Source organism: Enoplosus armatus, chromosome 15 (genome assembly GCF_043641665.1).
Source record: "Enoplosus armatus isolate fEnoArm2 chromosome 15, fEnoArm2.hap1, whole genome shotgun sequence".
In the NCBI taxonomy this organism is placed as follows: domain Eukaryota; kingdom Metazoa; phylum Chordata; class Actinopteri; order Centrarchiformes; family Enoplosidae; genus Enoplosus; species Enoplosus armatus.
This window is the reverse complement of record NC_092194.1, coordinates 16,149,594-16,293,772: the sequence shown is the minus strand read 5'-3', so window position 1 is coordinate 16,293,772 and position 144,179 is coordinate 16,149,594. Positions and strand designations below refer to the sequence as shown.

General features: G+C 42.9%; 4 protein-coding genes across 4 annotated transcripts in view; 1 reads left to right on the top strand and 3 right to left on the bottom strand.

Moving 5' to 3' along the window:
- Window positions 1-11,948: 11,948 nt before the first annotated feature.
- Window positions 11,949-23,282, bottom strand: LOC139297809 (phospholipid phosphatase-related protein type 3-like). Its single transcript, XM_070920611.1, has 8 exons — window positions 23,202-23,282; window positions 22,630-22,815; window positions 20,941-21,070; window positions 19,706-19,901; window positions 17,951-18,008; window positions 15,438-15,611; window positions 13,685-14,518; window positions 11,949-13,004 (listed from the first exon to the last, which is right to left on the bottom strand). Exons 1-8 carry the CDS (start codon window positions 23,280-23,282, stop codon window positions 11,949-11,951), a joined length of 2,715 nt encoding a protein of 904 aa, XP_070776712.1.
- An 11,227-nt stretch (window positions 23,283-34,509) lies between these two features.
- LOC139297581 (glutamate receptor ionotropic, NMDA 3B-like) lies at window positions 34,510-96,205 on the bottom strand. Its single transcript, XM_070920322.1, has 12 exons — window positions 95,660-96,205; window positions 62,638-63,338; window positions 57,093-57,589; window positions 55,884-56,155; window positions 54,919-55,155; window positions 51,747-51,893; window positions 51,283-51,428; window positions 47,295-47,410; window positions 39,076-39,227; window positions 37,761-37,925; window positions 36,321-36,388; window positions 34,510-35,485 (listed from the first exon to the last, which is right to left on the bottom strand). Exons 1-12 carry the CDS (start codon window positions 96,191-96,193, stop codon window positions 34,510-34,512), a joined length of 4,011 nt encoding a protein of 1,336 aa, XP_070776423.1. The 5' UTR covers window positions 96,194-96,205.
- A 32,641-nt stretch (window positions 96,206-128,846) lies between these two features.
- On the top strand, window positions 128,847-131,749 carry cldn11a (claudin 11a). The gene is made up of 3 exons (XM_070920820.1): window positions 128,847-129,072; window positions 129,290-129,454; window positions 131,281-131,749. The coding sequence occupies exons 1-3, from the start codon at window positions 128,847-128,849 to the stop codon at window positions 131,544-131,546; spliced, it is 657 nt and encodes a 218-aa protein (XP_070776921.1). The 3' UTR covers window positions 131,547-131,749.
- A 7,965-nt stretch (window positions 131,750-139,714) lies between these two features.
- slc7a14a (solute carrier family 7 member 14a) overlaps window positions 139,715-144,179 on the bottom strand; it is a 7,641-nt gene continuing 3,176 nt past the window's right edge. The window contains exons 5-9 of the mRNA XM_070919990.1: window positions 142,346-142,554; window positions 142,106-142,253; window positions 141,015-141,510; window positions 140,684-140,920; window positions 139,715-140,013 (exon numbers count right to left, since the gene is read on the bottom strand). Coding sequence (XP_070776091.1) covers window positions 139,715-140,013; window positions 140,684-140,920; window positions 141,015-141,510; window positions 142,106-142,253; window positions 142,346-142,554 — 1,389 coding nt within the window. The remainder of the gene's footprint in view (window positions 140,014-140,683; window positions 140,921-141,014; window positions 141,511-142,105; window positions 142,254-142,345; window positions 142,555-144,179) is intronic.

Here is a 144,179-nt window from a genome sequence, read left to right as displayed (position 1 = left end):
CAGCTATTTCCCCCCGTTATCCTTCAAACCAGTGCCTGACTTCATTGGGAGCTTGTTTTGTTAAATTTGCGTTTATGTCCCTTGCAGGATGCTGCGCCTCCCGTGATTACTAGTTGTAACCTCATATTAATGCAACGACCGTGTTTACAGTCAGGGATCTCACTAGTACAGATATTTAACGCCAATATTTTCCTTATTTTGTTTTATTTTATTCCTTGTCTCCATCCCTCTGTCCCGCTCTGTCATCCCTCCTGTCCGAGTCAGATGATGCTGCCGGGCTGGAGGCTTAAATATTGCGCCGCTGCACAACCAGCCGCTGGACAAATCACCAAAAGCAGGTCAGCCACAGGAAAACACGGGCGCAGCCGCCGCACACTGTAAATCACGACTTACTCAGTTGCAGATCCCTGTCGCTTCCCGCCACAGACGTCTTCCAAACAGGGTGTCTCCTTGTTTATTTTCTGAGCGTCAATTCGGAATACGCGAACACTCCTTCCTCTCCTCCTCCTCTTCCTCCTCCTCCTCTTCTTCTTCTGGCTGGCACCCCTTCTGTTATTGCCGAGGTGATGCCGTGGGCAGTCTGAGCGCGCAGGCCGACGGTAACGAGACCCCAATGGTTTCCGCGAAAAAGACGCACGACGGCGGGTTTGGTGGGAATCTCATGGGCGACGGGGCGTCGTCTGAAGCAGGTTGGAGTCTAGTTAGTGTATGGGTGAGAGGGAGAGTGAGAGAGTCAGAGTGGTATGTGAAGGGGAGTGGGAGAGGGGGAAAGGATACGCCTCCCTGCCTTGTAGAGATAAAGGGGGCCCTGGCTGTGCGCGTTGACTGAGATATGGGTCCTCCTCTCCAAACGGGGGCCCTGCTGGCTCTCCTCCAGCCTTATCATATGACGTCCAAGGAACCAGGCTATCAGCTCCAGGGCTGCAGAAGAGCGGTGTACGTGCAGCCGAAAATTGGGATGAAATCCAATCCTCCTATTAGAGGAGAAAGGGCCATTCTTTCAGTGTTTTCTGTCCCACTTCTCCATCTAGCGGCGGAAAGGCTCAATGTCAAGACTTCTCAAGATGTGTTTTCACTCTGTTACATAAATAACCTCAGGCTCGGAGGCTGAATGGCTTCACAGCCTGAAGCATGCGATTTTGAGTTGGGCTTGTTCCATTATCTATTTTTTTTTTTTATGTTGTCAAAAAATACACTAAATTAACCACAGTGATATATTTTAACATACTTAAACAATTTCGGAGTCGCCTGTTGTTCTCTGACCCAAATGATTCGTTCACATCTGCATCCTCAGATCAACCAAAACATGTTGCACCTGCACCTACTATCCAGCAGGTGGTGCACGTGTTCCAGACATGCTACCTCTGATGCCTAACCTGGAAATCTGCATCTGCCAATTCAGTGGTGATGGTTAAGACCAAGAAATCCCTTTTATTTTTTAACCTCTGAGAGGATTTAATTACATGTATAAAATGACATGAGTCGTGTCTGTTAACCACATCACTGTATTCTGTTTTAATCAGTCGACCTGTATTTAGGGAGATTGATAGATACACTTATTCACACCTGAGGAGAAGAGACACAAACTCATCCACATGTCCCTGATAGATTTCATGTCCTACAGAATTTGTTAATGCGGTTGATGCAGGACGTTCGTTTCTGCAAAGATAGCAAATGTATTCATACATTGTGCAGTAACTGTCTCAGGCACATATTCCTGTGAGTCAATGATAACCTGTGAAATCCTGGGTTTAAATCTTGAGAATGTCTCTATAACATTTAATTTGGTTAAGTAAGCAAAGTTTTAAAAGAACAAACATTCTTACGTGTTATTCATTACGAGTTTAACGCTCAAAAACGCAGCTGATCTGCTTCAACAGGACTGTGTGAGTGTGGTCGATCAGATTTTCAGATCAGATCAAATGTTGCTGAGTTCTGTTAGTGTGCACACAAAGCTTTTTCCAACCGAGCCTAACCTGCTTCAATGAGAAGAGCACAGACAACACTACTCTTTCTAACAGAAAATTGTATGTTCACGCAGGACCCCATCTCTCATAGCAGGAAGATGAGAGAGGAAATAGGTTTTCAGGGCCTTTGAAAATTGTTTACAGAGGTCCTATTTTATGGTGATTTGCAGGTCAAAACACATCTAGACATATCGGTTAAAACTGGACTAAATATGATTGAAAGATAACGTTTTTTAGGCATCCAGGTTACATATAACTGTTTCAACAGCATTTCAGTGACTAGACATCGAAAAAAAACTCACCTTTCAATTAAATTCAACTCAGTTCAGACGTCTTTTCACCTGCAAATCACCAAATCAATGCACGCTGGGTTATTAGAACTCAATATAGTGTGGTCTAAGCTGTTAACATGGGGTGTGGTTTTGTCCTTTAACATATCCCACGGCCTGTGGAACTCTATGAAACTCTACGGAACCCGTTATTCCATCACTGTGATCCAACTGGCAGGCACCCCTCCATGCCAAACACAAGCCCAGACTCAGTCCCTGGCTTCTCAGAGTTAGGAAAGGTGGAAAAGGTGCAGAAGAGAGACGCAGAAAGGGATCAGATTGGTGTGTATTGTCAGGGGACGTAGAAAGGTGTTGAAATAGGAAAGTGGCTCAGCAGATTTGGGAGCCAGTGAGGGAGAATAAGAAGGATTTGAACCCACTCGGAGAGACAAACGGCTCATTCTCTCTGTGTCTCTCGCTCACTTTCTGCACATCGTGTCTCTCCCTCTCCCTCTGGCCATTTTAACTGCAAATCTGTCACTTGCATACACAGAAGTATCAAGCAGGCAACATACAAATACACACGTAGGAGGGTGGTTTTGGAGAAGAAACACAGCCTCCCTTGTGGTGTGTATTTGTGTGTGTGTGTGTGTGTGTGTGTGTCTATCATGACATCATGATAAACACTGCTGACAGATGAGGGTCAGGCATCTTTTGGTGCTGACATCCTACCAAAAAAACAAAAAGATTTTCTCCTTGACAAACAAAAACCAGCGAAGGGAGGCTGCCTCAATCTGATAACGATGGTGGTGTTTCAGGGACAAAACGCCTCAGTTTGCACGTGATGAGAAACCGTTATCGTGTGTGTGTGTGTGTGTGTGTCTTCATGTGAACATGTATGCAAACATGTGCTCCACTAGGTGCATTTTCTTTTATGTGTTTATGTGTGTGTGCACAGACTGACTTGGAGCCCTCGCAGCCCTCGGGGCCAGCTCAGCACTTGGCTTCTTATCTCTCTCTCAGAACCTCAGTCATGAATAAACATCGCCGGAATAAAAATTACCCAAAATGAAAATAACTTAGTGGAATTTGAAGGAGGCGGGTGTAAATCCACAGCAAGGGGAGGGGGGTGTTAAGAAAGTGAATGGATAAGAGGGAGAGAGAGAGGGAGAGAGAGAGGGAGGGAGGGAGCTGAAAGGCAGATTGAGGCCTCGGGGAGAAGGAGTATAAAGAGTTTCCTCCACCCTGGAATACCCTCGGTGCACTGGGCCAGAAAAATGCCAACATGTTTCACTTCTCTTTAGTATTTCTCTTTTTGCTTTCTCTGTCTACCTGCCTCAGTCTCTCACTGTATGTTTTCAAATGTCAGCTGTGCCTCTGTAGGCTACTGTAGATTGTTTTGTATTCTCCTCAGTCGTATGCTGTCGTGCCTGCGTATGTGGGTGTGTGTGGGAGTTGGAGATTTTGTTTTGTACTTTCTTTTGTTGCTCTGGTTTGTAATGAGCTGTTTCACTGGATCAGAAGATAATGTTTCTCTCTAACCCCTTTTGACGTCGTCTCTGTCTAATTCGCCTTTTCCCCCAATTTTCATTTTGTCATTTTTCCTCTCTTCTCTCTTTCTTCCCGTGTCACTCTTTGCTTCTCTTTGTACTTCTCTCCATGGCGGCAGAATACCGCCAGTAAACCAGACATGAATAATGAAAGAGGAGCCTTTGGTCTGCGTCTGACTCAGTTTTTAATACCGTTCTCTTAATCTGGCTGTCCTTTTGAATATGCACACAAATGCACATCAGTCTGCTGCCGCACATCCACAGGGGAATAATGAGGGTCATGCAATGGAAATGTGCGAGTATGAACGGATGTGTCGGCCTCATTATAAAGCACCATCATTAGTTACACACCTACTGTCACTGTCCCGTCACTGCATCTGCCCACACACACACACACACACACACACACGCACACGTTTGGCTCATGCTACTGGAGCTGTATTCCTATTTTCTTTATTTCTCTCTTTCTCAATATCTGTCTTTCTGTCTGTCTCTCACACACACCATCACTATGACCCCCCCCCTCCCTTTGGTGCTGGATCAAGTTGGCATCAGATGTGACAATGTGTTAATCGGTGGCTGTTATGCAGGTCAGCGAGTATCGTGGTGAAGCCAGTGATGCATTCATAGGCCCAACTGGGAGTCACAGTGGAGTGACAGCTCTTTTATTTCTGTCTTTTGCCCACAAAACCACTTGAAACTTGAAGGACTGTTTTGTCATTTCTCTGTTTTTGCCTCCTTTTGCCTTTTCTTTTTTTTAGTTTTCCCGCCTTCATTAATTTCTTCCCTATTTGTTTCATGCATTTTTTTGTTTGTTCATTTCTTTTTGTTCCTCCTCCTTCTTCCTTCTGGCCTTCTTTGCCTCCTTTTCAGCCTTCCTGTTTCTCTCTTTTTATATATTTTCTTGATCCCTCTTTAGTTCTTTTCTCTTCCCTCCTTGTGCCAAACTTTTGATTATTTATTCTGTCCTTCCTTCCTCTTTCCCTCCATTTGTTCTTGTTTCTCTTAACCGTTGATTCCTTCTATTATCCCTCTGTAAGTCTCCACTCTCCATTCCTTTAATCCCTCCTCACATCACATTTTATTAGTTTATTTATTCATTCCACCTATCATCGTCTCTGTCTGTCCTACTTCCCTCTCTCTGCTTCCCTTTCTTCTGTCTTCTTCCTCCCTCCTTCTGTTGTTAGTGTCTTTAGTGTGTTCCTTCTCTTATTCCTTCTTTGCATGTGTGTAGCTGATCCATGTTTATCAATCAATGCATATTCCCATTCAGATCTTCAACCTCTGATCATCGCTCACCACGAATGATACAATAACAAGACGCAGGAGGACGACCAGGTTAGAAATGACTCAGTCAGACAGACTTAGACCCACTCGGCTACATTTAGATGCAGTCTTTGTCTCTGCTCCCCTGCTTGTAGCTGATACGAAATAGGACGGTATCACAGGCACGAGTACAGATGAGTGTAGTGCCGCAGCGCTTTAATTTACTCATTAAATTTAAACTGGATTAATGATGGAACTGTCTTTTTTTAATTTGATACTGGATTATTTGCGCTGGTGAAACACATACGCGCAGATTTAATCAAGTGTACTATTTGATTGTGGCATGGCGACTGTGTAGTAATGCGCAGAGCTGGCTAAATGTTTTGTGTTTGTGAGCGTGTTTTTGTGTATAATGCATAATATCCCTCAGCATCTTAACTGTGGTGATGTGAGGACTGAATCTGGGTCAGACGGTTGCAAGAGTGCGTGATCCTCTGCCAGGAGCTTCCACAGAAAACTCTGATACATCTGACAGTTTTTCCTGGCAGGAGAGGTATTTATGAATTTGAGAAGACGTACGGGAGTAGAGGTAAGACGGCGCGGAGGCTCATGTGACATATGCAGTCGTTACAGATGCATGGGTGGACACGTGCAAGCAGATTGACGTATACATACAAGCACTTTCTTGATTTCTTACGTCCATATTCGAGAGGGTTTAGAGCTGAGAGGGCAGTGAAGGAGAACAGACATATTGTCTATAGGGTTAGACACAAATGCACAAAAGGGTCACACATACATCAAGGCATGCATATACCAGGGTTCTCCGACACACATGTACACATACACAGTCTCAGAACCAATTAGTCTGGTCTGATAACTGTGTCAGTGTGTTACTACCCATTGCGAGGCCTGTGGGGTATTGAAGCCATGTACTGTAAAGTCTTACTCATGCATGTAAGGCCACAGCCACATCATGCCCACTCATGCTTAAATACACTGCACTGTTCCCCCTCTTCTGCATCTACATGTAGACAAATAGCACGAGGGCAAAAGCAGTGTGTATGTGAATTCTTATGTGTCTTTCTGGATGTTCGCCTCATCGCATAAATCTGGGCTTTAGCGAGTGAGTTGCTGTGTGTGTTCATGGGAATGCATAAGTGTATTTATGTGTTTCTGCGTGCGCCCATGCATGTGGGGCAAAAGGGGGGTACAGGAGAATGTTGTTTCCATCTCTCTATCTTCTTTATCGCCTCAAGTCTCCGAGGGAAGCATGAGGAAGACAGCCAAGCAGACATATCAAGTATAATTGGAGAAGCAGAGAGAGGGGGACAGAAAGACTTGCATACTTTCTCTGCTTAGTAGTGTGTATCTTTAAGCTGTCACATGAAAGCCTTGCATCTTTGCAAAGTCAACTTTTGAGGAATTTTTAGAAACAGTCTTATTTACAGACTGTCAGCCATGTACTTATTTTTTTTTTTTTACTCTACTTTGGATGAGTTTCAGCCATGCTAGCAGCGTGGCTCTAGTGATGGCGATGTCGGTCCACCACTTCGGCCCAAACAAATATCTCAACAACTATCACATGGATTTCCATGGAATTTTGCACAGATATTCATTGTCTCCAGAGGATGAATCATACTGACATTGATTATCCTCTGACTTTTCCTCTAGCGCCACCAGTAGGTGGACATTTGTGGTTTTGAGTGAAATGTCTTAACAATATTTGGGTGATATTTGGTTCAGACATCCACGTCCCCATTAGGATGAATTGTAATCACTTTGGTGATCCCTTAACTTTTCATCTGGCGCCGTCATCCGGTCAAAATGTAAATTTGTCCAATACTTTGGTTTATGACCAAATACCTGCAAAACGAATGACACACTGAACAAAGATGGTGAACATGGTAAATATTATACCTGCTTAACAACAGCTGTTGACGTTGGGATTTAGCTCAAAGCAACGCTGTGCCAAGGTACAGCAACACAAGCTGCATGGCTGTGGACTCTTAGTCTTGTTTCGTCTATGTAGACCTTCAGTTCAGTTGAGAGAATAAAAAATGGTCCGTAATGGTCGGTAATATCTAAAGAATCAGTGTGTTTGAAAATCAAGCTCCTGTAAGGCAGCAGTTGCCTTGAGAGGTGAGGACAACGCTATAAAAATGTCAGACTCCCAGCTGGGCTGAAACTGGTTGCCTGGTAGGACATTTATCACCCTCTATAGCCTGCGGGTTAAAGAGCGAGCGAGCTAGCATATATCCTCAACACCACAGCTATATCCATGGAGGGAAATAATTCTCCCCACCAGCAAAATGTTGGGAAATTATATGGCTGTGGGTGTTATGTTACATTACCAGCTGCTTTGGCAGGTGGTCAGTCATGATTTTATTGTTGTCTTTTGTTTGCTCACGTAGAAAAAAAAACTGATGAAATGTAGCTTTAAAAAAAGTACCCTGTCTTGGACCCCTAGGTAGGAACAAGCTTTGGAAACACAGCTACTGACTCAGTGAAGCCAGCCTCCTAGAAATGTCAGTCTTAGCCCCCAGCTGTGGTGGTAGACGTCTGACTGGCACATTAAGGCTGGTTATCATTTGAGATCCAAAAGAGCTCGCTACAAGGTCTGTGTCTGTTGGGTCGGCAAATGACAGGATTTCTAACATGCTTTAATAAGCCCATCTGAGACTAAATGTAATTTACTGGGGACGCAAGGCTGAAAATTTTAACAACCGTTACGCCCTGGGAATATGAAACCATCACTTTCCTTTCCCTTTCATAATTGGTGAAGCCCTTCAAGAGGGCTGTTAAACAGGAGTTCTTCAACCATTTCAGCAATGAACCCTGATAAAGAATAACTCTTTAAGGGCTGGAATCCCTGTAGATCCTCACCAGAAAGCAATATTTTGGATATGACAATCTTTTCATGCTAAAAATGGATCAATATTTGATTTGTTAAAGAAAAATGACCCCCTATATTGATTGGACTGAAAGTAAAATGATCCCTGTGACCCTTTAGAATCCTAATCCGTCATTCAAGAAACTGAGAGCTGGAGGAAAATCAGGATATAAGCCCCAAAGCTCTAAATCCCCTTTCTCCATGTGTAAAGGTTCACGAGGAGCCGGGTGAGATGGCGGTAGGTAGAATGATAGTGACAAAGTGAGTAAGATAAAAGTGGAGCTGTGGACAAAAGGCTTTTGTGCTGTTCTGCAGTGGTAAATCAGTCCTGAAAAGAATGTCAGCAGCTTCCCCTGAACAGCGACTCTCACTGTCACACACACACACACACACACACACACACAAAGATATAAGCATACACACAGGCACACAGTCACAAAAATAGACACATGCATGCAGACAGCTCAGTCCGCATTTTTTGTTGCCTCCCGCAGTCACACACACATACACAACTTGTTGTGTTGTGCTTTCTGGGCCACCAAGGAGAGCGAGAGAGAGCGAGAGAGAGAGAGCGCGAGCTGCTGGCTTGCTGAGTGTGAGTCATGGACAGACTGACTGTCCTCAGGACTCAGTACACCATCTGCACCCCCACTGCCTGTACGGCCTCATCACACAGCTCAATGCTTCAAAGCACTGGGCACGCACACACACACACACACACACACGCACACACATACATGCCGAAACACTCAAACGTGCATACAGAGAGAAAAATGCACAAAGCTGAAACATATCTGAATGGACACATAACCTCACTACACCTGGACCATATGCTAATTTTATACGCACACACACACACACACACACACACACACACACACACAAACACCAACTCATATCTGCATAATCATTCACCTAAATCATGCTATAATTTCTACCAGAATAAACTAAGGGGCACATTTTTATTTACCAGAAACCACAGCCTGTTCACATACTCAAACACACATTTTCCACAATTCTTTCCACACACACACACACACACACACACACACACACACACACAGGCCTCAGCCAATGCTTGCTCCGTCCCCGGGTCATTTGGGATTGACCAACATTCTAGCAGAATTCATTATGGAAACCTGACACTAGCCCACAGGAAAAGAGGCAAATGTTGCATTGCAAATGTGCATGTGCTGTATCCGTCTGGCGGTGTGTATTTTGTGTGTGAGTGTACAGTATGAATGAGCATGAAACCACTCACAACCCAAGAATCAATGGAGAAGATCCTTTTCATTAGAGTGGCGGTAAGAGCTGCTCCGACATTGACCCTGTCTCTATTTTGGGCCGTACTATATGCACCTGCCGCTGTGCTGCCAAGTATCACAAGATGAAACCTCAGTTAAGAAGTCTTCATTTTTTATTCAATCAGGTTATTAATGTTACACATCACCACAGATAGAAAACATTAGCCCATAAAAGAGGACTGCAGAATAACAATAGTATTAATAATATTAGGTAATATCAAGTATTTTTACAGTCAAAATGAGGGGAAAGTAGTACGATAATCACCAGCACTGAAAAATGCAGCATGTCTGTCTGTCAAAGGTAACGGCGCAGACTTGAAGCACTTAAGTTAAAAAAAAACACGCTCGTACACACATGCAGCACAAACGGACGAGTAACATCTACCAGCTCCTCGTCTGAGGAGCTCCACTACGAAATACAACTTGTTCCATTTAACTCGCCCCTCCCCAGCACAACTTTACAAAATCAGTTCATGAACCCTTCAGATGTTGTGGTGCACGGACGACTTTTCTTTCATCTGTGTGTGTGTGTGAGTCTGTATTTTTCATTAAAATATGATCAAAGTATGATGTAAAATAAAGCACTTGTAATCCGACGAAATATCTTCTGAAAGTTAGAAAAAACGTGGATGTATGAAATGATCGGTACCAGAAAACAACTTTATACAACATAGTATAAATACACAAGAGGCAGGGGTGAGCGGGACGAACACGCACTTCCTCTCAACTTGGAGATGTCGATTCAAAGCTTATTTCTTAGGGCAGCAACTAATGATTATTCTCATTATCGATTAATAACTAGATTATTTCTACGATTAAATCATTACCTTTAGATGGACAGCTGAATCTTCACCTTTCAAACAGCAGTTTGTACTTACTCGCTGTGTACTAATTCGCCCACAGTTTGTTTGAACATCAACAGTTTTGTGGCGACTGCTTCTTCTGATGAAGACTGTGTGACGTGGGTCAGAAGCTGAGTGGAGATTGTTTTGTCAATATTTTTTGAAAGTTTTGCTGGCCTGTCATGGTTGTCTGTTTACGCTGTCATCGGCTCAACAAATGAGGAATTTATTTCATAGAAAAAAAAGAAGAAAAAATCACTTTCTAATAAGGCATACTTAAATAAGGGCAGTCCTGTGATGGATTGGGGATATCTTGTGACCCTTCAAAGGATAAACAGGTCGAGATAATGGATGGACAGATGGATGAATAAAGTCTGGAGTTAATATGGCAGTGCAGTGCTCTTCCTGAATGGAATAGCTAGATAAAAAGACAGATGTACACCACTTAAAGATGTTTTACAGCCTGACAATCCAAAAGTTGCTCTTAAGAGTGTCTTATTACTCATCTGTAAAGCAGAAATAAATCATCATTAATAAAGCAACTACTTATAAACCCTGTATAAAGTATGCATTGTTAGAAAGTGGTATCAAAACCTTTGAAATGCAAACAGGTATAAACAGAGACTGCCAGCAACACGAGCCAGTTAGCTGCGCCCAAGCAACACCTGCTTCAGCCAGTGCATGCCGGTGGTGATGGCGGGCCGAACTCCACATTAACATTCCCGTCACCATTGTCATTTGCCAGAGGGCCAAATGTGAACAGGGATGTGGAGGGAAGAGTGTGCTAACATGGTTTGATAAACAAACGTTAATCTCCTCGGTGCCGCTTCAGGCTCCGTGGCAGGTTTTTTTTGCACACAGCAAAGACAGACCGGCTGCCTGGCCAGCCACCCTCTTCACTTTAGGAACAATTCTCTTTCCATTCCACCGCCTCTCATGTTTACAACAGTAATCCATTCAGTGGTGTCTGTATAGGGGAGCCCAATTGTGCGTGATCCTCCTTATACGAACCCCTCCTCCTCCTCCTCCTCCTTCTCACACACCATCCAGGAGCAATGCGTCCTAAGCTGGCTCTCTCTGGTGGATACTGACAGATTTGCTTGGCGTCAAACATGAAATTCCCCCTTTGGTTTGTTTATTCAGAGGGGTAAAAAAGACTCTCATGCTTTTGTGGGTTGTGGCTAATACTCTTGAACCTGTGGCTGAACGTCCTTTCTTTATTCATAGATTTTGGGTGCGTTGAAGTTGAGTTTTTCAGCTGGTTACAACGGCACATTCTCTCTGTGTGTAATGGTTGGCAACCGCAAACAGCTGCGCTAGTTTAAGGAGAGCTAGTATTGCCTGTAGTTGTTTTGTTTTCTCAGTCTTATCCCTCCTCTCACAGGAAACTTGATTTAGCAAATCCCAGACCGTTCATTATGATATCTCTCTTTCAGCTGCAGCCTCTTCCATTCCTTCTTTGAATGCGTCTTAAAGAAACGCAGAGGATGTGCGCGCTGAAACTAGGGTTTTTAATTCTTCACCCAGCTCTCTTTGACTCCCCTTTCTTCCCTTGTCTGTTCTTTTCCCACTCAGGGCCGTCGAGCCGGCGCTGTGGGCAGTACGTTTGAGCAAGGAAAAACCAGATCCCCTGCTGAGTGTGTGTGAGCTGCCAGACCGCCCCATGGTCCTCCACCCCTCTTCGTTTATAGCATTTTGACTGAAGCTGCTGTTGAGTCTCTAAACCTTTTTGTCATTTTTCAAAAGTCGTAAATCTCTATTCACCTGCCACAACCTATTTTGTTTCACTGTCTCTTTCAGCTTAGTCTTTTGAAGTACAATCACTGATATGACAATGATGTCTGTCTTCTTTCCCCTTCACTATAACATCCTCTCATTCTGCATGGCCTTGTAGTAGTGCTCCTGCTCAGCATGGCTGCGGGCGGAGACAGAGGGCCGACGAGGCAGGGTGGAGGAGCGGGACAGCGCTTGGCTGTGGCTGTCCATCAGCAAGTCGGGATGGGGAGGAGGGGGAAGCATGCTGGAGCAGGACGGGTGAGGAGGTAGATGCATGGAGGATGAGGGGTGCGGAGGAGGTGGTAAAGGGGAAGAAGATGGATGTGGAGGTGGGGGCATTTGGCAGGAGGATGGGTGAGGTGGTGGGGGCATTTGGCAGGAGGATGGGTGAGGTGGTGGGGGCATTTGGCAGGAAGATGGGTGAGGAGGTGGGGGCATTTGGGAGGAAGATGGGTGAGGAGGTGGGGGCATTTGAGAGGATGACGGGAGAGGTGGTGGGGACATCTGAGAGGACAGGTGAGGAGGGGGAGGCATGTGAGAGGAGGCAGGGTGAGGGAGAGGAGGAGGCATTGGAGAGGAGCTTGGGTGTGGAGGGGGAGGCAAGGGGGAAGAAGACGAGTGAGGAGGAGGTGGCGGCAGAGGGGATGACAACAGTTGAGGAGGGGGAGGCAGAGGGGAGGAGGATGTGGGGAGAGGTGGGGGAGGTAGCTCTGCTCCTCCCTCAGCGCTGCCGCTGGCCGAGGAGGAGCAGAGCGAGTCTGTTTTCACTGGGAGTGTCCGGTAATCCCGGTAGTGACTAACATTGTCCTGTCGCTGCAGTGCTACGCGATGTTTGTCCCCTGCTGTGTCGGCGGCCAGCATGTTACCGCTGATGGTGTTTCTCCACTCCCACGGCTTCCCGTTATTGGTCGATACACGCACCACCGGGTGATGGGGGGCATGAGCGTCGATTGTGACGATGCTCCCGCTTCCGGCGATGCTCCCTGGGTTGCTCCCAGTGCAGCTGTCTCGATCAGATGGGATCCGGTAATAGGGCGACTCGGAGCAGTTGGACCCACCACCGGAGGAGGAGCCACCTTCTGATGTCTTGGTGGATGAAGTGACGGGTCCATGACCCTGCTGCTTAGACATGGCTATCACCTGGAGGACAGATGAAAATCTCATCACAAATGTACAAAGGAAAGATGCCACAAGTGCCTAGAGGAGTGCCACATAGCTGCTCCAGATCAGCTACCAAATGGACCCTGCTTTGCAACATCCATGACAACCGGGCAACTCCATCTGCTGAGGAAGATCATGTGATACGATTGAATGCTCCATAACAGCTACTGAATGGACCTTGTGGTGAGAGTGTCTTGCCAACTGCTTTCCAAGGTCAAGAAAGAGCTTTCAATCTCAAGAAAAGCAGCTACTACAGAAATCAGCAATTTGTACTTTGTTCCACAATAAACCCAGAATTCAGGGACTTTTATCACAGTAAATGTTGTAAAGGGTAACATATTCAATATCCCTCAGAGACATTTTAATAAGATTTAACTCCAACTACAATTAGTGTTTGAACCCTTGTGAGAGTATTTTTTATTGGAAACTAATCAGTGAAATTGCCTCCACTCATGTTCTGTTTTGATTTTACCAACAAAATAAATCATCAGGTGTGCAGCTCACACAGCGTTTGGCAGCTATTAAATCTCTTCGCCTGTCTAAACTATATTTTTCAGAACTGGCTGCATGCCACTCGAAATTAAAGAATGAAAGATTACTGCTCAAAATAAAGTAGTTATTTTGATTTGCAGACACTCACTTCCTAATTTCTTCCTTACCTGGGTGACTCTTTGCTGGCTGGGCGGCTGGTTGGGCTGCGTGTTGGGCACACGGGGAGTCGACACCGCAATGGGACCCGTTCCCGGCTCTTTCACCACTCCCCCCTCGGTGAGCGACAGCCACTTGGCGCGGGTCTTTGCGCTCTTGGGGGAGACAGGTGGCGGCCGAGAGGCCTCCTCAGGGATGTGAACTAGTGGGGGTGCCACCACCATCCTGGCTCCAGTCGGCGTGGCAATGCCCTTATTGGCTTGCACTGTGGGATACAGAGAGGAAGGCATCTCCTGATCCCCTCCCTCTCCCGCTGCTGCTCCTACTTCATCTCCTCCATCCCTCCCGTCCATTCCCTCATCCTCGTCTCGTGAGCTCTGGCTGCGGATCTCCAGCGAGCGCTGCTTCCACTCTGACACCAGCTGCCGAGACCTCTGGGGGTCAAAGGGCACATGGAAGGTCATGTGACGCTGCGTGGTAGCAGGCTCATCTGAGGGGGAGATGGGGCTGTTGCCGTTTGCGACTCGGGGCAAGGTGTTGCTGAAGGTTACCATGGTTTCCTTGCCCATGGGACCCCGGGTTGCCAGGAGCTCCACATCAGCACTCGCTCGTTTGAGGGAGGCCAAGGATGCCTTCTCCCTCCTCACCTTACTGCGAGCCCCGGACCCCAGTCCCACCCCCAGCTCCTCTCTGCTCTCAGACACCCTGGGAGTCTTTCTGTACAGGGAGTCATGACTCCGCTGACTCAGCACCCTCAGGCCGTCCTTTTGCTGAGCTGGGGTCAGTCTCTGTAAAGAGTGAGCATCCTCTTCTGATGCTTTGAAGTTTCCCACTGCGTACACAGCCTGATAGAGGACAGAGGGATACAGGGAGGGAGGGAGGGAGGTGGGGAGGAGAAATAAATGAGGAGACGGAAGCACCCAGCATGTTAAATAAAGACTTAAACGTGGAAATGTGTTTTCTTTAATCTTTGGGAGAATTAGATTCCCATTAGTAGGGAGAAAGTGCATGAATAGCATCTCTCCTTCTCCCTCCTGTTTAGTCTGAGGTCAGCATGAATCACACTCTTCCCCCTCTCTCAGAATTCATCCTTCAATGACAGCTGGGAAACGCTCCCCCTCTTAAAAACTGAAAGACGAGAGAGAAAGAGACTGAGAGGAGGAGAGAAGCGTGGAAAATGGCAACGACAAGTTTCCTTAAAATTAAGTGTGAAATTGTTCCAGAGAATTTTTATCCAATTACTCATTCTCTCTCCTTTTCCTCCGTAATAGAAAAAAGCTAAATATAGAGCCTGTCAAAAAAAACGGCTGGGAGAGAAAAGTACGGAAGCCACACGGAGAGGTGATGAAAAGATTTGCGCATTAGCACATGCTGTGATAGTTTTAGAATAATACAATGGGACAATTCAGTCACAGCAAAACAACTAAAGCACTTTATTAAAAAAGAAAAATCTATTTATGTGTATTCGGTCATTCTCACCATGCTGCACGCTGACTGTTAACTACTCCCTGGGGACAAAACAAATCCCTAAATACATACAAACATATGCTCGCACTCATTTCACAAGCTAAATCTTGAAATAGGACATCCACAAGACAATTTCACTTGTTTCAGCGAGTCACATCATCATAAAAGGAGTAATTATCTTGACACCAGCAAAATAAATTCCTTCAAAATAGATTTTGCCTACAGAGAGCTTGACAAGTCTGATAGATCTTTAGCTATGCTTGCCGTGCACACTCTCGCGCGCTTTGTTGAACTAACCAGGTAGACTCCGATGCCGGCTCCTATGAGGTATCCCACGTAGACGTCTATCGGGTGACTGCGGTGCTGAGTTATCTGCGTCAGCCCAGCGAGGCCCGCCGCCATGCAGAAAGCAAACACCAGCAACGGCTTCAGCAGCTTTGTCGTGCTGTTGATGCTGGCATTGAAATACATCTGTGGAGAGAGAGGCACTAATCAATATGCAAAAAGACACGTATGGAGATGTCATTAAAAGGCTTAACAACACGTTTGACCTCAACAGTAGAAAGATTTACAGTTTAGAGGAATGAAGGAAAGATTTTGCAATATCCTGTAAACTCATTTCACATTTTGGAATATACATATAATATATTAATGGGAAGATTGATACCACTCTCATATCTGTACATTAAATATGAGACTACAGCTAGCGACTGATTAGCTTAGCTTAAAGGAAAGAAGGGGTAAAAAGCTAGCCTGGCTACGTTCAAAAGAAAAATCCACCTACCAGCACCTCTACAGCTCACTACTAATATGTTATGACTCAATAATATAATCTGTAAAAACACTGAAGGGTAAAAACGAAGTTTGGTTTTACAGGGTTGCTGGTCCTGGATAACTTCTTGGCTAGAAGCAGTGACTCCCAGTAAAACCACAACTTGTTGTTTATAGCTACACTTCAGTTTTTGTATGGATTAAACAAAAACGATATAGCGCGTCACTGAGTAAGCTTTTTTTTTTACCTTTGGACTGAGCCATGCTAGCTGCATCTACTCGTGTCACACCGTGTCCTTTCCCAAAATGTTTATTTATTCCTGTAAAGATGGAAACCTTTATCCAACTGGGTGACAATATTTTACTTGTCTCCAATGTAACTCCACTGATTTAAAGAATTCTCTTTAGGTGACATTATGTTGAAAAGGTTCAAAGAACTGTCTCACATTGTTTTTGTTCCATGACAAATGTAAATGATACCACCTTGATTGTTGATTGTTAACTGGGTCATTAAGATGAATATTCTTTGGTAGTAAAACAGAGTGAGCAGGAGGGACGCATGAGGGGAGAGAGAATATCTTTACAGTCACATTCAAATTCTCTGCATGCACTCTATATGTCGATTACATAGAGCGGAGGACAGCTGAGTGACAGAAAAGCAGGCTTTGCAAAAATATCCATTTTAACAAGCTTGTCCATCTAGCATTGAGCACAAAAATCCTACTTTTCTTAAAGCAAGAGGGAGCAAAGAAAATCTTATGTCAACATGGTGTCAACATTTCAGTTATTTCCAATGCAATTAAAATTGTGTCTGCCTTGTGAAGTGCTCTGCTTTATCTGTCGGGTTTCAGCAAATTAAAAAATGTGTGGAGAGGAGGAAGAGTGGAATTATTTCACATTATAATTTTCCACATAGGTTTTTTGAGACTGCATACAAGAAAGACACGTCTTAATTTGGCGGGCAGCGAAGAACAATATGTGTGTGTTTGGGCTGCTTCTCAACTTTGCAGAGATCAGACAACATGTTGTAACTCTAGCAACCAAAACAGCTGCTTACCTCCTCCTCTCCTGCCTTTTCTCTCTCATCAGAAATCTGTCTGGTGAGCTTTAATGAGCACGCTCTGGACTCAGTGAGGCAGCAGTGATATGGCCAGTAGCTCGCAATAGCCATTGGTGGGCGACGGTATGTGTGCGTCTGTGTGTAGGAGGGTGTTACCTCATGGAGAAATGACAGTGCTACTTTGCTGTACAGTTCACATTACTGCTGCAGTCAGCACCGGACTGCAGAAACGCAACAAGCAACCCAACATGCACTAGGATGTCCTGTCTGCTTTTATTGTTTTTATTTTTTATGCGCCTTTGCTTGCTTGCTTGCTTTTATTGTTTTTATCATTTGTTTCTCGTGCTTTTGTCCGTGTACCCTGTAAAGCACTTTGGGTATGAAATGTGCTATATAAATAAATGTACCTTTACCTTTCGGATGTAACAATGAACACTGATATAGGACCTTAAAAGACAGTCCTGTTATTCTTTTAATGTGTTGTAATTTGAATGGCTCTTTGGCCTGAGGGTACTGCAGTCTGAAATCCGTAAATCTCTCAGTGAGTAAACACTATAATGCAACTTGTGACTTGTATGATTTCATTCCAGCTAGAAGTCCTCGGATATGCCGGAACTCATTTTATGTTGCCGACAGCAATGTTTGTTAAGAATAAGTAGAAGAACATCTGGATAATTATAATGAGCACAGATAATTGAACAGATAAAGAAATTATTGTCGTCTGCACAAACTCGTGAAAATCTATGAAAGAAAAAAACTGCAGTAATATTAATGTATCATCAAAAGGGTTAACTAGTTATTATTAAGTATTATTATTAAGTTACGCTGAATGAACTGTTCATAAGAGAGGTACAATAAATCCCACACACATTCAGAAACACATGCAAGTAGTATGTGTGTAGTATGCAGTATATGATGCAAATGCATCATACTCAAGGTGCACAAACACAGAAGGCAAGTGAGACACGGAAGTGCTTACGGAGATATAGACAGCAGCGAAGCCAGAGAGCGTTGAATGCTGGGATGGAAATGTTTTCCTGAGGGGAGAAACAGGGAGAATTAGGTGTGAAGGAGTGAAGGCTGAGAGAGAAGAAGAGATTCATGTTTCAACTCAAAAAAAGCTGTGTGGATTCTGAGTGTGTTTACTGCCTCTTGAATAAAACCTGAATAAAACTGTCATGGCGGCTCATGTTATTTGTGATGTCGGGATTGTGTTTGACATTAAAACCCGAGTGCCTGCCCAACTGCGTTTGTCAAACTGAGTGTGCGTCCTTGGATGCGAGCATTAATAAACACAAACAGAGTACCATGGGGCATTAGTGGGAACATAAGGGGAGAGTGAATGAGCTGCGGTCAAAGTCTCTAATTTAGACTTTAGAACTGAATCACTAATCTCATTTCATTTGCCTTGTTAAGGCACTCTTTGTGTGAGTGTATTTATCCTTGTGTCTTGCACTATTGTTTACCTTCTCCTACTAAACCTGTGTGTGTGTATGTGTTGGTTAGGTAAGTGTTTTGGTACATCTATCTTTGTGAGGACTAAGAGAGTCTTAGACCTTATAATGAGGAAATTTTTTAAAAGCCGGTATATTTCAGCTGGTTTTAGGCTTCAGGCTTCAAGCTAGAATTACATTAGGTTAAGTTTACTTGTTTTGTTAAAGCAATAGTTCAACATATTTGTCTCATATTTGTCCATTCAATATATAGCTACAGCTAGCAGCAGGTTAACCAACCAACCAGGTTTTCAACCCGTACCAAAGCTGAAGTGTATAAACAACACGTTGCGTGTGCTCCCGGCAAAGACAGTCATTTTTACATATCGGTTTAAGCTAACAAACCACTGACTATACAGTATATATATATATATATATTTCTTCTCATCTAACTCTCTGACAAAAAATGAATAAGCGTATTATCCAAAATGTCGAACTATTCCTTCAAGGTTAGGAGCTAGGAAATGCATTTGTCATTGTCAATATGGGTCCTCACAAGTATAGAGTACAAACATTTATGTTTGTACTACTGGGATTATCCCTATATCAGCTATATTTAGCAGTAATCTTTTCTGTCTGTATGCACTTATTATGCCTGTCTAATACCCATATGCTGTAGCTCGCTTGTCTGACCTGTGCCTGTTGACCTACTGCACTGATAAAGAGCATCAGCCAAAATGTAGTCACAGCATCTGCACGCGAGATGCTACAGCTGGGCACAATGATAATTTATAAGGGCTTCATTAAAAAGCAAATCTTAAATCTGCATTACTTTAAAAATCCAACTGTAACAACAATTTCACTCCTTTGCCACTTTAATCTCCTGTAATCCTCTTCAAATGCAAATTGGTTTTGTTGACTCCTCACCTTGAAGTTTGCATATACACTCCTGCAAGATAGTGATGCCTAGCAATATACTGTAAACTGTGCAACTACTGTAAATCCTTGTAAGTCAATGTGTTCAGAAGCATTTTCAGACAGAGCATCAAGCAAAGGCATCTAACATTGCTGAATTCTCATTTAATGGCATGAGAGCAGCCCGCCAGGGAGCTAAGAAGCATAAAACCAATATCCTGTTCGAATCAACTGACGCTTCATAGTGATGAATGCACAGTAAATCTGTGAGTCTTCATATGCTTTCTATTCTTTTGGATATGGGGATTTTGAATTCAGGCAGATGGAGGTTTTCTGTGTGTCCATGGACGCTGTTTTAAATCTCTCTACATATGTGTGCGTCTTACCTAGCTGACATGATGGCATACTGGTCTTTCCCCATGCAGATGTCACGTGTGATGTAGGCATTGTTGTCACATGATACTCCCGCAGCAGTGTAATTGGGCTGGCAGACGGTGAGGAAGAACGGGGCGTGGTAACCAGTAGCTAACTGGATGACATCTGTCACCAGGGCTGTTGCCAGGAGACCGAACACATGAACACCTGAGGGAGAGAGAGGTAAGAGACAGACATAGAGATGGCAAGGTAGCCTTGGTAAATGAACTAAAAGCCCCTGGTGGTTTCTTCTCTTTGAGCTGTTCATTTATGAACACCTGCAGTGGAAAACAACGTTGAATTTGCTCCAACAACCTGAAGTGACACCACAAGCCTTCAGTTTGTTTCGTTATGTAGCTTTTCCACAGACAGCGAATTTTGGTATAGTGAATTAATTACTCTTTTCACTTCAAAGCTCAGTCTGCCTCAAGATATTTCCCGTGGAGCATTATATCATGCCTATTTCATTTTAAGTCACCCTTCATTTAATGCATGTAATTAGCTTATTTCCCTACTCTAAAAAGTGGAATCAGGTTGGGGGCTCAGCCGGTAAGTGGAATAATTTGTCTGAGCCAAAACTGATATTCATCTTCGAAACAGCATTTTGTTAACCAACTACTGACAGCAGACCACTATTTACAAAGTTAACGCTGTTGGTAACCTACAACCAAATGTAAAATATATCTAGGGACATGTTAATCTTCCACAACCTTATTTTGAAAGATTAACCGTCCGTCTGGTGGCCATATGCATAATTAATTTCATTTATTTGGACAGCGATTACATGAAGAAAAGCAGAAACAGTGCAACGTACAACTCCAAAAGAGAAAAATGTACTGAACACTGCTTCTGAAATGCTGTCACACTTATGCAGCTACCAATTTACTTGAGTGAGGTATTTGTTTTGGATCATGTGATAAAAATGCGTTTTTATAGGCCCCATCACTAACAGAATAAGCAGAATAAGCATATATGGAAAAATAATGCTGTTAGACCAACCATGCTGTTAATGAGACCCTCTGAAAGATGGCCTCTGGGGCAAGCTACACCACAACTATTGTTATGTCCACAGCCATGTAACCAAGTTTTCTTGAACAAACCCTAAACCCTCTTCACTAACCGTTGCTGCTGTTGTGGATTAGAATGTGACCTAAATTCCTAAAACTCCCACCAAAAGAACCCCAAAAGAATTGGCGGTTGGACGTACCGACGAAGCGCACGGTTCTGCGTAGGAAGGAGTTGAAGCTGCAGCCTCCAGCGTTGATGCTGCTCTCCGACTTGGGACACGTCTTCAGTTTGGATTGCATACAGTACATCAGGCCCTCACCCATCATAATCTACAGATAGAGGGAGAGAAGTAGGTAAAAGATGAGAAAGAAATACATAGATAAACCACCACATTTCTGTCATATAGTACACACTGCAAGGCACAGAGAGAAAAATATAACAAAGAACAATAAAAGAAAGAGACAAAAAGAGAAACGAAACAAAGAGGAAAATGGGTGAAAGTGCTATTAATGTCAAATATCCATTTCTGTGATTGTGATCTACGGTGAGAGAGAGAGAATGAAGGCAGGATGCTATCGAATAGTGATCACTTCCAATCAGAGTGATAGATGAGTGTTGGAGAGGTCTGCTCGTTTCCATGCTGCTGATGGATTAGCAGTGTGAGTGTGTGTGTATTGATTGTGTGTGTGTGGGGGGGCCCGTGGCGTGTTTGATGGTGTGTATTGGAATGTCAGGTGTGTATTTATCAATGTCCATTGATTACGCGTTTCTGAGGGGAGATTGAATTTGCTTTGCGAGTGTTCGAGAAGCTGTACGTTTGCATATTTGTGTGATCTATGTATTTGTCTGTACACAAGCGCCTCTGCGTGATGTACATGTGTAAGCACTCACAAACAAACCCCAAGACACACATTACATCACTGATCCTCTGTGATAAGATGTTATCCTTGTGACTCCAATATGGGAAGATTTTTCTTCCTGCAAAGCGTCACTAGTCAACAATGGATAAATGTCGCTGAGAGAAAAACCCACAAGAAATTATTACTCAACAAGCTTTTTACGCTGTCTTTAGCTCATTGTATTGGTGGTACAGACTACAAATTCTGCTCTCATCAGTCCAGTTTCCAGCAGTGGCATCTGTTTTCACATGATAAAGAGACTGACTGCCAAAACAACTTTAAAAGGGCAATAATATGTCTGAGGTATGTGTTTATTGTGGAGTTCTTCTATCCTCAAGTGGACAAAAATTACTCAGGTTTAAATTATTGTGTATGCTGATAAAACTATAGATTAGTCATTAATACTTTATTAAGTGGAATAATTTCTTCTAAAATCATACAATAGTGAAATGGAAAGGTCAGATAAAGCTAGGGATGCCTTTTGTTTCTCTGAAAGTGGAGTTAGTGCTTATCTCTATGGGATCAAGAACCCATCAATTAAACACAAGCTGGAACTACAGTGTTTAAAATATGCATATACTATGGAAATGTATTCAATATGGCTATGCTGTGGCTGTGTATGCATTTATACAGGAAGTCGATTGGTTTGATGTAATCCTATTCCTTTAATAGGAACATTTGTGAATATGTAAATTACCATGTAAAAATCCATTATATCAACCATCCATCTTTGAGGAATCTGTCTACTTTTGAGGGAATTTGGTACTTGGTTCCGAAGATATCCGTGAATTGAACTAAGCTAGTCTAGCATCACCATTCACATGCCTTAAAACTGCATGCAAAGACATAAGAGAGTCTAGGTAGCAAGGAAAATAACAATTGCCCCAAAATGTAAGTATTCCTTAAACCTCCCCTTTTATCCCCAACAACAATCCTGTGAGTGTGTGTGTGTGTGAGTGTGTGTGTGTGTGTGTGTGTGATGGACTTACGGACGCTGCAGGACCAGCGAAGGCCAAACTCAGCAGCATCAACAGAGGGATGAGCTCATCACCCGTCTCCACGTAGGGCATGGAGAGGTCGCGGTCATGGCAACGGAAGCCCACCATCGCCGGGGACAGCACATCTGTCAACTCCAGGAAGTACAGGGACACCAAGGAGGACAGGACGATGGGGAGCTAGACAGGTATGTGCACACACACACACACACAAGCCCGCCACACGGACAAGGACAAGGACAAAGCAAAGAGTGACTAGCATTTAATATTTGCTTGGAAAGAGGTGATTCATCCAATGTTTTATCTCAACTCTTGCCACAACAACACCTTCACACACACACACAAGGGAAAAGAAGAAAGTGATGACACCATAATATTTGCTTGTGGACATCAAACTCTGCTTTCAATAGAGGTCACACGCATCCAGGTGCAATCAACATAAAAAAACTTCACGGTTAGCATGACGCCATCCGGCAGAAAGAGTGACTCAGCGTGTGATCGAGTCACATTGGCCGAACACATAATAAAAGGTAATTCATCAATACATCCAATCTATCTACACATACCTCTACAAAATAAAAGCATGGCAGCAGCGTCATACTGTCTTTGGGCTGTTTCTTCTTGGCTTTGTTTTTGGGGGACGTCATCTTGGGGTGGGACCAGTCACAGCCTGTTGGGATAACAGATTGCGAAGAGATGTCAAGAGAGGAGTTTCAGAGCGCTTTCATGGATCTCCACCATCAATATTTCCAAAAGCATCAAAAAAGACGTTCAAACTTCTGCCAGGCCTGGACTTGTCTGATGAATGAAACATAAGTTCAAAAAAGTTTTCCAAGGCTGGTTAAGGCGGAAAGGTTTTATATTGCACAAATTTAAATGCATTAGTTTGCGGAATGAGACCTTGAGTTAGTAAAAAGAGCCATTTTGCTGTAGTGTTGTTTGGTAATGAGGTGCATTATTCGTTTTTTAGCACACCCATACACATTCAATAATTAGACCTATAACTCTGCACATGCACATTTAATGACCACACAGTGATTTTCACTCGTGTGTGTGCAAATACACACACAGTGAGAAACACACACACAAGGTTATAAAAGTTGTGGTGGAGTTTAGAAACAGAAAAAGATTAAATTATTCAAAATGAAGTTTCTAACTTCCAAATGGTTGTTATACACTAAACTCATCTTCCTCACAAACTCACAGACAAACACATATGCAGACATCTCCTGCCATCAGTAACCTGTAGGCGACTAGAAGGCCTCAGAGAGAAGTCAGAGCCACGGGCCCACATGGAAAACTACACAGAGTTAAATATTCACAGCTCTCCCTACAGCGCCATATTTCTGTCTTTCTATCTCTGCATCTTGGTCCTCTTCCTCATTTCCCTCCTTCTCTCCCTCAATCTCACCCTCTTTACCTCTCCCATCTTTTCTGTGTAATATTCCTTATCACTTTTCAATCACCTCCCATCATCCCCCTCCTCCTCCTACCAATCTGCCTTCATTTCACCAACACTTTTCTCTTTTTCTTTCTTTTCCTTTTCCTCTTTTTCTGATAATCTCGGTTTGCTTTTGCTTGGTCAATATTGACTTTTTAATATAAATTGCATACCAGCCTATATGGTCTGTGTGAGGATCTGGTTTTGCTCAAAAGCCTCAAGCGTGTCACTTTGTGACAGACTTGCTGATCCAACTAAATTTAGAATGGGTTTAAGTGGAGGGTTTTGGTCTCCAATGATTGAGTGAATGCCATTTTCTACTCGCAGTTTCCCTTTTTTTTGGCACACAAATGGTCAAATCTAATATTGAATATGAGCACAGAATCAGCTGATCTGAGACTTCAATCCAAAAATACTATCCTTCAGGAAACTCATATTGGGTAGAAGCTGTCTAAGCATCTCTACCTCTTTCTGCCTCTGTCATCTTCTCCCTCTCTGTACTTCTGTCTCTCTATTTTATTGTCTTTTGCTCAGTTTTTGTTTGGCTTTGCTTAATTCTCTCTCACTGGCCTTTTCTCTTGTCTTTCTTTCTCCTCCCTGTTTTGTCTTTTTGTGGTATATCCGTCTACAAATCCCTGTCTCTCTGCTTTTTCTACCTTTCTACACCTTCCTGTCTCTTACTATCTGTCCTTCTGTCGTAACACCTCTCTCTCTCTCTACCTCTTCCCCCTTCTTTTTTATCTTCATCCTCTTTTCTCTGTTTCTGTCTGTTTCTGTCTTTCTCTCCAAGATAAGAGGGCCTGACCCTGAGGCGGTGTGAGGCAAAGAAAATCAAAGACTTCTACAGTCTAATTTCCATGACCGCTAGAAATGAAGAGGAGAGGAGAGGAGAGGAGAGGAGAGGAAAGGAGAGGAAAGGAGAGGAGAGGATGGGAAAGGAAAGGAGAGGAGAGGAGAGGAGAGGATGGGAGAGGAAAGGAGAGGAGAGGATGGGAGAGGAAAGGAGAGGAAAGGAGAGGAGAGAAGAGGATGGGAGAGGAAAGGAGAGGAGAGGAGAGGAGAGGATGGGAGAGGAGAGGAGAGGATGGGAGAGGAAAGGAGAGGAGAGGATGGGAGAGGATGGGAGAGGAGAAGAGAATAGGAGAGAACTGGGGACCAGCTAAGCGGAGATCAAAGACATACAGAAGAAGAATGATAAAAAAAACGAAAAGCAGAAGAGTTTGTGTATGTCTGGTAGTGCTGGTGGGGGAGAAGGGGGGGTTGGTGGCGGATGAGGATCAGAGACAGGGAGGATATTGGGATGGATAGATTCCAGTGTAGCTGAAAGCAGCTTAGGAAGAAGCTGGGTCCTGGGTCTCACTCTCCTAGCCGCTTGGTCTCCGTGACCTACTCCAGTCAGCATTTAAACCTCACCCCAACTCTCTCACACACACACACACACACACACACACACACACACACACACACACACACAGAATGAGCCTCTTTACTGAAGAAAAGGGGGCTCGTTTATCTGTCACACCAGCATTTGTCCTCTGGGGCACGCCATATGTGTGTGTGACTGCAAAAATGTGTGAAGTCTGAGCTGCTGTGTGCCTCTGCTTGCAAACATCATGGTGGTGTTTTTGCATGCGCGTATAGTCAAAGCAATTTGTTCGCATCTCGCCTGTGTGCATGTATGTATGTGTGTGAAGGAGGTGGGTTGTATAGCCCGCGTTGGACAGAAACAGTGTGTCAGTCTGTCAGCGAGGGAGATACAAGACTCAGTGACCACCAACGCAGGAGTGGGAGGGGGGACTAGTATAGATTTGTAGTGTGGTGTGTTATTACGAAGTACAGTGTAATGCAATGAGTTTTCTGTATGTCAGGCTACTGTTATTGACTTTAGAGTATGGTGATATTGTGTAATATACTGTATATTTACAGTACGTAAGTCTGCCATAACATACAGATGGATGACACATTTAAGAAAAACACAATATGTGTTTGTGTCTTAGTAAGAAAAAGCTTCAGTGCTACTTGGCACAGATTCTCCAAGTCTGTGAAACTGAAACAGAGAGAATAACATCCTTCTTCCAAAGGTTACACCCTTATTTGGTGTTTTTATGATGTTGTTGGAGAAAGCTGTCTAACACGGCAATCCAAAATCTCCCATAGGTGTTGCGCTGATTCCAGATCTGGTGACTGTGAAGGCCATGAGACATGATTCACATCATGTTCGTACTCAAACCATTCTGTGACCCTCATGCCCTGTTGAGAAGCATCTCCCCTCATTTATTCTGGTTTTTCCTTGTGTTTGTTGCCAATCTATATATCATAGTATATATACTAATATACTGTATATATAATAATATATCATAACACATTTGATCATTATATCGCACTGCATGGAGTTGAAACGATCAACCAATTAATCAATCAATCAGTAGAGAGACAGAAAGTTAATCTGCAGCTATTTTGCTCAGTATTTAATTTTGGTCAACACTGTGTAGTTTCAGCTTCTCAAATGTGAGGATTTGCTGCTTTTCTTTGTGTTGTGTGATAGTAAACTTGATGTCTTTGGGTTTTTGGATGAACCAAGACACTTGAAGACGTCACCACGAGTTTTAGCAGATTGTGATCTACATTTTTCATTATTTTATGAGATTCTAAAAACAACTGAATAATGCATTAATCGAGAAAATCATTAGCATACGAATTTTTATCTAATCATGCCAAATTAAAAGTAACAATTCTATTTTCATCATCAACATCAATATGAATTTGAATTTTGTCAAATTAGAACAAAAAGAAAATCACCAAATTTGTTTTGGTTGATTCCACAAAGGTCTGCTTCTTTATAAGCAGAAATGTCTGTATCGTGTTTAAGATATTACCATATAGTAGCCTTGAATATTGTATAGTGCAGTGTAGCACTGACATGGATCCATGGTGTCTCCCTACAGGCCACTGACTAATCATTAAAATCACAGGAATCACAGTGAAAAGGCTCATGGCTCACAAACATGAACTTGAAAATGAAAGAATGAGGTGTAACATAAAGTGTTAACAGCACAGTTTATCAATTTTCCATTCACCGTGCACCCATCCATCAAGAAAGTTACAGTGCTAGCTGCAGAGCCATGTCCACTGCAGGGCCCTGAACAGCCACAGAGACATAAAGGGCCATATGCTCCACTTGATGTGGAGGAGGAGGGTTTACTCAACTTACCCCACCTTCCTTTATATTGAAGAAAACAGTGCAACCGTCGTTTTAAGCTGGTATTCATCTTAATAATATAAATTCAATAAGATGTATAAAAAAAATGGTCGTGATGGTTGCATCTTTGCCTGGACATGCAATTTGCTTTCATTGTTGTTTTGTTAAGGTAATCCTAGTTCAGATATTTAGTAGCTTCTATGTCAAAAGGAGCCGCAATAAAGGAGCATAACGGTGTACAGGCTACTGATAACATAGCTGCTACTCCACCACAAGCACAAACCAGCAGATTGCGTATGAGATCATCAATTATGGAAACGTGAAAACCATGTGCTGAGGAGCGGTGGGGCTGCTGGGGGATGCATGCGGGGTAAGAGAGCCACAATACTACCGGACAGCCTGAGCACTCACCTCTGTCCCGGGGGCTCCGCGAATTCACCGAGTCCCTTCGCCCCCTTCCCCCCCGGCGTGGTCGTGCGTGCTGCTCCAGTTTTGCGGTGCACAGCCCCTTTAATCCATCTCCGGCGTCTCCCAAGTCACCCCGAAATCCAAAACCCCCCCACTATTATTTTAGAGAGCGCTCCGGTGTGAGGCTATTCTGGGAGCACTGAAGGAGAGTGGGAGAATGAGGCTGGATGGGAGTAAGTGGGGAGACCTACAGAGGAGGAGCAGGGATGGCGAGAGAGAGGAGAGAGGAGAGAGAGGAGGGTTGCTGATGGTGGAAAGTCCAACGCGTCCCGCTCCTTTCTATTTCCTGGCTGGATAAGTGGGAGATTCACGTGCGTCCAGCCCGGTTCCTCCCCTTCACTTGCACCTGCAGGTTTTCCTCTTTCCCACAGAATATATAACACGGATACATTTGAAATTCCAAAAAAGCTTATTTTTTCCATGCAAGGCATCCGTCACACGGTTTTCGGGTACGCAGTCAGCTTCACCGCGCGCACACACACACACACACACTCACACTCACACACACAAACACACACACACAATAGGCACGGGGGCCGAGCAGGGCTGTGGAGGAGGGGAGGGGAGGGGAGGGGGGGTACACAGGGGGAGGAGAGTGTGGTGTGTGCGCTGATGGTGGGGGGAGGAGACAGTCTGGTCCACACATACACACTTCTCTCTTCCTTTCCTTGCTGAATTCCTCTTTCGGGGCTACCGCCGAGAGGCGAGCAAGACAAAGGGCTAGATTTGGAATGTGTGTGTGTGTGTGTGTGTGTGTGAGAAGTAAACGCGGCCTGCGCATGTGTGCGTAAAAGCGAGGGGGCGGGTTTGGAGATAACCTCACGCCTAAAAGCAAGAGCCAATTTCACTGTAATTATAATATTAGGCTCGCCATCTGATGCGCCTCGTGCTTCTGTAAACACCAGCAGAGCCTCCAACTACTTCATCAGGTCCGGGGGTGACGGCGCACATGTCTCGGCCTTTGTTTACTCTAGAAGGGTGTGGCAGGCGTCCCCCCGGAGGATCCGGTGCGGAGCTCGAGGACACGCGCGCACCCACTGGTTAATTCACGTTGAAAGTCACAGACACCTCTGCGATCAACTGACTCATCATGAATGACATTGCGGCAATTAACATCAAAGCACAGAGTCGGCTGCGTGTGCACGTGTGCAGTGCGTGTGTCGTGTTTGTACACGTGCACGGTGAAGATGCTCTCTCTAAGAGATCTGTATGTTTTCCTCCCACGATGATCAATTCTTAATGGCTCTTAAAACTGAACGTAAACATCCGTTTAGCACACGCATGTTTCCCCCTCCTGTCAATCATTGTTAGTAACTGAGCGTTGTGACACATTCAGGGACACTTGCAGCCTGTATGTTAATATCTGTGCAGACTGCTGACCGGCCTCCAATGGTTTTACTTTCATTCAGATATTTGCACACAGGAGCAACCCCCCCCCCTCCCCTCTCCCCTCTCTCAATCTCTGTCATTTGGCTCTGTGTCGCTGCTTGGTGCTAGATGAATGGGGGCGCCCCATTTAGTGTTGATCCTGTCTTCGGTTGCCAGGGAGTTTCTCTGGTTCTCATGGGGTACTCCCTCGTCTCCGACTCCCTCCCCATGCGCCCCTCCTCATTCCCTGCACAGAGCCCCCATCCCGACAACAGCACAGGCATACCGCCACCGCGTCAATAATACCCAAGGGTTGGCCACAGCTGGCAGGAGCTAATAAACTCATCACTCACAGTGCCTGGCTCCTATTTACCTAGACAAAGCATTATAGAGAGGGAGGGAGAGGTACATGTGAGGTGGAGGTGGATGAACACTCTCTTCAGCTTCCCACACACTACTCATAGTCCTCTCAACACGGTGAATTTGGTCACAGTTACAGAACCTCCGAGATGCAGAAATCACCACAATTGTATTTTCTTTATTACAGAGTCAGTGCATCATCAGCGCTCTTTACAATTAACCCCAGTTGGATGGTGATTGATCGCCGGAGGGGTGTAGGCCTACATTGGGGATTCTTAAGTTTGATTAAAATTCTTCTTGACTGCTGTTCACACATGTGACCCAATTACTTTGTCTGAGCAAAAGGCCGGCCATCTCCACACAGATATACGAGCGCAAGGACATGTGGGGTATCGGCATGTGCATGTTTGCACGGCTAAGGCAGGTGTTAGGCATGCATGCAGGGACATCCTACATACATGTGCAGACTTCCAGGTGGAGGCAGTGTAACGTGTTAAAGAAAGCATTAGGTAGCTCTCTGCACGTGGACACAATCACCCAACCATCTATCTATCTATGAGAGCCCGCACAATCCTGCGAATGGAGTCTGATTGATTTTTCTACGACCCATTCAGTGCACCCCGACACCTGACAAAGAGCCCATTGTTTACTTTATTACAAGCAGAATCCAAACCATGTGCGAGGGCACAGGACATGTGATTGATTGGCTTTATCACTGTGCGATTATCTTCACTTTATACAGTCTGGTCGATGCACCGGCACTAAATCATCAGCATGCTACTCCATCGCCATCTCTCTCTCGCTCTCTCATCCTCTTCAAACATCCCACACGCTGTTAGAGCTCATCTGTACTGAAGAATTATATAATTGTGGTATCAATTTCAATTGAAAAGTGTCAGGTTTCATATAAGAACTCTACTTTAAAAAGAGTATTACTGTTACTATGGTTATGTGGTTAAGAAAACATTGCCCTGTAATACGAAATACAAGACTGTAAATCAATACAGATGAAATGTGTAACAATGATTTGCTCTGCCATGTTATCTAGGCCACAGCTTCATGGGGTGACTGAAGTGTGACTGACTAGAGAGGGACAGACACACAGACACACACACACACACACACACACACACAGATAATACATGCCTCGCATCCAGAGTTGGCTATCTTTTAGATAAAATGATTGGACATGGGTGCATGTCTCCATCACACTCTCACTAAAACATCCATAATGTGAAGTCATTCTCTGCAGGTATCTCCACTCTACATCCTCGTGCCTGGGGACAGGTTCAAGTACTTCTGTGTGGTTGAAAGCTGTCATTACATGACAAGTTAAACGATAGCATTACACCTCCGGGTGGAGTAGTGCTCAAACCTCAGGAACACAGGCATAAGAGGAGTCTGACACTTTACTTTGACTGGACTCGTGTCTAATATAGAATACAGTGGATGTCACTTTTTAAGACTTCAATTAGTTACAATGTGATAAAATAATTGATTAAGTGCTTATAGAGTATTTGTTTTCTGGCATAGATCAATTGATCCATGTTAACACTTTGTTATAGTGGGTGTAGATTTACTAATTTAAGAGAGATAACTGATAAACGAATGCAGTCTGCACCTGTCATTTCATTGTGCAGCAGTATTTGACTGTATCGTCCTATTTAGTCAAAATGTTCACATCTTTCTCTCTTTTTACCTAAAACAGCAACTGATAATCACAGGTCTTTAAAGCTGAGTTAGCTTTAGAGCTGCTACAACGTCTCAATGCTACATGTTTACCGTGCAACACAATATATACTTAAGCATTAGTGTGGTGGAGCAGAGGCCTTCTGAAGCCGCATTATACAGGTTCTTGAGCTCGTAAACAACAATTTGCTCATACAGTGATTCAGTACTAGTTTTTCTGCTGGAGACTCAAGTGATGTGGTGCGACCAGCGTTCTTGCAATACTCTCTTGTGAGACCAGACAGTTGTTATCTTAAAATGTAAGCTACATAGATATGGACAATACCAGATATAGAATAACATTTACCAGAATGCTGGAGAAATTATATTACACAAAAGACATACAGGTGTTTTACTCTCTCGCACTATTCCCTAATGATATGAATGTGTTTTTCTGTGATATTTTGCTTAATAATGTATTGTGGTATATTCGTCCCAGGTAACCATATTTGATGTTTTTTTTTTAAAGCTGTTTACTTATTATTACAATTTATTTTAAATCATTTTGTCAGCAAAAGGTATCATGTTCCTTTAAGAACCTGCCAGCACTTCACTGCTGCTCTCACACCTGTTACTTGTTACCAATTAAAGCTCCTCCAAAGTAAAAGCTAGTGTTGAGGTAGCTGCTCTGTTTTGGACTCTTTCTGACAACAAATTTTATATTGGAGGTTTTGGTTTCTGACTTTTTTTATGCTAGTGTCATTTGTGGGAAAATTTGTGTTTTTGTAGTCATGCAGAAAGTGCCCTGTAACCCTATCTGCAAAAAACATTTGATTTAATGACCATACGCATATGCAATGAAATTAGTGGATTAATGGATTTTAAATGGGTTTGATGGAGGCCATATTCATCAAAGTGGCTCGGACAGTGTATTATCCTTAAATTATCCCAGGAGGTCAAAGCGTTGGCACAGTATCGCCATTGCTTTCTACTGTCCTTTTGAAAAATAAGTTTACACTCAAAATATGAGATAATGCAAGTAAATAAGTATATAAATGTTTATTTCAAAACATGAGAATGGTCATTATGATAAAATTCAATAATATGCTGATACAATTTCTATAAGGGGTAAATTTAAAAGTATTTGTTTAAATATTCAGTACCACAAGCTCTTTCTCATTAAAGACCTAAAATATATATTTTTTTCCTTTATAGACACCATGGCATGTGAACACAACCACTTCACACCACAGTAAAGTTTGAAACGTTTAAATGTAGTATCAGTACCATCATAAAGTTCTGTTTCAGTAACATCAGTGTGTCTCAGACCTGTGGGCCAGTGAAATTTCCACCACCTGTTTGAAAGTGTTGAGAGACTCACACAAGACTGAGTATCACAATACTTTTAGGTGACGTTGCATTGGATAGTGCTGGAGCGATTTCATAAAGGCCTTTCTTCCCACAGGTCCTCTACTGCTGCACGAGAACAACAGAACAAAACGCAGCTTCCATCTGTCACTGTGTCTTCATAAGTCAAACGCTTGAATTTATTTATTTCTGTGGTTTTGCTGGAATAAAACCTCAATCCATAAACTCTCCATTGTCCATAGCCGCGGGAAGCAGGGATGCAGCTCCCTCTGGTGGTCGACTGAATAACTGAATGAGAATCCCATTCCCAGTCAGCCTCTGAAGAGCCCTCCCTCTTCATCACTCCAGATTATTGACATGAGGCATGAGATTTACTTCACTTTGTTTTAGTAGAAAGCAACAAATATGCTTCATCCGAGTGGAAACAGTGTAAGTTTTGTTTACATCTATTTTAACGATTAACAATGATAAGAAAACAAAAAGAACATGAGGTCTCACTTATCGGCGCGCACTTAGATCTGCAGATCATGCGCAATACAGTCACTGAGCACGAAATTGTTGCCAGACTCATGATAAGTTCCTTCAGTAATTAATATGGTGAACAAATTCATTCCAAATGGATGGCACTTGTTAACAGGCGAAAGCCACAACCCAAGAAGATATCCAACTGTTGTGAGCTGTTTGGGGATTTGGGTTGATCAGATAATTAAAAGGTTCTGTGACACGACTTTGAGATTGTAATTTTGTTCAGTAGTTTTGTATGTCTCCATATAAACACGATGTTGGACTGTTAAATTATTATCAACAGTCTGAAGGAGATAGAAAGGACCACCCTGTTTAAAATGATGCCACCTAGACATCAACGGCAGCACTTTGGAAAAGTGCACTGACACCCAAATACACAACTTTGACCTATGTTTAGCCCATATCACCAGTGACACAAGGTCAAAATTATTTAAATGGCATGGTACCTTGAGTTAACCTAGCAGCCATAAAATGGACCGGAGGTGTGTATTTGTGTCCAAATGTCTCCATTCTGCTCCAGCCCCGTGTGAATTTTCGTGCCTTAGCATCCTTTTGTTTATGTGAAACCTATAAAATCAGAGGAAAATTACCATCTCAAAGTGTCTGTTTAGGAATGGCTCAGTTTGCAAGACCCCTTTTCTTAGTTTTGACATATTTCACAAGGGTGGGATTTTGCTAAAAATGTGTTTTTGACATCACGGTATTAGCGTTGTAACGATGGCGGGACGATACACACAAGAAATTTGGGTACATTGATTTAGGGCTGTACCACTCTTTCTTCACAGTTTTCTAACGTTATCATTCACATTTTTGGGAAATTATTACTTGATTTACGTAAAATAATATATTGTTTTTTTTGCATCTTCATCTCCCGCCACGTGCACTCAGTTAACAGAGAGGTTTGCGTGTGCATTTTCAAATTGCTTTGTTTGCTGTTTCTTCACATTGGGCTAACTTTGATTTTTCTGTGCTCTTGTCGCAGATGTCTCTATGTGCTTGAAGGCCTCTTCAGTCAATGCAACAGGCTGTACGTTTACTCAGCTGATAGGCTTGTGTTTGTTAGACAGCTGTGATTGATGGTTCCTCATGTGAACCACAATAAGTCTCTTCAAGTTGCCGGATTGCCTGATCTTGTTCTTGTGAAGGTATACTGGGATTTTACTGAAATTAGACTGGCTTTCATTCCACAAGATTACATTGCTTATTTATGATTTCATGGATAATGTAGACACATTACTTCTTCTTAAATTGCAGTTAAAGGTTTTTTAGATGTAATTTTAAGCGAGTGTGGAAATAATTAGGTTGAAAATTATTAGGTTGCAGTAAGTAATGGTGTGAGTTAACATATACTGTAATTTTTCAGCAAGCGTCCCCTAAACATAACCCACTCCAACAAAGCCATCTTCCCACGGCTATGCAAGTACCAACCGCTCTGCTCCCTCTGCAATCCTACACATCAGGGGCTTCAGAAAGACAATCAAGTCCCACTGCTTACACTTGATTGGTTGGCTTTTGTCCTCTCCAAAGTGTTCAGAGTGCTTGATAGGTTAGCCTTCTGTCTGTCCAGGCTAGAAGTGTTCCGTGATTGGACAGTTATGTTTCCAGCACCTGGTTGGTTGACTCGACTTCGCTCCAAACTGGTGGAAGTGCGTGATTGGACAGTCCTTTCTCCCGTCAAAGTATTAACGGAGCGTAATTGGTTGGCTCTCCCTCTGTCCAAACTGTTGACTGTGTTTAACTGGCTGCTTCTCAAATGCTCCAGAGTCCCAAGACCACCTGATTGGTTAGCCCTCCCTGTCTGTTGATTATTCAGGGTTTGCAGTTGGCTGGTCCTGTCTCTCTCAGGGAGTTTGGACTGCGTGGAGCTACTTCTGTCTGTGTTTATAGTTTGTATCCTCTGTCTGTCCCGTTCTCTCTCCAGACTGGTATCCCTGCGCACAAGTCCACTCCTCTCCCTCTCCAGGCTGCTCTGGATCTCAGCTCTCCTGGCCAGAGCCTCTCTCAGCTGGGTACGGAACGTCTCTATCTTCCCCTGCAGGTCCTGGAGCTCCCCCTCCCACATGCTGGTCTGAGCAGCCCTGCTTCCCAGGGGGGAGAGCACCAAGCCTGTTGAGGCCAGTGTAGAGACGGGGCCCCCGTTGACATGGAGGCTGATCTGTTGGGGGGAGGTAAAACTCCCCAGGTTGCTCAGCCCAAACCCGCCTAAGCCGAGCCCGGGACGGCCGACCATACCCGGCCGTCCGCGCACTGAGGCGGTGTGTGTGCGCAGGCGGTAGCTGTGGAGGGTTTCCAGGTCAAAGTGCACACGTTTCTCCTTGGGCTCATGGGATGGCGAGGAGTTGCAGGTGTCTCCGGCTGTTGTGGAAGCATTGAGGGATGTGGGAGGAGACGGGGGAGGAGGCTGATGCTGTTTCCTGTGTAGGGTGCAGTTCTCTGAGATACAAGAGGAGGGGCTAGTGAAAGAGGGGAAGATCACAGCAAAGGGCATATATCCAGTGAGATACTGTACAGCAGTATACATGGATACATTTTCCTATAAGCAAGCAAGTACAAAGTATATAATGTATATGTAAGTGGGGATGTGCAGATTTAGCAATAGTATCAGACCTAAATTATGTTCATGTCACTTTGTCTTCATTAGAATTTTTAACTCATGTCTCATGTCTGTTTAAAATCTACCAAATCTCCTTTTTAACAAGTCATTTTGTCTGTTTCTAAGTCACAAAAGCTGCAAGTGTGGTTAGTGTGGCTAGAGTTAGATGAGGACATTGATAACAGTCTGTAAGGTAAACATAAGCCTTCAGCAGCTGCTGAGAACAGATTAAACAAACCGAGTTAATAACATGTTAATCAGTGAGCTTTAGAGGTGTTGGTAGGCAGATTTTGCTACCTTTGGACAGAGCCAGGCTAGCTGTTCCCCTGTTTCCAGTCTTTATGCTAAGCTAAGCTAGCCGGCTACTGGTGTAGCGTCACAGTCACTGTACAGACATGAGCTGTCTGTAGGTAGTGGCTTCTCATCTACCTTTCAGCATGAAAGCGAATGAGTGTGTTTCCCAAAACTATTCTTTTAATAATTTTGATAAATTAGAGGTAATTTCTTGAAAGATGTTTGCACTGGCAACAAGAAAGTGACATTTACTTCTAGAAAACTATTAAAACAACTTCTTGCCAGACGTAAATAGTGTAACAAGTTTAAATGTAATAATTCTGAACAAGGTATTGATGCATTGTGGATGGAAGGTGACAATGAAGTGTGTCGATGCACAAGTCAGTTAGTGACTTCATTACTTTTCGTCGAGGCCGGTCAGCTCCTTCCCAACATCCTCATATGTGGTGTGGAGGGCTCGGTGAATTTTCTGCAAGTGGAGAAGAAAGGTAAAAGAAAAGGAAAAACACAAGAGAACTACTCATTAGTAATGTGAAATTTGTTATCAATTCATCCGCTCTGAAATAAATCAGGAGAGATGATTAATTTGAATTTCTAAGACTCATTATTCTACCGAGCTGTACAGACCATCTGTGACAGCTATTCCTCACAAATGCTGCTGTGGTGCTCCTATGAATAATTTAATCAAGTGATTGTAATTCAGTGAGAGACAGTTCCTTTTTGCTTCTGAGAGAGGTCAAGGTGTCAGTTGCTTAAGCCCTTTTTGATTTAGGTACCCAAGTGTTTTGGTTAGACTGAAAAACCCCCCATCTCCAAACCCACCTTAAGCAATAAGGTGACTATGGTTTAATTATCCCTGATATATATACGTCTGAAGACATCTGAGGCAAAGGGAGACATTCACCCTAGATTCCCTCGATAGGGATTATCTTGAGGAACTAACTCTGATGTCGTAGTCTCAGATAGCTGAGCTGGTTTTGTGATGAATGCTCGAGGCTGCCCGGGAGTCGTTGCCCTTTTAGAGGGACGCCAACAAATGTGAGCAGTCTTGATATTCACACTGCTCGTTCCATTATTCACTCAAAAACATTGCCTCAGGCACCTCATTTGGTAATGGCTAGAGTTGCATAAAATACAAAATATGACCTTTAAGTCCCAAATTTGTGGTTCTTTTTGGTGTACATCGTCATAAACACACACAAAAAACAGTATGATTGTGAAAAAAAAAACTTTGTCTGTAAAAAATAACAGGTTTGGATAATTGGAATTGTATGTTAAACAAGCCATTTCAATTTTTATTTTGTAAAAAGTGATAAAAGTCATTGTCTGTATAAGATGTTTATAAATCAACTGCCTCAGAATAGGAAAAAACTAAACAAAACAAAGGCATAGATGCAACCAATAATGAAGTGCTGCCAATAGAAACTGTTTAATAACTTTTTACTTAATTAACTAATTAATTTAAAATAGTAGTACACGTTAATTTATGGAGCACAATTAAAGCACTAATTAGTTAATTAACAAAGTGCTTACTAGTTAATTAATACATTTAGCTTTAAGTTAAAACAGTTTAATTGAAATCTGTCCTTTAAGACGTGATATTATTCAGTTTTAAAGAAAATATTAGTCTTATTCTTGACTGTTATTACGAGTTTCCAACAGTAGAGGGCGATGGTTAGCTGCAAAATAAGAGTTGTGTGTGAGTGTGTATGTGTGACTGTATGTGCACGTTCACATGAGAGTAATGTGAAGATTACAGTTGTATCTTTTCGGTGTGTGTGTGCATAAGAGACTTTGCAAGTGTGCACGTATCCACGTCACCACAGTATGTATTCACTCACCTGGCTGGTGTGCAGCCAGTACTGCAGTGTGTGCGTGCGCCGGAGACGAGGGATGACTAGGTGATAGAAGGTGTGTTCACCTGCCAAGGTCAGCAAGGCTCCACCCACCCCCATACACAGAAGCACAAACAGGCCTGAAAAATGCTGGATCCCCATCTGTAGAGTCTGAGGGGGCGATGACAGAAACAGAGAAAGAGGTAGGGGGAGTGACACAGATTAGTCAAGACTTAAGCCAACAGAGAGGGAAAAACAGAGATTGATGATTTGTATTTACATAATTACTATTTAGGCCACTTTTTGTGAACATGCAATTGATATTCTGCTGTTGTATACAGAGTTTGGCTGTGTAAGCTCACAAGAATAGAAACAAAAGAGGAGAGGGCAACAGCGTAAAAGACATGTTTGGAAAGAAAGGGATGCGGAGAAGCAAAGGCAGGGGAGAGAACGACCATAAAGAGGGGTGGGGGGGGGGGGTGGGGGGGGCAGCAGTTAGCAGGGGGACGATGGTTAATTGAAGAGCAGTTTGTTCCTATTTGGTTCGCCCATTTTCTCCCTGACATCATGTCTATCTCTTATGAGGGTTTCATCGGCCTGGAGGAAGTGGAAGAGACAGTGGCGAGCTCTAATCATGTTTCCTTCACCCGGCTCATTTCCGCACTGCCTCTGATGGCAATTAGCCCCATCAGCGACAACACTGACCTGCTTTTGCTCCCAATCCAGACGGCAAGATCCCACAGACGCCCACATTGTTTGAGAGTAGGCCCACTCTCTTGGCTTCAATAGTAATAACTTCCTGATGCAGGGTGAAGTTAAGGCTTTCATCTCATTGGAGAAACCTATGACTGTGTAATTGCGTTTGTTGCTATAATGCGATTCAACTTTGAAGTGGGATTTAAAAGGGATGGCCAAAGGGAGTTGAATAGCTCACAAACAAGAGATATAGATATATGTGATCTGTCTAGAGATTCCCAGTTCTTTAAAAAAAAAAAGAGCGAAAAGAAAAAGGAGGACGAGAACTGAGAGTTCTCTGCTGTAGCACACACAAGACACAAATAAGTATCGACAATCAGACAGTACGTGCCTGTAACTCTGGTTAAGGTCAGTAAATAGGCCTGAGTTTATGTGATTGAATGTCTTTGTCTGTGTGTGTGTGTTTGTCTGTGTGTCTTGTGACGGTCAGTGTGCTTAGCTGGCAGGCAATCCTGCCCGTGTCCCAAAGGGAGACTCATTTATGGGAGTACAGCCACAGAAGGCTTTGCTTTACACACCAAACACGTACACAATACATGAACACACTCTCCCACCAATGACTTACCTCAGTGACTGCAAAGACTCGCTTCCCGCAGGGCACAACCTTATACCATTTGTCATGAAGCATGTCCATGAAGCCGTCAGACTTGTAGCGACTCACGAACTCTGACACGTTACGGGTTAGAGGAGAGCCCTGGGGCAGGCCAATACCGTAGCCTGAAAGAGGAGACGCACACAGATGTAAATACATATGCTATAGGTGACAGAATCCAGAAACAGCCATGCCCGAGGAAGACACTAGAGACTAGTGTCTAATTTGGTGTCTTTGTGTGGGAAACCACAGTCAGCCAGTTGCAGTTAGCCAAAGGGCAGATGCCCTCCGGAAAAGGGAGATTTATAGGCTTCAGTTGGAATCAGAATCAACACTGGCAGGTATAGTGCATATACAGTGCAAATACACAGCTTTTTCTGGTATAGTATTTGTGTAAGGAAACAAAGCACAAAGCCACTAAAGCTGGTGGAGGGGTCCCCTGTGGTACAGAATACTGTAGTGGATCAAATTCTGGTATTGAGTTGTCTGTTTCTCTCTTTGCCACTTTCAATACTTACAGCTTTGAGAAGCTTCTCACTACAAGAAAGTAGGTAAATCTAAAGCCAGGATGAGACTAGGGGACAATTATTAGTTGGTTACTTGTCAGAGCAGGTGATTATGGTCCTGAGACACATGTCAGACTACACACTGAACCCCAACAACTATTAGCCTGCTGTCTCTCATGACATGCAAGACTTTCAAAGGTGATAGAACAGGAGGGGGTTAGAGTAAGGATGCACAGATCTCTTACGCCTGATTTGTATCGCATATTGGCCAGATGTAATTTCTTTTACTATGTCATTATAAAAATTCAGCGTTTCCGCTATCAGTTACATTTATTTAGTAACAGCAGGCTGCCGCCTCAGTTTTTAGTGCCACAGCAGTCCCTGGCCTCATGTTACCTCACATCAAAATGACTCCAAAGAGTTCCATGCAGTGAGGTTTACACATTTTTAAAGGTGGGGAAAATAGAGCGCTGGTATCTGATTGCTACCTTGAGTTGAGTTATTGGAATTGGTATCAGTAGAGAAAAAGATGGATTAGTGCATGCCTCGGCTAGAGATAGACTTCTGGGATCAGTGTCAACATCTGAAGCATCATGGCGGATGCTGTAGACGTTGTCAAACTGGTAGTGTGTCTGTCGGAGCCTTGTGAGTTGTCCTATACTTGTCTTCTAAGATAAAATGACAAATTGTCGTGCCCGATGCTCATTGCCATTCCCAGCACCCCATGTCTGTCAGATCGGGCCATTTTTGGGGCTGACATCAAGTCGTCTGATCCGGGGTTGGAGTGGGATCAAGTGTGCCCCAACCTCTAGACTCACCTCACCGAACAAGGTGCGAATATACTCATATTTTACCTGACTGTGCTCCTTACAGGCAGCTTTGTTCCCTTGGGCTGTGGCAACCCTGCGGTGATTTACTTGTGTAATATAAATTACTTCTGTGTAAATGAAAACACTATGGGGGAGGAGCTGGTCCAACATCACCATGTGATGTGAGAAATGACTCAAAACAAAAGGGGAAGAACGTGTCACTCATGTATTTTTTATATTATGATCCCTTTTATAAAGAACAACGTTTTTTCTGAGATGTTTTTCTCACCTGTGCACTACACTCTGGTCAGCCTCAACTAATGTTATTAGTTCCTTTTTTTTTTCTTTCCCGTGTGCTTGATTGTTTTTATTTCACTTTTCCATTAGTGTTTTCAGACAGGGTCCCCTGAGCGCTGCCTGAAGAACATTAAGAGGTACATGACACTTCGTACAAGTTCAGTCATCAGCCTGTAATATATGTTTTATTCTATTTATACTGGCAAATTAAAATCTGAATACCATCCTTCTTCAGCTATGGAATCTGTTTTGTCGCCACACTTCCAGGTTCCACAAAAATCACCCACACAGCATCAGAAATAATCGGACCTCCTACCACTCACCCACCTTAACCTCATCACCAGAGGCCGTTGGTTCGCAAAACACTTATCGTAGTCTGTGACGCAGATCATCCACTCCATGCTCACATCACACTCATCTCCTCCGGCTACAGATACAAGACCCACTCTTGTACTACGGCCAGTTTTCACTCCATTTGCACGGGAGCTTGATAACATCCTGACTTTAGAGCTCTTTTGGAGATCTTTTTGTTTTGTTCCTCTGTTGATGATGTTCCTCTGTAATGAAGTTGAGCTGTTGATTGTTGTTGAATGTTGCTGGTGTTGCTGTTTCCTGACACGATTCAGTAACACATTTACTCTAGTTTTACAGTAGTTTAGTTTACATTTATATAGACAACAAGCCTGGTTTTGAGGTATTGTTGAAGTACTGTATTGAGTACAAATTCTAATTGTTTTGGGACTTTCCTTCAAATAGGGAAATATTATACTATTTACACATGCAACTGGCAGCTGCTGATTACTTGCAGAGTGATGGTTTACATGCAAAACATATGATGTGTTAATAAAATATTATGTGCAATTAGAGTTCAAACCCGCCGCTGCCACATGTATGGATTTTACAGCTTCAAAGCTATTTAAATTATGCAGTCAGTAATGCAAGTAATTGCTACATTAAGTATTCATCTGTGCTTAATTTGTAGAAATTGTTTCATCGCCACTTGATTAGTATTGCCTTGGACTTCCTTATTTCCATTTTGTTAAAAGGTAAAACACTATCAGTAATGAGACCAGGCACGGCAATAAAATATACAGTAGTTACAGCAATAAAATTATATAACTATGATATTTTTAATTAACAGATTTAAGTATTTCCCCCCCCTCCACTGTTCATTGCTTTAACTTCAAAAGCGGCACATTCATGTATCATTACACAACTTGAAATGTTGCTTGTTTTGCGTTACAGAACTGATTTCTGCAGGTGCGAAATGAGAGAAATCTGTCCCTCAGCTTAGAATCAAAAGACCCTCTCGGAAATGTATTGCCATACAAGTTTTCATTTCCTCTGTACTGCAGTAAAAGACACAGTCATGCCAACAGCGTTCGTGTGTGTGTGTGTGTGATTGACTTGGACCTGGCAGCTGTTTGTGAGTGCGTTTATGTGTGTGTGTGTGTGTGTGTGTGTGTGTGTGTGTCGGCTGTCAAGGTGTATGAGCCTGATGGGGGTTGTGGACAGAAGCAGAGAATAGCTAAGGTTCACGTAACTGTCACACTCTGCTTCCTACATGACAAAGACTGTCTAAGCTTCCCTCCCTTTGCTCGTACCCTCCTTTACCTTCCCCTCTGTTCTTTTCCATTTTCGTCCTCTCTCCCCTCTCCCCTCAGTTCTCCTTCTCATCCCTCCTCTTTCCCTGTCCGAGGTCATTTCTTTCCCACCATTGCCGCTAGTCTCTTCCTCTGTTAGTCCACTCCTTATCTCTGTCATCCCTTCAATTTCGTTCAATTTCTGCTTCACTCCATTCTTCAGTTTATCTTTCGGCTCCTCTCCCGAGTCCATTGCTTTGTCTCAGTACGTCTCCCTCGTCTTTGCAGCAGACAGACAGCATTTTTCTGTCATCAGCCTATCTCCATCCGCATTTCTTTAGAGCGCTCAGTCAAATAGTGAAATACAAGTGGGCAGCCACTTGTCATTTGTTTTGATTCTTTCCCCCAGACATCCGCATATTCCATCACAAGCCTCAAGTCCCAGAGCTGTCACTCAAATCCCCCACACACCTACTCACTCACAGACACACCCGGGCACATCAAGTTTTATTCCAAAGCACTTGGCTTGTAAAAAAAAAATGTTCTACCTTATTTTTAAAATACCGATCGAGAATGTAACTGTTCTGCAAGCAAAGATCTGTCATAACTTTAAAATCATACATCTTTGTTCCTAAGCACTGCTCTCTTTTGTGTTTTTGCACTGTAGTTCCAGAAGATTATTTCATAATCAAACACTGGCTGGTATTATTGTATAACTATAAGTCTTTTTGTTTGATTTCTGTTAATGAGGTTTGACTTTCTGTATGTTCCTTAATTGCTTGTTTAGTTCAAATATAGCAAATGTTAAAGCTTCTACGAACGTATTATTTGTTGTGATTCAATCAGTGATAGAGACTTTATATAGTAGGTATTAGGGTTGGAGGATGTAGCCAAAGATCTGTATCAAGATGAATTTCCAGATCAAACTACAAATGTAACAATTCTTTATGCATCAGTGCATGCATTTGTTTCTAATGTGTGTGTCCTGTTTAATTACAGTATGCAGTTACAGATACTGAGCTGTTGGTTGGAAGTGCTACGGATGGATAACAGCCACAATTTTATTTTCATTATCAATTAATATTTGGATTATTTTCTCCATTAATCACTTGGTCTAAAATGCCAGAAAATAGGAAAAAATACTCATTACAGTTTCCCAGAGCCCAAGGTGACATCTTCATGATGCTTGTTTCCTCCGACCACCAATCCCAAACCAAAAGATGTGCAGTTTACTATTTTTTAAGACAGAGAAATGCAGCAATTCCCCACAACTGGGAAGCAGTTGGATGTTGAAAAATGGCTTTAATGATAAATTGCATATCAAAATAGTTGCAGATTATTTTTTTTGCCGATCCACTAATCGATTCAGCTCCATATAATTTGATTTACTTCAACCAGTGTATTCTGCAAGGCATATCGTTTGACTGGGTCTTACTTTAGAATTAAACTCTTCTACCCACATTTCAACACACACACACACACACACACACACACACACACACACACACACACACACACACACGTAATCAGACAAAGGTACGTCGTTCCTGCCAGACGTGATCTGTGCGACCAAAGACAGTTTCACCCCGGCAACAAAATCTTCTGCCAGCCTCATTTTGATCTTCAGACACGCTCTGTCCTGCTTGACTGAGCTTATGTAGACCACTTATGCACACAGGGACACACGCGCCACACACACACACACACACACACACACACATACAAACAAGCAGTGAGCGGCTGCGTGTTCAGTGGCAATATTATTAATGGGGTGTGTCTAGGCTGTCGTAAACATCTCCCAACAGCACTCAGTGAAAACGGGCTCAGAGCGACACCCACGCGTCTCTCTCCACTTAAGTAGCCTGAAGATTTCAGCAGAGCACCTTGCCTGCAGCGACTCCACAGTCCCAAATTCCTATGTGTCCCTGTATCTCTTGTCCACAAACCGCTCTATAAATCCTGCCTGCATCCTCATGTGGACCAAATAGCACTTCTTCTCTTTTTTTCCCCTCCATCCATTCTCTCTCTCTCTCTCTCTCTCTCTCTCTCTCTCGCCCTCCCTCACTCCATCTGCTTGGGGTGAAGGTTTGTCTTGATTAGGGGACTCTGTTGGCTGGCTCTTTTATCACTCGCTGTGCAGAAAGGCGCAAACTGGCAGTGGGCAAATGAAAGCCCTCTATCTCCTTCTTGTGCTCAACTCCCACCTCGCTTACCCCCTCCTACTGGCCCTCCCTTTCTTTACCTTTGTTGTTCTTTCCCTTACTTACTTTTTTCATCTGATATTCACTCTTTTCTTTTTGCCTCTCAATCTCCTCTCCTCCTCCTCCTGTGTTTTTCCTCTTACACTTCCTGTCTGGGCTATTTCCTGCTCTTTCTTCCTCTACCATTCAGACTTATTGAGTTATTCACTCCCATCCCATTCTTCCTCACGCAGGCTGCTGTGGATTCTTCGCCTGCCTTTTCATGTAGACAATAAAACGAGTAGTCATCAAAGTGACCCAGTCCACATACCAATGAGACCTGCTTTCTCATCCTCACAATCGTGAGTAATGCCAGAGTGATGTCTCTTGGCTCATTTTGTCTTATGCAGTAAAGAAAGCAGTAGATAATCTCCAGTGAACAAGTGATGTACAGTGAGTAGTAGGAACGTGGGAGTGGGGTCTTTCTGAGGCTATGGCTTGACTGACAGAGAAATGGTTTCAAAGTTAGTATCTGGCCTCATGTGGCACCCTTTCTAGTATCTATTTACTGTCTCTATATCTGTGCGTGCATGTCTCGGAGATGGGAGGAGAAAAGAAAAGGCTGAACTGAAACACACACACACACACACACACACACACACACACACACACACACACACACACACACACACACACACACACACACACACACCAGGCATGAGCACACACACTAATTCTATACCTGTAAAAACCTTCTAGTGACTCAGCCGAGTTTGGGTTCGAGGTTAAATGCTTGATACATCCAATAAATGTGTTCTGCCAGAGAAAATTTTCACTTCAAAGTCACCTTCAGAAGGCGTATATGTGCAGATGACATGTGACTGGAATGCAGTAACACTTGCAATAATGGCTGGAGCCTTTATTTACCTCAATGAAAAGGGGGCACCAGACTTTTATTAGAGCTAGGACATAATTTCTTTTGACAGGTCGTCAGCAGCCTTTATTTATAAAAGCGATGCAATTTACTCTCGTTCTGCAAAACAATCCCACGGCTCATATGTATTCATATGATTTTATAGCATACATACTTAAGGAAACTACTACTTCTACTACTACTATTACTGCAGTCATAATAATGAACATAAGAGTTGTGCAAAGCGATTAATTACTTGATCAAAAAACGTGATTTATTGCTGGTAATTTATCATCAGCTATCGAACACAATGGCAATTAGTCTTGTAACCAAAGCATCCATACCTCAAAACAGAAAGAAACCTTATTGACTTACAGACTCATTGACTAACAAAGCAATGCTGCGGTGATGCATGTTGCAGTTACTTTTGCTTTGTAAGTTAAAGATTTCATGTCAGTGCTTGCAGGATATTGTGACTGTACCCAGCACATACAGTATAGGTGATATGTTCCACCACATGCAGCAGAACGTCTTCAACAGGCTATGCCATTAATAATGTATGAATTTAGACTTTTTTTCGAAATCGTTTTAGTTTGGACGATACACAAGTTATAGGCGTAGAAGAGGGAGGATGGAAAATACAACTTTGTTAAACATGAAAACATGACAGTGTAAAATGATTTTTTTGCGTGGCTTTTCTTTTTTCCTTGATTGCTGTGGTTCATATGGTGATTTTCAGACAGAAGAAGAAGCAAAGACTTTACATTGGAAAAAAATGTCCTCCCTCTGAAAGTCTAAAATGAAAACAATTTCCTTCAAGAATACCACCAGAACACACACACACACACACACACACACACACAGACACACACACACACACACACACACACACACACACACACACACACACACACACACACACACACATTAAACACACCACTATGTAAGCAACCATCAGTGCTCTCACACACGTCACTGGCTGTTTTTCGACTGGACTTCACGCTTGCAGGTCAAACTAATTGCAACACGGTTGTGAAGCATATAGACAAAGTGCTCTGACTGGGCATTGTTGTTAATAATAGATGGCTGAGTACTTTTTCCCTGCAGCATTATAAGTTCATCCAGTGAATCACTGTGTTACTCTGTCAGTCATGTAGCTAACTACAGGATTTGAGCTCCTTTCTGAATGTGTGTGTGAGTGCGTACTACATGTTTCCTTACACGTGTGTGTATGTGTTGGTGTTTGTAAGTCTGCATGCTTTAAGGTGCGTGTGTGTGTGTGTATTTGTCTGTGTTGCATGAGGGAGAGAGCCTGAGGTCTTATGCAGTATATGTCATGTGTGTACAAGTACTGCATTTCTACACGTGTGTGAGTGCATGCGCCACTTTTGGTTTGTGTGTGTGAGTACTTAATCACATTATGGGGACAAAGATTTTCATATAGTCACATTATGGGGACTCACCTGCAATCTGGGGACAAAAGGCAGGTTCACACTAGGTCAATTTATGTTTATGTTCTAGATTTATATATACGATTTATCTATATGATACAGAGTTAAGAATACTACCGTTATTAGGTTAGTGTAAAGGCTGGAGTCAGACATTTTTTTAGTTAAAGTAAAGTGGTTAAAACAAATTTATATGATTTATATGGTACGTTTCAGAAGAGTGTTACAAAGTGCTTTGCTGAGAAGAAAAAGACAAAGAGCAAATAGAAACAGACTGGACAGTAGATCAAAACAAGGACACAAAATGTAACAACTACATAAAATGTTATAATATGTGTTATAAGATCAGGAAAAAGCCAAAAATGCTTTTTTTAAAATATCATCAGGTCAATACAATGTCCTCACAAGTGATGAAAACAAGTGTGTCTTTGTGTGTGTGAGAGTCTGCGTGTGCACCTTCAATGGCGAAAGGCTTCCCCACAGTGAGCAGTTTGCATTCTGCGTCGATGGAGACCTCAAAGTCCAACAGGGCTTTGTCCATGATGAACGCATCCAGGGCAGGAGGATCTGTCCTTCACCACCGACACACACACACACACACACACACACACACATCAAAAGAGTGAGGGAGAAACATTAATTGAAAACAGCTAACCTCAAACTTTTGAAGACCTGTAAATCAGATTAACTTCCCAAGCTTCCTCAGACCGGCGCAGGAACCCTGTATGTGGGGCTGTCATCCCACTTTGTCATTTAAACAGAGGATAAGATTAACTGTATTCTAATACACTGTGTAAACATATACATCATTACCTAAACCAACAGCCTCTGTGGCGGGCTGATAAGGCATTATACACACTGCTGAAGACTCTTCTACTCCGGCAATATCGATCTAATTGACCCTGATTGACCCCTAATTATAGACCGCTCCTCTGGGTGCAGCCTCTGCCGCTGACCACGGCTGGCAGGAGATAAGTTCCAGGCTACGAAGCACAACACACTGGATTTGAATAATACACCTACACACAAACACACTGATAAAAAAGAAAAGATGCACATTTCCTGACACACACACACCGACACAGACATCCAGATGTGCGCACAAACTCACAATAACACAAACAGATTTGTACGCACACCATTACACCAAATTTGGATGGCAGACAGATAAACAAGCATAAATTGTATTGTAATGGAAAAGACATGCGTACACACACACGCAGACAGTCTAACGAAAAAAAAAATAGACCAGACTGATCAAATTACCTGAAACTTCTTGTTATTCAGGATGTTTACTGCGAAACAAAAGGTTGACTTTACAAAGTCTTTGCTGTGCTGGCAAAGCAGAAAAGTCTGTTTTCCTCTGCCTAGACCTGTCAAATCCGAGGCACAGGGAGAAGAGAGGATAGAGACTTCTTTTGGGACTAAAGAGGGTCGGAAGTTATCCGATGCCTGGCCTCGGAATGAGAGAGTGTGTGTGTGTGTGTGCGCAGGCGCGACTGTAAGTTGTAAGCCTGTGTGTAGGTATGTGCTTGCATTACATTTCTGTTCATGTGCAGCTGCATGTGTAGCCCTCGGCGTTCTGTCTCTCCAGGAGAAGCCTTGTGAGGTTTTTTTTTTTTTTTCCTCTAAGATTTGAGTGCAGTATTGGGGTCAGTAGTTCTGCCAACACAGTATTTTACTGCCTCACTCCGGTTCTCTGCACTGCTGTGACTTCCACTTCTGCTTCGCTTCGTACGCAAACAAACGCCGCCTTCATCTTCCCCCCGTTCTCATCCTCTTTCTCTGAACAAGCGCTTTGTATCACAAAGTCAGCACATGCACTATCTCAGCATCTCTGCTGGCGCTCGATGGAGAGGGCCTTGTGTCTGAGAAGCGTATGTGGTTGTAGCTGCGAGTGTGTTTGCTGTGTGTGGTACAGTACGTCTGTGTATCTGTAAGCCAGGATAAACATATTTTTGTCATTTTAGCACGTCTGAATTCCAGTGGTGGAATGTAACTTATTACGTTTACTCAAGTGCCGTGTTTAAGTACATATTTTTAGAAGGAAATCATGTCGTTTTTACACCTCTACATCTGTTTGACAACTTTGGTAACTAGTTTAATCCAGTAATATAATATATAATAGTATAACATACACAGCAGCCATTGTTTTTTGCATTACGAGTACTTTTACTTTTGATACTTACATTTTCATTACATGACTTTTACTTGCTATGTAACTTCCTCCACTGCTGCTAAATTCATATATTCTGTTTATCCAGATATGAGTTCATATGACCTCCGTGTGTGTTTAATTGAAGTTATCAAAGCTAGTTATTAAAGTTATTAGAACAAATGGTATTAAAACAAACAAAAAATTAAAATAATTGCCTAAAACAAAATTTCCTTTACCAGTCTATAAGGTGTGCTGCCTAACTTTTTCTTTCTCTGGGGTATAAATGGAGCCATGAGACGCCACATTAGTGAGTGTGCTTTCTTGGACACCAGTATCCCCAGTTGCGATTAGGCTTTTGAAGTATCCTGGTCATGTGTTTAAACATTATATCCTGGTTGCAGATACCTGGATAAGCACTTCTGAGAAACCCAAATATGCTAGCTGGTGTACTCCAGTAGAAACTGGGACACTGTGGTATGGTTTCTGATCACTCCTCCTCTTGAGATCCATAATGGTTACAGAGCTAAAAAATATGATAACAAAGGATTTAATGATAATTCACACGCACAAATGAAATTGAAAGTTTGACACTGGCAATGTGAACGATAAATGTATTGTTGCTCCTGTCTTCCATTACTCGTGATAACCCAGATGGAGAGAATAAATCCAGCAAGCCATTAAAGGCAGCAGAGTTCAGGCAGCCAGAGACAAAAAAAGGGGTTCATCCTCAACTGCTGAGGTAACTCCGTTGTGTGTCAGCTGGATGTGGAGCTAAGGACATGTCTTCACTGATGCATACAAAACCTGAATGTTATAATCAAGTATACAGGGAGCTGAAAAAACGGGTTACATGTTCCAAGTCAACAAGAAGCAGCATTTAGAGCGAACTTCCACAAGATTTGAGACTTGAACTTGGACTACCTTTGAATGAACCTTAACCACTCGCTATCATCCAGAACTACTGTGTTGTATCTCATATTCAATGTTTTAATGCGCTATGTAAAGTACTTTAAACCGCCTTTGTGAATTAAATGTGTTGTATAAATAAACTTGCCTTGCCTTCCTGCTTTCATCTGCTCACAGTCCTCATTCGACACCCGATTCATCCAGTCATCCTCGGCCCGCATTTCATCAATTTGTCCTTGACCCTCATTCATCTCTACATTACATATACAACACTTTTAATGAACAAAAATATTTTCCCTCAAACAGGGAGGACTTTGTTAATACAAATTATATAATTCATAGGCGTTCACCTCACTGAGACTTTGTGCTAAAATGTAGGATCTCTGGAAAAGCTCATGCTAATGCAGGGTGGAAATATATGCAGCTCACAAAGTGATGAGTATTTGATCGTATCTCTGTCAGACGCAAAAGCAAACAGCGTGTTCACTATAATAAGAAAACATCCACCTATGGGTTAGACACACTGCAACACTGCAGGTAGAAAAAGAAAATCAGGTCAAAATCAAATCAAAAAGCTAAATGAACCCTGACACACAACCTGGATTGATCTATTGCATTGATTTTAGATAGAAAAGTCAGTGGGTACAAAAGTCTTATCATTCCACTCTTGCCATTTCACATTTTGAAATGTATTTTATCCTCTGGTGTTTTATGATCCCTTTGTTTTCATTTTGCTTTTGTTTTTATCTCCTTTTTTGTGTAAAGCAGTTTGTGACCTTGTTAAGAAATGTTCTATACAAATAAAATACATAAATGAATAAGCTGGAAATCAAAGCATCCAAATTTTTAATCGATGGCATTTTGTTGTTGGTACACTGACAACTGATTAACGACTGACTTTGTGAGCTTGTAGACGTTTTCAGATCCAAATCAGATTGAAGGGTGTACAACTGGTGATTCAGACAATGTGCAGTTGGAGTTGTTCCATAATTCACTGGATGATATCCAGAATGTCTCCAGGTGACATCTTGCACTGTTCTGACTCTTCGCTGTTCGCCTTAAAATTCAAAATTAATCTGTAGGATATTAGAGCAACAGCACGTCTGGATTCTAGTCTAAGGGATGCTTTTCCTAAGTAGGTTCTGTGTTAAAATTGTCTCTGATGGCTGTAAGTCTGCCATGTTTGCTCTTGTTGTCTGTAGACAGAATTGTTATGCACAGTGCGCATGTAAAATAAATGTGCAGAATACTGAAAACCACAGATAACAGATGTAAACGTGACTGGATTGTTAAGGTCTCGATTGCATTTTGGTGTAAATTAGGTCTTTTTTTTTTTTTAAACAAATGTACATTGTGTGCATGTATGCGTTCGTGCCTTACTTCAACATATGTACGCCTTCTGGGGTGGTGGGCTGGTTGAAGCGTCTCATGTAGTCGTGCATCTCTGGGAAGCTCTTCTTCATGTAATCCTCAGCGCTGCTCTCTCTCACCGTCCCAAAGCGGAAGCCCAGGGAGGGATGGTGCAGCTGAGGAAGTGACACAGGAAGCCATGGGTGGAGGAGAGGATGGAGATGGTGGTAGAGGTGATAAAGAGAGAGACAGAGAGAGAGAGAGGGGGATGGATATCATGATGGCTCACATCAAATTCTTTCTAGCCCTGAACTCCCCACAGGGTTTAGGGATATGGAAAGCGATAATCCTTCACAAATAATTCCACTCTTTACTCATTAGCCTGTCCTTGTGCAAGATTAGCTTGTGTGTACATGTAGATGTGGGTCTGCATGTGTGTGAGGCATGCTGACATGCATGCAGCTGCAAGTTTGCATCCTTTTATGCAGTCTAACCTTGTCGTCATGAATTCCTGAGACCTGCTCGAAGGTCTTCTCCCCCACCATGACTGCAGCTAGGTTAGCGGTGTAGCTGGACAGCACCAGCAAGCAGAAGATGGCCCATAGGTTCATCAGGAAGCGCCCGGTCCAGCATTTAGGAGTCTGCAGAGTGGAGATTGTTTTGTTTGGGTTTGTTTTGGCGAATGACAACAAACAACATGGAGGAAACTGAGATAACAAATTGTACATGTGAAAACAAAAGGGCAGGGATTAAAACAATTAAAAATACAAATGTGTGAGAGGTGCTTTCAGGTGTTGACATAAACGCAGAGCTCCCCTGAGGCTCTCAACCTCATCCCCCTCATTCTCCTCCTCCTTAAAAAAATAAAAAAATAATAATTTAACCCCCGAGTGAGAGTAATCAAAACAGACCAGGAGAGCTAATGCAGAAGTGAAAATCTAACAAAGTGTGACTGTTTGTGAGACACATCAGAAATATCTTTCCATGAAATTGCCTGCCTAGGGGAATGAATCCACCTGAACACTGTGATCATTTATTTATTCCACCAATTAAAATCCACTTAACAGAAGAAAAGAGATAGATTTCTAGTTTTTAAAAGGTTTGAGATTAATGAGACATTAATTATACAAACAAGGTTGTAACCCATTATTATGTTCCGAATGTTTTGAGCTCTTAGCATAATTAGTTGGTGAATTGAAAGGGGAGGATGGCATGCACAACATAAGAATAAATTCTTCATTAACATTGTTTTTGGGAAACACTATGGTGCTTAGTTGAAAATATAATGATCAGGGTGCCTTCAGTGCTCCCATGTGTGGGTTTTCCTCACAAGGTGTTTCATTTCACACTGTGCGTACAAGCCATCCATTTAAGGGAAAATGTGGTAAATAACACATCTGCTAACACATGAAATGTAATTGAAGCTCTGTCCCCCTCAGTTACTGTTGTTACGCCTGTCAAGCTTTCCTTTCAATTTCCAGTTTACAATGAGTAGCCGGGGCAGACTAACCACTTCAATTTGTGAATAATTTAAGAAATGATAAGTCCTTGATTTCAGACAGCGGTAGACAAAAACAGGATTCTAATTTCTAGCCTGTAACTGTCAATTTTGCTAGCTGAAATGACAACTGTTGCTGGCAGATTTTAATAGCGGTAGCTACCTTGCTAATTAAGCTTAACGTTGGCCCCGTGAGTTGGTTGAAGACTGACATTTTAATGTTTCCAGCAGACTTTTAAAACGAAAGGGTTCTTAATAGTACGCTTGCTGGACGTACTGTACATGATATGCTTAAATAGTGCGACTAAAGCTGCATGTCCCGGGCTAAAAGTCAGAATCCAGTTTATCATCCATGTAAAAGCATTGTTCTTATACTGCAGTGTAGACATAGTTTTCAGTACAAAGAAAATGTAAGCTCAGACTGTTATTTCATTCTTACACAACCCTGTTTGGCAGCTTAGCTTACATACTTCACATTTAACTTTACGTTACAAGAGAAGAGGCGTTGAGGACGAGAACTAAATGTGTCTGGTAAACGTAACACTATTTTGGGTAACATTGGTTACAGAGCTGCTACATTACCCTCTGCTAATATCCAGGGAAACGCTCGACTCCTTGTACTTTTGCTCGTATTTTTGGTTTAGGAAAGAACAAAGAAGTGTCAATTTTACTTTTTTGTTTTGAAGACTTTTTTTATCCAAATCTTATTAAAACTGAATACTAAAATAAAGGTGACTCCAGGGTAATAAGCCATTATTAGCAGTTTAGCAACTCGCCCCCTGTCTTCCCAAAAGCCTAAATAAACATGACTGTTTGGCTCTGACCCAGCACACAGAGGTTCAGAGTGTTGCTCAAGGACATTTTAACAGGTCACAAGGCTGCTAATGGACACAACCTGTTAATTGACACATTGCCAGTTGCGAGGATCAAACCTGTGACCTTTCAATTAGGGGAAGGTCTCTCTAATCACTTGGCCTCCGGTCCACCCAAGTCATTTGCACTTGCTTTAGGGACAAAGTGTGATTATGCGTTTAAAGAAATATCATGATGGGGTTCAAACTCACTAAGAGGAGTGGGATGGACAGGAATAATTTAAGCTAATGATGTTTCAGATATTTATCTGCTGCATGAACATTTAAAGAGCAAGCATACGTTGTCATAATGATGATTTTGCACAGTATGTTGTTGTTTAAAAAACAAAGAATGAGGAGGACAGTTGTTTTTCATTAGTGTTGGGTATGTGCTGCAGTGTGACTATGAATGGGACACAATCAGTCAAATCTGACAGGTTTCTGAAGAATGCCATTACTACAAAAGGTACATTTAATATCTTTTACATTTTTATACCAAACAAATGACATGACATTTTTATTTATTTTTATCTTTGAAGGAAAAGAGATTGTTTTCATCTTTCTACATGTTTTTCAATGGACAGGTTTGCATAAGTCTGAGGATTTGACTTCCACTTGTCTTCTGCAATCACTTGTCACACACACTTCTCTCTCATTCTTCGTACTTTCATCGCCTGGCTCTCCAAATTTGCCCACCCACTTGCCCTGTCCCCTTTACATCATCCTGTCTGCCCACCTCCGTGTCACCCTCATTGTGTTGCTTTTCTCGTCTCTGCTTACCCACTTAACCTTTCAACCCCGTCTCACCATCTTTCTGTCAAACTCCTTATTACCTTCTTTTTGAAGCCCATTTCCTGATTTGCACTCTCACCTTTCCACCCCCTGTTGGCCCTCTTCCACCTGCCTTCTTGTTTTCAACTTTGTGTCTGACTTCTTTGGGGAGTTAACCTCTACTCGCTCCCTCTTTTTCCACCTTCATCCATCCCCATCATCCTCGCCATAACTCCTTCAATCTCTGTCGGCTCACTTACCCTTTCCCCTCTCCCTCCCTGTATGTGCATTATCCTCCCTGTACCTCTCTACTTCATCACTGCCTACCTTCTTAACCTCTCCCCTATCCATCTTTTCCCTCCCTAGCCATCTCTTTCATCTTTCTCCATTCCCCTTTCCCCTCTAACTTCCTCTTTTTCGACTTGCCCTCACTGTTTGCATACTCTTTCCCATAATGCACATCCCCTCCTCCCTTTCTCTGCAATTTCTATTCCCTGTCCCACCCTGCATGATGCCTATTTATCACACAGAGGAGAGCTACTTTACCTTGGTGGCGACAGTGCGTCCAAACAGTATGGCGTAGCAGAGATTGAGGGCGGAGGAGTAGGAGAACACACGCAGCCTGTTTCTGCCATGGGGTGTCATGCCGAAGGGGCTGTTCCACTCGTACAAGGTGAGGAAGAGCGCGGTGAGATGCAGTGTGACAAAAATACCCACCCACATGGACCAGTGGAGAGGCCACATGAAGGCTCCAATGGGGGCTGCAGTGTCCCGGCTACGAACCTGGTGGGTCAAAAACAAAGAATTGTGCAAGAAACTGGCTTGATGCAGTTGATATCGCTCTGCAAGTGTTACATGTATTGTATTTGTGCAAAATTGTGATTATAATTCAACCCCCAGTTTGTAGGATCTCGTCAGTAAACCTAAACACTCCTAGGCATAATTAGTTTTAAAAAATTGCATACATTGTTTTTATTTTTAGCTATCCATCATTTTGTAAGGGCAAGAAATAACTTCTTCAAATAATGGAGTTCTCATTTTCAAATGGAACCATATTGTCAGATCATATTATGCAGAGGGAGATGTTAACAAATCAAAGACTAACTGCAGCATGTTTGAGGACTCTTGCTAAGACGGCTTCTCAAAAAGGATTCTCACACTCATTATGCTGCCGTTCATTTTGAACTTTCATAATTAACATGTCCACCGAAAACTCACCAAACTAATTACACACAAATAATGATCTCCTGTTCTTCACCAGGAGACCGGGCGAGCGGGGCATAACAGCAAAATGAAGTATTTGCAGACCATATCATCAAATCATACTGAAATAGTGTCAGCCACAGAGCGAGAGAGAGAGAGACTAACAAATCAAAGTAACACTGAAGATTGCGATGCTGCCACTGACTCCCAGTGCAGTATATTTTCAGGACATGCCCCGTGTCTTCTATAATCGTTAAAATATAAACTCAAAACTCCAACAAACTAATGATGACTTCAAGCATTTGTACCAGAATGCCCAGGCTGGTGGAGTAGAAGGGCGAGGTGAAATCGATGACTCTGCTCCTGGCAGAGTTGATGGAGAAAGAGGTGACAGCCATATCAGCGGTTCCGCTCAGCAAGTCCCCGACCAGCCCCGTCCAGCGCCCTGTCCCGCTCGACGCTCCGTACTTCCCGTCTCCCACGATATAAAGGTCAAAGGTGAAACCCATGTCCTCCGCCAGTTTCTCCAACAAGTCGATGCAGTACCCGTAGCAGCACTTCCTCAGGTCCTCCGGTAGGTCTGACAGGAAAGAAGCGATGATGATGTGAAATTTATCCATTCGGATATTCAAATGCATTTGGAAGTGCAGTGGCTTGCACTTTTGGGAATTTGTCTACAATTTTTGGACTTTTTTTGAATCATGGAATATGTTTATGGACCCTCAACGGACACTTGTGCTTGAGTGTTTTTAATGACCTCTGCGCCCAGGCTAGGAATACATTTAGTCACATTAAACCTGGGCTGGAAAAAAATGCAACAACTCTTGAACTACATGTAGGAAAATTCAGTAGTACGCCAACTGCTCTTGAAACTTGACACAAATCTCTGCGCTAGTTCTTGCACCAGCACATGGAATTGGCCTTGTTACTGTATATTAAATGGGATACCACTGCCATGTATTTTACAATTAGGCCTATAGCTCTTGATACACTGGCAACTTGTCCTCAATCCCTACGTCATCCTCAATACAAATGTCAGTTCCTATTAGCTGTCTTCTGTTTGCCATCTGCTGAATCAAGTCAAAGAAAGTTTGGATGCCTTATATTTTACTGCCAGAGATATAGTACCTGTATTTCTTTTGACACTAGGTCTTATTGATTTAATGCCTTTAATCCTCTTCATTTTATGAAAAGGAGATGTAGCTGTCGAGCTGAGCCCCTGACATCGCACCTGGTATATTTTTGAACTGGACAGAGCAGCCATGATCCCTTATTGATTTAACTTCTAAAATCCACTTCAATCTGGAGGAGAAGCAGTACAGATGTGGCCAGTGACATAGCAATGAGATCTAAGCCAAGAGATCTGAGAGCTTACATAAGAGAAGTCTAGAGTTTTAATAAATTACAACTCATGCATGTCCTCTCATAAGTTAAAATGTTTTTTGACAGGAGTACCAAGACATACCGCTACTTCAACATTTCAGTATTCAAAGGACAAATGCCAAAACAAAACTCACCATTTCCCTCCCATTCTGTAGCTGTAGCGTTTGGGTTGTGCAGCTGGTTGAAGAGGCTCTGGATTATGTCTGACCTGTTGGTTCTGGGGTCTAGACAGAGCTGACCGGCTGGACACAATCCATCCTCATCCACCTCCCGGGTGAAGACAAATGGGTGTTCCACCAGTGTCACCACCTTCAGGCGGTGTCCCTCAACGGAAAGTCCCGGCCTCCAGCGTCCTCCAACGTTACTGTCCCCCTGGCCGTCCCCTCCCCTCACCCCAGCTCCAAGACCATGTCCCTGGCTGCTCCTGAACCCTCCCACCAGTCCCAGGATCCCCCCTTCTAACTCTAGCCTGCCTCGGGTCCACTGGCCTACAGTCACCCAGGCCGGCTGGCCAAGAGCGCCCCTCTTCAGGCTCCATACGTGGAACAGCTGTGAGGAGAAGACCCGCGAGAGGCCAGCATCCACCTGGATCAGGCCTGTGGCCCCGGTGAAGGAAGTGTTGGAGAGAAACCTCAAGGGACAGAGAGAGACAAACAGACAATAAGCGAGAGGCGACAACATTGAGAAAAGAAATTCAAGATCCATGTTGGATTATTGCAGTTTAGAAATCTAGCCTGCAATAATACACAACAGTAAGCTAGCCAGAGGAAAAAAAAAAAAAGAGAGAAATTGGGAAAAAGCAAGGAAAAAGTTGCAAACCAGGGTGCAGAGGGGCATGGTCTGGTTGTAGAGCTTTTGCAAGTCTGGTCTCAGATGGGTAATTGCATCTCCCAGAAAGTCATAATTAAAAGTTAATGCAGTGCAGTGAGGGTCTCCTCCTATCTGCCAGTCCATACAGAAAGTCATTGCTATTCGTCTCACTCGCCTGGTGGCCCCACATTGGTCTTTACGGCGGAATACATTAGGAAGAGCAATCCCCATTCGCACATAAATCTGCCCTGGCCTCTTGAACCATGCAGGGATTGTTACCTCATGTCTTATTATTCGATCATGTGGACATTGTCAGGTGATGTCTCAATGTGAAGCCATACAAGTACTGTTTGATCATGTCTTGATTAGTGGGGGATTGTACGGAGGTCATTGGAAATCGTAGGAGTGGTTGTTTAAATGTTAAAGTATGCAGGGATCACTGCATCGGTAGGGTGTTGAACCGTGCAGTGACTGTTGATTATGTCTGGGTCAAGGCTAGAAATGGCAAGTTTTCCTTCCTGTTAATGGAAAAGGTTGGTAAAGCCATAGCCCTTTCTCAGAGCAGGAAAATACCCTTTCCCTCTTGCTCTTTGTTTCATTCTCTTTTCTTTTTCTCCCTCTCTCTCATCTCCAAGTTGAATTGATGAGCATAGAAGGTAGCTGCTGCTGGAGAACTTCCTCCATTAAATATGGGATATGCGAAGTAAAATGAAAAGACTAAATTGATCATGAGGGTCATTAACCTAACCTCCAAGACTAAAGCCCGTCTACACCACACACAGAATGATACAACATGTGAATCTGTGTAAGGCTTTGTGCGTTCTGCTGAGTGCTTTTGTTCATAGCCCTCTTTCGTCGCATTGTGATTTACTTCAACAGCACAATATCAATTTATAAACCCATTCCTGGCTCCATAATTCTCAAGAGTCTGATTAAATATGCCTCTGATTTGAAAGTCATCCCGTCCCACGTTAACTTATGTTTCCTCATCAGCAGCTCCCTCTGTCTCTGCGACCATAAAGCGGAAGTGCTAGCCTTGCCTTGAGCTGAAATCACTCATGGTAATAGCGCGGCTGAATCATCATATCCCATAGACAGCAGATTCATCAAGCCAACCCACTTCAGACTCATATACTATACCGTGGCTGCGGCTGGCCACAAAAAAAATTAACCATGAGCTTCACTTTACATCTCTTATCTGAGCAGAGAAGTGCTAAGCCCCCTTTTCCACACTTTTTTGGATCCATGCCCAGAGATAAAAACGTGAGATAGCAGTGTGAGATAATACAGAGATAAGAGCAGGGGTGTGAAAAGTGCACCACACTTTCAAGCAGCGTCACATTTTAGTTATGGGTTCTGTGGGTTGTTGTGTTGCATTGGGCCAGAGGCTGCATTTAAAGAATGACTGTAGATGCCAAAGCAGGTTGATAAGTCAGCCAGTGGTGTCAGAGAGGGATGGCTTCCTCTCACTAACACCTGGCCCTGGTTTGCACACTCAGAGAGTAAATGTCAGCAGAGTGGCCGGTAAATGATGACTCTATAAGAGAGTCCCAGGCATGTGTCTGACTCCCTTATCACTCCATCTCCTTTTAGTTTGGAGGAAAGTTTACTCCCTCTGTCTTTGTCTGTCTGGGACGATATGAGGCTTGCTTGTTTCAGTGGTTTTAATCTCTTCAGGGGAGATGGAATCAGCGTGGCAGCTGTGTCGAGTGAGATGGCACTGACTGGCAGATCTCACTCTGATAACAACAGCCCTCTATCAATTTCCCTCCTTTCTCTCCTTTTTTCTCCTCCCTCACAAGTTTCTCCTTCCTTTTCTTTGACTTTACTCCTATTTTCCTTTAGCTGTTTCCTACTTCCCCTGTCTTTTATCTATTTGTTTGTCTTTGACTACTTTCCCCTTTCTCTCTAATGTATTTTTGGGGAATAAGCACCCCTGGGATTTTTTGATTCTGGACATTCGGAAGAACTACATCAAAAGTGGCTAGTTTCTCATATCTTTACTCTGGCTTTATCCTCATTGCTCCACTGCTTTGAATCAGAAAAAGTAATATTGTGCAGTTTTTTTTGCTCTGGTCCTCCCTCACACCTTCCTCTCTTGCTTATATCTCCAGACATCCTCCCTCCCTCCCTGCCTTCCTCGCTCTGTCCCTTGGGCATTGAGCTGTTAATTGCCTTTTCCATGTGGAAGTCTCTCACTTCCTTCAGCTTTGTTAGAGCTCTCCAGAGCAATGGCATGTCTGGCTGTTGCAGGGGATGGATAAGAATCAGGGAGTACACTGGAGGGCATGGAGTCTACCTGGACCGGTTTGAATAGTGCGATAGAACGACCTCTTTTATCAGTCTCTCACAGGCCAGGAACAAAGGTCACTGACACTATATTGTGGAGGACTCTATTATAAATAGTCTATTCTGATAGGCCAAAGTATGTCCTAATTGGCCCTTCACAGAAAGATTGTGACTTTCCCTGGTGTCCTGGTGAAGTTTGAGTCAGTTTAAAAGCATTACTTATTGTTTTCTTTATTTTTCGAAGTATAACAAGACTAAGAGTGTACAGCTACAGTCACAGCTCTGTAAGGCTGTACTTAGGCACAGTGGTGTGCACTCTAATATGCTCACAATGACAATGTTAACGTGCTGATGTTTAGCAGGTATAATATTTACCATAGCTACTGTCTTAGTTTAGCTAATTATCCCTAAACATAAAGTGCAATTAAGACTAACTGGGGGCATTTAGTCATACACTAAAGTATTAGACAAATTACATTTTCGACCTGGTGACAGCACGAGATAGAAAGTTAAGGGATCACCAAAGTTGTTACAATTCATCCAGAGTAGTATGTGAACAGTAGTTGTCGAGACAATTTCCTTAAAAACCGCAAATGCCAACCTCATGGTAGCACTAGAGGAAAAGTCAGGGTATTACCAATTAGTGCTTTATTGTGTACTGGGGACCATGAATGTCTGTACAAAATCTTTTATCAATTCATCCAATAGTTTTTGAATTACAAAGTGGTGGACTGACTGACAGAAAGACATTGCAAACGGCTGTGCTAGCAGCACGGCTCCACTGACAGCAATTTAATCACATTAAACCTAATAAACTTGTTTTAACTCTAATAATGAATGTCCAATAATATTGCTCTATAACCCAACTCCCACTCCACTTGTTTTAGCCTCTGGCCCTCCATGCCAAATTGTTCTGGCATCCCAGTGCTCAACTAAACTGCAGAAGGATGGAACGCTGTGAGAATCCAGCTTGTGATTATGTGGGTGTTGTTGATGATCACTCTCAGCTGGCAGGCACCGCGTGTGTTCAGTATTTGCTGTGGGCCCGGCACAAACTACAAATCCTTCCCTCACTCGAACCACGTGACCACAGAAGTTGGATACATGCTGTTTTTATCCAGTGCACCATTTATAAAAACATAAATATCAACTGGAAGAGCAGGGATATTTAACTTTGGAGTGAGTTTATGGCATGAGGCTTCAGCGCATCACTCAGTATCAGCCACATATGGCTTAAGAGGGGTTGTAGTGTATGTGAGTACGAGTATTTCTCTGTGTACAAACGTGAGGATTTAGTTTTTTCTGCTTTAAGTGAAAGCATTTATGGTTTGATATGTATTTCAATATGCTTTTTTTTTTCTGTGTATGTGTGTGTTATCACAGGCCGCACCTTGACGGAGCCTGTGAAAGCTGTCAGAGGCCCTTTTAATAGCTGAGGGAATGGAAGCAGCGGCAACAGCAAAGAGAAACAGACAAAACTCTCTGGTGTCAGTCTGTGAATCTGTATGCCATAACGACCTCCTCCCCACCCCCGGTGTGACAGCGCTGTTCAGAAGGCGCCACCCCCGTGGTGCAGAGGACAGACAAGGGCAGCAACCGGAGCGTATATATCACCACAAGTAGAGCCAGAAACTCCTCACAAAAAATGCCAAAGTGTCACTCAGAAAGCTAACGAGCTTTCAGACATTTATTGGTGTGACCAGAGGAATTTAATTGCAGTTTGTCAGTGTCTTCCATATATCACTTGGTGATTTAAATGTGTACACTTTTAGAACCAGGAGCCATTAAAAAAAGCCTAATGGCTGCAGGGGTTATAGAGACTATTTGAGGTCCAGCCCTGACCAGACCACTACTAATCCTATGTCGCCTAAAGCAATATATTACATTTTTGGAAAAAGTAAAAGTTTCTCTATCTTCCACTCTGCTGAAGTTTTCTTGAACAAATCTCTACCAGCTGCAGGGTACTGCTCTGGAACTGACCTTGCGCCTGACCTTAAGCACAGTGCCACAAAGTTAATATTGTTCTGTGTTTATTTGTCTTGAATAAAAAACTATTTAAAAACTACATTAAATCAAATAAAAAGTCCATACTTACAGTGTTGACAATAAGATCTGTGGATTATCTGGGGCTGACTACTACTGGAGAGAGATGACTCTGAATATTTTAAATGTACATTTTCAATATTCACTTCCACTGTACTGGGAGGCAGAAATCTGTTTCCCCAGCACTTTGTACGTTAGTCATGTAAATCACAATAATAATAATAATAATAAATCACACGTTGGGGCCAATAATTCACGCCCCTTAGAGAACACTAATGTAGGGGGCAGTCTCTCGTCAGAAAAATAAATACAATTTAATGTTCGTCTTCATGCTAATTATAGTTTTGACTAAATAACTACACATATGAACCAAACACCAAGGAGATACATTGACTTTTTAGCGAACATGAATTTTAATGTCACTTTAAACCAAAACTATCTGCATAACTAGATACTGCGAGAGGTAAATGTGTTTCATTGTAATTTGGGTGAACTGACTTTAAATAGTGTGTATATACAGTATATGTGTGCATCTACCTGGCCAGATATTGTCCCGAAGAGGGCAGCTCATGTCGGTTTGGTTTGTCGTAACAATTCACCATGTTCTGAATCAGCGCCAAGTCCGGCCTCACCATGGTCGCCGCAGTGACCGCACGGCCGATCAACTGCAAAGCATCCCGGATGTAGAAGCTGATTGGCTTACGGCCAACCTCCCCGTAGGCTAACAGTCCAAGGGGACCTCCTAGAGTGTGGAGCGAATCCGGAGACAAGGGATATCCCATGATCCACTGCAGTGCTGGTACTGATGGAGCGAGGCGCTGAGCGGCCCTCAGGACTGAGGAGAGACACTCGGGGTCAGAGCCCAAGAGGAGAACAGAGGAGATGGGAGAGGGGGAGCGCAGGAAACGGGTGGAAAGGATCTTCAAAGCCTCCTCTTCCCTCTGATCCTCTCTCCTCTCCTCGCTGGCCTCACCTCTTCTATCACCACCCCCGGAGATGCGAGTCAGGTTGATGATGTCCCACAAATGCCAGGTTGAACCGCTGTGTGTCTGCAGGTGAGACAGTAACCCATCACCTCCTTCCTCCCACCCGGGGCAGATCACAGCTGCTCCTCCCCAGGTGCCTTCCCCCCGGCTTCCTCTGTCCCTCTCCCCTTCTTTCCCCTGCAGGACCGCCAGCAGCAGGCTGCCCAGGGTTGATGGAGGCACACGGGCTGACATCTGCAGGTGGAATCGGTTCTATCAGAGAGGACGGGAAAAAGAAGGTGGAAGAGTTGAAAGAACACAAAATAAGACGGTAAAGAAAGACAAAAGCGAAGTGAGAAAGTTAGAGGAAAAACATAAAAGTAAAATGACGGGGGAGCAAACAAAAAGGGCGCAGAGAAAAGGGAAAACAAGATCAAAACAGAGATAAATAGCCAAAGCCCAACACCTCGGGGCTGAATAACATACAATCACATTAAAAGCAGCTTTTTATGGGTGCCAGAGTACTGCAAAACAATCCTTGTTGCTGCAGTAATTCACCACCACACTGATCAGAAACAATCAGTCACATTTGTTCATTATCTCTCACTCTGAGTGAGAGGAGTCGCGCTGATACAAACAAGGAGTCAATGATTCGCATCTAATCTGCAACATCACAGTTGGCTTGGCAAGACAACACTAGCATCCACAGTTCATCCAGAAGCCTGCATTTCCAAACCCCACTGAAAACACTGGCTTGTTTCATACTGTTCCAAAATGGATAACACTGTTGTCCTTGAATGCAGCTCACAGATGGACCTTCCCCCTCCTTCCTCTGGGGCTTCCATCCATTTTTCATCCTATCAGTGCTGCAGGCAAGGTTGAGGGGGGAGCCTGCTTTTGTATTGCGAGCCCAAAGTTTATCTTAACATGACTTAAGATTTGCACCGTCTCATTGAACTGAGATAATAGGTATGCACTTCACACTATGCTGATAAACACCCTCTGGCACAAATGCATACACATTTTCAGCATCTTTACAACATATGCAGACGTGCATGTGCGCACGCACACACACACACCAAATACACACACATACAAAACTTAATTAAATCTGTACACACACTGTAAATCAATGCAGGTATATATATAGTATGCGTGTAGAGAAACTTGTGGAATACACACTCACACACATGTGCGTCTGAAGATGAAATGTCTAAACCCACACACATCCATTCAAATGGAAACATCCCACCCGGGAGTACAAAGTAAACAGAGCGACCCTCTGCTGAAAGTCCTTGAGTCCCATAAGAGAGACAGAAAAAAAATATTTGACTGAAGTCTGTAAAGACATGGATGAATTAATGTAGCGTATGCATTTATTCTCCTGGGAGAGGCTAGGAGTGTGTGTGTGAGGGGACAAGTGAAGTTAGGCCTCTTCGTTTGAACTCAATGGGGGGCCAGAAAGTTGGTGGAGGTGGCGGTGGTGGGTGGGTGGATTGGGGGTTGTTGGAGAGACGGCAGCAGGTGGCACAGAGGAATACAGATAGGAAGGAGGTGCCTACTACAGGTGGTAGCATTATTCAGCGTATTATCGTCAGGAATGAAACTAACAGCATGCATATTTTGTCAAAGGACTCAGAGAGCCCAAAATGTGACGATAAAAGATCAAAACAGAGCCGCAAAGCAGCTGGAGGAATGTAAATCTGCTCTCTTTCTAAGTTGCTCTGGGAAAGATCCATCTATGCCATCTATCTAATGTTAATGTGTCGCTATGTTATGTTGCTGAATAAAGTACACATAAAAAAATGGGAAAAGCTACAAAAAGTCCAACCAGAAGATGAGTGTACATCAAAAAGCTCCAAATTATGCTCCTAGTGAATACAGCTTGTTAGAAAACCAGAGAAGGAATCTTACTAAATATATCATTGTCAAATTAATTATAATAATGATCATCTGCAGTACATCCCACAGCTGTGTCAGCTGTTTTGTACCAGCATTATTTTATTATTTCTCTTGCACTGACAATTATGGCTAACTTCTAATTTGAGAGAGATTCTTTTACAATTTCATTTACATTTCAGGCGTTTAGCCGGCGCTCTTATCCAGAGTGACTCACAATGAGCACAACAGTAGAATTGAGACGTGAGAATAATAATAAGAGCCAACTGGAGCATTGTAGGAGTTGTATTTGTAGTTGCTGCCGTTCGGAGAGAAAGCAAATTAGAGTGAATGGAGGAGGCGGATGTGGGAGCCGTGATGTGATTCTGAAGAGATAAGGCCATATGAGCTCTTCGGTGGAGACGTGAGTTTCAGCCCGTAAGATGGGGAAGCACTCTGCTGTTCCGACACTTATTCAAAAAATCTGCGGGCAATCAAATGCGACAAGCACCAAAGTGGACCCAATGAAACTTTAAAAAAAAAAAGCACATCATTGGAGTTATTGCCTGTTACAACTGCAGTCGCTTCTTGCTTGCATTTGAGTGTTTTGGCACGACTAATTCCAGTGATGTATTAGAGCGACTCTCAAGAGAACATTTTCTGCTGTGCTTATAGGTATAAATGTGATGTAAAGTACTTCCTAAAAAAAAAAAAAGGTTTGCTCAAAGTAATGTACATTAATAATAACTCAAACCAATAATCAAGTAGGAAAGATCATTAAAAAGTACTAAACACAGACAGACAGACACTGAAAAAATGCATCCACGTCATTAATTTGCCACATAGGTGATACAGGGGGGGCTCTAGCAAAACAAATGCAGGGTTGTCCGTCAAAAAAGTTGAACTTGCCTGAAGATTTGCTGGAAAGCGTACATCCCTGATAGATTACTTTGTCGCAGTGAGCAGGGTCATTCTGTTGTTTACTTTGCAAAAGTTACAATGAAAGATAAAATGATTGCTGCTGTGATAACTTTCCAGAGTCAACTTCTGTCTCAAAGTGCTGTGCCATGTTTGGGCATCTGATAAGCCTTCAAACACATTAATCTGTTACTCAAACTGGACTTCCTGGTCTTATTTCATTGTCTCACCAGTACCCTCAGCGACACATCAACGCAGCCCATGTTTCTGGACTGCTCGTCTGCTTAACCCGACTATCTATACAAACAACAAAACTTGAAAAGGACGTCTTCGACTGAACAGTGGCCGCTCAGTGGGCCAACAAGGTAAGCCCCAAACAGCCTACTGCCAGTCAGAATCTCTCTCTTTCCCTTAGTCGTCACTCTTTCCTTTTACACACTTTTCTTTATGGACACCAATAAAGAGCTGTTTGCCACTCATTCTCAAAACAGGCTGAAATGATCTTTAATCAAACAATGACGAAAATCCTACATGTAGCATCTTAACGTATTCCAGTGTATCAAGAACAATGAAATCCCTGCCACTCATCACTCCAGCTTAATCCGGCACGTCTTAAAAACAAGCCGGCAGGATCAGCGTTTATCCCTGTGACACACCAGATATAATGTATGCGTGTGTAGTGTATTTATATATGTCTGCATACTTGTGATTGCTTATGACAGACCTTCAGGTCCACTGGGCCTGTCCGCATGAATTTGTGTTTGTTTTTGATATCCTGTGCTTTTGCCTTGGGTCGGGGCCAACTTTGTTGTCGCAGTTATCGGACATTTGAATTTAAAATGTCATTTTTTCAGCAGACCTTAGGGAACCTGAGACGAGTTTTGATCTCCAGAGGAATGCAGGCAGTATTTTTTTATGATGTCACAGTCTAGACAAGATAAAAAGGCGGCTGTATTGTGTGTTGCAGACTATTGGCAGTTTCCTCTGAAATACAGAAGCATGTCTATGTGTGCTGTGGGACCAGCTAGACACGAACAGGCTCGATCCTGTCAGCCATGGTGCTGTCTGAGTCCAGCTTTGCTGCTCAGGTCAATCCAGACCCAGGTTGATATTTTTCTAAAGTACACAGGTCTTTTTCAGGCTTGGTTAGGAATGTAATGGATGTTTTCCCTAAGCAGCTACACATTTTCAACCTGTATGGACCTCCAGTGTGTGTACTTTTGTGTGCATGCTCATATCTTTTTTTCTATTCTCAGGTAAAAGCTCCTTCCGCAAGCATGAGGTTATAAAGACGCTGAACTAGGGATGCAAGATAAGCACAGCTAAAAGGAATGTCAGCATTATTCCAGTATGGAATATAAAATCCATACCCCTTCTCACACATCTGCAAATTAGGAGCCTTGAACTGAACCTCTGCCTGTACTAAACAAATCCAGAGTGCTGTTTGATGCGCTGGCCCGAAGATTTTCAGGTCTTCAAACAAACTGCATGTGCACAAATACATGCAGTAGGCACAAACAAACAAGCACACACACACACACACACACACGCACACACACACAGGCACCGGTGCAAGAACACACAGATACAGTACAAACACACCGTGGTGTGAATACTCGAGCATAAATCCAGAGGGATCTTTGGGCAATGTGGAGTAAGCAAACCGACAGGAGTGCGTTGAATCAGAACAGGAGGGAGCAGCTCCCAGTTACTAAGCTCATTCCTTATTTAGACCTCCATGAGAAAAGCATCAACACTTGGAAGGTGTGCAACCGAATGCACAATGCCAAAAAGAAACAAAAAAAAAAAAAAAAAGGGGGGGGGGGCACAGAAGAAACAGCAGCACCTGCAGTTTCAGGGCTTATTAAAAGCAAGTTGGAGTAGAAAACAACAAAGTGGGGCTTTGGAGCATGTGTGTGTGTTGGAGGGTTTTGGTGGTTGAGGGAGGCTAAAGAGGCCTAAGATGTAAGCAGAAGCTCTGAAAAAACGGGTATCTCCTCTTGTCCTTCCTCCACAGCTTCAGGCTAGGGATCTCTTTAACTCGCTGCAGCTTGACTTATTGGGAAAGCTCACTGTAGCCCCGGTCGGACTTAACATCGCTCTCATGAATCATTTGCATCGAGCCAAGCACCGGTGGAAAAAAGTGAGGGCTTTCTTCGAGTTGCTCTTGCTGTTACATCCAGCGTTGTGGACCTCTGCCTGAGTCTCTCAATGGCTGCTTAGCTTCCTATTCAGTCCAGGGACAAAGCTCATGGTCAGGGCAGCACTCCAAACAACGACACTTCACTGAACACATTCATATTCCACCAGCACTGACACCAGGTGAGTTGGCTGTATGCAGGGAGGACGGGAGATAAGAAGTGAGACAGAGGGAGGGAGATCGGTGTGTGAATGTGGATATGTGTTTGAGATGGAGGAGAAATTGATAGGTGGTTTAATATCCGCATTTGTGAAAGGAGGTAAAAGGTGCTGGTTTGCATCTGAATGTGTGTCTGTGTGTGCAAGAGAGACAGAGATGCTAGTGTGCTCGTCTGAGGAAGACAGAGAAAGATTTTCTCAGCAGGGTGCAAGTCTCATATTTCAAACACCTGAGAGGAAAACTGAGCGTATCGTAACCTGAATGTCAGACTAAAATGTCACAGCAGATGTGGGCTCACATACACGCATAAAATAATCTAAATCCAACCCAAGCAATTTGATTTGACCTGCAGTGCAGAACTGGTTTCCTGTCAAAGGAGTAAAACAGGAGCTACTAGCTTGCATTAGCACATCAATAATAAATAAAGAAACTGTTGAATGTGTGTAATTTTTTCTGACTTTTTCCTCACAGCCCAAATAAACAGCCGTGATTGAATAAGGCCAGCCAGAGCTGTTTGCATAGTTAATGAAGCGACACTGAGCAGCGCTCTTTAGGTGACCAGACGGTGGCTAACCGAGCTGTTTGTCGTGCTGTTGTGTAATTGTATGCAAATAGCATTGTTTAATTTTCTCCTAATTTCCTTATGTCTCCCGGCGTTAAGTGTAATATGGGTGACTTTAATCTTACTCAGCCATGCTGCTGGGGACTGGAGCTAAGCTTGGTGGGGGAAAAGAGGCTGGCGCTGTTAGACACATATGCATCACAGGCGCACGCGCAAATGCACACACACATGCACACACACACCAAAACGCAATAAACACGCAGGCAAGGGCAGCAAATTACATTTACGTGCTTACACATGCATGAAAGTATGCCACACACTCACACATGCACGCAAAACACAACTGTGAAGCAATCAGCCACTTAACACAGCAAATGACTATGGTTATCTAAGCATAACAGCCTGTTGGCTCAGAGAAAAGAGTGATAAGCAGTGAGATACACACTATTAGGCGCCACCATAGGACTAGCCACAGATTGAAAGAGGGGCTAAAGCTTGTTTCACAGTTACCAGTTGATAGAGATGGAGCCATGTCCTTCTGATTGTCACCGCTAAATTACATATGCAAATACCTTCACTCGATCCAATTCCGCCCACCATCTCAGTTACAGTGATCGAGCTGAAAAGTATGCAGGAGATTGTGGCCCATGGGGGAGCGCGATGAAACAGCGGGCGAAAAGTGCAAAGCACACTTTGAATTAAGTTTGATTAGAGGGAAACGCTCGTCGCTTAGGCTGCTCACAGCTGTGACAATTTGGTGAGTGCTGGAGGTACGAGTGTGTTGAGTCCATTAAACATAAGGACCTTGTTAGTTTCCTTGGTGGTGTGGCGCGTCGGGAGAGGAGGGGGTTATACAGTAACATCGTAAAAACACCATTGTAGTCCTGAGCGATTGTGGGAAAAGCCATAAAAGTCACATCCTCTTTTTCTCCAGGCTCTGAGTTTATGGGGATCATTCCGAATGGGAGAAAAAGCTCAGAGAAAATGGGATGCGCTCGTTTTTGTAGCGCGTCAAACCAACTGTCGCGAGGTGGATGTGTTTTTGCAGTTGTGTGAGTAAGAAAGTGTATATAAAGTATTTGCTTGTCCATGAGTGTAGGAGTGTCTGCAAGAGCATTTGTGTGTGTTTTGTTTTGTGTGATTGTGTCAGTGTATATGAGTGTGTGTGAGTGTGACTGCCTGTGATTTACAAACCATTTAAATGGAATATTGTTCTCCGCATGGCTCCAAATTAATTTGAATGATCAAGACACAGAGCACACCAGCTTTTCTTTACCCTGGAGCATTGCAAGCCACGGCAGAACTGAGAGAACCCGACGACTGCTGCTCCTGCACACACACATATTACAACACACAGACCCTGACAGACTGATCACATACTAAAACCAGCCATGTGCTTTGGGCTTTGTACATTACCCATGAAGATGTTTTTGCTACACGGTTTCAAGTCACACAGTTCAATGAAACAGCGATCCAGAGGGAATTAATAAAATGCAAGAGCATATCAAAGTATGCAAACGCTTCCCTGCTAGTCTGTAGTGTTTAGTAAATGAAGTAATCCTGTGCAGAGTGTTCACTTTCATTATCAGTTGACTTCTGATTTAATGAGCCTCTGCGGGCCCGCGAATGTCCTGATGTCATCAATAATAATCAGATAGAGGAAGCAGCGGGGGGGACTGAATGTGCTGTTCTGGACTGGTTAGTCAGGTCTCTAGTCAGCCAATGTTAGTGCTGAGTGCACTGCTAGCACTGGTGAAGGCTGTCATCTCAGCACGCTGCATCGGCGCCTCTTTTGTCAGGAGCTCCTTTGATCCCCCTCAGTTGCAGAGATACAAGCCCACAGCAGAAATATGCTGAATGGATTCATGTATCATCCTTCCCCCCTACAAACAGCCTCTGGCCCCCTCACTATTTATGATCATAATAGCTGCTGTTATTTATTAAAGAGAGCGATTGTTGTCCTTGCTCTATAGACAATGTTGTTTTCTCTGCCAGAGAGAATAATATTTGTCCTTTTGGTGCGGCCCTGTGTGTGATATGAGGCGGCGTACTGAATGTGATGGTGATTGATTCCTGTGTTGAACAGTGGAGAGGTACAGAGGAAGGCTAATCTGAGTTATGATTGCCACAGTAATCGCATTTTCTCCCTTGACTCATCCATCCGCTCTACAGTAGCACATAGACGCCATGTTCTGATTATGCCGCACATCTGTCAATAACAAATACTGCGCGACGGAGCCGCAACGTGTGCCTGTTCCTTCTTGATCACCTTCCGCTGGTTTTCCATCACCACGATTTTCTAGATCATAACTCTCTCTCACTTCCCGCAGCCCAATTTTATCTTCCTCTCTCGCTGACATGCTAACCTGCTGGAGGTGGCGTCAAGCATTTGCAGTAATCATGCCATCATGTTGGGGGTAAAATAAGCTGTTTTGGGTGTTCCGGGGCTGGCGCAGAGGCTGTCAGGGTGGAAAATAGCCTCTTGCCGGGTTGTAATTCGACCAGCAGGCAGCTGGACCAATGAGACGGCAACATTATTTAGTTACCGGGAGAATGATACCAACAGTTCTCCAAGTACAGATGCAGAGTGGCGTGATGTCATTAACAGTCAGCCCACGGGGAGTATAGCCGCAAACAGCAAAAACTTCAGGGGGGACACATTTATTCACAACACCCCAGCGGTGAAAGCACGCCATGCCAGTAATGAGGTGTCTAGAGCTTTGGGCACTGGGTGCGTGTCTGAATATGTGTGATATTTCTTAGTCTTAGGGTGTGTGTGTTTGTTTTGGTGAGTGTGTGTGCTTGGATGTGTGACCGAACAACCTCCTAATGGAAAAGATCCCTTTGCTCCGATCGTGTTGAATACTGAAACTCAGACTTCCCAGGAGTGAAATAATACACCAAGAGAGATGGAAGTCATTTAGGGGCAGTGTGTTTGTGCGAGAGTGTGTTGTGTCAAGGGTGTGTGTGGGTGTGTGTGAGAGGGGGGTATATGTGGGTTCCAGGATGGATGGGCTTGCGGTGAGCAAATGACCTGCCTTGATTCAGCCTATCAGCTGAGCTCTCCACCCAGACTCCCTGATATCCCCTTTCATCCATCTCTATAAGAGAGAGATGACGGAGAGATGGAGAGGCAGAAGGGAGAGAGACTGAGGAGACGAATATGCACAGAATAGAGTGAACGATTTCAAGTGCAAGAGCGAGCATAAAGGGGCTAATTAGAGGAGAGGGAAACGTTTGGGAGCCAGAGCGACGGAGACAGAAGAAGTGAACAAAAAGACTATTAGACTCCAATCTGAATCTGGGGTAATATGTATGACAAACGGCACCCTGTTCATGCCAGAAGTGCCTCTCTAAATGTGACTGTGAGTTCCAGTCGATTGAGGGGCCATTTGGGGTGAGTTGATTTGGGCCGCAGATGAGCATGTTGTTTGGCCTCAGCCCACTTCTGTGTGCTACATGATCAAATATGCAGTGCTGAACCTGCAGAAGTAGCTTCTGCAGAAATGAGCAGAATGTGTAGAAATGAAGAGTTTAATTCCAAAGTGGAGTATCAACCATTCGAAAAAGAAAATGATCGCAGGCACATTTTAGATTAGTATCATTATAAACATGAGTCATTTGAATCATTTTTTTGGTAAATTGTTTTGCTTGCTAGATGAATATATGGCATTTTGCAGAAATTAAATCCAGCAGTAAAATGTCTTTGTGGCGTCCTTTTGCTATACCAACCCCATTCACCGTCCCCATTATCCCCACCCACCCTCAGGGGAATCGTTTTGAGATTTCTGATTTGTTCTCAGCGTCAACTTTTTCTTTTACTTTTTTCTGTAAAAAGGCTCGAGAAAATGACACAGAAAGTAATTTCAAAGGACATGAGCTCTGTATTGGAAAACCAGGGGACAAGGACATGGATACAGATGCAGATAGAAACAAATGTAAGCAGTGTGGCTGCACTGAAACCCCGGCAACTGGGGCACGGCAGAAAGAAACCTTAAAGGAAAACTCGGACTTGTTTTTGTAGCTTTGGCCAGTTACGACACCATTGCACTCACCAAAGTAATTACTAAGGAACATGCAGACGTTTTTACTACAAAGTCGGATGAGGACAGGTTGTTAATTGGAAAGAGAGTGCACTTGAAATGTAATGCAATGCAATATCATTGCAACGAAATACTATGTGACTGCATAAAAGTAGGTCAAAGTAAACTCATGAAGTTTGTCTGTAAACTATTGATGGATAGTTTCGGCTCTTTGGGTAATAATTTGCTTCTGTTATCTCCTCCAAATAAGTTTGGATACCCTTCTGGTTTGTTTAAAACATATATGATCATCTGACTTATGTTTCATGCTCCATCGGATTTCTTTCCATGTTCCCAAATCTTAGAAATGAACTTGGCAAATACAATGTTATAATTATCGATAGCAATAACAGCCAAAAACTATGAAAAAGGCCCAGAATTCCCTAAAACTAGCCTCTCCTTTACTGGCTTTCTCACCCAGACACATGGGAAAACATAAGGCACATGCCCACATAAATTCTGTGCACCTGGGCCTGTCATTAGCTCAGTCTGCCAATAAACTGTGAATAAACTTGGCTAATGTTGTTCTAATGAATAACTTTCAAGAGAGGATTACTTAATGGCTGCTGCAGCACTCATTTAAGATAGCTACCATTGTCATATCTATATTTAAACTTTAAATTTAAATTTATCCTCGAATGATTTGCTGAGTATGCTGACCATGCATGTTTTTTTTTTTAATAGCAACTCACTGGTTTACACTTCAACACACAGTCATGTTCAGAGAGCAGCACAGCACATGCACATCCCTCTAACCTTGACAGGAGTTAAGTGCCCTCCTCAAGTACCATACAGTGGACATTTCTAAGGGTCAGGAAAGTGTGCATTCACTCACATTCACTCACACCAACACAGAGTCACACAGATGACCTTGACTGCCAGCTGTTTGCCCTGCTGCTACGTTATTATGATAATACATCCCTCACACTATGTTTTTCATCAGAGCCTAAACTACAAAACATAAACAACAGCGCTGCAGCTGTCAAATGCAGATTTCAAAATGCAGTAAATATCTCTCAGGAGGAACATATTTCGTCCTGTTTCCCTTCCTCGGATAATCGTAAACAGTCATATTTCTGCAAGTTGCTTGACTATTCATCCAAACAGAGGGAGGAGTACAGTTCAATCACGGCTTATGTTGATCTCAGGGTCAAACCTCTGTAGAATAAAGTTTGTCTGCATGCAGAATGCTATTGAAAACCTTGTGATGTTGTTAGGAAACAAGCATTATACTTCTGTTGCTGTAATAAAAAAGTTGGCTGAATGCCCCAGTGGTTACAGATACTATCAGATAACCAGAAGTACAAAATTTCAGGTTTTTGCAGCCATAGTTTTAGTTTTTTGCCTTCCCCCTAAGAGCCAAGCAGTGAATCCCTACCTGCTCATTCACAGTTTTGACCCCAGATTAGTGCACCATCTAAATACATAAATGGGGAATGTAGCTTATGTGTTCAACAGGATAATATGCTGTCACTCTGCTCACTTAAGAAACCCATTAAACAAACATGTTTTTTTTTCCAGGGCTAAAGTGGTGTACTTAACATACTCTGGGGGGATGATACAGATTTTTAAAAAAGCAAGCAGTATTACAAGAACTTTGCACTTAACATAGCCCCTGAGCCCTTTTCCCTTGTAAATATGCCATTAGTCATTTTGATGAGTCATCCTCCACACAGAGGTCTAATTGTTTGCAGCGACCTCTCCCTTCAGATGTAACCTTTAAAACAACCTTACAGAGGCACGTGCATGGGTTTATTTACAAGACAAAGACGTACTATTGTTTCATTTCTATTCACAACACCAGCATCAAAACACACGTACACACAAAGCTGCACATAAGAATACTGCCTCTTGAATTTTGACCTGTGATTACATCCAACCCTGTTCATTGGCACTGTGGTAACTAATGCATATATCATGGACACAGCCAATTAACCCACTAAGGGGCCTGTGGGCAAAAATAAGCTCTAGGCTCGCTGTGATCCACAGCACACAGCACAGCGAGCAGAGAGACTGTCCTGAAAAACTCAGTTGTTTCAGCAAACGCCCAAAAACAAAACATGTTTAGGCTCAAGTGACAAGACCTATAGTGGCCGCAGAAGGAGGAGGTCAGGCTGGTTGGATGGGTCACCAAAACATCATTTTTTGACACAGACTTTGACACAGGAGACCACGGTTTGCTTCTTATTTCCTGCAGACAGTCAATTCTGGTTTCTTTTAGCCATGACCGTGATTGTTCCCCAAACTTAACCATGACGACTAACCTTAAAAGTGCCCTGTCGATCAGTGGAATCATTGGCATGAAACAAAACAGGGACCCTCTCATAAAAAGACTCCTACATATGGCTAATAGAGGTCAAAACCTCCACATCGTACCTTTAACAGTAGTCATTTTAAACCAAATCATAGCATTGTGAGTAACAGTGATTTGGGTTGGTTTTGTAGGCACTGACAAATGACTGGCTGTGGCAGACTCCACAAACCAGCTTCATTACGTTTTGCCTTCAGCCCCAGAAACCAGCTAATACTCCTAATTCCCCCCTGTGCCTGGTTTGCTGTGAGTCAGTTTGTTTTGATAATATATCAAAGCACAAATGTATTTAGAAATATGTAAACATAATATCAACTTGTTAATAAAGGTATTAAATTCAGATTTTCACTTAGAGCCTCTCAACAAAAAAGGGCCACAAGATTGGCAGGGACCAATTTAAGACCTTCGTCATTTCAGTTCATAGTGTTCTTTAGTAACGCAAACAAATTTACCATCAGTCAAATTGCCGCAAACTATGTAATCTCCAAATAGTTACCTAGGGCATTTGGAGACCCAGGAGTTCTGGTCCATGGTTCTAGCCTTGATCGTGGACTACACTCTTGTCTTAATTTATATAATGATTCATAATTGGTATCTTAGCCAATAAGTGTATTTTGTGATTGGATTTTGTACGGGGAGAGTGCAGTTGACTTTGCAGTTTCTCGTCTTGGATCGAGTTGCATCTAGAAAACACAGAAGATAATGTTCTGGCAGACTCCACATGAATCTAAGCCAACAGGACTTAAAGACCCCCCATTTATGTACAAACGCAATCACTATAGCATCGTTGGGCATTCAGCCTCTTCCCTTTGAGCTACAGAAAAATTAAGTCATTAATCTGGCTCTCTGTTACCTCAGTTTCAGTATTAATTGCTGCATCAAATAAATGGGGCAAATCTCTGCGCTAGGTCCTGATCACTTATCTGCCATTAGTGCTTCTAGCCAGGGGGTATAATTGGAGCAGTTCATAGTTGTGGAAAGTAGCTTGCGTTATCATCAACAAAAGGCGCAAGGGTGGCCCACTTAGAGCGAAGAAACTATTGTTAGTTCAGAGCAAAATAAAGGGATTAGATGGCAAATTCTTAATGTTTAATGCACACATGTGTGTGTGAGCTGTGTATGAAAGGGTATCAACACTTAATGTGGAAGAGTTGATATGTGAAAGTGTGTGTGTGTTGCTGGTGTGTACGCTAGAAGGCAACAGACATATCCAGAAACAAAGTGAGCCCGTGATAAGACCCAGACTCGCCTCAGAGACAGAGACCTCGTCCCTCTCTTGACAAAACCCAGTGATAACCACAGCTCTGCGGCTCAGAGCTGAAGAGCAGAAAAAGAAAAGGGAATAAGAGAAGGAAATAATCTTTCTGTAAATGCCAGCTCAGAGTTTAACACTCTACAAAGTCACCTCCAATTTAGATTCATAAAAAAGATTGCAGGCGTCAGATCTTCCTAAGTACCGGGACTTTTAGGAGCCAAACTTAATTTCCTTAGTTGGCAAACACCTCCGCAATGTGTGATCTTTCAATTAGAGGGAGCAGCTGTGAGTCTATATGATTTGTGTGTATGTGTGTGTGTGTGTGTGTGCGGTGTGCATAGGTCAGCGAAGCTACTGTGGTCCGCAATGACATTTGACCCTTTCATGTTCTCACTGAATGGAAAGCAATATCCACTGATCTGTGAGTGTCTTCGCTCCCTCTCCCTCTGCAGCTACATTTTTCAGTCTCAATTAATGTGAAGAGCTGCATTCCAAGTGTTGATTGATGTTGATTGAAACATGTAAAGGGCATCAAAGAGCAATGAGAGCTGGCTTATCGGCACACACACACATACATCCACATTGGGCTATGCAAATTGTCTTCACTGTGTGTATATGTCTGTCAGCTTGTGTGCATGCTCGAGTGTGCGTCCCCTTCCACTCAGTATGCCTGAGGAGGAACACATAATTTACAAAATATCACAGATAATCGTGTCGAGATTAACGATCTCATTTTGATTAATGCTTAATGTTTAATTAACTCAACTTTAGGTCTTCGGCTTGTCAGAGGTTCCCCTGCATAGCAAATAGGCTTCTTGCTCAGTGTCAGGTACACCATGGGCACGAGTGTGCATGCTGGAGAGAAAGTGGGACAGATAAATTTCATATTAATCTCCTGGGATGATATTTGTGGGCTGTCAGACGCAATGAATAATTAATATTAACCATACAAAATGAAGAATAACAAAATAATGAATAACACATAGCAGAATGTGTGTTTGTATGCACAGTAAATTTGAGATTGTGCGTGTGTGCCACGTGTGTCTTCTTAAAAACATATGCGATGTCTCTGCTATCCATATTGTACATGCGTGCAAGTACTTCAATGCTGTGTCTAATATGATGCATATACTATAAAAGTGGGAGTACTTCTGAGTGTACATCCACATGCAAAAGCAGGGGGAGATTATGCCAACACTGTGTATAGTATGCATGAGCATGTGTGAGCGCACATTATGTTGGCGATTATACGCTCCTCTTTTTATCTAAGACATTTCTTTGAAGCTTACGTTGGTGTACAAGACAAAGTAACCGTGAAATTGACACCCAATCCTGTTGGCCGGACCACATCCACATCCAAATGAACCACTAAAACAGTCCTGGGCTCCGAATGTGAGCCTTTCTAGTAATAATTCATCAATGTAAAATCTCCGCTTTTCAATATGCATTATATTTTGTGGCCAGGATATGAAAGCCTACAGTTTCTCTCCTCCTGTCTCTCAACCCCTCCTCCTCTTGCTTCCTTCTCCCGGCTGGCATACCCTGCGCCAGTCTGATAACGTGATTTCACGCAAAAGTGAAATCCTCCTCGTGTCTGATGTATGCATCTCTCTCTCAATTCCCATCCACCCCCCAACATCCACCCTTCGTCTTCCTCCACACCCCCACTATCCCACCTGACATTTGTAGGGAGGCTGCTCAAAGGGAAAAGGTGCTTTGTGGCATTAGCAGCCCGGTGTATGAGAGTGTGTGAGAGAAGGTGGAGAAGAAATCAATGTCTTTGGCAGGTGTGTCCCCGTATTTAAGAAAGACTGAGAGCAAGAAAGAGTTAGCAAGGAGGAGAGGGGAGGGAGTGTCATTGGCAGGTACGCATGTGTCTCAGAGGTAAATGGGAGCTCTGAAGGGTAGTGTAGCATTTGGGAGTATGTTTAATTTCAGATTAAGCATCTGACAGATGAGAGAGAGAGTAAATGTGTGTGTGTGTGTGTGTGTGTGTGAGTGAGAGGAAAACTACACCCTTAAGAGAGATAGAGAGAGAATGAGTTTTTGAAAGATAGCCAAGAGATGAAATGACATTTACGGATCAGAACTTCACACGTCTTCCACTCTTGAACATCAGGCAGCCTGTCCTTTCCTTGGGACCGATCTGTCACCTCAGCTGGGCCCCTGAGCTTGGAAAAAAAAAAAAAAAAAGACATGCCGATGGAAATGGTGTGCTTCTGGAGAAAAAAGGGTTCTACAGAGTACCAGCTTTTCTGACTTCTGAGAAAAGTATTTTTATTCCCACAAAAGGGCCATTTCAGAAGTTTAATTCTTTTCAGCTGTAATTTTTGTTCCCAGGGAATATCAACCAACCATGCACCAGCTATGTCATATTCACCCTACTTTACATTCAGAGTTTGGCCCTTTCACACCAGTCCTCCTCTATACTCCCCCAGTTTGCTCAAAAAGCACCATATACTGTACTCTGCCCACTTTTTCCCAGCAGCAACCATCCAATCCACACCTGCTTCTCCGACCTCAAGGCTACTACACCCACTTCTTTACTGAAGCATGAGCAAATCGATCCACATTGGAGTTTTATGGGACTAGGACTGGTATGGGATCCTTTCAGAGGGTGTGAAATGTTATGAATGAAATATGAGAACTCTGGAATCGGCACCACTGGTTCATTTTCTGTTTGGGCACAAAACACGGAGTTACGGTAGAGGTACAAGGAGGATAATACAACATTTTCTGCGTGAGACGCAGGGTGACCAACTCGCTTGTTACACATGAGAATGAAGAATCGGCAGAGGAAGTAAATCATAACAGACAAACGTAAAAACCACAAAAGCAGGCTGATACAGGAGATCTGCAGCCATTTTGGACACATTTTAAATGGACAAAGACTGGGTCATATTAACAGATACACTCCCTTTAATTCTAGAATAACTCTTTGAGCATGATCCAAACAAGTTCTCAGAAGCATACTTTTCTGGTTTGAAGAACTGTAAAACAACAACCAACTTAGCTTCTTTACTTTGCTTTTTTTCAGGGCAGTTATTTGGCTTGAATTTCTCCAGACCTTTGTGGCCACAGATCTCACAATATGCCTCAGTGAACAAAGGTGTGGATTTGTGAGATTATAGGTTAGCTTCACAAACTCTAAAGAACAAAAGATGGATGCACGCTAGCAACTCTGTCGGCACAGAGGTGCTTTGAGCTAAATGGTAACAATGGCAATGCTAACATGGTAATGTTTACCATGTTTCCCATCTCAGTTTTACTTGATAGCATGCTAGCAACATTTGCTAATTAGCACTAAATGCAAAGTACAACTGAGGTTGATGGGAATGTCATAAGTTTTGCAGGTATTTGGCTATACGTCAAACTACTGAGCAAATTAAACATTTGACTTGATTATGGAGCTAGAGGAAAATTCTGGGAATTAAATCCTGAGGGGGGCATGAATGTTTGTGCCAAAATTCATGGTAGTCCATCTAATATTTGTTGAGATATTTCAGTCTGGAGCAAAGTAGTCATGGGCAGAAAGATGGATATCGCCATCCCGAGAGCCAAGCTGCAAGCATGACTAAAAACATACATAACAATGTAACATGCATGTGACAGAATGACTCAGAAGATCGATCAATAGATCAATTTATCATCAGTCAGTTATCAGCAGGAAGCAGAAAGTTTGCTTAGATTTTACAAGAGTCCTTCAAAGTAGCAATGTAAAGTAAAATGAGCAACCATGCAGGAGACAGAGAGAGAGATGTGTTTTTCTATTCATTCCAAAACACAACTGCAGATAACAAAATCATTCATCAATCCCACAGTCATGATAGAGAATTTCTGCATAAGTGAGCGTCTGGCGGTCGGGTTTTACAAGCCAGTGAGAAGGTGGCAGCTGACTAAAAATAGCCCTGCAGCAGGGTCTCATAAACGGGAAGGAGAAACAGTAAAGGGAAATAAAAAGAAAAACACGCACGCGGCCAAGTGGTGATTTCATTTCCCTACCTGTCATAGTGCAGCTAAATAACTCTGGTCAGGGTATTACTAGCTCTGGGCTCGATGGCTCCGAACAGCAATCCCATACAGGTTGGAAATGAGCAGGAGGAAAAGAGGGGGAAGGAAAGCGATAAGAGGGAGAGAAAGGGCGAGAGAGGTAAAAACAAGTATGGAGAGTGGGCGAGATGGATAAACCAAGAAGCAGAGATGAAGAGGGGAAAAGAAGTGAAAGTGAAAAAGAGGCAGAGGGAGGTGTGAGGAAATGGAGAGGGATAGGAGAGAGATGGAGAAACAGAGAGCGGAGAAGACAAGTCTTAATAAGAAAAAGAAGGATGGAAATGGGACAAGGAATCAGGGCTGGCTGAGGGAACAGGAGGCAGTCCTGCTGTGTAAGCACACAGACACACACACATACAAAACACACACACACAGTGCATCCCAGTGAGGTAGACTCCGACAGATGGAATTACACACTCCTATAACTCTGTAACTGTCCTGGAACACTCACAAAGGCGACAGTTGACTTTCTGAAGCGAGAGTTCTCTGGGCAAGGTTACTTCCTCAGCAAGTTTACACTCTCTCTCTCACCCTCACACACACTCTGACACACACACACACACACACACACACACACGGAAAGAGAGAGAGAGAAACAGAGAAAAATAGAAATACTGTTTTAGTGATTCCAATCTGTACCATATTGCACCGTGTGTGACAAACTGCAGTAGTCTCCTGCCAAGGAAAAGATAGAGACTGTGTGTGTGTGTGTGTGTGTGTGTGTGTGTGTGTGTGTGTGTGTGTGAGAGAGTGTAAGAAAGACAGAGGCGAAGGTGGAGAATAAAAGGTGTGGGAGGGCATACGAGAGAGAGAGAGAGAGAGAGAGAGACAATGACCAAGAGGAAAAAAAAAAAAAAAAAAAGCAGAAATGTTCGTTTTTGTATTTGTGCCAAAGCAGAGCAGAGACAGTTTGCTAATAAATGACAGCATTAGAGTAACAGTCATTAAAATCTGTGCACACAATGGGCAGCAGGTATTATACTTAAAGGTATCCCGGCCTTCCAGCCAGGATAAGAGTGCATGATCTGAGTATATTTAGGCTTCAAGGACACTTGATTGTAGTCATAAAAATGAAAGATGACTTGTTGGAACGGAGTCACTGCGGAATCTCTCCCTCAACTTCTCATCCCTCCCTCCCCCCTCCTGCCTCCATCCTTGTCGTTTTCCCCTCTCCCTCTCTCCTCTGCGGACGCTTTATCCTGCCAAAACAGTGCCTTCGCCCCTAACCCTCAGAGGTAGAGGCTGGGATAATTGAAAAAGTTCTCACACTGGGAGTTAAGTAAAGCAGATAAGGGGAGAAGTTAGGGGGAGCGAAAAATGTTTGCTGCACAACAAATATACACGATGAATGTGTTTGGTCGATGAGAGTGTTTGCAGGAAGAAGAGTAGGAGTCTGTCCCGACTGAAAGAGAGAGAAAAAAAGAAAGTAAGCAATAAAAGGAGAGTTTGTGTGTGGTAAGAGGGTAAGGGAAAGAGAGAATGAAAGCTTCATCTTATCTACTTTAGCCATCGCTGCTGTCCACTGGCTCAGAGCATAATACCCACTTATGCAAATGCATCCACATCTCTGCCCCCCTGATACTGTGGAAGCTCTAACAATACTGTAACAAAGTGTGTTTTAGTGTGTAAATGTTTCTACTGTAAATGTGTGCTCGGCTCAATGCACCTCCTGGGTCTGTGTGTAGTTGTTTGGATGTTGTGTGTGTGTGTGTGTGTGTGTGCGTGTGCATAAAAGTGCTGTGCCAGGAAAGACGCCAGCATCCCCACCCGTCTCTCTACCCATCCCTCCAGCCATCCATCCATCCACGCCTTGCTCCCCTTCATCCTTCATTCCCTCTCCCTGCCTCCATGCTCCAGATCCCACTCCCCATCCCCTTCTTTTCTGCTCCATCTTTCCTCCCTCCGTCCCTCCTGCCCCCCCCCCCACACAACCTCCCCACCTCTTCTCCCCTTCCTCTCCCCTTCCCTCCTTCTGTCACTGCCTTTGTCTTTTCACGGCCACCTCAAATGGCTTCAGATCAATCAAAGGCACTCAACGGAGTTTGTTAGCAAGCCACTGCTGTGGGAGAATGAAGCCATGCACCCAGGGGTCTGCTGCCCTCATAATTAAATAGCTGGGGGACTGAATGCTTTCCTCCCGAAGACCTCCTGCACTCTCCGCTGACAATCTACCTCCGAGCCATTTGTGCAGCTGCAAAACTAATCACTTAGGCTTGTGCAATCTCAGGCATGCTATAGAGGAAAAACCAGCAATATTATTAGGTTTTTGGAAAATATCCACTGTTAAATGCTATTGGAGATGCAGCTGATGCTGATTTGAAAGCAGGGTTAACCCACTGGTTGCCTGGAGAATGGAGGTAGGTATGCTGATGAAATCAACAGTCGATGGGATGGACAGCTCCAGGTCCGGGACCAGTCAATCACAAACTGATTTACGTAAAGCAGGAAAATAAGTTGTGTGCGAAGCGATCAATATCTCATCCTTTAAGTGCCAGCAAGAAATTACAACTGACCAGCACTCCTTATGCTGTATGACCTATATACAGTACGCATGCTGTTTGTTAACGCACAACGCGACCGGATCCAACAGAATTTGATCAAATCAATATCCAGAACTGAATTGAATTAAATGTGAATGCTTTTGAATCCCTTCTGAAATGTATTTAAGTTTAGCTTTCAACAATTTTTACTAGGTTGTAAATACAGTTAAATAACTGAAAGCTTTCCGTCAACAATGGATGAAATTACTATGTGTAAAGTGTTGCTCATAGTGACAAACCCACAGAGAATGATCACTTAAGTCTGAAATATCCCTCAGCTCTACAGAGCTGTTTAGCTTCTTTTAGCTAATTGTTTTGGTTTTCTGGACCACAAACTCATCTTTCGTTAACCTCGTTTCCAGGCACTGAAAACTCAAAAGTCAGAAACGGTCTGATAAACCCACTCTACGCTAACAGCAGACAGACAAAGTTAGCAACTATTAGCAGTTTACAACTTTGTATGATGAATATATATCAACATTGTGTTTTCAGCTTGTTGTGCTGCCTGAAGTGATAAAAAATTAAACTAATGCAGGCATAAAAACTAAATTTACATTCAAAAGAACTAAAACTCAAGTCTTGCCAGCTTTGACACAAAATTCGGTACACCCAGTGCTTCATAAATCAAAGTATTTCACCAACTTGGAACCAGATCCAACCCAACCTCTTGCACAGCAAATGGAAGACAGGACCGGCATACCAAGGCACACAATAGGAACGACCAAATGTACATACTTCTAAACATACACACACAAAACATTTTTCACATCCAACATTATAACAAAAGACACAAACAGTAACATTGGCAGAGCACCATCACTGCTGGGAAAGCCTTGGCAGTCGAACTGTAACTGTAGCCCGGCACTGCTCTCGTCATGATGGTCTCTGATTGAGACTGACACAGAATGGACAGAGAACTCGAATCGACTGACTGGGCACGTCCCGGTCTATCAGGCATCCTTTAACCACAGCTGACATGTCTGCCAGTGAATGCTGCGACTGTAATACAATGCCATTTTGAAAATTAGCACCGTTAAACAAAGTCTGGGAGTGACTGCCGCTGGAATGTCCAAAACAATGATTGCTGTGCTGAGTCATAAGCTTTGCTTTGTTTCTGCCAGAAAACAAACAAATCACGCCATAACTGGATAACCATGCACACCAGTGGCCGGATGAGAGGAAGTCCCGAGTCTCCCAGTTGACTAACACGGAAAACCCAACTATTTATATAGTTGGAGCGAAAATGTAACAAGAATTCAAAGCATAAAATTAAAATTTCATGCTTCATCGCTCATGGAAAATGTATCCTTTTACTGCTAACAGGAGAATTGTGTTTTGAGTATTCAACATTTAAGCTAGCTAGTCCCAGAGTAATACATTTTATAATGTGTTATATAACCTTGGCATAACAACACTGTTTCATAATAATAATTTAAGTATTTTGGCAACTTCAAGCCTGCGATTGATTTATATTTATTGATAGCTAATGATATTACAGCACGGTGGCCTGGTGGTCCTTTTGGACGTGGACAAAGGTGGGAATATTATTCACTTGTGAAGGACATTTTTCTATATCCAAAAATCATTCGTCGAAGGCTGAAAAACTTTAGTCTTAGACTTTCTTCACAAAGCTCAGCATTGACAAAGGGTGGGAAAAATATTTTTATACTCTGTGTTGAAAGCCTTCTTGATGTTGACAGCTGGGTGAAGAAAGGCAACACAAAGTGCTTCTCCCCAAAGCCACGTGGGTGAGACTAACAGTGCAGCACTTTCTGTGGTTCAAATGTCTGTTACATTATCACACGCTGTATGGCAACCATCTTAAATAAGAAATTCCATCTTTAAAGTACAGATTTTAATCCGCTCTTCTTTGGCATATCAACCAAAATTGAGATATCTCTTCCCTAGTCCAATTTTATACCTGACATATCTCTCTCAGCAGTCCTCACCGGCAAGCTAGCTGAAAAATATATCTCCATCCAACCATTTTGCCCAGCTGTCCTGCCTGAAAAGGATCTTTCTACCAAACCATTCCACCTGAATGCCTCAAGGCCAGTTCACTCTTACAGTGTGTCATGACTGAAAAATAAACAGCCCACCTCTAGCAAAACTCAACCTGACATGCCCTCGTGTTAGTCCACTCTACTACACATAAACAGAAAAAAACAAACATTGCCACCCAGCCGTTTCAACTAAAAAAAAACTTTGCTTGTCCATTCCCTTTTCCTCAATTAAAACATCCTCTACTCTGTTTCCCTCGCCTGAGGTATTTCATAACTTATTGATTCTGTTTCCTTCTGCAACCGCCTCTTCACAACACCAGAAACACAGCATCCGTGTCTCTCATCCAATATTGTATCAACAACCCAAGAACTTAAGTTAGGTAGTTCAATGAGCACGCAGCCTAAACTGGTTGGCATTCAGCCATAAAGGTTTCATGCTCTCCGTTGGGAAAAAAAGTGATTTTGTTTCCTGCTGTTTGTCATTTCATCTGAATAGATGTCTCTTCTTTCCAATAGTCCAGATCTCGGGCGTAGAATAAATCTCCAAAAGTGTTACAAATAGTTGCAATTTTACGGTGTTCTTCAGTTCTCCTTTTAAAAAAGGCAGAGTGAATGGGGGATAGATGCAAGATATATGCATGCTAGTGACCTGAATTAGAGTGAAATATTGCTCCGCTCTCTAGCGTGACTTGGCATGAGATAAGTGCGACAGGGAAGCTGCTTTAGCGCTATCTGGAGGACGGTCTGTCCTCTGTTTGAAGGGCAATGAGGGAGGAAAATTGATCACATCCCGTTTCTCTTCTCTCTATCACACTTTTCTTACCCTTTATTTCCCAGTCTCTTCTTTTATTTTTGCATCACCCCACCCTTTAGCTCTCATTTATGGTCTCTTTGCCTCATCCACCCATCCATTGCCAATCCTCTCCCTTTCAAATCTCTTGTTCCCCGTCCTACCCCGTGTCTCGCAGCGACTCTCTATCGGTTGTACCATGTCTGCGTGTCTCCTTCCAGCCCATAAATAGCGTTTATGTGTTAGATGTTGTGCATATGAATATCAGATCGTCGTGATGTTTCCCCGGCACCAGCAGTCAGCCTGGAATATCACTCGGGATTTATCTGTCGTTCCGCTCTGCTCTGCTTTATGAAGGCAGCTTGAACACAGAGGTCAATACACAGAGAGAGAGAGAACAGAAACAAGACTTCCCAACAAATGACAACTGTATGATGGATGCTCCCGGATACAATCTGACTGAGCGTGTGTATCCATGCATGTGTGGGGTAGAGCTGTCATATGAGTGTGTGTACTTCACTGTGTTTCACGTACAGATGTGTGTGTGCATGTGATTGCATCTATGGCAATATGTCTATGTAGTATAAGGCGGTTACAGGAGATTACAGGTGTGTGTTCCAACTGCTGCACTGTAAAAAGTCCTTCACTGGTTCAGGTCATACTACCTATTGAACAACAGATCTTTTTCTTCTAATGTCTCCGCCATGTTTACTTCTGATTTGTTTGTCTAAGTTAAAGCTTTCTCTGCTGTGTTGCAGGGTGTTAGTGATACTAAGAAGAATGTATGTATTATTCTAATGGATTATTATACATGAATGATTGGATGTTAACATTATATTTGTTTTTCAATTTCATTTTATCTGTTAAAATGTGAATTGTGTTAATGCTAACTAATTATTCAATGTAGATTTGATGCAATACACACGAAAAAGTAGAGTTGGGAAAAATGTTAAAAATGGACTATTTCATGATGCAACTCGATGGTCACAGCAATTCTCTTAAATTTTACTCAGTTTAATCAAGTCTGATGTAATTCATCAGTAATTCACTGTGACTTTAATGGTTGTACAGCCACAAACACTCAAACATTTCACAGATACAATCTGAGACACGACACTGCTGGAGAGAGGCTTCAACAAGTACTGAAAACTATTTACAACCAAGAGACGGATTCTATTAAGGACAGAAATGGAAGAAAGGCACACTCAGGTCCTGTGAAGTGGGCCCTGATGACGGACATGGAGATCAGGACTCTGAAAAAGAAGCGTGAGGGGTTAGGAGCCATGCTCAATGATGGCAGCAGTAAGCAGCAAGGCAGAGGAGGACAAGAACCTCTCCACCCAGCCAGAAGCTGAAACTCTCTGCCAGGAGGTGGAGGATGTCCACGAGGAGCTCCTGTCCCAGGCAGGCAAGAAGGAAATCACAACAAGGAGTGAAGCTTAAAAAAAGATATAAAAATTCAATTTGACTCTGTCCTCCAGTGCACTTCCAGCTGAGCCCCTGGATGAGTCAAATAATACAGAGAAAAACAAAGAGGAGCTCATAAGGGACCTGAAAGAGCTGCAAAGTCTCGTTGCTGACGGTTGACATCCACCAGAGAGAAGTGGAGGAAGTCAGGCTTCAGCTAATGGAGACCGCCTCCAAGGACTTGAAGCTGGCTGAAAGCCGAAAAAGAAGCCCTTGAGCAGGAGATGGAGGGAATGAATCTCCTGCAGAGAAGAGGTGACTGCTGATCAGCTGGAGGAAAAGACCAGCTCTGGCCTCGAGCTGACTTCCAGACTTTTGATCAGGCCTCATGGAGAAAAGGGCCTGGGTGGTGCCCAGAATGCGGATGAAGCTCCAAATGTGTGAGCTGATCGCTGAGGTCTTCTACCTGAATGCTTCCTTACACATGAGGTGAGAAGGTTGACTTCAGCAGACACCTGGTTTCTTCCTTGGCGAGGCTCTGCCAGCCTGTTCTGCAGCCGACTTTACATCACTTCTCCACTTCTTGGATTGGGGGCTTTTTGCCCCGAGTCTATTCCTCAGCATGCGAAACACATGCTCAATTGGACTGAGGTCGGACGACTGACTCAACCAGATGTATTCCTCCTTGCTGTCCTTGCCTGTATGTTTACGATCATTGCCCCAGTGCATTGCCCTGAAAGCCAGCATTTCAACAGGACGGCGATTGTTTAATGTCAAATCCAACAAGCTGGAGTAAAGCCAAATGGGCGAAACGGCTGCATTTCTACACATGTAACTGATGTAAACGATGTTAACGATGTGTGTTTTGTGTGTACGTGAGTGCCACCGGTGCACTGTTGTGTGTCTCCTTCCAGACAGCTTTTCCTCTGTGGGCAGGTGGTGTTGATGCCCATCCAGATGGGCCCTAAATCATCCCCGTTTTCTTGCCAACTCCCAACATAAATATCCCAGACGGACCACAGAAGTTACCTTGGGGTCTACCATCTTTCAATCCCCTGTCGACGCCTTTCCCGCCTCTCAAATAACTTCATCTCTGACAGCTTTTCGCTCTGTCACATTTTCTCTGTCACCTCTTGCTCCCCTTTTTCCTTCTCTATCTCTCACTAGCCTTTTTCCCCCTTTCAACTTGTCCGAAACCCTCACTCTGTCTGTCTGAGCCCGTTTCGTTCTGTATCTCTTTCCTTGCTTGCTCTTTGTCCTTTGTTACTCTAATTTTGTTTACCCCCCTTTCCGGACATTTACCCCACTTTCTCGTCATCACCCCTGGGTGTTTGGCTAACCTGTCGCTTTGGCACTCGCTCAACCGTGTCCCACAGCCATCTGTCAGCATCTGTTTAATCTCACATCAGCACATGTCTCTCTCACCTCCTCTCACCTGTCTTGCCTCCTGTCTGCCTCTCCCGTCTGCTTGTCTTTCACTTGTGACCTATGGGAGCTTCTATAGGGCCCTATGTGTGTGTGTTGTCTCCAAGTCTGCCCTTATCACTGGAGCCCACCTGGCCTAGATTTCTGGTGTTCTGCCTCAGTTGCCACCAAGTGTAACACAATAACACACCTGTGTACACACACAAACACAAACAACAGCTGCACAGTCAACAGCATTTCTTCTATGGAGGGGAATATGGAAGCAACTTTAGGAGGAGGTGGAAAGTTTGAAAGTATATGTCAATTTTCATCTTTGTGTGTTTTGAATAAGTTTGCATGTGTATAACCTATTTGTGCACAGTGTGTGAAAGCATTAGACAGAATGTGTGTGTGTGTGTGTGTGTGTGTGTGTGTGCATATACTTATCTGTATGGGTGTGCGCATGTACGTGTGAGGGTGTTTTTCAATCACAGATAGCTCGAAGTTATCACTCACTAATCCTCTAATGAACCGGCACAGTTTAGATAAAACCGCCTCCATCAAACTCCTCAATGGAAGAGAAAGCACAAGGCCCTGGACTCCTGTCATCCTTCCCCGCATTCCCTCAATACCCTCATCCCCTCCCACCCTCCATCATCCCTTTTTTCCGTTCCTGCAACCTTCGATCTGCCCCTTCCTCTGCTGATCCCTTCTTTACTCATTCCACACCCAATTTGTAACTTTCTTCCTAGATGATTTATCTCTTCCCTTGTTCTCTACCTGATTTCTCCTTTCTTATTCGATCATTACTTCACTCATTCCCTACCTAATTTGTCCCATTAATCCTTCTTTTCCATGTTCCGTAGCTGATCTATTTCTTTCTTCCTTGACGCCACTTTCCCTACTGTGTCCTGCTGGATTCCCTCCTTTCTCGCCTTCCCTTGTTCCAAACCTGATTTTCTTAATTTCCTCCTTGATCATTATTTCACTCATTCCTAAATAACGTCAATGTCAATTTCTTCCTTTCTTCTCTTATTCCCGAGCTGATCTCTTCCTTCCCTCACCCCCTACTATCTGAACCCACTTCACTCATGCCCCACCTTTTTTACCTTTCTCCATCCCTTGTTTTACTATTGCCTTACTCCTCCCTTTCTCCCTCAATCCCTTCTTCTCTTGTTTACTATCATCTATTTCCTTAATTTCCTCCTTGCTACATAGGAATTAATCCTTTCTTCCCGTGTGTCCTGCTTCTGGATTCTTTGGTTTCTCTCTAGATCCCTCCCTCCCTTAGTTTCCCCTTCCTTCCTTGTCCCCTCCTTCCATCATTCCTCACTACTGTGTATAATTCCCTATTTCTTTCGCTTTCCCTCCTTCCATTCTGCAACTGGTTTCTTCCTGTCCTTCCTTGACACCTCATTCCCAAACACCAGATTCCTCCCTTTTTCCTTGATCTCTCCTTCCCTTGTTCCCTAACACCCTATTCCCCTTTTCTTTCAGCATTCCCTACCAACTGATTCCTTCTTTCTTCCTTGATCCCTCGCTCCTTGATCCCTCCATACCTCCCTCAATCCCTCTATTAACTCTCTATAATGATATAATGACAACCACATCTCCCTCTCTTTTCATTATGCGTCTATCCATCACTGGTCTGCTTTGTTTGTTTTTTGTTTTTTTGTTTTATCTCTGTAGAGAAATATAGTACTGGTGTGGAGTTACTGGAAACATTTGTTTCACCAGAGGCAACAACACAAGCTACACACAAGCCAAACATTAGAACACTAACTCAGATGACATACTGAGCAGCTCAAACAGGCCCACAGTCCTTTTGGTAATACATACTCTGCTGTTTCTCCTCCACTCAATTAATCTGGCTCAGTCAAGACCGCGCTGAACTGTCATCATAACACTAATAAAGAAAAAGCTCTGAGCTGTTTGCATTAAGTGGCCTGCTTGTCTCAAACTGTCAGTTTGCCTGCGGCTCCGGCTCAGCACAAGTTTTGTCCCTCTCTTTCCACTCGTTTATTCCACTGTGGTCGTGGCACAAATCCCCTCATCATCTCAAAGAAAACACTAAAGGCAACACGGCCTTGTAAAGCCTCATTAGGCTTAATAACCTTTAGTGAGCACAGAACAGACACTGTATGGTTGTGTGTGTGTGTGAGAATCACATATATGCAAGTATACATTTGTGTAGGGAGTGTGCACGTGCTTCTCTGCATATGGCGTGCATGGGCGTGTGTGTGTGTGTGTGAGTGAATGTGTGTGTCCTCTGAGAGCAGGGCTAGCTCAGAGCCACAAGGCGTCTTATTCAGCAGGGTCCCTGGATTAAAATGTAATTTCATTCAGAGTCGCAAATTGGGTTTTTTACTGTACTAATCTTCATTTTACTAAGCAGAATGAGGTATGTCATTAAAAAAAAGAAGTGACTTAATGAAAGAACGTCGGATGGATAGATTGCAGAGGGGAAAGCAGTTCCACACCAGAACGATAAAGGTTATTCCAAATCATAAACAGTAAAAGCTTCACGAGTAATAGACCACATGACTCTATATGAGTGTGTGTTGTAGCGATTATATTTTAGGGAAAAGGGATAATGACGGTGACATCAACATTTGCAATTTAGGCTTTCAACTAAAGCCGTGATTCAGAGGGGCTACAGTACAGTAACAAGTGCAAGGGTTTGGAGCAACAGGATCCAAGCAAATATGCCTTTGTACTAATAATGTGAATACATATGATCAAGGTGTGGTTAATAAAACAAGGCAGGTAGACTCTGTGAAATATGAACAAAATGGGAATATTTTAATATAACATTTAATGTGGAAATAATTGAGCGAACTGAACTACAAAGAGGGGAAAAAACGATATTCAGAATTAGACTCTGTGAAATATAGTTCTGTGCATTGTGCTTTATGGAAGAATTTCAGGGTGTATTTCAATAATATGAAGTGCAGCTGGGGGTAAAGTGACAGTAACAGAGCTGCGGGAACACAGCTTCCACTGTGAAGTATGACAAATAATGAATTCCCACCATACCACCCCTCTCACCTAATCACATTCAGGAATCAGCAAAACCATTTCCTTCAGCTCTCCGTGCTATTACATTACCGGAATAGAAATCATGATCCACAAAATGATTCCCTGTGATGTTATCAGTGGATCTAGAATTGTTCGGTAAGGCTTTAAAAAAGGGCCGGCCGCATTAAAACCGGACCGAGACTGCAAAGATGTTCTTTTTCAATTAAATCTGTTGGCAATTGCACAACCAAATTATTTCATTCTATAATGACAATGCTACTATTACCAACACAACCCTAGCATACTGGTAGAATACTAATTCTAAAACCCAGCTCATTCATTTTTTGGGTTAATTAAGGTTATTTTTGGATTTCTTCCTTTAAACATCAAATATTCTCAATTTAATTTCTTACTCTCGTTCCATGAAAAGCTTCTAATGAACGAATCACCTGCCCAAATGTCTACTATGGCCCTGATGGGAATTAGAAGCACATTTCCCCCCCCCCCCCCCTCCCTCTGTCCCCTCATTCCTCCCCTCTCCTCCCATCCTCCCCGCCATAGATGGACGGGAGAGATTTACAGTTAGGGGTCACACAGTGGTTCTAATTAGCTTAAGTAGGTTGGGAGGAATAAGCACTTCCTTGCTGAGACGCATCACCAAGTCCCACAGCTCTGTCTGACTAAGCAGAGAGCGAGGAGAACGCAGGCGGACAACCGACCTCTGTCTGTCTACCTTCCTGTCCCCCTGTCTGTCTGCGTCCTTTTGTGTCCCTCTGTCTTTGCCGGTGCTGAAAATTCTCCATGTACTTGCAACTCAGGAATATTTTGACAATAGAGAACTAAAAGAAATGTACTCGTCATATACATAATGATGACAACCCCTCAGCGGTGGGTTTGGGTGTACGGAGATGTAGTCTGGAAAATATCACCATAACCTCCGAAATGTCACACGCTGTATGACGCCCCCATGCCAAGTTCACTTCTTTGTTTTTGTCTTTAGATGAAATGTGAAATATTAAATTAGCTGACAGTAAAGCGAAATAATACCGTGCCAAATACTAATTAATTCATGAAAGACTTTTTTCTCGTGGACATGTTCTTTGACCTTGAGGACGTCTATTTAGCCTGTGATGGAAACACATTCAATAAGTCACCTTTTATTTGTTGCATTAAAATTTTCCGTAAAATTTACTTGACAGTTAGTAGGAAGCATAGCTAAGTGTCTCTCTTTCTGTGTGTGTGTGTGTGTGTGTTTGTGTCTATCTACCTCTCTCTGATGTCCAGGGAAGGGATCTGTTCACCAGAAAAACATGGGCTCAATTCCCAGTACCCTGCAGAAAAATCTCCACAATTTCAAAAACTCAGGGGAGATGACTCTCCTTCCAAAGAACAAACAAAAAAAAAAACAACCCTCCTCTTTTTGGATCAATCTGTGACGGATCCGGCAAATTTTTTGGCAGAGGCTTTTGTTTTGTCTGCATTTCTCCAGCCCTCCTTCTCCCTCTAAGGAGCACTCCTCCCCCACTGATGCTAAAATGTAAATAGCATTTTAATTAGAATTATATCTTCTCTGTGTGTGTTTTGCTATCAGCTGAGGAGCCAGTGCACGATTCCCTAACAATTTGCCTCCCTGTTGACCCAACCCACTTGTCACTGCCCTCCCTGTGTGTGTCTAAGAGCCTGTCCCACCTCCTACCAGGATTCCTCACATTGCTCCCTGACTATGGAGGTGCACCCTGGAGAGTTAGACAATGCATTACAATACCTCACTGGCCTTGTGCTGAAAATCATGCTGTTTTAGGGCTGCAGCTAACAATTTTTTTTATCGTTTTCGATAAAGCAGTTTGGTGTTTTTTATGATCAATTGTTGACTGTGTAAAAAGTGCACGACGGGATGTCTTCAAATTGGAAAAATATAAAATTTACGATGTAAAACGGAGAAAAGCAGCAAATCCTTATTTATGGGAAGATAGAAATAGACAAAGTTTGCCATATTTGCTTAATAGGTGATGATTATAAAGCTTTTGCATCATTTTCTGTTGATCTGTCATTTCAGCATGAGGCTGTTTACCAAAGCAACAACATAAACTGTTACAAGAACAAAAAAGGGAACATCCTTGAAATCTTATGCAAGTTTCTATACAAGTTTCCCATTATACTTTATTATGGTTTTGGTTCCAAATGGCTGATTTTTCTACACTTCATTCTCCTAAAAGGTCACTTTTCCTTGGTCACACACCGTACTCAGTGTTATGACATCTTTAATAAAAATACATTTCTGTTAATCAATTCTAAGTTTCTGCCCCTAATCCTTTATTCGTCTGTTAGCTATTACTCCTCATAGTAGCTACCCTGTTTTTCTGCTACTGCTTACAAACAAACAGATGTTGCTGCCGCCAGACACCTCGAACACAACAACTTCTATGAACTAGCCTGACACCGAGAGAGAAAAGATTTCATGAATTTTGTGTAGCATAAACACTAAAGCGAACAGGCATCCGTTTATATGAAAACGCTGCTCGACATTATTGCTTTAAATACTGAAAAGCTGAGAGAGACACACACAAGAGAAAGAGAGTGATGCTTGCTTCTCTTTTGCCCACTGACTGCTTGGCACAGTTCTGTAGAACTGAAAGGCCTCCCACAGCTCAAAAACCCAGTCTTCTCTTCCTCCCCCCGTCTCTCCTCCTCTTTCCTCCTGCTCTGCCCTGCTTCTCTGCTTGCATTGCCGACGCATTCGTCAAGTGGTGTGACTTCTCATTCATGCAAGCTTTATTGAAATCGAATAAGCAATCCATTGTCGACAAAGAGACGCGACAGGACAAAGATTTCAGACTTAAACTATAGATCTTTCCCTCCTCTCCTCCTGGTCTCCCTAATGCCGCCTCTTAGTTCAGCCGGTGTGTGTGAGTGTGTGTAACCTGTGTGAAAGTTGAAAGTCCGCTTTATGTGTACGTGCCTTTATGTGTGTGCGGTGTCTTGGTCGCCCCTGTGCAAGAGTGTGTACATTCAAATGTGTGTGTGTGTGACAGAGAGATGCAGTTGGCTGCTCAGTTGGATAGAGGCGGATGTGACTGGAGCTGGATTGACTGACTGGCAAGCAGCTCGATTGCTGCTGGGAATACTAACATGACACACACGTTGATTGCCTACCTACAAATATGCACACACGTTGAGCAACACACACGCATAGACATACGTGTGTGTCATCACGCACAAATAGCACAAGCTGCAGAACCACACCTCTGCACAGCATATCCATCTATCAGTATCTCAACTGTTTGAATGATTCACTCTGAAAGGTGCCAAAACACAGCCGTCTTCAATCATACATGCGCACACACACATTCAGCCACACACAACTACACATACAGTCAGAATCTGTTAACACACACACACATACACACCCAAGAAGAGAGCTTAAAGAGAGAGAGAGAAAAAAAGCATTTCACTTTAAACCTCTGCTGCTGGGGGGCTCGAGGGTTCAGTCCAATACCACGGCAGAGCTACCAGATATCAAACATGCATGTGAAGGGCCTGCAGGTTCACCAGCAAAGCTTGGCTGAAATCAACCTGAACATCCGACTTTGCTGGAAGAAGACATTTAGTGGTGCAATTTAAGAATCTGAGACACTGAATGGTCTTTTAATCTACTATTCCAATTATCACAGGATATTTTTTTTTTTTGCTTTACTATTATTCTAGTCATTCTTAAGAATAATTGCTCTTATTATCCCTGTTGCAATTACCTCTCCTTACACTATTCCTTTGCCTTTAGCCAGACTTAAAAATCTGGCAGGTGAGAAGAGTCTTGCACCAGACACCAAAATCCTTGCCACGGGCTAATGGGTCGATCAAAGGTTGTCAACTCTCTGACAAAGGTCCAAATGAAAATACACATTTCTGCGAGGGGCAGAACGCATAAAAACAATGAAATACACCCACATAACCTTCAGTGTTTGTTTTTGTGACTGCTACAGGTGAAGAGCACACAGATGCAGAAACACACCTCCATACCTTAGTCACAAGAGGTTCTGTGTCCTCCAGGATGGAGATGAAGGGGATTTCCAGGAAAGACGAGAGGAACTCCACCTGGATCAGCTCCTCCCTGGAGCGAGGGAAGGCGAGCACTGCGGACACCCCCCTGACCACCAGGTCCTGGCAGGCGCTGCGGGACAACGACTCCGGGTCCCCTCCCGCGGGCGACCGAGCCACCATCTCCAGGCTCAGGTTGTAGGGCAGCAGAGGTGGTGTTTGGGGGGTTGTCGTGGAGGAGTCTGCCGCTCCGCTCTGGTGCCGGAGGCTAGCCAGGGCGCGGTTGAGCGCGTTTTGTATCCGTGCCGGCTGGCGGGTCGGCAAGAGCGCACCGAGGCGCACGGTGTGTCCTATCCGGGCGAGGATGTGGCAAGGCTGTGGGTGCGGGAAGCAGGGCTCGGGGGAGGAGAAGACCGTTAATAAAAGAAGCAGCAGGAGCGGTCGGGCAGAGAGGAAGAGGAGATGAGGTCTCCCGGGGGCGAGGCAGTAGGTCCAGAGTCCAGAGAGAGACACCATGCTGTAGCTCCGACACACAACAGAGGAGGACTGGGCTCCGCTCAGCGGGAGATGGCATAGCTCCCTCTTTCTCCCGGCTCCACCGCTTTTCTCGGACTTGATGGTTCTTCTTTTCTTGCCCCCTTTTTTTCTTTGTCGATGCGCGCTGTCGACGGTGATTTGTCGGCGTTTTGACGTTTCGCTTCTCACCTCTTCAAAGTTTTTATGTCAACAGTAAAAGACGCGCTGCTGGAGGAGAGGAGAGATGAGCGCTCACAGCTTAGAGCGGTCGCCCCGCTTCTGTCAGTCTCTGCTGGAGGAAGGCACACCAGCTGTGAAGTGTGTGTGTGTGTGTGTGTGTGTGTGTGTGTGTGTGTGCGTCCATGCGCCGGCCAATAATCTAACCTCTCACGGAGCCTGCCTCTTGTTGAATTTTAATGAATATTCGTCGGGTAACATTTCCTTCCGCTTCTCCGGGTCCCGGACAGAATTTAGACTTAATGTTTTCATTCAGAATTGAAACTATACAAGCAACCCTTGTTATTGTTTTATGAATCTTATAGTAAGATAAAAGATCTGACTCTCGTATTTCTGCACTTTAGTGGAGGATCCACTCATGCTCTAAGGCAGGCTGAAGTCTTTCTAAAACACGCACATTTGGAGCATAATAAGTATTGAACTGCTGTTCAAGTTTCAAAACGAGTCTTTAATAGAAAAGAGGGGATTTGATGCCTTTCTGAAGTTGGATCCTGTTATAAATGGTGGCCATTAGTGTCGTGAGATAATTGGCCACTTTTAAGCACCTTTTCAGCCCTGCTCTCGTTGTCCCTGCCAGGTTGGCCAAACACAAAGCTAATAGCTTGCTGAGATCTCATTTTTCCCTCTTAGATTTATTCCCACTTCCTTCCTGCCGTCCAAGTAGAACATTACCCGTTGTGTAACCACATCTTTTCAGCACCACGGACAGCGCCAGCGCCATAAAAGAGATCTACTGTGAATGCTAATTTGGCTTCATGCAAGGGACAGCACTCAGTCCTCCCTTCATTCATTCTGCGCTCACTTCTCTTCCCCCTGATCTAATTTGCCATCGTTAGAGCAGAACATTCAGTAAATCTCTATGTCAACCAAGTGCAATCTGGGCAGTGGTGTGTGGTTCTCGGGGTCCCCACACACCCTTTCTCTGATAATTCCTTGTTTTTCAGACACTTCTGATGCTTCAAATGTCTAAATCCTTCTGTTTTCCTGCCTCTGCCTTTTCTTCCTCGGTCTCATTCTCTGCGGCTTTGGCATGGGGTGAAGCCGCAGGGCCATTTCACTGTGAGGTCTGACATGAAAAGGTTTCTCTGACGTACATGCTGATAGAAGTATCACTGCCTCTCTCTATCTCCCACACACATACACATTCCCGGGATCAACAAGTCATTTCACAGCCTGCTGGGTGACCTGGCGTGATACCGGTGCAGTTTACTGACAAATCTGATACAGTTGGGCAAAAAGTGTTTTCTTACCTGTCCTCCTTCTCCTCATGCTCCACTTGCTCCATATAGAGAAGAGATGAAAACCAACACTGTGGGCTTTGTTCTGCTGCAGCAACCAGCAGCATTAAACTTGCATGGATCTTCACACACTCTCCCTCAGGTACCTGTTGAAGCTGGGCAGGACCGAGTACAAACTAAGTGTTTCAAATGTTTTCTCGCTGTTTATGTTGTGAAATGCGATGATTATTGAGTCAAGTCAAGTTCATCACAAGGTGCCTTATACAAAAAGTGTTTGAATGCGCCAAGCGGCTGGCGCAATTTTCTATAACCAAGATGTCAAATTTTTATCAGAAAGACCAGAAAATAGCCATTATCAAATGCTAACAGCGTTTCTCCATACCTTATAATCATATTTGGTGTCACATTATATTATTATGTAGACCTATAATATTATTTGATGTCACATTCATTTGACAAACAAAAAATCAAGAGCTCAGCTCTTATTCTTTCGATTCATGTCAATAACATAGGATGATTATATATTATGCTGAATACTGTGTATCACTATAAGTGCAGTAGATTACGTGGTTAACGTAATTTTAGAGGCAATTTAGCATTACAAGATCTTACAGCACGTAGTAACAAACATGACAGTATGAGGGAAAATAACAAGACACAAGATAAGATGAAGGAAGATGACTACCCACATGTAACTGAGCCTGTGTCTGCAACAAACGCCAAGAAGCTAATGTGTTAGCTACATGCAGGGCTGCCATTTGTAAATGTTCAGTCTTACTTCTGTTTGAGGAAACTTGTGCGTGTTTTGACAAAGACAGACACATACTGTGAAAACATTTTCGTAATGCGGTTAGGAGACTCATGCGAGGAACCGTTCATTAGTTTGGAGAAAAATATCAAATGGATTTTTCTGATAAATATGAAAATACGAAAAAGAAAATCACAACTGCAACAGTCATAATGCTACTAGCGTGTTTGCCCAGAGGTAAACCTAATTGCTAACGACAAATTTCAATCAAACAAGAAAAGATTGCTTTGCTTGAGGCCCTTTCACACTTAATACCACTGAAGAAGCCTATCTCAATGAACGCAGCCATTTAATAACAGTTAATTTTACTCAATGTAAATGAAAAAATCAATAAAATCAATGCCCTTGATTAGATAGTATTCATTATGTAAATTATAAAATCTGTAGATGTCTACAATCAAAATTACTCCCGGGGGCAAGATGCCCCTTAACAGTTGCTTATTTTCTTGGATTTGCTATAACAACTACTTATACTATACTACTATACTATACTATACCAACACATTGCCCCCGCAACTGGGTTGATTCATACATGATGACACTGTAAATACGCCACTAAAACGTACATACCACTCAAAACAATACAGAGTAAGACTTAAAGTACAGAAATCAAATCCACCATGAGAGTGAAAAGAATTAACTGTGAAATAAATTAAATGCATTGTTAAGTATAGACACAGCTCCAGAGGCTGGTAAGTGGCTGCATGGTGAACTGAAGCATTGGGAGCACTGGGAATTGGTATTTTCCAGCAATAGGCATAAACAGAACTGAAGAAAAAAAAAAAGGTACACCCAGATGTAATTTTATTTTTGGACAAGGTGACTTGTTTCCACTTGTTGCTCTTTTGCATGGATATCAAGCCGTGTCCAAGAATAGAATGATTGTACAATTACATTTCAGCAGCACAATACATTTCCAGGAGGAGGTGGCTTATTAAGTGTGATCGCAAACCCCCGTTGGCACCCAATCACTGCACAGGGAGAGTGATGACTGGGACGTGTCCTTAGTTTGTCCCCAAAGGTTGTATACAGGTGTCCCACATGCACCCTTTATCTGTATTACTGTTTCCTATTAACAGCTTTTCTCCCCTGGGCGTATTTGTTTTGATTATGTACATTGTCAGGGATTAATAGGGAGAATAGGATTAAGCAGGCTTCAGAAACCCAATTAAAGTAGCCCTTCATCTTTGCTAGCGGGGGCCGTGTCTCTGTTTCACTGTGTGAAATCCCTCCTCCTGTCAACTCATCACCTCCTGCCCTCTGTCTGGTTCACACCTCCTTCTACCTGCCCTCTGTCTTTGCATTTGAAATGCACACACACACTCTCTTCACCCGTTTCCCTTTTCGTTTATCAACCCAGCTCCACCCTTTCCGTCCTGCTGTCACCTTCATCCCCTTTTTTCCTCTGATCTTTTCCTCCCACTCCCTCACTCTCCCTTTCATATTATGTGTCTCTTTGAGGTAGACAGCAAATTTGCTATTTGCCCTCAAACACACAACCCACACCATTAAACCACATCAATGATTCATTCCTGAACCAAAACTGTAATTACACTGGTAAAAGACTGCTGGAGAACATAGCGGTTCAGCTGAGGGGTGAGCCAACAACAACTGCCAATTTGAGTAAGGGTGAGGTGAGTGCTCTTCTTCGGGGGGAATAGTCTGTGTCTGTGTGTGTGTGCATGTCATCGTGTGTGTGCATGTCATTGTGTGTGTGTGTAAATGTAATCCTAAGTAATCTGGCAGTACAAACCCAGGTAGCACAGAGGCTGTTGAAATGCCAAGGAGCTGTGAGTTAGTATTCCTGGCACAGCGCTTAAGGCACTAATATCACCTTTTAGTTCAATGCTCACTAACAAGGAGCAAGACAGACAGACGGAGAGAGCGGGACAGCGAGGAAGGAAGGAAAAGACAAAAGAAGAAAGACAAATAATCAAGTGTAGCAACGCTGGAAAGGGTTGCAGGGAGCAGGAGAAGGTCCACATGTGAGGAGAAGTGGGAATGTTTAGGGAAGATTTGGTGTTGGCATGTGCTGTGTCTTTAGAGTTGAAACAAATTAACGACACGAGTTCATTCCTCTCAGTTCCTTCCACCCTCTGCTACCCCTGATGTACAAAGACACTGGTCTACGGAGAGAGACTTATCTGGAAGCAACAGCAGCACCCTGCATGTGTATGTGCGTCTGTGCGTGCAAGTGTGTGTGTCTTTGTTTTTCAAGTGGGTTTTGTGTGTTAGTGTGTGTGTGTGTGTGTGTGTGTGTGTGTGTGTGTGTCTGTGAGTGCACATGTGTACGGTGGATGGTAACATATGTGTGTGTTGTAAAGTGCACACATTGTGCCAAGATTTCCTTGTTATGTTTTGCAGCCACTGCTCATGTAGCACTCAGCGGGTACAAATACTGACATGTTTAAAGACACTGACTTCTTGTGATATAATTACTTGTTGTGAAGGCAGTTGAAGAGATTATGTGTTTGTGTATGATATTTTTACATCTAGGGATGGCAATGTCGGCCTGTTGGTTGCTTGATCCACCACTTTGGTCCAGACTGAAATATCTCAACAACTATTGGATGGATTGTGCTTTAAGTTTGTGCAGACTCTCATGGTCCCCAGATGATGAAGCCCAATACTTTAATGATCCTCTGACTTTGCCTCTAGTGCCACCGGCAGGTCAAAATATTTAGTTACCCAGTAAAATATCCCAATATCTACTAGATGGATGGGCACTAAACTTTGTACAAACATTCATGGTTCCCAGATGACGTATCCTAATCATTATGCTGCCTTTCCTTCTAGTGCCACCATGAGGTTTAGAGTGAACTTTTAGTGTCAAACTGTTATAGATAAAGGTATACAGATATAGATGATGTAGATACAGACATTAATGTTCCCCTCAGGAAGAACTGCAATAACTTGATCCATTTTAATCAAGTGCCACCATCAGGAAAAATTTGAATTTATCCAATACTTTGGTTCATGTCTGTCACGTATCTGCAAAACTACATTCCCTTCAGCCTCAGCTGTACTTTCTGTTTAGTGCTAACTAGCATCTCTTCCTGTGAGATTTACTCTAACCTCAACCAAAGCAAAGTCTTATCTCATAAAATGTGAAGGGTAACCTTGTGGGGATCATATTTTTGTCTGTAAATGGAAGGTGGGACCCCATAATGTGACTGTGTGAACACATTTTTGTCCCCACATCATTATAATTTATCACCACGCAACTTCATTTCAAGTAGGAGCTGACACCAAATCCAGAATCACAGTTGAAAGAGATGTAAGTAAAACGTGCTACATCACAACAAGTCAATAGCCGAGTGTATAAGGTGCATACCATTTAGCTGCAACGTCCCCTGTTCAATTGAATTAGCTCAATTTGCAGTTTTCATTACACTGCCAGGATAAAAAGCTTTTGAAACACAGTTTTAGACCATGGGACACTAAAACTCGTCTCGACTGGCAATCAAAACAACGAAATGCTCTTAAGTGGTAAATTATTTCACACAAAAAGCTTTAAACAATTGAATATGAGAATGAAATATTCAGAGTAGAGTTGGCCTACGTTGCATTTCAGTGTTTATATTTATGTATTTTTTAAATAGGCTGTCAATATTTTATACGTCACTTGAGAAATGTATGAACACCAACACGACATATGTTTGTACTGACCAGTGTGCTTCCTGATCAGTTCTCTGTTCCTTCCCTGTGCTGCCGGAGAGAACCGCGGCTGATCAGCAAATCAAGTTAAGTTGGTGTCCTTAAAAAGACCTTGGACCCTCAGAAACAAAACAGGAAACACAAACAGCTGCTACACAAAGAAATTCCACTGCAGAAACAAACAATACCAGCAATATAAAACTAGAAAAACAGCAGTCCTCACTATCCCCGCACAAATATCACTGTAACCCTAAACCAACCTGATATACTGTCATCTACACTGGCACCAATTTTTCATAACAAAAGCATCATCAACAACACGTCTCATTAGCATCTCTTCTGCAGTAAAAACAAAAAGAAATTCATCTTGGGCACTCCTGTGACCACACAAGGGGTTCCGTTTTCATGATTGAATTCACAAACCCATTAAAACCCAAACTGCCAAGGTACGTTTTTGGTGGAACACGCTGTTGTTGGATGAATAAAGAGGAGAAGATGACTAATGGCAGGATAGTAGTAGACTCAGTCAAGGACCATCTGTGGTGGAGAGCTGCATTGATTAGCCCAAATAGTCTCCAAACGTGCTGCAGGCAAAACCAGCTCCCAGAAAAACATGCAGGCACGTACCCCATCTCAGTGAGCCAGTGTGCGTCTTCGCATGTATGTGTGTGTGTGTGTGTGTGTGTGTGTTTAAACCAAGAGAAAGGAGACAGATAGTGTTTTTTTTCTCGTCAGTGTGTGAATACAAATGTGTAAGTGTGTGCTTGTGTCCGCTCAATCACCTCCCTGTGAGACACTGTAAGCTTGTGCAGGTGACTGAGGTGAAGTGTTAATCAGGACCTCTGGCAATGTTTCACTGAATATATATGTGTATAAAAGAGGCAATATACAGTCAATACCCAAGTGAGTATGCATTTGCGTAGTTGCATGCTTGGACATGATTAATATGTGCATATCATATTGTACTGTACATAACGTTCTCTGAGATTGTGTGTGTGTGTGTGTTTGTGTCCACACACACACACACACACACACACACACACACACACACACACACACACACACACTTGTTGTTTTTGAGGCTCTGTACTTAAGATTACACTGATCTTGTTGAGTAAAAACAACAGTCTCCCTTCCAAAGGATTGGAAAGGCCTAATTTGCCTGCAGTATTGTTTCCTCCAAGGGTCTCAATTGACATTCAGAGAGGAGGGACTCGGCCCTAATTAGGTTGGCTCACACATTCCAAGATTCAACCAATCAATGGTCCGCTAATGGGCTGTCAGTCAAACGACAAGGCCTGGGACAGGTCAGGGTCGCTAGAGGAATGCCTTAATTTCTCAGCAGAATGGGACAAAATAGGCCAGATAGGAATCCGGCCAATGGGGGCAATTATAGAAAATGATGAGGTCCAATAGTAGGACATGCTGCATAATGAGCAGCAGGATGGTGGAGGGGGTTACACTGTGAGCTTTTTAATCATTTAAACTTTCCCAAGGTGGAAGTTTGGGCTTGCCTGCAGTGCTTTTGCTGTGTTTCTTCCATTGCATGTTCCTTCTTGCACTTTGATTATCACAATGTGCTCAGAATAAGGCCTCAGACGCATTGCGAGCTTTACTAATCATAAGCAACAATGAAAAGAAGCACACGGATTGACTGACATCTGCAGATGTTCTGTGTCTTTTATCTTAGTTGATGCACGTGCGTAACACCTGTTGATGTACACAAAAGACTGAAAACAAACAGATGCTGTTTGTGGTATGACAGCCTGTTGTGGTTTGTTCTGTAAATTTCACACAGGAAAGTATATGGACCAGAAAAAACTAATGGAAATGTAGAATTACTATAAGCCCTGAATAAAAGAAATGGACAAAATGATTGTATAATCTGCAAAAAAGCTAGAAGTCATTTAGCTTTAAAACAAAGCTTCTTGTCAAAGCAGAGACAAGTTTTGTGTCAGTATATGACACAGAGATTGTTGTGGGCACAAAACTGACATCAAGGCTGTTGACATTTATTGTATTCCTTCTTACTTTGTCAAAAACTCGATTATATTGGCTCCTGAAAATTCCCATGTTGACTCCAGTCTCTTTGACAATTGCACACCACTGCATTATGAAAAGACTAGCTCAGTTAGAATTAAATGTTTTATTTAATCATGACACTGCTGGTGGGGATTGTATGACAGCGATTATTAATTATTCACTCGCACACATGCAACAATTACAAGACAAACATCAGCCATGACAATAGTGATTTCACATGTTTTATTCATGTGTGAATAAAGACAGCATAATCAATATACTTTTAAACAAAAGTTTTCATGTCCAATGTGAAAGGGGTCGCCCAGTGACGAACCCATAGAGAATTATCACCCAGATCTGCAGCTCCCGTCAGCTTTAAAAAGCTTTTTAGATTATTGAATTGGTGTCTTCAGGCTGCAACAATGTTTTGATTCAGTCTCAGTGCTTTCATCAACCTAATTTCCAATTGCAGCAGGCAGCTGTTTTTATTGAAAAATCTCTAATAAATGACTGTATGCTAACTGCCCAGAACCAAACAGCAACTAGCGACTAGCTGTTAGTGCCGGTTGTGAGAGAGGAGCTGGTGAACGCAGTGGAGTATTTACCAGCTAAACAATCTCAGAACCCATCAGCTATCATCTGATGACAATTCGACGACCAATGTTTTGGGGCTTCCGGTGTAGTCAGCAGACATATAACATATAACGGGTTCCCGGGCCAAGACTTCTTCTTTTTGTGCACTGGTCTTTGTTTAAGGTCCAATTAGTGGACAGAGTGGATGTGGTTATGTGAAGGCGTAATTACATCGGACTAGTCCCGGCCAGCAAGGCAGCCCATAAGCTATTGTCTGACGATGATTTGAATGCAGATACCTTTTTAAAAAGCGAATAAAAAGCTAATCTCTAGGATTCCGAGATTGATAAAAAGCGAAATCATCGACCGACGATAACTGATGGGTTACGAAATCACTCAAACGTGATTGGTCAATGCAACTCTGACTACAAACGGAAACCAATCGCTACCCATAGCAAAATCTTAGCAATGTCGTGTTCAAAGCTTGTTCCACGGCCTCCAAGTGGCCAAAAAACAAAAAAAAGAAATTGATGCTGCTTTAAAGTGTTGATTGGAAATAACAAATAATTTTAGTCAATTTAGTCAACACATCTAAAAAATTAAATAAACGCCGTGTGTCAGAAAATTGAGTATGTCATTGGGTCAGATTGACAGATCATTTTACAGCACATAACTGGAAGAGGCTGAAGCTTAATTAAAGCCTTCAGAGTTTCATGTGATGGCAGATGGCAGACTGAAAGAAAAGCTTAAGAATCACTTCCAACATATTTATCTTCTTAAGTAAAACATTTTAAAAATGTACATAGAGCAATGCTAGAGGAGGAGGGGTGACAAGTTGCAACACAGCTTTACTGCAGTAAGTAATGAGGTTTACGGGAAATGTGATCTTAATTTAGAGACGCACAAGCACTACAGTAACAAGACTAGCAGCGTGAGATGGAGTCTATAGCAATCCTCTCAACCATGGTTTCATTTGTGTGGGGTAATTACAGCAGGGTTTCAGAATTAATTTCACGACGAGATACGATGTTAAACATTTGTTGCTCAGTTCCTCATGCGGCATCTGTGAAACAAGATCCAGTCGGCAAATGTTATTATATGTCATCTTATCAAAGACTCACCTCTTATGCCCTGCAATTTTCAAAGTTATTATTTTGTGAGAGTCCACTTCGTCTAAAATTCCACAAGTTTAATATTTCAAAAAAGTTTGGCTGACTTGAGTTCTTGCCTTATATTTCTCAAGAAGCTTAATTTCATCATGCTCTTCATTTCATCATCACATTAAAGCCTTTGATCCACAATATTTGCCCATTTTCATACAATCTTTGTAGATTGATTGAGCTAGTTAAAGTAAAGCTTTATGACTGTTTCAGTAGAGAATTTGTATCTTTACAATCTAAACAAATAGGGAGCAAATTGCCCTTGATCAACCTGATGTGTGTAAACTAAGTGTGTGTGTGTGTGAGTGTTTTTCATTTCATGCCTGAGGTATGTGTGGGTTAATTACATTTTTTTTGTTAATTTACACGGTAAAAAGATTAGCTGTACCTTGCAACTGTTTTTCAACTGCAATTTTCTTAGCTGTGGAGAAATAAATGTACAAATACTTTCTCTCCAAGATAGAGAATCCCTCGGAACAGCAGTATAGATGCAGCCTACATTAAACATTCCTGGATCAGTTTCTTCACGCTGTGCTGAGGGAAAAAAAGAAAAAGAAAAATCAGGCTGCTGCAGACTGTCATGGTGAGGAAGATGTACATGTTGAGTTCCACAGGTTAATGTTCCCCTGGCTAACAGTGAGCGGTGATAATACGTAAGAGCCGTGCCCATTACTCCCATTGTCGTAGGGGGAGGCTGCACTGTGCTGAGCTGGCAGTGCTAGGTGCAGGGGATTACATTAATATAGGCCACTATGCCTCTCCCCAAGCGTTCACAGCACTTTGCAATGTGTAGAATAGGAGAGAGGAAGAGGAGGGAGGGGAGGGGGGTGGGGGTGGGGGGGTCGCCCACGCTCACCTCAGAACAGGAGCACAGGCCAGCTGGGTAATAATGAGAGGTCCTGTATGAGGCTAATATGAGCTAATCTGTGTCTTCTATGATCTATTCCGATCTAATCAGCCTCTTTCCCGTGTAGGCCATTTGTCATTGCATTAACATGGGACCTGCTAATGAAGTTGACGACAGACAGGCTGCCTTGCTGGCCGGGACTAGTCCAACGCAATTATGCCTTCGCAGAAGCACATCCACTCTGTCCACCTCCTGCTGCTACTCCATCCTTAACACCCCTAAACTCCCTTTCTCCCCTCCTAACACACTTGAGACAAAGATATATTCCACGTCTAGACTACTGACTTATTCACAGTCATATGTTTTAGGGTCAGACACAAGTGACAAAAGCTGTGCCATTGGCCAGAAATAGCAGCCTTGCATACATTACTATACAGTCAACAATCTTTGGCTATTTCACGTATTAAATGTACTATTTAAAGAGCCATCCAGTGATTTAATTTATCACCATGCTGCAGTGATGTACAGGTGTACTTCAATACGCTGTGACGTCATTGGTGAGGTTAAAGGTGCAACAGAGCACACTTCTGACCACGCCAAACCACATCCAGCAGAGATGAACCGGCTTGAGACTTTTCTTGGCCACTTGGGAGCAACAGAAAAAGCTGTAAACACAGCAATGACATGTTATCACTTCATAAAATAGATGTCAAATGTGTTACAAGTTCCTGGTTAGACATCCAGCAGACACAGGGCAACATTAGCATTCATTTCATCATACCTCTGGCCACCTGAGGTCCGAGATTAAGTCTCCTTTTAGCTCTCTTCTAAATCCTGAGAAAAATATCTGGCTCTTTAGGTGCTAAATGCTAAATGCTCCTCTGCAGCAACTAGTTGCTAACTTTGTCCGTCTGCCGTCTGGTTTGTTTTTTCGATGAAAACAGCCGCATGATTCATTTGAAAATGGATTAATGAGAGTGGTGAGACTGAACCAAAACAGCGAGGTTGCGGGCCATAAAACCAAAACAATGAGCTGAAAGACGCTAAAATGCTGTGAACTGCAGAGTCAGCTGATTTATTCTATGTGTGTTTGTCACTGCGAGCAACCCGTTTCACATTACACACAGTCATTTGATCCATTGTTAATAAAAAAATGTCGATGCAGTGCAGCTTTAAAAATTCAAAATAATGCAAAGAATTGAATCTTTCATTACTTGGGCTGTCAATGAAAGCCCTCTGTTTGTGTACCCAATTTGCAGCTGTGTTTTACTTTTATGAAATGTATTACTGCTCAACCAGAGGTCTCCATTCTAATGGGCCACGTTGACAAGAGCAATTACCTCACAATTTGATCCTCACACATAATAAAGTGTCATTCATGTACAGTGTACCATAAATCTGACTAAACTTGATTGCAGGGTCACTCTTTTGTCCTGCTTAATCACAGACTCACTCAAACACTTAATCTCTCTCTTTTCTTCTATCTTCCCTTCATTCCCCATCGTCTTCTTCCCTTCTTCATTTACTCATTCAGACTCAGTCAGTCCACCTTTATCCTTGATTTCTCCCTTTTTCCCCCTCTCCTTTTCTCTCTTCTTTCCCTCCATATTTTTTTTACTGAATCACAGACTGATTTACTGCTCTTTTATCTCCCCTCCTTACCTCCTCTCCCTTTTTCTTTCACTCACTCATTTCTTGCTCACATGCTTTGCTCACTCACTCATCCCTTCCCCCCCTCCCTGTTTTCTTCCCTCCTTCTCCATCTGTTCTACTTTCACTTCCTTCCTTCATCCATCCTTGTCATTTTGTCATCAGCTTCCTTTTGTACTCCTTTGCCTCAAACACTGTTGCCAGCTCCTTACTCCACTCCTCCTCTTATCCCTCTGTGATACCCCCTCCCCCCCATCTTTCTGTGCACCCCCCCTCTCCTCCTATATATTTCTCAGTGTCTCTCGGTCTCTCCTTCTTTCCAGTCACTCTGAGCGATGGCTCTATTGATTCTCTCTGTGATGATATTGCCCAAGGACAACCACAGGGCAGAAAACCTCTTTAACTTACCAGAGTGTCTGTGTGTACAGAGTTTGTTCGTGTGTGTGTGTGTGTGTGTGTGTGCACACAAACAGAGGCCAGTTTAACTTTTAGGAGTCATCACTAATCACATGTCAGAAAACAGCCTCTGGCCTGTGTGTTGTGTATGTGTTTGTAGCTGTGTGGATTTTAATCCCTGCTGAGCGTCTATAGGTATTGGTGTATTCATGTGAAGCCAGCAGGTATCTGTCTGTTTTTTCTTGTGGTTGAGAAGAAGCTAAAAGTTTTGTCCTTTAGTTTTGCTAATCTCATGTTGGGGTGTGGCCACGAATCTCCAACTGGCTTCATGGCCAGACATCAGAAGCTATCAGTCTGTGTTTGTGATAATTCCCCCCTTCTCTCCGAGCTCTTGGAAAGCCTTCTGTACTCTTGGCTGGCACAACAGGTGGACGACTGCCGTCATAGATGCAGATGCTTCTCAAGTAGCCAGATTGCTAGCGCGAGCTTCCTGCAATCTGCATAACACACCCTAAATCACATGCACGCACATGCACACAAGATACACACAAGTGCTGAGGCATGATACATATCCGGACCCACACGTGTGCAGACTCAGATCACAAAAGATACCAGAGGGGGAATTAACAATAAAAAAGCAGAGTGTGCAAACTGACTTTTTTGCTCCCTCTGTGTACATTTATTTAAGTTCCCTGACATTTTGAGCTGCACAGCAGATATTTATTCAATTCACTGAAAATGAACCTGCAGTGGTGGCTATTGTAGAAATTCCGCCTTGCGTGCAGCTATCCCGCATTAGTACTGCAGGATAGCTACAAGGAAGCAATTTGTTTTGGTTACAGTATTCCCCGTAAGTACAGCAGTGGTGCGGAAAGCATCTAAAATGTGTCTCTCCCACTTCATCTGTATTCATCCCCATGGGCTGCATTTAATTCAGTTATGTAATGTTGAGCTGTAAAGTAACCCTCCATAAACCTCAAAACTCATTGAAAACATTCAGCAAATAAGCTGAATAAGCTAGGAAAAAAATCATATCACTTCACACTGCAAATTAAAAACATGAAATGAAAAAACACTGCACAATTTAATACACAGAGAGAAATAAGTATTCATCGCATGACCAGTTGCGCTTGTTCCTTATGTAAATATCTTGGAAGATTTGTTGGGAGGTTTCTTTTCACTAGTTCACCGATAAACTTTCACAACAAGACTTGTTTATGGAGACAAAATCATTCTGTCTTCATTTTTACCAGGAAATGCTGCATCTGTACCGGAGTTCACATGATGTTTTGGAGCTAAAAATCACAGTCTTGACCACTGAGAGGATCACTGAGCCACTCAAAGCCGTTGGACTCGCTGAAGTCCACCTTGGTTCTAGTCGGGAAGGGAAGTTAGACAGCTCAAGGATCACAATTAATTCAGCAATTACCATTCTATAATTTTTCTACTGATTGCCTCAGGAGTTTTGAAAAAGAGTATTACTCACTCGCTAACATTTTCCAGAGGCCACCAATGCCTCACACATTAACCTCTTGTTTGTATTTAACAATATCCCTTGTTCACGATGAATCATTGTTGGGTTTTTGTAACTCCATAAACATTATGACCTTTCCTTATATTCTACACCTCAGGTGCCGTCAACTTCTAACTTGTATAACAAATTGAAAGAAATTCTATGAGGTGTGTGCAACCGCTGGGATTGGATCCTTATCATTGCATGTAATACAGTTGGATGTTACAGTAGGAACATTTTCTTGTACTGTATGCTGTTGCTTAAAGCTAAACGTGCATGACCCAAGCCATGTTTAATTTGTAACGCCTCCTGAGATATGGTGTACAATAATTGCTCTGAACTGCAGGCGGTTTGGCTATTTTTCCAGGATAAGATAACAGTGCAAGGTCTAATGGAGTTCCTGCGGAGAGCAGAGAGAGATGGGGCTGCAGAGGGAGAGAGAGAGAGAGAGAGAAAGAGAGAGGGAGAACAAAAATGAAAGAGAAGGACGAAGTGTGTGATGGAGGGAAAACCCTCAATCTTTACCTCATTCACGCTGTGGCTGGCCTGCGCCCACACACAGCGTACACACACACACATTCGCACGTGCCCTCATCCTAATATGCTCATTCACACTCCTATGGCCACACACACACAAATCTACGTATGCACGCATGGCTGTGCTGTGTGCACACATACACACTCTCACCGTACTAAGCCAATAATACATAAAAAGTGAGAGCATGCATAAATTCTCGTCAGTGGTAGCAGCTTGTCCCGTGAAGGTCAGAGCACTGTTTCTCAGCGAGCCTGCCGTTTGACAGATCCTCGCTTCCTCCATCTACATCTGTGCACAGCCCGCTCCTTCCTCTTCGTCTTCCCACTCATTCTTCTTCCTCTTCGTATTTTCATTTCTTGCTTCTGGTTTTCGTTCCTTCTCCTTGCCGCTCTCCTTTCATTCATTCATCTCCCCATTTCATCCTGTTCCCTCCCTTTAAGTTCTCCTCCATCTTCTTCCTCTATGCTATTCTTCGTACTTTTTGGGTTTTCTTTGAACTAAAGCCCTTTGCTTTTTCTACTTTTTCTCGTGACTCTCTCCTCTCTTTGATCCAAACCCAACTTCTACTCGCTGTCCTTCTCATTGTTGATGGGGTCTGTGATTCTCTGCATTTCTCTTCTTTGGTCACTTTCTCACTCTCTTCCGTCACATTCGTTCTCTTCCCGGCCAACAGGCGGCAAGACCGGGAAAAGGTTTATCTCTGAAGATGAAACAGAGAAGTACACGAACATGTTTGAGCTGCAAATTCAAACGCTCTTCTTCCACTAATCCTATCATCACTGCCGTCCTCTCTCTCTCTTTACACTATATCCTAGTATTTGCTAGTGTATGCATGTGTGTGTGTGTGTGATCCAAGGATGCTCTGTGTGTGTCTATCAGACGGCGAGCTAATTGAGGTCATTGGTGGTGCACATGCTGAAGCAGGGAGACAGCAAAAAAAAAAGCCCACAGCTTTGAACCTTCTCTCTGCTCAGCACACTGCCAGAAATCTCTCTCTCCCTCATCACACACTAATAACACACACAAACAGAAAAGCACACACACTTAATTTGTGACCAAACAGAAGCTTTTAATCCTCGGATTTCGGTGAGCCTGTGCATATGTGTTTACAGTGCAGTGTGTGTGGCTGTCTTTGTAAATGAATATGAGGGTTTGTAAGGTACTCCTATGAGGTATGGTCTAAAAATGAAAATAAATCAGAGAATGCTACATCCTCTTTTAACCTGGGGGTGTTTATGTCCTTCTGGTGGTGTCAATAACACACACACATACACACATATATATCCAATAAAACCTCTCCACCCCACCGTGCTCTAGGGGCAGCTGATGGTGACTGATAAGTCACTGAGACGGAGGAATAAACCAAACTGTCAGCGTTCATCTGAAGACCAGCGCTTCCATTCAATCCAAAGGATGTTCAGAAATCTCCCGGGACAATTCTAAATGAAGCGCTCTGTTGGAAAACACACATCTAGAGCTGCGTACATACACCAAATAAATGGGATTTCCTGTCTTTGTGCTGCAGAAATTTTGAATCAAATGTTGAAGCAGTGGAATGAGAAGAAAGCACGGCAAACCTGAGCTGAACCGACACTCCTGGCTGCCGGTCCCATGTGACCCCATTAACTTGTTTACCTGTCGCAAATTTACAGCCTGCCTTCCAAATACTTTGCCAAGCGACACATCCGGAGGAGGTAAAGGTTTTGTTTTCCCTTCAACACTTGAAACAGAAAACTCAAGCAGGACGAATATCAAGGCAAAAATGTCCAGTCTCCATCCTCCACTTTGTTTTTCATCTCTTCATCTTTGTTTTTCAATAAATTTGTATTCAACTGCTTTTTTTTCTTATACTGTCTAGTAATGTGGACAACATTTCTTGTAGTTTTTTCTTACAAATCTGGAGGTATTTATACTCATTGTAAACCTTGTACAACCTGCTTTAGCAATACTGCGGGATGAGCTGCTGGTTCTGGAAGATTTGCCTCTCTGTATATTCCCATTTCAAAATCAAAACGAGACATCATGCATCATGTACGTCGCGTGGCTCTTAATCATGGATAGATCAATCCTCTACAACGATTCCCACGTGCCTCAGCCTTCATTGCTATGCAGAAGATGCCGGTCAGGCAGAATCAGAGCTGCAGCAAATTTGAAACTTTTTTTGTTGGAACAAAACACTACACCATAGCTGTTGAATTCATCCATTGACGTAGAATAAACAGCTGAATGTATCATCAAGTTTCTACAAAGTAATCTACAGCTTCCACTCACTGTTAGCGGGGCTGAATTTTAAGCACTGTGGACAAGCGACATTGGATGTTTCTTACTGAAACACTCCCTGGGAATTGTAGTTGACTTCTCTCCTTACGCATTTAGGACAGAAGCTTGTACCTCTGTCTTTTTGGACCATGCTTGAAAAGAGACAGGATTTAAAATCCACCAGTATTCACACTTGGATCACGTGGTAACAACTGAAAAATCTCCATGACGACAGAGCAACTCCATCCTATGAGACCACAAGATGTGGCTGGAAGGTTTAGAACATTTTCAGTACGTTTTTGAAAAAAAAAAAAAAAAGATACCATGTATTTTTAAACCTACTTTTTAATACTTTGTACTTAAGAGTGTGATGTCCATCCAAGCCTTTGAAGTGCTCTGGATGCCCAAAATAACTGTTATGGTCCTGCCAATGAAGAATACATGAATTTGAAAAAAAATTGAAAAATGATTCATCACTTACAATTGACAAGACTCAATGATGCATCACCTTCAGGCACTGCTGCATCATTTCTTATGTATAAGGCAATTTAGATCATTGATTAGAAGCCTGCAGAGGCAGAAAATGCATGGGGAGCACAGGGTCACAGGGGTATGAACTAGCCGAGGGCTCAGAGGAGAAATGATATTGTAAACTGCCGTCGCTGCCGGCACGAGGCGCCACCACACACACAATGATAACCATTCATCATACGAGCAAAGCATTAATTACAACCATTCATAATTAAGCTCCAAACTGACAAGTAATGAATATTGATCGCACAGGAGGAAAAACAGTCCACACATGACGAGCACAAATACATCACTAGATCAATACAATGGCTTTTAACTGTGATCTAATATGTGCTACCGTCATGTAAAGTCAAGGTCAACATTTCGAAAACAGATGGAAGATTGTGCTGTCTAATATGTCTCATAATATTACCGTCGGTATGACATGCTACAGTGGGTATCAATAAAGCCATAATCGATTTCCAGGCATCATGCCAGTTGGAAGATGTTTATGATGTATTTTTACTATCACACTGAGGGACGGAATAATGGCCTGCTGGGTGTGTTTGTTTCACATAATAAACAAAGCCATTTATTGATCTGCTGGTGTGAACTCACTCAGTCAGACAGGCAGGAAAGTACTGATCCCTATAGATAAAAGTTGCATCTAATGAGAAACGTGATTCCATCCCGATGAATCTAATTTGGAAATCCTGCTTGACATTGTAAAAAATTGTTTGCCATTCATATAGAATTGAGAAGCATTAAGATAAATGTGTAGAGGTCTATGATATAGCATGAACAGGAGATTGAAATGTATGCATTCAAAAGTTCCTCGTATTTCATTCATGAGTCTTCCTCTGTGCTGGAGCCGATTCGCAGCTGGAGTTAAAGGGAATCAATAATCCCGCCACAGAAACTCTGACATCAAAGACAGAAATGTCTCCAACTGTAAAGAATATAAAGTAGATATCTGACTGACATTAACTATTTTGAAGCAATCCAATTAATTCCTGCAGTTAAGAAATAGTTAGAGCCTCTTTGAGACGTGGTTTATTAACCACAGACATAGATTTCCAAAATTAAACTCTCATATCTAATGATTCTCTTTGCTCCATAAAGTTGTGTGTTGCTTAACGCTGCTATGTTTTGTGCTCCGAGGAGCTAAACTACATGCAATTTATGCTCAGTGGTTACCATGCAGTTTCAGGGAAGTTAGTTCAGACCTCGTAAGGCCTTGGATAATAATCCTCCCAGAATGATGACACTTGAATTTGCACCGTAAATAATCTGAAAATACAAGGAACAAGATTTACAAGTGCGCTGTAAACAGCTTTTATACAAGATCTGATTGTCCTGAAATATCATAAAAGGGAAACTCTAAATCATCTAAAAGCCATATAATTTCCTTACAGCCGCTGCTGCTTCTCTTTCTCCTGCAGTCCCTGCTGCCCATTAGATTATGAAGACCTCTCCTCTCCTCACCCCTCCTCTGCTAGAAGTACAGAACCGAAGAACAAAATGAACTGCAATGTTCTGCTAAAACCACAATGTTTGACATTTTGACAAATACCCTTATTTGCTTTCTTGCAGAGACTTAGATGAGAAGATTGAAACTCTAATTTCTGGACCGTAAATATGTAGCTGGAGCCAGTGGTCAGTTAACTTAGGTTAGCACAGAGATACAGCTAGCCAGGCTCTGTCCAAAGGTAATACAATTCACCAACCTGCACTACATCTCACGAATTAACTTGTTTGTTTTATCTGTACAAAAACTGAAATGTAAAAACGACGACTTACGGGAGGTTATGTGACGGACTATTTCTTGGCCAGGACCATTAACTTCCTGGAAGCCAAAAAATCTGCAGATGGGTTAAAATGATTTACTTAATTGTCAATATAAATAAAAGTATTATCATCTTGATACACTGATGTGCTGTGTTTTAAAATACTTGTATTTGTATTGTACTATATTTGTAAAGTACTCAACACTTAAATCATGGGAAAACAATTGTGAAGGAGTTAAATTGTCTTTCGCTTTAGTGAGAATTCTTTCTGAGACAAGCGTTTTACCAGAGGAGAGTAAAAAGCAAAATGGAGTGCAAGTCAGCAGATCACAGAGAAGAAGAACTGAGTGGAGCACAGCTTTGTGTCTTTACGCCATCAAAGAAACATTTAAAGGCACTCACAGCCCCATCACAGGCTGGTTATCCAGATTGGTAAACATTCAAGTTGCTTCTTAACATTAATTATCAGAATAGGATTGAGGCCTAAAATATTAATTAAGTCAGAAAACATATTCTTAAGGATTATCACTTAATGATTATATTGAACTACATGAATTGAAACAAAAAGATGTTATGTGCACAAAGGGGATAACGAGACCTTGGAACTGCAAGTGCAGCCAGTTGACTTGCTATGTGTTGAAATAGGCTACTCCATGGCTGGAAACAGCACTAATAGATAGTTGTACTGCACGTTCCTCCTCACATAATGTTATTGGTGTGGAACAAAGGCAGCTAACTGTGCCTCTGCCCTTTATGCTTAACTTCATCCCGCCCTCTCCAAACTAAACAAAGTGGCCAGCACGACTTAATATAAATGTGCTCACAACTTTGTTCACAGTTGTTCATGTCATCTTCATCATCTTGTTAGCGCCTTAATTTAATTTTGGTAAGCTGAGAAACATGGAGGAAGATAAAAGAGAGGAATAGAGTAGGCTGTAGAAGGAGGAATAGTACAGTAGAGAATTAGAGTCAAATAGATTGGAATGCAGAAGAACTGATTATAATAACACACAGTAGAATAAGGAAACTTGAAAAGTTAAGTTAAGCAGGGCCATAAAGCACACACTGCAATTACAGCAATATGGAGGAATGCACACACCAGGACATTTCAGGATATACAGCCATTATATCATTTACCTGGATGACCGTATCTCAGTGCAAGTGCAGGTACAGTATGTAGGATTGGCCCCTGAATGTGGTCAGGGAAGGGTTTCTTATACAGCAACTGAGAGCTGAGATAAAGCAGATCCCCAACCTCTCTGAATACCTCTGCATATATGCACTGCTGACAAAACACACAATGCTTGTGCATATGCTGACATATAATGAATATCCGCACACATACATGCTCACAAGCAAACCCATACTGTATCATATTGAAATGCACACATCGATATAGTATATAGACACACACACACACACACACACACACATATAGCCTATACAGGCTAAGCAGCTGATGACCCTCGGCTAGTTCCTCTTATCAGTCTAAGCCGGTCCTGGCTTAAGGATAAGCAAAAGGAAACCACTGGAACTGACACTTTGGATAGATTTAGGAAAAAATTGTAATGTAGAATGTCTGCAACCGTAAATGATTAACTCTGCTATTTCACAATGTATTGTATAGTTGCCTCGTAAACACATAGTGTTAAACATTTGTGACTCGAGTCTGTGGATTGGCTGTGTATGCACAGTTTATGATACACAAAATATATTGTAAATTGCACCCATAGGGCTACGGAGAGTAGTTTCCTCTCACAATGACACTTTTTATTACAACCAGCTGAAAAGGAAGTAGTCAAGAGCTTCTTTCGCCCCTGAGGTTTTTAAATCTTACATTCGTGTATTAAATTTGCCAAAGACAGATCAGTCAGTGGATTGAATCAAAGGAGTAAAAACTGTCCTCGAATTTCTCAGCCACTTAAATCCCACATAAGCAGAACTCGCCAAAGCATCGCAGTCATTTCAGCAGCCAGTGGTGAACTCGCAAATCCCTTTTCTTCTGCCTCTCGCAGCTTAGGGCTGCAGAGCGAGCGGAGTGGCGGGCTACGGCACGAGTCTTTGAGCTATTCAAACACACACATACATACATGACTGGACGGATGAAACGGCCTCTGGGGTGGTCCACTCGCAGGTAGGGCCGCGTGTGTTCATGTGCATCTTTGTGTGTCCATGTAGGCATATGTGCGCGTGTGAACATGTGTGCGCCGCCCGTGTTTGCATGTGCGTGTTCATATGTGTATGTACATCCACTGGAGCGTGCTTCCGTGCGAGACTCCAGCGCCATTTCCTGGTGCCTGGCTCGGCGCTGATAAGGACGCGATCCTCTCAAGACTTAAATACATTGCAAATTGAAGAGACAATTAGTGCTTTGTTGTTTTACAATCAATAAGGTTGCTGCAGCACAGTTAAAACAGAGAACACTATTGAATTAGGATGATGATAGGTCACTTGTTGTCACTGTGGCCACTTATACAAGTGCTTTTGTAACAGGTGTGCCAAATAACAATTGAGCTGTTTTTAACAGAACAGTGTATTTCACTGCCATTCAGTAATTTATGCGGTTCATACTGGCAGCTTGAAGCTTGATTTATCCGCTGCTAGCTTGAATATCCAACATTAATCTCCCGTGTTGGACAGTCCACCCAGTCTCATTAATTGTCAGCACTGGCCACGTCTCCATACACACTTGTAGAACAGAGGAGCACCGAGCATCACCGGAGCTGCTTTCTGTGCTTCTGAAAAACAACAGGGCCTACTTGTCATCATTGAACTGTATCAGATACCAATCCATCTCCCCTTCCTAATATACCACATTGGACTCTCAACTTCTTCAGCTCCTGTGAGAGTCCCTCCCTTCCTTCTTCCTCCACTTCCCTCCTTTGCTCTCCTCCACCTTTACTTCGTTCACCTCCCCACGATTCCCCAGGCCCAGATCAAACTGTGAATTACAAAAGTCCTTGAGAAACCCTGATTCAGACGATTTGGTGTCAGCTCTGCGGCCCTCCCGTGCCCCGTCGTGATCCCTGCCCCTCCATCAATTACTCCCCTTTAGACAACTCCCTCTCTGCTCCTGTTCTTCCTCCTCACCCGCTCTTCTGATACTAAATCACCTCCAACAGTTATCTCAGCCTGCAGGAGGGAGAGAGGAGGAAACAAAGGAGGAAAAGAAAGAAAAAGAATTTCAACAAAAACAAAAAAAGAAATAAGTCAGCTGCACACCAGGGACAGAATGCAGATTTCAGGTTCACACACTTTTGCTCTTGGTCCAGCACCATCGCAGTTTTTCTAAACAAAAATAACTAAGTTTGTTAGGCGAGTTTACAAATCTGAATTCTAAAGAAACAACAGTAGTGAATGAGGTGAGTAATTGCAGATTTTACAGGTGTATTAATGTACTGATATGCTGCACAAATGATTCACATCCGTTAAACAAGGATGAGCAATCAAGTTGGTGCAGAGCCTCAAAAAGTATGGATCCGTAGTTTTTTGACAAGCCTGCTACTTGATAAAGATATCAGTGATGATCAGTTTATAAAATGCCCAGCCACTAGTGTTCAGTGTATTTCTAGATTACATTTTCCAGGACAAGAAAATGATTAAATACAAACTCCGGTGTCTTATCCAAGAACACGTCCAGTCTCAATATGTAACAAGTGAACTGCTTGTGCTTGGTCTGCATAAGACATTACGCAGACAAAAAAGAAATGGAGAAAGAAAGGAAGGCGGCAGCTAAGTAAAAACAAATGGGGAAAATGAAGAATCAGAACCCAATACTCGTTTCATTCCTGCCTTGACCCACTGGGTTTTCACTCATTCCTTTTCCTCCTGCAGTAGTTTGACAGACAAGCCTCAGCAATAGCATAAAGGTGTAGTGAAATGTGTCATCTGTCTTTCCTGGTGGGCTGATGTCATCCCCACTCTCATATGAGATGCTGTTTGTGTGACAAACGGCCCTGGGGCGTGCCAGCCAGAGCAGATGAGGGGCAGAGGGAGGGACGCGGGCCATTTTAATATTAGGATGATGGAGACGCCGCTGCTCTGGTTTTCTACTGAAGGGCCCAGAGCCAGATTGCTTCTTTAGAGGAATGAATTAAGCTCAATGCCCCCCTCACAGGAGACAGGAAGTTTACAGAACTGAACAGACTGAGAACAAAACACACGCAGGTGCCGCTGTTCGCACCAAAATGATTGATGAGATGCAAGATCAGGATTTCCTTTAGCAGAATTACTCAGACCTGTCCTGAAATTACACTATAGCAGCTCCTTGCTGTATTGTTTGGTATTTGCCGTGAGGCTGGTCTATTTCACGTAAGACCTGGCTGGCAACTGTGTGTGTGAGAGTGTGTGTGTGTATGTGTGTGTGCGTGTGTGTGTGTTTCTAATCTCTATTTATCCAGGGAAGGTTTGCTCAGCACATAGGCTCTTTCTGCAGTTACACTCAGCTTCACATTTATATAGCTAGTTAACAACATTCACTTCTTGGCATTTTCAAGAACAATTAGAGACAGTCGAAACTGTTAAGCAGCGGACAGCAGTTTATAACTCTAATTGTTATAAACTGCTGTCCGCTGCTTAACAGTTTCGATGAAACAAATAGGGAATAAGCACCTGATAAATGCTTCTGGACATTTTGATAGCAGTTTCTGTGGGAAAGGAGAGTATTTACCTTTACTTGTATCCCCGCTTGTCCTGCCTTCTCAGGCAACGATTCACATTCAAAATGTGACATTATGCAATCATTGCAGTCACTTCGTGACAGGCCTGAAGGGAGCATGTTTCATTGGCTGGAACTGGGTGATAAAGCCAGTCTGATCTTAAAGCGTGTGGTAGAAAAAGTCATTAGGATTAAAGGCCCAATCAGATGCTAATCAGCTGATCTTGAGGGACAAAATGGGGTCTTGTTTGCCTGTTACAGTTGAAGCTACGTAAATAAGACAAGGAGGAGGAGGAAAACCCATCCACACATGCACGTACTGTATGCGCACACACAGAAACACACATGCACGCACAACAGCATAAGAGGGCAGGTGTACTAGATGCCCCGCCATGGCCGACTGACTAGCTGATTGGCAAGGTCACACAAATTTTGGATGAGTATGCTGGGCATCACTGAACCCAGCACTGACAGGGTAAGAGGAGGATGGACGTGCACACTTGCAAACACACACACACTAGCCTGTGGGGATCTCTCCCTCTATCGCACACACATAGACACACACAGTCACATCTAGGCACAAACAAGCACACACACACACACACACACACACACACACACACACACACACACACACACACACACACACACACACACACACACACACACACACACACACACACACACACACACACACACACACACACAAATGCACAAATGCACAAGGGCAGAGAAGCCTCCATGATTAAATTGGTTTATTTAAGAGGGGGAAAGCGGGGTTGGCAGTCAGGGAGCAAAGGCAGATAGGGGGTAAATACATTTAAATGCATTTGTATGGTTAAGCATATGGAATGGGTTGGGGGGGTAGAAAGAAACCAATAAATGCAAGTTTTTAAAGGATAGAAGCAGGATAAAAGCCGCAGAGGAACATATAGAAAAGCACCATGAGAAAGCTTTGATAAGAAGGTGGGCAATGAAGTAAATATTTGCAAGTAATTTAACATAAACAGCTGCCTGTATACACGCAGAAATGTACATCATTTTATCATGTATACACACTGTACAAGTGCATGCTACACACTCAAGCACATTAACAAGTACACACAAGCAGACCCTCATAAACATACATGCACAGTGACAGACAAGCTGGTGGTTTAAGACTAGAGCAGTTCCCAACTGCCTCTTTGACAGGCAGCTAAACCGCATTAGCAGAAACAATGGAGCACTCAATCTCTTCCACGTTCCCTGGAGAGTCCCAGAGAGGGGTAGTGGGGTGAGAGGAAGGAGATTCAGCCTCATATACGTGGGGAGGCTGGGGCTTTGGCATGACCCTGTTTCCACGCGCCTGTCTGTCAGCTGGTAATTGAGGAATAGCAAGGTATAGGCCGGTGCCTGAGTCAGTGGATAAGTAATGATCTTCTTGGGTCATTGACCTCCGTCCATTATAGTTAATCTAATCTGAAAAATAAAAAATGAAATTCACCTATGGAGGCAATCCTGAAGCGGATCAGCACTCCTGCCAATGTGTCAGCACTCATACTAAGAAGTGTCGATTGCTGCCTCTTTAAAAGGCAGCAAAGGGCAGTTGATTTCCCGCAGACCAGGCACAGCTGTTTTAAGTGCCTGAATGATCAAGGAATCTGTCTGTCAGCCTTGCTGTCTGTCTTCAAAGCAGTATTGATTGATTTTTTTTTTGCCACTTGGGGGCCACGGAATAAACTGTAAAAATAACATTCACATATTATCATCTGCAAAGCTGACGTGGTGAACTTGATTCCACACAGCTGCCTATTCACACATCCAGCAGATATGCAGTCCGACAGATATAAGTCTGATGTTTACTCTCCTTTCAGCTCTGTTTTGGTCTCCACCAACTACTGAGGGAAATATCTGGCTTTTAACTACTAAATTCTCCACCAGTTAATCGCTAACTGTGTCTGTCTGTTGTTTGGTGCAAGTAGCGTACAGTGGCTTTATCACAGCGTTTTAGCTGATAGCAGCTTCTTGCTGTGACTGAAAATGAGTTTATTGAGAGCAGTGGGAGTGAACCAAACAGTAAAGTTGCGGGCCATAAAACCAATGAGCTGAAAGATGCTAGAACGCTTCATAGAGCTGAGAGGAACTGTGGAGTTGAATGATAACTCTTTGTAGGTTCATCACTTTGAGCGATCCCCCTCATATTACAGTCACTTGACCCATTGTTAATATAAAAATGAGTGCAGCTTAAAGAGTTCAAATATTTAAAGAGATAGTCAGTCATACTCTTATTTGCTTTCTGAGATGAGATGTCTATGCATTAACTAAGGAGCTGGAGTCCCTGTTTAGCCTTGCTTAGAATAAAGAATGGAAGCAGAGGGAGCAGCGAACCTGGCTCCGTCCAAAGTGCCCTCTAAAACTGACAAATTTAAGTGCTTTATCTTTTCCAATTTAATTTCCAAGACACATTTCCACTGAGAGGAACAATAAAGTCGATCAACTCCAATCTCTAGACAGAAAATAGATAGATAATTTGAGGTTTGGGATAAGTTATGTGCTGGAACTATTTCTTGGAAAACAACAGCTGTGTGCAGAGACTGCACAGCTTCTCAAAGTTGCCAGTTTTGGTACCATCATGCTATGCTATGGCTTTAACAAACAAAATCAATTGTCTCAATAAGTCAGCTTTAGGAGTTGTGGGTGTTTGGTATTTCCTTTCCATTTTTGACAGGGCCAGGCTAGGTATCCCCCCCCCCCCCCCCCCCATCTCCATCTATTTAACACACAGACAAGAGGCGGATATCAATCTTTTGATGTCACTCTCGGAAAGGAAGAGAATAAGTGTATTTCCAAAAATGTTGAACTATCCCTTTAAAAGGAACATAACGTAATGCAATGCTCCACACATGGCCCAACTTCAACTCAGTCCAGTACCGCAGCGCCTCTCATCAAGATGATATACGAGTCATGACACGTCTCCCTCTCTCTATTTATCTCTTCATCTCTGTCTCTCTCTCTCTCTCTCTGTCCCACTGCCCAACACATTCCCATCTCCTATATTAGATATAGGCACAGCACACCATGTAAAGAGCAATAGATTATTCTATTGCCAGTGACAACAGAGGAGAAGAGGGGAGGGGAGGAGGATTAGAAAGAGCGGAATGATGAGGAGGCTAATTTAAGCGGTTTGAAAATGCTGGAGAGAGAGTGAGAGAGTGAGAGAGAGTGAGAGAGAGTGAAAGAGAGTGAGAGAGAGAGGGAAGGAGGAAGTTAAGGCTTAATGGAGATAAGTTTATGGGCTAAGGTGCCAACTGTCGGGGAGTTTTAAAATATGTAATAAATATAAATATAAAATGTTTTAGAACATGTATTTTGGAAAACAAAATGCCCCTTTCCTAATCCACTCTCCTCACCCCTGCAACCCACGTAAATCTCCCCCCAGCACTAATGAACTATTATGACAAATACAGGGAGTATATTTACTGTGTTGACAGAGGCTGCTCTCCTCAGTCCCACAGGGCCAGAATGAGTTATATATCACCTTCTTCTTCACTCTTCTCCCCCTGCCTCTGTCTCCTTCCCTGTTTCTAGTTGTAACTCTCTTTCTCTCCCACTTAGCCATATGGGGAATGACACATGTATCTCTCATCGTCTCCCACGTAGCGGCGGGGCTGTGCGGCCCTGCTATGTTCCGTGTGGTATGTAGTTAGCAGAGCTTGTGGTGATGTATTGAGTGTAATGGCCAACAGCGTTTGTTGAGATTAATTGATACTAATGGCTAACACAGTTAGCGGTGAGTGATGGCTGCTACACCGCAGACACACTGGAGGATTGGACACAAATCAAGTTGCGACTCGACTCCCACTGCAGCAACACGCTCCGTCTGTTCTGTCATCTACGACGCAGTCTGAAACTTCGGCCACCAGTTAAATGGGCTTTACTGGAGGGTTTTGTTCCACATCCACATTTTGACAACCTAAATACTAAAAATGATTGACACTGACATTTAAGTAACTGTTGGGTATTTGCTCGGTTATCTGTTTTTTTTAAATAATAAACTGAGCAGCACCAGCTGTTTGGAAAGTAAAATAACCTTAAAAATACAAATGCAGGGTACCTCTTCTTGAAAATGAAGATGTCACGCAAATGTTCACACACAAAAAACAACCAGAAAGTTGCCTCCCGCATGCCAAACAGGTGGTAGGCAACTCAGATAGCAGCATTATCACAGGAAGTGATGTGAACGATGGATATGCATATTGCAAAAGAGAGGAAGATGTAAGTGTAATCCATCTTAATCGTGTCTGAGCAAAATCCAGACAAGAGATGCATGTTAACACCAGGCACAGAGCCAGGGATATAAAATAATTTTCACCACTATAACTAAGAAGCAACTTAAATCTGGTGGAAGCTACGTGAGCTAAAGTACATCTGCAAGAAAGGATTTTATTTACACTCACTCAGACTTTTATTTTAATGTGTGACAATGCAAAATTGAAATAAAATGTCAGCCAAAACTAATATGCAGGCTTCAGCTTTACTTTAACATGATACTCAACCTGCTTGATAACACTTTTACAGAGCAGATGATGTTATGTGCATTTCAGAATTAAACGATGAATATACAGTTTTTCCTCAACAGATCGACTGTGAAGTGTTTTGACAGAAACCTCATCAGTTCGAGTCACGTCACTGTTGCACTGTAGCATAAACTGATCCTCCTCTCCTCGCCTTCTGCCTCCTGTTAATCACAGAATGTGACTTGACAACTATTTGAAAAAGCACCCATCATTCCCTTAGGCCAGGATGACTCATCCAGTATGGCTGCCACTCCATCACAGTGGGCTGGCCTAAAAAGGTTCCCCTCTTCCTCCGATCACTTAATCATTGCTCCTCTTCACCTCCCCGCTCATAACTCATTCTCCTCGACTGCACCCCCACCTCTGAACTGGACCACTAGTCTTGCTTTGCCGAGACAAAGAGTGTGTCATTGCTGCTCATCTCGTTCAATTGCCTGACTGACAGCTCCGATGGCATGATGGGTAGGAGAGGAGTTACTCTGCCGTGCTTCCTCTCCCTCCCGCTCCACTGTGCTTTAAACTTTCCGCTGCGTTCAGATGCCCCATCCACCCACACACACAGTCTACATGCACCACAGCCCCTTCTTTCCCTCCCCAGGAGGGCTGAAATCCCATCATCCCTCTATGTCAGCGCCGCTGTTGCAATCCTCACCGCATTAGCATAATATTCCCATTCCCTTGCCGCCTCACTCCTCCTGTATCAGACAAACTGCTCTGGGAATCATAGTGGGATATGCCCTGCTCATGCTTAGTCTAATTCTTGACTTTCTCTCTATCAGCTCTCCCACCCTCACACACTCTCTCTCTCTCTCTCTCGATGTCTTTGATTCTGTTACTCAAATCTTTCTTTCTTTTTTTCTTTCCATCCGAGTAGACAGCCCTATTAGGGGTGTGAGTGAGAGAGTTTGCAAGGAAAGAGAAAGATGTATGAATGAGATACAGAGTAATGGTGGGAGAGATGAAGTGTAACACTGTCTGTTTACATGGCTGACTGGCTCAAACCACTTACCCCAATGATCTATAATATGTTTGTATCTTTACCATTTTTACTCTAGATGTGACAGTATGTCACTATGGGGCTGAAGCTCCACCACGGGTCGTGATACAAAGTTGTCCTTTTTTTTTTTGCCTATATTTGTGTTGTTGTTTTTTTTTTTTATTTATTTTGTTGACACTCAACGCCCCGCATGCATATGAATAAACTGTAGACACAAGACTAACCCTCAGTAAAAGCGCAGCCATCTGCAAAGACCACAAAAAGACAGATAATAATGATCCATGCTGGAGTGTCAGCTGAGGCTGGTATAAAGGTCTAGAGGGCTGACCAGAGCAGTGTCAGGGGCTTGTAGATTGTGTGTTAGAGCTTTCTAATTGCCTAAACTCCAGTAAGTGCCTGCAGCTCTGCATCTAAGCCACTGACTTGAGTAAAACTCATCTGCTGTCAAAAAAAAGTACAAAGCATAAATATTGATTTAGAACAACTTGTAGTTTCTTCTAAAACATAACACGGCTACACTGAACGGACTATAACTCAATACCTCCTGCAATGGACCCCCACTAAAAGCCATAATTGATTATCTTGAGTGGAAGGTTTTCACTTTGAAGCAGCTGCAGCAAATATTGAGCATGTATTAACAAGATACATGCACCATTACCACAAAACTGCTGGCTGCAACTTCTGTTTTCCAGCAGCTTTTTGTCCCGCTGACATATTGTAGTCTTCTACTCAGCGCAGATGGTTGAATTAAAAGAAAATAAATAGGCAGCCCATGTTAGATTTTGTTAGGTAAAGTACGGTGATACAGTTGGGATACATCACTGAAGTGAGAAATTGCAGGCACTCCGAGCAAATTGCAATGACCTAAAAATTCTGATAGATACGTTTCGCTGAATATTTGCATTTCTACATATCTGATTCTCATCCAGACTTGTTTTTGTCCACATAATGAAACAAAACAGACCTGAAAATACCAGGTTACATGTTTTTACCCGATATTCATAGCACATACCTGATCTGAATGACGAGTAACAAAAAAGACAAATCGTGTCACTTTTACGAGGCAGTGTAAACATCGCCTTTTATATGACTTGAACAAACAACAGGACGCAAGAGCGATCGGCAGAACATGAGAAGAAGAAGTGGGCCAAACATGCCATTACAGTCAGTGACCTTGTGGAACTATCTGAAGCGTCTCAGTCTGTCTCAGTCTTCCTCTTAGACTGATTGCTATGCTGCTGCCGCCACGTCACCCGACTGATGTGAGTGATGGAGGACTTACTTAACTCCATCCAGCAAGGACAGGAGCAAGGAAACACTATGTCCTACATGTACAACACCTGAATGTCAACTGCAGACCACTGCTGTGCTGTATCGCCCTCTGTTGGTAACTTGGAATACAGAGCAGTGTTAGATTTAGGGTTCATGTAGTATATACATATATAAGCTCAATCATAACTCAGTTAAGTGCAACAACTACTTTGTTCTGGTTAATAAGTGCTGACATGTTACAGGGCCGTTTACTATATAGCAGTGACTCCCGACCTTTTTGTGACCCCTTAAAAACGAAGCCATACCCCCTCGTCATTACATATGTCTTCTGTTTGTGGCCAGGTCAACTAGAAAGGGCTTCTTCCCCCCTATTTTATTCTAATAATATTTCAAAGCCTAAAATTTTAAAACTAGCCAGCGAGTCACAATAAAGTGTATAAAGTGTAGCCAACAATGACTGTCTGTCTTCCTCTCCTGTTAATCAACTCATGACCCCTCAGATTAATCAAATCTCCCCCAGGTTACAATAGCAACAATAACATTTGCAACCTTTGCATACAACTGATCATCAGTTATGAATAAACAACCACCATCCTCAATGTTGCCCTGCAAGAATTAACTAGAAAAGAGGACAAAACTCTCAACTACACAAAAATGATAAATAACAAGAATAAACAGTAAATAAAAAGATAAGGACTCTATCTGCGGGTGCAACAAGCATTATTAGGCTACATGAATTAAATAACCTGCCACAGGATAAAGCATCACCAAGGAAGACAACACAGAGATGTCAAGATAATTTAACCTCCACAGCAGTTACAGCCCACACACACACACACACACACACACACACACACACACACACACAGTGGTTGATGGCTTCCTCCTCTACAGTGAGTTACAGCAGTCAGTAGGTTTGTTGCTGTACTCACCTGTCTGGACGTCCTTCAGTGAGTCCTCCTCAGTCCTCAGGTTCAACTTCTCTGCTCGTTCATCCTCAGGGCAGAATATAACCAGCCTGTCTGTCCCACTATAACCAGTCCACTCAGCCTGTCTGTCCCACTATAACCAGTCCACTCAGCCTCCCTGGTCCCTCAGCAAATATAGAAGTCACTGCTGGGGGATCCATCATTAGCATATTAGCATTTAGTATTTTAGCTGGGCCCAGCATGCACCTGGTGTTCACGCACCATCTTGGGTGTGTTTGATTTGGGTCACGCAGCATGTTCCCCGGGTGGTGCATTAAATCAGTCATCAACGCAGATGCGACCTTTTTTTCTCTTTTTTTTTTTTTAAACCTATGCTGAGATACAATGACACATAATGACTTCATCTTTAATTTCATTACATTGTTATGCCCCCCCCCCCCCCCCCCCCCCCCCCACACACACACACACACTCCCTGACACTCGGCCAGTGAACTAAACATTTAGTTTAGTTTTTACACCCCAGTTTGTTTGGGGATCCAAAGGAGGTATTTTGTTGGTAAGATGCACAACGTGGCCAGTAGATGGCAGCAGACTTCTCTGCTCAGCCAGTCACGCGGTCAGTAGTGAATACTGCACACACACACAGGCTGGATCGTATCATCGGGTTGCAAGGAAGGGGCAGTGCACACCAACTTTTTGGAAAGTCAATAAAAGTGGGGTGTGTTGTCTCCCTCTTTAAAAAAAAAAAAGTTTTCTAAGTATCTGATTGGTTGTCAGTTTTAGAGTAGTTTTCCCCCTGACTGAACTTTCCCCTATAAAACCTATGATGATGTGAAAGCTGCGTTCTTTTGAAGTGCGCGACACAGTGACTGATGGAGTGACTGAAATGCGAGTGGAAAGTAAACTTTAACACTGGATTAACTTGTATGGTGGAATATCAGATCAGACGCTGTGTTTTTCCACATATTCATCACTCCCAACTTTAGTTTGAAGGTTTCTAACGGTTTCAGAATCCGGGACAAGTGGTCTTTACGCACATTTTGCGCCATGGCGAACTCGTGTCTTCAACTGAGCGGTTTTCTCGTCAGCTGCCTCGGCTGGCTGGGCATCTTGATCGCGACATCCACCAATGACTGGGTGACTATGTGTAAATACGGTTTGAACACCTGCAAGAAGATGGATGAGCTGGGAGGCAAGGGGCCCTGGGCAGAGTGTGTCATCTCCACAGGACTCTACCATTGCATCTCCCTAACGCAGATCCTGGACCTGCCAGGTAGACACTGCTCTGTGTACATCCCTGCAACAGCACTTTGTATACATTCAGGTTTATTTTGTTTTCTCACATAATATTGTGCAATTTAATATGTTATTTCCAGCACTTCTTCTCAACACAGCTCTATGTTGTTATTTATTCCCCCATTTCATAAGAAATAGCTGAACTCTGTGATGGAGAGAGTTATATCATGTATGTTTCATATGTGTTTTTATAGCCTACGTCCAGACGACTCGTGCCCTGATGATCACAGGTTCAATACTGGGTCTCCCTGCTGTGGGAATAATCCTCATGTCCATGCCCTGCATCAGCCTCGGCAATGAACCGCAGAGCTCCAAGAACAAACGCACCATCCTGGGAGGAGTGCTCATATTAATAGTCGGTAAGAGACTCAACTTCACGCTAATGCAACTAAATGAATTAGTGAACTGAGACTGAATGTCACGGTCAGACAAAATATATAGTAGATAAGAGCAGCTCAAATTGATCCCCTCCAACCGCCCTGACTGTGACCTCTTTTAACCCCACCTCAAATGCTGACAATCTGCTGAGAGAAGAGGATGTTGAATATGACTGTCTTCCTCCCTAGGGTGCACACACTCACACACACACACACACACACTCATATGTTCCTGTTCCATCGAACCCTTCCCATAGATCCCATCACATTCCTCTCCTCCACCTACTCTCATCCACACCCTGCCTTTGTCCCGAACCACATGGAAACTCACTCCCTGATTTGCCCGGTTTACTGTGCTTATAAATATTTGACTGGTGCTGCAGCATTTTCCAAAGCCTGTGTCCCTCGAATGAAATTTCAGCACCTGTGCCCATTGTTTGACTTTTCCACTGCCCATGTCTTTCATAGCAAAAATTATTTCCATCCCTGACTTAGTTACTGTAATATATTTTCTATTTTGTCACTGGGAACATTTTTACGTCAGGGAGGATTTGTTTGTGTGTTTGCGTGCTTGTTGCACAGCAGAATAAAAATCCACTCACCATATTGCCCATCACTGCCTCCATACTGGCAGCAAAATCGTCCCAGCAATTGAATTATTTTGCCCTCTGAGGCATCAGTTGGGAAGCTTTCAGTCTGCTCGTTATTTGTGGATTGGTTTATTGCCTATTCTAGTGCAGTATATTCAAACTTTATTGGAGGTAAAAAGGATTTCATACATTTGTTCTGTGTTAGTCTCAGGTGTATACTGGCACAAATCCAACACATACTAGATGTGTCCCCCTCAGTCGTATTAGGGATTTCAATATTTGTGTAAGTCTTAGATCAGACCTCTTTACTGTAGTTCAAGACAAAGGTTATATAACACCATTAAGTCTTGCTGCTAACTAATATTATTGTACACATTCTTTCTTCCACTCCGTCATCCCCCTGTGTTCTGTATGAGGAATAACAGATAACAAAACTATAATAGGTCTGGCTCTGGGTGTGTACAGTTACTGTATGTGTGGGATCATACAGTATGTGTCTCGATCCCATTATGAGTCTTTCAGTGAAGACTGTAGATATACAACGGAAGTCCAGATAGATTGATAAATGAAGGGACGTACAAGTCTTAATACATTTCAGCATTACACAGTTACTGACAAATTAACAATCTGTACTGTGTTCTTACACCAGCATACAACCATTCATTTATCCCAGCCCTGGTCATGCTTATTTAGACTTTTTGCTTTCAGTTTGCATTCCCAGTTTAATTACGTTTTACTGTCTGTCATTCTGCCTCTTTGCCACCCCTAACAATACAGCACGTATGTGTGTAGGCAAGATTTACATCCCCAGTTTTATTATGTGGTTTGCCTTTCAAAGATAGCACTGTGTGGTAATGCAATATGTACGTGACTAGCCCTCAAGATGTTCATGTGTATTTATTAACTTCAGCAGAACCAGCATTTAGTTTAGTTTGAGTCTGTCTGTTTTTATATGACTTGTATATGTGTTGAGTTTGCTTTCATTTGCACCATTTTGCATCCCCAGTTTTATTATGTGATTTACCATTCTAAACGCTGTGTGGTAATACAAAATATTTGTGTGTATTCATTATAAATCAGCAGCACTATTTGGCGTTTCCAATTTAATTACCCTTCGAATCAGTCTGATTTTTTCAAAGTAACTTGTACGTATGTATATGTTGCTTTCAGAGGCACAATGTCCCAATTTTAACATTTTTTCTGCCTGTTTCTGCTCAGCACTGTGTGGTATGGTGTCCACGGTCTGGTTTCCCATCGGCGCTCACCAGGAGCACGGCCTCATGTCATTCGGCTTCTCCCTCTACACCGGATGGGTGGGGACTATCTTCTCCTTGCTGGGTGGGTCCATTCTTACCTGTTGCTCCTCGGAGTCCTCCTCATCTCGCTCCTACCAGGACAACAACCGCTTCTACTATTCCAAACAGGGAGGTGGCAACCCACCAGCAGCCCCCTCCACCAATCACGCCAAGAGCGCCCACGTCTGAGATGGGAGAGATTCTGACTCCCAAGTGGATGTGTAGGGGGACCGTAGTTTGTATATAGAGACATATACACTAGCACACACACACACACGCCAACACACATGTACACATACAATCACAGTTACATGCAAACCTGTACTGGAAGAGAAAGAGACACACAAACACACTCACTCATGTTCGTCAAGAAAAATACACAAATTCTTCAAAGTGCACACAAACATACATAAAAGAGACATTCACATCCAAACACACAAAGGCTGTTTTTGTTGGAGCTCTTTTTTTCCGCAGATGGATTGTTTTTGTATCACAGAGCTCATCTTCCAGCCTCCTCATGTTGGGTGTGGTGTGGACTCTCCCCACTGTTACATAATTGTACAAGCTGCTTCCACAGCAGCCTGAGGTCCTAATCACCAGGACTTGTGGACTGAGATATTGATCTTCTATATTACTTCTATTTTTCTATTTAGATGCTTCTAGAGATGAAATGAAAGTGTCTTCGTTTGATGTTTTTAAAAAAAAATCATATAATATCATGATCTGTTGTTTTGATAAGAGCAGGGCATGACAGTATTATGCTTGGAACTGCATGTGTTCATTAACATTGGTTATGTGTCTTCGACAGTATTGTGCAGCTCTCTTGTGAATTTGCCTCTTGAGTGATGGACTTGATTAAAACACTTTGCATTGTTTTTCCTGTCATCTGCAGGATGACTGTAGAGTTATGGGAACATACGTTTCACAAGAGAGCTTTAACCAGCAGTGTTACAGTCTGTGTTGGAGTCTCAGTGCAGTTTGTGCACTGAGATGGCAACAATAACTTATTAGAGAGTACAAAGCCTTAATCTGTCGTCCGTAACTCCCTCATCTGACGGTAGTATTTCATAATCCAAAGTTACCTTACACATTATGTGACTAACTTGCTTCTATTTTAAATTTCAATAACAAATGAAAGCAGCTTATCTTGTAACTGTGGAAGTATACATTTCCAATAAACATCTTAGTCAAACTTCCTCACATAGAATAGCTCTTAGAAAGGTCTGTAGCTAGTATGTTTCACTAGTGTGCACAAAAACAATCAGTATTATGTAGATTAGCTTCTCTTGAAGGAATGTGATAACTTAAATGTTTAATATCTCAAATGCGCTCTGAACACAGGTGGAACCTGATATTTCCAAGCAGAAGGAAGCTGATATTTCCAACTCAGATCAATGCAGGAGCAGTATTTGCTGGTTATTTATTGTTTCACTGATGTGCTATTGTTTGATTTTTCTATAATAAAGACTTGAAACTGCCTTTGTTGTACTGAGTTGATAAGATGTTCTCATCCCACACATCACATTCTTTCCTCTATCTGGGTGTGACATAAACAACACAGCAGACAGAAAGTGGACGTTGTTTGTGACATGTGTGTAAGTGTGTGTGAGAGAGAGATACACAGTAATCACTTCCCTGGAGCAAGCTGTAAGTTGGCAATCGACTGGCTATCGTGAGTCTGTGTGTGTGTGTGTGTGTGTGTGTGTGTGTGGTGTTTGTGCGAAAAAAAGCTGAGAAAACATGAATTGTTACTGATGAATCATATCTGTAATGTGATTCGGTGACCCTGAGTTAGGTCAGCACAGAAGAGCCTGTCCCTTAGACACTCAAACACACACACACACACACACACACACACACACGCACACACACACACACACACACACACACACACACACACTCACACACACACAGTATGCAACATAGAAGGATGACTGTGCCCAGTGTGTGGCTGACTGTGTGCTCCTCTCTCCATATCAAGGTCACTGAGTCATACAATAGATATTACATGATACTTTGGAAACAATATGTGCTATCTCAGTGTCCTCAGCTTATCTTCAGACACACACACGGCCATCTGTCCAAGTTGCATGCTGATCTCCACTCAATTACTGTATTTCGGCACATCATTCTGTCACTTTACGGTATGTGTATGTGTTTTTCCTGGCACGGCTGTGTGTGCAGGTGTGTGTGTGTGTGTGTGTGTGATCATGTTGGTGTGTGTATTCCCTGATATACAATGCTGTTCCAGGCATAGAGCCATCCAGTCCGCAGGAGGCCAGTGGGCAACCAAGCTGTCCTGTATTGCTGACAGAGACTGGTAGTGTTATGATAATGCTATGCTTAAACGTTATCTAAAGTTGCTTTCGAGCAACAAAGCTTCATTCTTGACTAAGAAGTTTGAACAGAGGATGAAACTTTTAAAGAGAAATGCTGCTCTTAACATTATCAAACACCAACATGCCTCTGTGATATTATATCCTCTCTAGCAATTGTTATTTCATTAAGTGTTTATTTTATTTTTCTTTTGTATCCACTGTCCATCAACCTGGCTTGTCTATTTCTACTTCAGTTGAAATTTCCGATTCATTTCCCAGAATATCATTCAGCAACACCCAGTGAACATCCTTGAACTTTTTCCCTTCCGCTGTGTGTTTCTGTGTAGGTGGTAAGAACAAAAACCATAGCAATAATGTTAGAGCAATACAGTGGGTTTTTACAGTTGAGAGAGAGTGCGAGTCGAGCCCTCTCATCAAAACATGTCTTGTGGCTGGATGCCATCTAGCTTATCAACCCCAAATGGACATGAAACCACTTTTATGAGGTCCTTCCATATCTGGTAAAACATGGAATATATCCACACTTACAGCCATGCATACGAGCACAGCATAATTGTGTATAAATGTGTAAATATGACTCAACCTAATGTATAGTGTTCATTATAGTCAGAGCAGGACAAAAAATGAGCAAGCCTCTCTTTTTGGTATTTGCAATAAATAACTTTCATTGTTGCATGGAAGCAATATCAACAACTCAGCAAAAACAGTGCACCCAGGAGCAAAATAACCACACATATGGAAGAAACCATTAAAAAAGTAACATAAAAAACAACTACATTATACAGCTTTGTGCCAAAATATACAGAAGAGAAAAGGAATATCTATTTGTTGCGAGAGAAGCCAATCTCAACAAGTCGGACACACACTGACTGGACACTTGGCCACAGCGAACACAGAGCACAGGAAGAACATGGCACACCTTCTCCGAGACAAAATAAACAAATAGTAGCTGACTTTAAAAGCAATAGTGGCAATATTTGATTATGCTTGTAGTTTACCCTTTATAGAATTGTATTAAAATAGTTTCTGCATGTTTTTCTGTAGTACTCTTACTCCTATACCTTCTACGTTCCTATTGACGTCTAGAGCAACCATTTCAAAACCCTTCAAAGGAAAGGATTAAGGTTTATAAATGAGCGTTTATCATTCAAGAGAGACTACGGTTGTTAAAAATATATTTTTTTAGCAGTTTCTCCCAGGCCTCCTCGTGATTAAACAAAAACACAGAAAGTGAAGGCCGATAACTCCACCCAGCTCTTTTGTGCACACCTGCCCCAGGAGGACCGGTGGATGGGAGACAGCTGTAGAAAAATACTTTTCTTTTAGTTCACTTCTCCTTCAGTGTTGTACTTTTTCACTGCTTCTTGTCCATGCTGGACAAACTGGATCTGCTGTAACCAATGGAGTCTAGACTAATACTTTCAATCTTTCAACGAAATACTTCAACTAGGATTTTAAAAATGATCATTGCACTGTTGACTAAAGTCACTGTGAGAAAAAAAAAAGTCTTCTTGGGGTAAACTGACATTAGTAGCTTATTAGCAGACCCCCCCCCAAGTAAAATCATTAGCTCTGTTCTTAAGTGTTCACCTTGAAGAAACTACAGTCTCCTGTATGTGAAAAGTAAACAAACATTGTGGACTTTGGCTTGCAGAGGTTGTGGTTGAGAAGAGGGATATACAGGAAGTAGGCATACTGTAAGTGGTTGAGGGAGGATGTGAGCGGAGTCATCCCCACACACACCGTGTGTTTGCTACATGTTCTATTCCCTTTTCAAACGGAGCCGTGGTTCCCATACCTGGGGGAGGAGATTACTGGATGAGCTTAGAACTATAGGAGAGAATACGTAAAGATTCAAATTGAATCCAGCAAATAATCTTCTTTTAGCTCATAGAATTCATTTCTCATTTAACATGATATTGAGCTGTAAAGTATAAGAAAGGTTTATGTTTGAGTGTAATGAATACAATACCCTTCAGTTCAGTTCACTGGTGAGGATCCTGAACAATGCTGTTTTTGAAGCTGATTCAGTTGTAATACACCTGTTAAATCCTCTCAGAGCACAACGTTCCCAGGTATAAGAACTAAGGCTGCGTTTTGGTTTGGTTTAGTGTTCTATTATGTCTCGTTGCGATCAGTCACCACATGCAAGTACAACATTTACAGTCTGGGCCTCGTGCATGACAGCATGCTACACATTCACCAGACGGTCACATTGAGGCGCAGGCGCAGACCACAAACACACACACGTACACACATACTGTACATGCACTCACGCACTCGTTTGCATACACACAGAGCAGATAATATAGTAAGTCGACTGTACAGTCCAGTGTCAGAGGCATGGCAACGCCTGAATTTGCCGTCTTGTTTTGGCTGAGCTATGAATGCAAAGCGGCTGGATTCTTTTGGCTGAGTTGAGAGGTGATCTGGGTGGGGAAGGTATTTTGGCTGAATAGCAATACCATAGAATATATGTTTGGATTTGTGTGAGTGATAAAGTGTGCAAATGTTTCAGGATGTGCTGTTTTTTTTCCAACCCTGTCACCAGACAGAACCTTGATATTGGACAATTCTGCAAAACCTCAGGTTACGTTCAATCCCAACTACTATTTTAACATCTATTCTAATTCTAATCTAACATCCATGCATAGCACCTACAATGCGGTTAATATCATGTTATGGTTAGGGTTATTATCATCACTCCCCACTCCCAGCTGTGCTGAGCTTGATGTTTCCTTGTGGAGAGTGAAGAGGTCAGAGCCTACATGCCGAACATATTCTACAATCACATAATAATCCCTTCTTCCATATGAGTTGGCTGACTGAACTATGGTTAAGGTTAGGCAACTAAAACAAGTAGAAGAAAAGATTTTTATGGTAGCTGTAGCCAGGATTTTAAAAATACTAAGGTCATAAGTCCAAGTCCCCTGCACCACAACCCCAAAAAGAAAGTCTACTTTTTTTTCTTATGATATTTTCTGTACAGTTTTATTTCATTACATGAAGGTCTACAGGCTGTTTCAAAGCCTTCTCCACACAATCAGGGATACAATTTTGATTGGGGAAATACTGAATTAATTTATTATTATTAATCAGTTTTTGTTGCCAAATTTAAATATAGTGAGTTTAGAAATACTGGAGTCAGCTTGTAAAATATACACCAAGTGCAACTTTCAATTGTAGAATGTAAACTCCCTCTAGGTCACTATGCCACGAGGACATGATCTCAGTGTTAGCTACGGCCATGGTCGGTCTTTGATGGGCACTCCAGTCTCTGCATGAAAGTCAGACGAGCCATACCCGTCCACCCCCCCAACCTCAACATGGTCCACTACACTATAGAAGGGGCACATTACGTCCTGCATTGGCAGGCTGCAGAATCATCCAATATGAGCATAATTTCTCGGCATACTGGGCTGTTTTTTGGAATCACAATCATTTCACTGGACAACACCAAGGGGCCTACTACTACATGAAGGAAGCTTTTTTTCGAATGTGGATGGATGTGGGGGGGAGCAGAGATAGGGTGGGGGTTTAGCGTGGCATCTTTAGATTTAGTGCATTAGACAAATAAGGCTTCCCTGGAAGGGACAGATGCAGCAACAGGGGGCAAGAGGAAAAGGTACAAGTAGGACAATCAGGCCATACAGCAGCAGCTATTGTAGAAGTGCCCCCACCCTCAACATAATAACATAACAGTATGCTATTTGGTATATGCCAAAATCACTTACAGTGCCATGAGTGCATACATTCTTAGCATGGAATCAAACCACTAACCTTGACAGCATTAGCTGACATGTCTTACACACTGAGCTCTACAGGACCATGATTTGATTTGATTGATTTTCACAATATCTCTTCAGGGTGCAGCAACATGTAAAGAGTGGGACTTCAACGCTAGCTACATGCATACAAAACTCAAGAGGTAGGGCCAACAGGGAGGTTCACTCAGGCCAGTGTGGGCCAGTGTGGGCCGAACCACAGGGAGAGGAGTAAATGCTCCGGTGACAAACCAGAAGAGTGATAGCAGACACCCTGAGGTGAAGCAGGAGCTAATGGATCGTCAGGCCATGAACGGATTGCTGTTTCAAATCCTGACTGAAAACCAATCTCGGCTGTACTACTTGTGACTTAGACTGGCAACTCCCTGCTGACATGGCCTGATGGATATCAAGAGCAGGGTGAGGTGGCAGATGGATGAAGGAAGAGTTGGGCTGGAAGAGCAAAAGAGTGATGGAAGCAGAGGATAAAAACAATGAAGAGAAGGGTAGGAGTAAAAAGCGAAGGGAGAGAGATGGAAGAGGCGGGATTACATTTCAGTTCACTCAATGTAAAAATAAAATCTTATTTACAACACAATCCTTTTAAGTTAGGGACTGTACGAAAATTATTGGTGTGGGGAACACACACAAAAACCTCCAATATCTCAATGCAGTATTGTAAACTTCATTAATAACTAAAACAGGCAAAGCATAAAGAATTTAAGATGGTATACCATAACCATAACATTCAACCTGAATATGTTACTAGTATATATATTTTTGTATTTGATCTTGTTTTTAATTTTCTTACAATTAATCTTAAAAAGAAAACTAAAATAAAATATAAATCTGGGGTGACCCTCATCCACTCTCCCAAAAAAACGGCAAACTACCCCTTTTCTGAACCACCTCCCTCAATAATCATTTTGTACAGTCCCTTGATTTCTTCTCTAGGAGAAAAGATACAAACTATAAGGTAAATCCATTTCCTGGATTGAATGAACTGAAAATGTGTTCCTTCTCAACCTTGGTTAACAGCAAGAACTGCGACGCCGGAGAGACAAGCACACAGAAAAGACTGAACAGAAAACATGACATTCATCACAATAAACCATGCAGGTTGTCAATTAGGATTCAACCTGTTCTCGCTCTCTGTGACACCCTCTACTCTCTCCTCTTTTTAGGTACACCGATGAGCTGTCAAGCATGTGTTATATTGCACCAAGAGCAGCTTTGTTGCGGGTGGATTGATTTTGAGCTTCATGCTGGGGCAAGGAGTGGGAAGAACAAAACGAAACAAATACCTACATATACACAGTAAAACAACCCGAAGAACACGCTTTATATCTACACACACAGACATGAGAATCAATGTAAAAGGTGGAGTCTGATTGCACGTACACCCTCACACATACACAGGCAAAATTAAAGTAGAAAACAGACGTAACCAGAAACTCACATACACATACAGTAGATGAAGGCACTATTGCAAGCAAAGTCCAAGTACTATTTGTGACAGAAAACATCAACACCCTCTCCCCAATCCAGTCCTGAATCCCTTGGGCTAGATGTTTGGGGTCAGGAGAAATATCTAAGGACAAGACAGAAAGCAGTTTGGGATTTTTAAGAATGTCTTAAGTGTTTTTTTGAGAGCATGTGTAGCTGTTTTCCTGTCTGTTGAAAGTAAAACGAGCAGTGAATCTCAGACCTGTACACAGGAAATAGCTTGGGCTTGGCATTCTGTCATCTACCTTTCCTGTCTGTCTATGTTGAAACAGGAAGAGAGATGCTGATTCATCTGCCCCTCGCTCATCACCTTCTCCTCTCCTGCATCCCGTAAATTCTTACAGTTAAACAGTTAACTGATCGCTTAATGTGTCATGGTTCACACTGCAGTTTATCTCTTGCCACGTCCGCACTTTTTCTATCTGGTATTTCTCTGTGTGGGATGTGGACTCCAGTAAGTTAATAACAAGTGACTGTGACGAGACACTCACGACCTTGACGTCCACATTTGCTGTGTGAGCTGGGGAGCCAAGCGTGGTAGAGGAAGGTGAATAAAAAGCCCATCCACTGCCAAGAAACTATCTAGCCCAAGGGTTAGACACAAATACACACACACATGCAGGCATGCACACACACACACACGCACGCATACACACACAATCATTCATGCACTCACACTACTGTTCCCCTCCCTTCCCCCAGGCAGCAGACAAGGCAGTACATTCAGGGTAACACAGAGTCAGTCCCTTCAGAAATCCATCGGATCCTCCTCCGCGAGGCCGTGATTGGCAATGGTCCTGCCTCCACCTTTCGATGGCGTCCCGTCACTCTCTGGTTTTGCCTCAGGGGGCGGGGTGAGCCCCGATCCCCCCTCCGGCGCACCCCAGTGGTCAGTAGTAGGCGGGTAGAAATCGTCGTCGAAGCCGCAGAAGCCTTCGTCCACACCTTGATCATAGCGCTGGTAGGTGGAGGCGTGCACCTCATTCTCTCGGGCCGTGATCTCCAGTGTGCTATTCCACATGCCATAGCCAAAGTAGATGAGCACACCTGAAGGGACACAGACGAATATCAATATATATGCACATACATACATACATACAAACATAACCACAAAAACAGATAGTGTGTTTAGAGCTTACAGCATTATTTTAAAAGCATTTAAAGTAAACTCTCTATCAACTTAAAAACAATTCATCCCACTCTGTGTGAGTCAGAAGAATACAGCAATCCTACTCACACAGTAAAAAAAAAATGCACAGATGTCCACCAGTGTTTATGTACGAACAAAAACAGCTCTGCTGGACACCAGTCTGCATTCATTCTGTCTTTACATAAGCAGTAAAAACTGCAAAGAAGTGACAGGACTGGTAAATTGGGCTACATAGTCAGAGCATGTACACACACACACAGACAAATAGAGATGAACAGCTACAACTGGGGCAGGAAATAAAAGTGAAATGAGACTTCCTTGTTCTTTCACCAAAAAAAAACAAACAAAGTGGGTAAGTGAGATGTGCACTAGATTTTACTAGCTCCCTGAGCCAATAAGAAATGTGTCATTTCAAGAGTAATGAGATTTATCACTCCATTGTTTAAGATCAACTGAGGTGAGTCATTGTTTAAGATTAAAACATGGTCGGTTCCCATCAATGACACAAATCCTGACTTAAAAAACACAATACCTCAATGCAAGACGTTCAGTGAGGTGGTCGCTTACCCACGAGGCACCAGATTGAAAATCGTATCCAGGTGATGGCAGACAGTTTAAGCATGAGGTAGATGTTGACTAGCATGGCTGAAGCAGGTACAAAGGGCACACAGGGCGCCATGTAGGGCAGCCGCTTAGGGTTCTCTGGCTGCTGGAGGATGATGATGATAAGCAGGGCAATGAAGATGATGAAGAAGATTAATAGCAGCAAAGCCCACCAGCGACCCTCCCCAATACAGCTTGAACCTGGAAGGAGAGGAAACAAGAAAAAAAAGAAACCATTAATGGATGGTTGCACTATTCTGTAAATGCCTGTCTGAATGTGTTCATGTGTTCTCACCAAAAATGATGAAGGAGCAGAAAGCGAAGATGACGATGAAGAGGAGCAGCACACACACAGTAACAGTTTTCCCCGTGGCCGGAGTTGGCCTGTCCATCTTTCCTGGGAGGCCCAATCGGATCCTCAAGGTGTAGTAGCGTGGTCCAATGAGCTTCTTCAACCGCCGGGACATCCCGCCCTCTGACTCTTCTGCTTCAATGCCAGTGGTCATGTCCACTGTGCCATAGTTTGGGTGGGCGGCAGTGTAGGCGTTTTTATCCGGTTTGCCTATTAGCATCTCGTTGTCGCCCAATGACGGCAGGTTTTTGGCTCCACAGGTGTTAGTGGCAGGACCTCCGTACTCGTCTGCTTCGCTGGTGGGTGAACAGGCATCTTTCTCGCACTCAGCCAGAACGCCTTCCTTCCTCTTGTTGTTCTGCTCCTCAGAGAGGAAGTTCACAAAGCCGTGGATGTCGCCCTCAGGTTGGTAACGCAACAAGAGTACACACAGGCTTACCTGCAGACCAGGGGGGGGGGGCAATTTGTTTCCTTTAAAAGCAGAAAGACTTGACCCCATTGTCACAATAAAGTGCTTAGTATGACATCAATCATAGTATTTCTATGTATCCAACAAACGTGCCAACAACACTTGATGCTGCAGCTCTCTGCATCACCACAACCAACTGTTTATATGTTAAACCTTTTGGCATTGTTAACTTTGCTAAGACTCTTTGCTTATGTGTGTTTACAGTTATCACATAATTCTGTATGATTCATGTACTGGAAGGATTAGTTTTCCAAGCAAAATCCCTGTTGCTGTGCACAATAATAGAGAGCTCCTTCAAAGAGCAGAGCCTTTTTTTGACAAATCTGACAAACATTGGCCAAAAAAATGTCATTCCATGACATACTGTAAGTCTCAGACTAAAGAAGAAATCATAGGGCTGAGCACAAAATGCATCTACAAATGCTTCCTATCAAGAAAGATTGTAGCTTGTATCCACTGGCTGCCCCGTACTATTATGTCAACAGGTTATAAAGTACTGAGAGTAAATCTAAACCGTGAGCACCCTGCAAGTATCCATATGGTCCATATATTATCCACCACTCACCAGGGTATAGGCCAGCAGGGTTCCTATGGACATCATCTCTATGAGGTCTCTGAGGCTGACCAGGAGGGACAGCAGGGCAGCCAGAAAGCCTGACACCACACAGGCAACAGCAGGGGTCTCTGTGTAGGAAGACACATTGGCCAGGAACCTAAACACAAACAAAAAGGAGTAGATTGAGACTTGCACTTCTTTTAGATTGACATAAAACACAAACAATACTAAATAACTGCGTGGACTTACTTAAATAGCAGGCCGTCCCCCGCCATGGCATAGATGACCCTGGGCATGGGGAACAGGGACCCCAAGAGGGATACAGTGAGTCCGGCTATGGAGCCCACCGCCACGATGTACTTTGCGAACATGCAGCCGTGCATGGCAAACATCTCCATGAGCGGGGCGTCTGTGTCAATCTCATTGTACGGTACCATCAGAGTCAGGATCACAGAAACCTAGATATAACACAAACAGAGAGTTTGTTCATTAATAAAGAATTCTTTGTTGCCATATAAAAAATAAAACAAAAGTTTATCATAAAATATTGCTACAATACTAAAGAGAGAAGATAATCAACAAATGTGCTATGTGTCATCTTTCATTTTCAAAGTTAAATAGTTAAAACATATTTATGTTGCTTTAGCTAAAGCCACCATGTGTAGAATTGGTAGTTTCTGACTTTGGGACCGCCCCTGGGCAAACTCCATCTGCTGAAGAAGATTATATGACACGATCGAAAGCTCCAGAACAGCTACTAAATGGACCATGTGGTGAGACCCTTTTCTAAACCTCATCAGAATAATTCGACAGATGCTATAATTATATATAAAGTGTTGAGCTACATTCTCACGGCCTAGCTTTCCACAACTAGCACGTTTAGCACACCACACATCTCATCACATGCAAAATGTTCATTAGTCATGCTTCTCTCTCACTGTGTGTGTGTGTGTGTGTGTGTGTGTAAGTGTGTGTGTGCGTGATTTTGATCCTCGCGTCTGACGTGTGAAATCATGCAGGGCCATCTGTCAGAGATACAGTGCTGTAAGAGAGAGGGATTTGCATGAGCAGATTGCAAAAAGAGAGTGGACTGATAAAAAGAGTAACCCTCACAGCGAGCAAGATAGAGAGATCAGTTTCCCCCTAGTAACCGGGTGCCCTTTAACCCCTCATCCAATCTGGGCACAGGCTGGTTGACAGTGAGTCTGTGAACCAGTCAAAGGGGACTATACTAATCTAGAGGGAATCCCTCAACAAACCCTGGTTTAACGTATTTGTTTGAGAGCAAAGCTGCATCTTACGGTGCCCATTTTAGCTCGATGTCAGCTAGTTCTCAGTTTGCACATTCATGTGACTCCCCACCGTGATTAAGGGTTTTCCAAAAACGTAATTCAACATGATTCCCTCCCTCACTGTCCTCTTAAGTGAATATGCGCTGACACCCACTTAAAATAGAGGTGAGGAAGTTCAACATGGAAAAACAGTGGGGAGCACTAAAGGATAAACACTACTCATTTTGACGATTTTGGACAGTAAAACCAATGCCACCAGAAAAAAAGATACGTGACTTGTAATGTGCATAATGGTTAAAGTGATTCCTGGATCTTGAACTGTAGCAGCTTGAGGATCCTGGTGGGAGCAAAAAAAGTTATTCCAAGACGCCTACAGAGTGAGATAGATCAAAGAAAGATGGAGATTAAGAGAAGCTGAGAACATGGAATTTGTAGCAACTGAGAGTTTTGAAGTTGATGCAATCTTGGGCCCCAGGCGATGCAGTGAAAATCCTCTCCCTGATAGGCTGCTGTTACATGGTACCCATAGCAACAACCGTCCAGCACAAACGTGTCAAAGTCAAAAATCTGGTAGGCTGTGCAAGCTGAATACGTAAGAATCAGAGATTAGATCCACATCCACATACAGTTGGAGTGCAGGGGGAAGCATCTTGATGTTTGATCTTTTGATCCTTCTGTCAGACACTTCTCAAAATTCGGGGTGACACTTTAAGTCTGGATTCACAAGTACGCTGATAAGATGATGCATGAAGAATGATAAATAATCAAGCAAATGTAGATGTTTACAGTAA

Excerpts from the sequence above, each read along its gene's own strand:
- cldn11a (XM_070920820.1), top strand. The coding sequence starts at position 128,847 with ATGGCGAACTCGTGTCTTCAACTGAGCGGTTTTCTCGTCAGCTGCCTC. Across the intron at positions 129,073-129,289 it reads GCAGATCCTGGACCTGCCAG|CCTACGTCCAGACGACTCGT; the intron begins GTAGACACTGCT and ends GTGTTTTTATAG. Across the intron at positions 129,455-131,280 it reads AGTGCTCATATTAATAGTCG|CACTGTGTGGTATGGTGTCC; the intron begins GTAAGAGACTCA and ends GTTTCTGCTCAG.
- LOC139297581 (XM_070920322.1), bottom strand. The coding sequence starts at position 96,193 with ATGGTGTCTCTCTCTGGACTCTGGACCTACTGCCTCGCCCCCGGGAGA. Across the intron at positions 56,156-57,092 it reads TACAGAATGGGAGGGAAATG|ACCTACCGGAGGACCTGAGG; the intron begins GTGAGTTTTGTT and ends CTTTCCTGTCAG. Across the intron at positions 39,228-47,294 it reads GAAGCCTTTCGCCATTGAAG|GCTACGGTATTGGCCTGCCC; the intron begins GTGCACACGCAG and ends CTCCTCTTTCAG.
- LOC139297809 (XM_070920611.1), bottom strand. The coding sequence starts at position 23,282 with ATGACGTCCCCCAAAAACAAAGCCAAGAAGAAACAGCCCAAAGACAGT. Across the intron at positions 22,816-23,201 it reads CATGCTTTTATTTTGTAGAG|CTCCCCATCGTCCTGTCCTC; the intron begins GTATGTGTAGAT and ends ATACCTGTCTAG. Across the intron at positions 15,612-17,950 it reads TCGCTGCTGTCTATATCTCC|ATGTATTTCAATGCCAGCAT; the intron begins GTAAGCACTTCC and ends CTCTCTCCACAG.